At 38.4% G+C, this 144,179-nt stretch overlaps 2 protein-coding genes across 2 annotated transcripts in view; one reads left to right on the top strand and one right to left on the bottom strand.

The window, feature by feature from the left end:
- KCND2 (potassium voltage-gated channel subfamily D member 2) overlaps positions 1 to 46,730 on the top strand; it is a 474,303-nt gene extending 427,573 nt beyond the window's left edge. Inside the window, exons 2-6 of the mRNA XM_060156003.1 lie at positions 34,308 to 34,470; positions 40,294 to 40,389; positions 41,472 to 41,564; positions 44,458 to 44,705; positions 46,365 to 46,730. Coding sequence (XP_060011986.1) covers positions 34,308 to 34,470; positions 40,294 to 40,389; positions 41,472 to 41,564; positions 44,458 to 44,705; positions 46,365 to 46,542 — 778 coding nt within the window. The 3' untranslated portion in view covers positions 46,543 to 46,730. The remainder of the gene's footprint in view (positions 1 to 34,307; positions 34,471 to 40,293; positions 40,390 to 41,471; positions 41,565 to 44,457; positions 44,706 to 46,364) is intronic.
- A 30,038-nt stretch (positions 46,731 to 76,768) lies between these two features.
- On the bottom strand, positions 76,769 to 142,170 carry TSPAN12 (tetraspanin 12). The gene is made up of 8 exons (XM_060156000.1): positions 141,915 to 142,170; positions 140,810 to 140,945; positions 126,664 to 126,746; positions 124,879 to 125,014; positions 104,565 to 104,639; positions 100,327 to 100,434; positions 95,742 to 95,885; positions 76,769 to 78,366 (listed from the first exon to the last, which is right to left on the bottom strand). Exons 2-8 carry the CDS (start codon positions 140,873 to 140,875, stop codon positions 78,061 to 78,063), a joined length of 918 nt encoding a protein of 305 aa, XP_060011983.1. The 5' UTR covers positions 140,876 to 140,945; positions 141,915 to 142,170; the 3' UTR covers positions 76,769 to 78,060.
- Between the last annotated feature and the right edge of the window lie 2,009 nt (positions 142,171 to 144,179).

The following is a 144,179-nucleotide window of genomic DNA, read 5'->3' as shown; positions in this document are numbered from 1 at the left end:
GGGATCAATCTTCCCTAAGTGCTGATAAATGAGTGAGTTTGCATTCTAATTACAGGTATAGTTTATGTGTTTTCTCCTTCCAAATGAGATTGCCATGAGGTAAAGTCATCAGAGGAAAACTTTTTATACTGCACCTGATAATTTTTGCATTACTTAACTAAGCATCTTTCCAGTGTTGATTTTTAGAATGCCAGGCTCTAAAAAGTTAATACTTTTTCCGTCTAGATGAATAAAATAATCCCCCTTTAGATTTATCTTTGTGCGAGAGGAATTTTTATTATAATTATTTGTTTTAGAAGCTATGAAGAGCTCCAGGATATTTAAAAAGAGCACCAAGATACCTCATAATAAAGAGTTCCTAGTCTGATATGCTAAACAGGTTTTAACAGCTTTTGCAGAGTATAAATTTTTCCTATATACTCTAATATGTAAGTCACGCATGTGGTGATATACAGATTATCCTTTAGAGAGGTTTCATAAAAACGTGAAAGCATGTAAAATGCAAAAGAGTAAGGAAGCAATAGATTTACCCTCACGGACCCACTGCAAGAAAATGAAAAGTAGAAGCTGAGAGGCTAATGACAGGATAATGGTAAGAACAGCAATCAACAAAGTTGTGAAATATAGTTAAAGTGGAAGTAGCCTGCCACTAAACAGTAAAATATAGTCAGCAGGGCCTGAGACTGAAGAAATATATTTAACATCGTGTATCAACTGCTCTCAAATAAAATTACTGGACATTTTAGAAAATAATGAAGAGCTTTTGTTTATAGTTCACCCAATTGTGGTTGTGGATTTTTAAATATCACTATATTTATACTCTGATAAAAGGTCAAGGAATAATTCTTAAGGTTACCCATAACCCTCATATTTTAGGCAAGCATATTTGTCTATATAAATTTACTTTAAAAGTATATGGAGAGTCCCTTTGTTTATCACAGAGCACCTATTGCAGGTTACTTAAGAGCATGCAGGCTGTAGCCAGACTGCTGGACTTAACTTTCAGGTCTACTGCCTGCTAGTGGTGATATTCTAGACAATTTCCTTAACCTCTCTGTGACTCAGTTTCCCAATTTGTTAAATGATAATCATCACCATTATCATCATCATCTTCATTATCTACCTTATAAGGTTGTTATGAGGATTAAATGAGATAATACATATAAAACAGTAAGAAACAGAGCCTGGCACATTTTGTGCCCTCAGTAAATGTCAGCTATTCATGACTACCATGAGTTATGAGCTAGTCCACATGCTATCTCAACTTGAAATAATGGATGAAGTCATTTGTGCATAAAATCACTCAACGGATATTTAGTGAGTACCTACTGGAGCCAGGCTGTAGATTAATTGACTAAATTTAGAATAAATCCTAGTGTCAGACCCAATAAGTAGGTCAGGTTTCTAATCACAATTACCATATAAAAGGAATTTGGTATTAGAATCTGACATGTATTTCTCCCTCACCACCAAGAAAACAGTTCTGTTTTGGGTTCAAAAGATAGGGAAACAAGAAAATACTACTATGATTATTCTGTAGTTCTTTCCTATACACTTAGGTATTTCTTTAAGGTGAAAAAAAGTCTGTAAACTTAATAGGAATTTACTTACGAAAAAAGACGAGTTGAGATAGGAGATGATTAAAGTCTAGCAAATGAAAAACGGATGAAATCCGTGAATAATGTATCCAAACTATGGCTCTATTTGCAAAGGTTAAGGAAACATTCACTCATTTATTCAAAAGGATTCCTTGAGTTCATTTGTATGAATCACTGTAGCAGATCCCAAAGACAGAGATAAACAACCTGAGCCCAGCTCAAAAGGAGCTAACAGCGGAGTGAGAATGATTTATAAGTAATTTAATAATACAACAGAGTGAAGATATTAAACAGAAGTAAGACCTTGGTGTTATGGGGCAAAGAACAGGAGCACCTGAGAGGGAAAATCCCCCGTTAAGGTCAGGAACATTTCCAGGCAGAAATGAAACTTGAAATTAATCTTAAAGGATGAATGAGTTTTCCAAAGCAAAGAGGAATAGAGAAGGAAAATAAGGATGTCATCACCCAAAAGAGAAAACATTGTTGGAGGAGAGGGTAGAGGCAGCAGCTTGGCATTTAGGTGGGTGAGATGAGCCTTAGGTTTGTAGATTTTTTTAAGGATTACAGAAATCCAACTCTAAATTTCAGGAAATAGAATGTACAATTATGAGTCATCAGAAAATAGGTGGCATGTGAAGTGAGAGAGAAAAAAAACTCAAGAAAGAATACTAAGAACAACAATGTTTCAAGCATGGTGGGAGAAAAGACACAGCGAATGAGAGTAAGGGGTGGCTGCTAAATTGGGAGATTCAGGACAAGAACTCCCACAGAAGCTGAGAGTTAAGAGAGCTTCAGGGATAATGTTAAAAAGAGTGGCAAATGCTAAAGGTTGATCAAGATAAATTACATTAGTAAAGTCTCATCAAAGTGAGGATAGAGAGTGAGTTTACACTAATCTTTCATGAAGTTTATCTCTAAAGGAAAGGACACTAAAGTAAATGGTCCTTTAGTGTCTCACTGAGTGGTGAGAAGTGTTTGTTGTTTTTTGTTTGTTTTTTTGTTCATGTATATTTACTGCAAATAATGAGCCAGTAGAAAGGGAGAAGCTTCATATGATATTGATAAGGCTAATTACATATAATTAATTGATATAAGGCTAATTGATATAAGGCTGATTACACTTGAGAAAAGATCACTTTTCTTTAAAAAGTCTTTTAAAAAGGACACTCACAAAGTTATCTGTATCCATATTAACTCTTTCCCACTAAGTAGGACTGTGCCTTGTGGAAGCAGTGGGGGACATGATCCCAGAGTGATAGCCTGTTCAATTTACAAAGTCACATTTTTATTTATGGCCATGATATGAAATTATGACATGATAAATAAGCTATCTCTTAGGTTTTTTTTTTGTTTGAAGTCAATATTCCATTTAGATATGATCTTACAACCATGACATAAATCATAATTAATACATTATGGCCCTTGTCAACATGCAAACTTTTAAAAGAGCACTTAAAGAACAAAAAAATTAATTTTTCAAAAGTTGACAACAATTTTAATCAAGTTGGCAAGGTCGTTAATGAAGCAAACAAATTTTGGAATCAACGTTTTCAGTTCGGCAGATGTAGCACAAAACTATCCTATGATGGTTAAGATTCATTTGCTCATTAAATATTTAGTAAACACAAAAGTACATAGGGTTGTGCAGAGTCATAGAGGGGAAGACGATAGCTAATAAATGTAATGTTAAAAAAAAAAACCTTCTGTAGTGTCCATTATGATCTGTATCAAGATTCATTTTGACCAGGTACCTTAAACAAGATAGAAGTACCTTTGACCCTTACATATAAGAAGAATAAAGGTAGGACCTAGAAGGCTGATACAGTGACTCCACAAAGTCTAGAGAGACACAGTCTCCTTCTAGATCACATCTTCCCTTAAGATGTGCCCTTGTCCTCATGGCCAAAAAGGGCTGCTGGAGTTCCATCTATTTCATTTATGTTTCAGGCAGTAGAAGGTAGAAAGGGGAAAAATATAGATATTCCCTTTCCTTTTTAAGGAAAATTCCCCCAAAGTTCTTTCCAACATATTTGCGTTTATTTCACTGACCAGCACTTAGTCACATGGTAATACCTAGCTGAATTAGTACCTAGTTGAATGGCTATAATGCATAGCAAAAAAAATTAGGGTTCTATCCTCCTTCATTGTAGGTGGGAATGTAAATTGGTGCAGCCACTATGGAAAACAGTATGGAGGTTCCTTAAAAAACTAAAAATAGAGTTGCCATGTGATCCAGCAATCCCACTCCTGGGCCTATATTTGGAGAAAACGCTTCAAATTCAAAAAGATACATGCACCCCAATGTTCATAGCAGCACTATTTACAATAGCCAAGACATGGAAGCAACCTAAATGTCCATTGACAGGTGAATGGATTAAGAAGATGTAGTATATATGTACAGTGGAAAACTCAGACATAAAAAAGGATGGAATAATGCAATTTTCAGCAACATGGATGGACTTAGAGATTATCATAATAAGTGAAGTAAGTCAGAAAGAGAAAGACAAATATGATATCAGTTATATGTGCAATCTAAAATATGATACAAGTGAACTTATTTACAAAACAGAAACAGACTCAGAGACATAGAAGACAAACTTATGGTTACCAAAGGGGAAAGTGTGGTTGGGGGGAGATAAATTAGGAGTTTGGGATTAGCAGGTAGAAACTACTATATATAAAACAGGTAAACAACAAGGTGTACTGTATGGCACAGGGAACTATATTCAGAATCCTGTAATAAAACATAATGGAAAAGAATATGAAAAAGAATATATATATATATATATATGTGTGTGTGTGTGTGTGTGCAACCGAATCACTTTGCTGTACACCAGAAACTAACACAACATTGTAAATCAACTATACTTCAATTGTAAAAATTTGGGTTCTAGTTCTATTACTAAGGAAAATGTATACTAGCTATATTGACTTTATAGAAATTTCTGCCACACAATTCCACTCACAATGAAAACTAAAAGCTTCCAGAGCTCCCTCCCTGCCCAGCAGGGAAGGAGACAAGAAGTGAAGTAGACACTAGGTGAATTTAGGATGGAAATTAGGATGGCTAATTGGTCATGTTCTAAAGGAGAGCTCCTCTTCCTAAGTCATTTGCCTGGAAAGTTATATTAGTTCACTTTGTGATTATTCTTGTCTTGGCTCAGTTTACACAATTCTAATATATCCAGGAAAAGAGTGGAAAACTTGGTCTCAAATGTGGAATGTGGAATCTAGATGTCCTAATTGGTCCAGTGAGTGGGGGGCTAAGTTGGCATTATTGAGAAACTCTGGAATGGCTGCTGTCAAAGAGAAAAAATATCTGACCATGGGTCAAATTTTCACATATGCCACTTTTCACTGGAACATGAGCTGGATACAACCATCACTGCCACCACCTGCCTATTAAATTAACACCAAAATGATAGCTGCCTCTACCCCTCATCAGTAACTTCCTTTAGGAACTATCCAAGGCCAGTGTTCTTCCATTCTTACTGCTTCATGACAGGAGTCAGCATTTAGCCATCACCCTTCAGATGGTGATATTCAGGACCTTGGCAAACTGCCTTTCAAAGGTGGTGAACCCTAGTGGAGAATAATTACCTGGATACTGAACTGATTTTTTTCACCCTTTACAGTTAAAATTATTGGGAGCAATGTGGCTATGCTGACAGTGTTTTGTTGCCAATTTTTTCTTTCGGTTGACTGTAAGTGGAAAATGCCGTGAGGCCGTTCATTGACTGTAACATTCAGAAGAACAGTTATCACACAGCCCTAAATTGGGGGCCTAAGTTCAAGAAGGAGAAAAGGAAGTGCATCCCCAGAGTGAGAAATTGGGTATTTGTTAGAGGTATGTGGAACTTGCAGCCAGAAAAGTGCTGATACATTGCAGGTGGCACTGGCCGCACTGTGGTGTCAGCAACGTCACATCAGCAGGTCAGATCAAATTTCCACCGCAATCGACAAGGGCTCTGACATGGATGGCAAAAAGCCAGGAGCAAGCCAAACCCAGAAATCCCATCTTGTAGCTACGCAAAGCAGCTTTATTTCACCACTAGCCTAGCACACTTGGATGTCTCATGAAACATTTGACAAAATGCTGTGTTCATTTTAGGGAGCCATCCACATCACTGATGGTTTCCCTGGCATGTTTCTATAGCCAATAATAAAAATAGCAATAGCTAACTTACTGAGCTTTTAGGGTATGCAAGGCACTCTGCTAAATTTATATTCATTTCACCTCACATAATAATGGCTATTGGCCAAATACTATCCAGTCCTGTCTACATTCCTTCTAATAGAATCCTGAATGAAAAAGTCTAGGTAAAGAATATTACCTTTCATGACCTCTATCTGTTTATTCGAGAACAAAAATCAATATCAGTGTAATCAACCGTAGCCAAGTAGCAATTTGTAGAAAAAGGCACTTTTAAAATAGCAGAATTTCATAATAAATTCCGGTTTATTTTTGGATGATGCATTATCCAGGATAGTAGAATTCCCAAGGTGTTTTTTTTCCTAGGGACTTAAATAAATCTTCTAAATGCTTGAACTTCAGTTTGAAATACGGAAATGATTCTTAAATCTTAAAGCCCTGGTCAGGTACGCTGTTTTTCTTATAATGTATTTCTTCTTCAAAGGCTATTCCTTCTCAGTGAGAAAATTCACAGTCTTGAGTATTTATATACCAAGGTTTCTGTTCAAGGAATATTTAAAAACTATTAACCAGACTGTTGATTTCAATGGCAAGCCATAATCATTTCACAGATAGCAAGAAAAGAAGCACAAAATAATAAGGGCATAACATAAGCCATGTCTAAATGCCCACATTTTGAATCTTATGTATATTAACTTCAACAAAATTGGTAAAATATTTACTATTTGTAGTCAACCAAGATCTGTGTTAAATCCTATTCTGGCCCTTATAATGTGGGTGGCCATTTGTCAGTTAATTTATCTAAGTTTCATTGTCCCTATATATATCATACTACATTATGCATGGATTAGAAATAATATATGTAAAACACAGCAGGTGCTACTGATAGCAAGTATTACTGTCCTTTTTTCTAGTTTTTAAATAATCTACATGACATAAAGTGTAAATCCTTTAAAATGAATGAACATGTGGAATAAAATTTAAATCACTTTTTAAAGGAATTCATATTTAAATTTCTTGAATATTGCCTATTAATCTATTCTTTTGGAATAAAACTGTGACGTATTCGATGTGAATTTACCAAAGGTAAATAGTTTTTATTCAGGGAGTATTGGGCTATATCTGGGATTCTTGTACATTATCAGAATAAGTAAATTTTAATGGAAGGAAACCAGGAGACCCAAGTTCTTGGCTCTGCTCCAACACTTATTTGGGAACTTTGATCCCTTGTAAGATGTCAATGACCTTAATGTAAAAATGAGGGACTTAAGTGGATGATCTCTATGGCTTCTAACATCCAACAGTCATGTGTTCAAAGTCACATAAAATTCCATCAGCAGAAATTACTTCCTTTGGCTTTAGACACGGGTAGGTCGTGTGGTATAACAGATAGAACGCAGTTTAGAGTCAGACAAAGGTGAGTTCCAGCCCAGCTTTGCTTTCCAGTTACATGATCTTTATTTAGCAAGTTACTCATCTGCTCGAGGTCATTTTCTCACTTTTAAAATGTCGATGATAGCTACCTGCTGGGAACATTGTGAAGATTAGAGATGGTGTCAGTATTCAGTAATTTGGTGGCATTCAATTAATCATAACTATTATTTTTCAGAGTCCTCCAGTAAAATGCAAATTCATTGAGAAGGATGATTTTTCAGGACTTTTTTCCCTGCCAGGAACAGAGAGTCATTCAAATCCCAATAAATGAGAGATGTGAAGCAGGGATGTTATAACGTTACAGAGAGATCCATGGATCTCAAGACAGAGCATGTTGGAATGAGGACTTGAAAAGGAATAAAGGTCTTGCTCTCTCCCCTTTCTCTCTGCTCACGTGATGTATTGCTCAGTTTCTCTCTTTACCCATTCCAACCCTAGTCTACACAGCTCCCTGGAATCCCCTTCTGTCTCTCTTATCCCCATAAAGGGTTCCTTATTGACTAACTTCTATTTCACTTCCAGCTGTGGACCAGAGTGTAAATCCAGAGGGTGGGATTGTGCAGTTCACTGTTCATTTTATAAAGTTAGATTAGAAGACCCTTTGGAACGGGTATATAACAGAGGCTAGTACCCCACCATAAAATTGTACTAAGGATAACAGAAAATGCTTGTCACCGTAACATTAATTTTCTGATGATTAAGATGTATAGGGTTGAAGTGAGGATGGTAACAGCTTTTAGGGGGCCTGAAGCTTATATTGTTTTGAGGACCCTTTAAGACAAACATGCAAAATGAATGCAAAATTTCATAGAAAAATATTTATTTAGAATTATGAAAATATAGCAAATTATACATTTTAAGAAAGTTGAATAGTAACATAAATGTCACAAAATCCAGAAAATATTCCTACGAATTAATTGTTTACCACACATTTATAATACTTTTGCCTTACATTTTTAGGTCGCATACTTGTTGCTCACCTCTTTGCATAAGAATAGTATTTGTAGTATTTTCTACATAGAGAATATAAGCAGAATTCAGTCTGGGCTGTAGCATAGTTGATCAAAATATGGTTTTTATTTAACTGATAGTTGGGATGCATAAAACAGACATATTTATAGTTTGTAGTACTATTAAAGGTTTGTTTCCTAAAAAGGCAAGAATTCTGTCTTTCTAGAAATGTAACTAAGTACAATTCTACATTAAAATTCCCATTAAAAGTGTATGATGCAATGTACCTTCAGTTATCAATTCTATCCCTGACAGGAGAAAACTTGTCTTTTAACTTGACATTAATGAGAACTTAATCTTTTGCTTACCACTTGACACATCTAATGATTGGAAGAATTTTCCTCAGACTAGCTTCTGGATAATCTAGAAGAAACCCACCTATTTCCATTGCCAGATGATGTAGAACACATCTCTATATTGATACAGATTCTAGCCCTGTGCCTTTGGGTCAGGTACAGGGAGTGGTATATTTCTGGAAATAATTCCTACACCAGGACAGCTATGACAATAGTAACTATTCATGGAACTGGCTATGAATCACATAAATGTAGCCCATGGAACTCAAACTACGTGTATGCTCAACTTAATCCTTTAGCCAGATCCCAAAGTGCTCCAACACTTTCTGACCAAAGGGGAAATATGAAGATGGTAAAGTACAAGTAGAAAGAGACAGCAGCACCAGTCTATAGTGGGTACAATAACTTACTCTGGAAAATTAAACAAATATAGACTTGACACTGTGAACACATTGGTAGGACACTTCTCAGAGCCCTGAAGTTCATGCTTTGTTATCTGCCTCTGGTTGGGGTGAACAAGGGGTTGTCAAGCACTCAGGATGCTGCTGAGGGACAAGGCGGGCTGCAGTAGGATACTGCTCCATCAGCTTGAAGGCTCTGGGTGATAGAGGAAAGAAGACTGTAAGAGAGCTAGTGTTGAGGGGGCAAAGTGACAGCAAATACCACCCTCACCTATCACAGTATTTTGCTCAGGGATAGTTCTACATTTGCCAGCCTTTCCCAGATGTTTCTGCTTTGGCAAGAAACTAGCTAACTTGACCTCAGACCTGGGATTCCATCAGGGAAGAAGACACAGAGCCTGTTTTCCGATAAAAGAGTCATAAGGGAGACGCTAATTCTGTGACTGGCAGAAAGGGAGAGACAAAAGTGACAACTCAAAGAGAAGAAAGACACTTTTTTTTTTTATCATTTTTATGACAGTTGCTAAAATCAATGACAAGTAAAAGAAAACTAAAGACAGGAAGGAAAGGCCTTCACTGGCTTTCTTTAATTGAAATGCTCTTGTGCCCAAAGGGAAGCATGCTATCACAATGCAGTGAAACAAAACTGAGTCAGACAACATATAGATTCAGACCATGAACTATGGGCCTCCCGAGTAAATTCATTAGAAATTGATATGTGTGTATAAGAAAGAGCTTTGCCAAGGAGAGAGAATTAACAGAATGGAATCCTATTCCATACTTAAAGTTCAGCTAAATATCATTAAATGAGTGACTATGCTGAGAAGGAATTTTCTAGAAAAATATTTATACACACATTGCCTAATATGAATGGATAGTGAGGATAAGGCTAAAAATCACCTTCTAGACCAACTAGTATAAGCCTTCTAATAATAATAAAGTTATCTTGTGTTCACTGTGTACTATTGCCAGGACTGTCCTAATATTTTTCATGTTTATCAGTCTTCATAGATGCCTTATGAGTTAGGTATTTTCATGTCTTCCCTTGCCCAACTCTTTTCCCAGTTATCTCCTACTCATCTTCTATGTCTCAACTTAAGTATTTCACTACCCAAAATAAATTAGGTCTCAACACCCTCCCCAATTTTCTTTTTCAAAATATCCTTGTCTTTCCTTATAGCCCTTATCTTAATGTGTAATTATGCACTTATTTTTTGTTTATCAGTTGAATTTCTGTCTTCCTCTTTACCATGTAAGCTCTATGAAGGTAAAGAAACTCACTTGTGTACCTCACAGTATACCCAGTAAGCTCAATAAATATAGGTTGATTAAATAATTAAGTGATGAGAAAACTGAAGCTTAGAAAAATGAGGCCATGGCTAAGTGGCAGAACATGATTTAAATCTAGCTCTGGGTGGCTTCAAAGCCTTTGGACTTAACCACTGTGTTACCCTGTTCATGCCAGGTAGGCTACGTAATTCACAGAACTGAGAGCAGAATAAAAATGCGAGCCCCTGTTCAAAAAGCATGAAATAAAGTCCCTTAAAAGTGTTAAAACGGAAAGTTTTATCCCTTCTTCCACAGTTTCCCTTCACTTGTCATAATTTTTATTTGCTACTTAACGGGGTTCTAAATAAAGAAAACTTACAACTTTAAATTATTACCGTAAATTTTATAGTTCATCTTTACATTGGGCAATATCAGAGTTAAATGCAAATGTGAATATTCCCCTTCTATACAGAAACACCAAAATCACACAGTCCGCATTTCATAACGCAAATACACATGTGTATTTTGGTTTTATAAGAATAATGGAAACGCTGCACAAAACTAACTCAGTTGTTTTTATGTACCTTCAATGATTAGCTCCCATTACACCAACATTGTCAACCTTTGGCTTGCTGATGAGTGAGGAAAGGCTGAAAGGAAAAGTTTTGGATTCCTACAGGTTGCCCTATCTTTCCCCTTTCCTTCTAGGTCATCCTTTTCAGCCTAAGTGGTCGGCAAAAAAACAGGAGGAAAAAGGGATGTGGTAGAAGTTCTTGTTCACAGTTCTTAGAATGCCATTTCTTCTTTCTGTGTTCGAACCACATTCTGCTTCAAGAGGAAAGCGTGACTTTTCAGGGCTGTGAGCACTCCCCACTTCCTCAGGCGGGGATGTAACACTCATCGTGTACTTGCTTTGAGTCTTGCTGAACTCCCACGTAGTGTGGATCCACTAGGATTCTGTGCTCAAGGGATGTGTTATATGCAAATAGAGCAGCAAGGAACAGCAGATGCCCATGCTGTGTGCATCTCCCCCGCTCTTGTGTGTGCTCTGTCGTCCCACAGGATTGCACTTACAAAACACAACATCAAAGATAGAATTATTAAGAGTTTCAAGATGGCAGCAGCAGAACATTAAACCCAGCAGGGGGCCTTTGTGAGCACATGGCCGTGTGTAAATGCAACGTCACACACCCATGAAGCCAGCCCTGTGCGCTGTCTGTATCTACTGTGTGTTGCTGCTTTGTACCTGATGGTTTAATCACACTTCAAATTCACAGTAATGAATCAAATTATAATAAGGTAAAGATCCCTAATTTCAATACACTGTGAGGACAAGAAAGAACGACAAATTGTTCCCAAGTCTTTTTTCAAACTTCTATTGTAACTGATAAGGAAGGCACATACATATGTTTGCACACCAGGAATAAGGAATTATTTTTATTTGCAGACATTTATAATTGCTTTGCCATTGACTGAGCTATTAAATATTCAAATCTGAGCGGGGAGCAGGTAATTTAGTGAAGCAATATTTTCTCCTCTGTCTCATTATTAAAATTGAATAAAAGTTTAATTGTACAATAATGCAATTGCAAATATTTTAGCCAGGAGGACGTTGTACACTTCAGCCCCTTTGAAAAGAGAGATAGTCATAAAGGAGGTCAACTATCATCTCAGTTCTTTGAGCCTGGGTTGATTTTGCATTTCCCCCAGTTTCTCCTGACATGAACCCCAGTTCTGAGGGCAAATGGTCTGGTAACCATACCAAACACAAGTTTTCTTATTTATCATCATAACTTGAGACTGTCTTGGCATAAGGAGCCATTCTAAGATTGGTACTTAGACTGTATCAAGAAAATTAACTAACTGAGGTTTTCAGCTCTGTTTGACAGATAAGAAAACTTAGTCTCGTCAAGGTTAAGTAATTCACACACAGGCTACATGGCAGCAATAGGATTTTCACTCAGGGCTGGCAGAACATGCATTCCTACCTGATCCATTCTCACTACGCTCACTAAAGCAAGAGATACAATAATGATAATATCTGTGTGCTCTTACCAAACTAGAGCTATTGTACACTTTTCGCCCCTTGGTCTGATTTTTTAATTCACATTAGTCAGTTAGCTATGTTCTTCTGTACGTTTTTAGGCTGTCGACACTGTTGCTTACATATTTTCTGCTTTTCTGCCACTACTTATCTGAAGATATAAATACACAGTATAGTTCCTTAAACTACACTACAATTAGAAAATTTTGTACTAAATATTTCCTGGTTCATATATATGATACAAAAATATAAAATGTAGATTATATATTACATTTATATACTTTTTTATATATTGTATATAACATACAAATGCTTACATAAAAATTATAAAGAAATCATCAGTTGTCTGAGAGATGTCACATCCTCTCATCAAAAATACTGATTTTAGGGCTTCCCTGGTGGCGCAGTGGTTGGGAGTCCGCCTGCTGATGCAGGGGACACGGGTTCGTGCCCCGGTCCGGGAGGATCCCACATGCCGCGGAGCGGCTGGGCCCGTGGGCCATGGCCGCTGAGCCTGCGCGTCCGGAGCCTGTGCTCCGCAACGGGCCACAGCAGTGAAAGGCCCGCATACTGCAAAAAAAAAAAAAAAAGATACTGATTTTAGCATTTGATTAAGGATTCAAAAATACTGATTTCATCAGTATAGTGCCTATGTACATTTAGATCTGTAAGTTTATATTCCACATGCTGTATAACAGTTATTCTTTATTCAATAAAGCCAAAGGTCAGTATATGTAAAGCAATGAATTTAACACTGTATTTGAATGACTTTCATTTACTTTACCAGGAAGCCGAAAACAGTTCAGTGTCTGTTAGCTATGAAGATGTTCTTTTCCAAACTTAATTTAAGAAATACCAAAGGCCTATAATGAAGGAAATTATGTTTTTCTTATGAAAGCAACTAGAACCAGATAGGCCGTGGGAGAGGGTCATGCCAGCAAAAGGGACCCAATAGGGTTCCCTAAATTAAATAGCCTTTCTTGTCACTGAGGATTTGACACGACTTCTTTGTATTTCTTGAGGAATAAGTGAAAGATTTTAAATGGTTTTTGTGTTTTATAGAAGTTCTATTCAGCTTTAGTTCAGAGAATATTCTGGTTCTATTCCTTGAGGCTTTGGTTTCTGGGCAAAAGCAATTCATAACAGACTTTTCAGTGTGAGTTCATTTTTTATTTTGGTTCATTTTAATATGCAGGTTCACCAAGGTCTGTTTTTAAAGTTAGGAGCACAATTAATTCTATTGAGTTTCAGGCTGTAATCAGGCAACACAAGAAATGAAAAAATAAAAATACACAAGCTAAAGTGGACAGTAAAAGAGCTGATTGTGTAATAAAGACTCTAAATAAGCTTAAGGAAAATTAAGAAGACTGAGTATTTATGCTCTAGAGTTGATAGCTGATGTCTCAGGTGCCTCCTCCCAATTTAAATGGTTAACAGTTGATGAGATCAGGCAGAACTGGGGCTTCTTGCTCTACTTTTTGTCAACATGGATCTTAAAAGGACTGAGATAGAAAGCGCTCTCTCTTTAGTACGGTGGGTCTAATTTGTACTTGCATCCGTGGAGCCTCTTTAGCTTTTGAAAACTTCAGTTTTGTGGTTTTCCTTTGAATTTTGGATTTCTGAAATCTATTTTTTAACTTAGCTTTATAGTCTAGGAAGAATATAAGTGAACGAAAGAATATTAGATAGGAGAGCAAACAGAAGTCCATAATGAAAAGTGCAATACATTTCCACCTGAGAAAATAAATTTTATTTGATTTTAAAATAGAGGGAAACTAAAAGAAATAGTCCTCTAAAATTGGAAGTTCAAAAACCAGCTACAGGTCCCTGAAGTGATGGCTGAACCTAAATTTCCTGAACGGATTCAGGATCTACCTCCATTTGCTTCTTGAAAGACATTGATTCCACCTGCAAGTTCCAGAATGCCTGGGGTCAGATTTCAGCTCTGCCGTTGATAAGCATGCATGTCATCTGCAGGCAAAGCATCATTTGTAAAACAGGGAAAAAGACCACATGCAAAAGCCCCTTGAAGAATGTGAGTTCAGGCCCATCTAGCCCTTCTTGCTTCTCCTGTGATTGTCCCTGCAGTTACTTAGCCCCTTTAAGCCTTCTTTCCTTTATCTGTAAAATAAGGGTAAATAATAATACCTACCCAATGATGGGGTTATGAACTTTGTATAAATATGATTTATGAAACGCACCAACTCATCTCTAACAGCAGAGTCCCCCTGGATGAGACGGTTTAGAGTAATAACCTCCCATCACACATTGGGAAGCAAGCAGAAAGAGTGAATATGCTCATCCCCACATATCGCAGATAATCAAACGGTCTCAGAGAGGTTAGATTATTCACTCTACGTCCACAAGTCTGCTAGGAGACAGGGCTGAACTTGACCACAGCAGTTCTGACTCCCTGTCTTGTCAAGATTAAAATGAGATGTCTCCAATCTTGTTGCTTCAAATAAAATGCCATCAACTGGGAAAGAGTAATAAGAGGCATAATATGCTAGTGTTTGATAACGAGTAACAGTAGACACTTTTTTTTTTAGTAAAATCCATGTAGGTTACAAATCTTGGCAATGTGCCATCAGAGATGGACATGATTTCTGACAAGTGTCTCCGCAATAAACCCTCATTCAAATGATCCTGTCATCTCTTGCTAATCTGAAATTTAAATGCATCTAATTTTTCCTGAAACAAACTAAAGTGCCAACTGGGGCTCGTTGACCTCTGCTGTCATTGGGAGGTTTTGTTGTAACGTTATTAGTTATGTGAACTGCACAGCTAAAATGTGAGGGTAGGGACTTTAGAAAGTCTGGATTGTGATGATACACTATTCTTGTTTTGGTTTGGTTTAGTTTTACTGGAATACCAGAAGCAAATTCAGACATAGCAAATATGAAAAAGCCCAGTAACAATACTGGCTCGATAGCAAGCATTTCCCTCTGTGCAATGGCTTATTTCAGGAAAGCTATAAAATGAAAAAGCTTTTTGCTCATATCTGGAGAGTAGTAGATCCATTACAGTGCTTTCTTGAGCACAGTGATTATTATTTAATCTCTAATGCTAATAGATAATGAATACAAGAAAATCAAATGTTCGATATATAATTCTGAGTCCTGTAATCATTCAGTTTTCCTAAACAAGCTCACTTTTGTTTTCTTCCTAAAAAGTCGTTTCCTTCCTACATGCGTCCATTGAGAATGTATGTTCAAGCATCGAGAATTTTAATCTACCAGCTAAAGTTAATCAGATAAAACTTCCTTTAGATGATAAAGGAGTTCTGACAAAGAAATAAATTACTGTTTTTATCTGATTAGGTAAGTAAAAACATGTGTTGTTATAAACAAAATGCAATTAACATATAAAAGGTGTTCAGTTATAATTCATAGATTTGTTTGTATTACAACCCAGGATGAACCAACATTGTGCCTGCAAATAGCTATCCATGGAAACAGCTAATCACATTGATGTAGCTTACCAGTTGTTATTTCTCATCTTTGAACTCTTTTCTTCCAGAATTGTATATTAATTTGGAATCATAAGAACTTAGCAATATTCAGACGCATTTCGCCTATTCTTTCTGTATTATCCAGTTTGCTCACATTTAATACTTATGGTACTTACCTTCCCCTGGGGAGGAGGAGTGTGTTCTATAATAAAGTAGAAGATAAAAATGGAAAATCTCATCACGATAGCCATTCCTAACCTTTGGGAATTGAGACATCTTTCTCTTCTTGTTCTGAGTTTATAACGTGCACCCGTTTTTAGAGAGCAGAATGCCATATATAAAAAGTTCAAGTGAGCGAAATAGAAATTAAATCACAGAAAAGCTTTTTGGAAACATCAAATAGCTCTTGAGATAATTAAAGACTTACTGAGATAGTAGAACCAATGATGGTGAATCGAGAACTTGGAGCCCGAAGACGGTGCAGACCAACTATACAACATAGACCTCTGACTCATTTCTGAGGCTTTCCTTGGCATCCACCTTCTGGAGCATTGGAGACAGAGCACTCTCATAACTGAGCTAGCTTGACTGCTTCAAGAGGATCTTGGTTGGTGGAGGTGGGTCCCGTTGGTGAGTCATGTCTCTCTGCTTACACATGGCAGGGATTTGGCAGAGTGTTCCAAGTTAGGTGATCTCTGTTGTCCCAAAGTTAGTTCTCTTTTGCTTTGTGTGTGTGTGTGTGTGTGTGTGTGTGTGTGTGTGTTTTGTGTGTGTGTGGTATGCGGGCCTCTCACTGATGTGGCCTCTCCCGTTGCGGAGCACAGGCTCTGGATGCACAGGCTCCGCGGCCATGGCTCACGGGCCCAGCCGCTCCGCGGCATGTGGGATCTTCCTGGACCGGGGCACGAACCCACGTCCCCTGCATCGGCAGGCGGGCTCCCAACCACTGCACCACCAGGAAAACCCTGCTTTTTGTGTTTTTGTTCTGTTTTGTTTTATGCGGGGCTTTTTAGGGTTGTTAAGGGTACTTTTGGGGAAAAAAAAATTGGTAGTTGTGTAAGCAGGTAAAGTAAGAAAATCTTCAAGGTTGGTTCTGCCCCTCTGAAATTACTTGTACTTTACATATCCAGTTAATGAAAGAATAGAAAATATTGCTACACTTACCTCTTTGTGTCCAGTTAACTGCTGGCTACTCTTCTTATCTGGATCCGTTACCCCATGAGAGTGAGGTGCTCCTGCTCTCAGAAGAAGACATCACCATATGAAGAGTAGATGTTCTGTACACAAAGGCATGAAAACAGCTAAAACAAACTCATCAAAATCATCCTCAAAGTCCCTTACTTGCTATGTCAGCATGCTGGAATTGCAATTACCGCAAGATTACATTTGTTTCTGAGTAGAAAAGTTGGGAGGAGGTTAAAACAGCACATTGCGTATATCATGAGAAAGATCATAGAGCTTAAAATTAACACATACTCCCATGACCCCACCTCCTCTTTCATTAATGGTACCATGTTTCAGTAGGTATGTAGTGATGACTCTTCACAGGCACCAAAATTTTCTCTGACTTGACATTAAAGCTAACATGTAGCTTTCCGTGTGTTCTCTACTTGCTATCTTTACTGAAAACCACCTGTGTACTTGTTTGACTTTTGTGATTAATTAATGATTAGGGGGTTAAACTTATATCTTACCTAATCAATTTGGTTTAAAAAAACTACTTCATTTTATTTTAGATGTGAAATTTGTTTGACTTCACTCAGATAAATTTCCTCCTTGCCTACTCACTTAGTAAGCCTAAGCAGAATTCCACTCAAAATTATATTTCTAGGCTAGCAGGAGTTTATAATTACCTAGATTCATTCTTATTTCAAATCTTCTGTAATCTTTGGGATGTTTGTTTCAACAAGAAAGCCTCACTAAGGTGATAAAAATATTTTTTTCACATCTTATTCCTCCTAAATGATAAAATAATTAGCATCAAACTGTGTATAAACCATGTAAATTAAAAACCATGAATAGAGTTAGGAAGTTATATTAAAACTTGTTGTTTTCTGATTTCATTGAATCGAGTTTCACTGAAGAAAAATGAAACATGTTGGCCACATTCCCTTTTTGACTTCCCTACATTAATTGGCTTATTGGGTTCTCCGCTCTCTTCTTTGCACAGAGCAAGGTTTCATAAATGCATGTTGACACGCCCACTGTAGGCTTATGCAGAAGGATTAATCCTCCATTGTGTAGCAGTCAAGTCCTATTCAGTGGTTTGTCTGCAAAGATCAATACAGGGTCTCTAAGGCATGATGGCTGGTTCCCTTCACTCCTGCTAGACAAACAAATGCCCCTTTAAAAGTCAGTTCACGAAAAAAGCTTTTTCTAGACACAACCGGCCCTGGGTAAAACTTTCAAACAGTCCAAGTTTGGACTTCAATGCTGCAGGCTTCATTGCTGGGCCCTATTTCCTTCTTTGAACCTTTCTTTCCCCATTAAAATCTGCCTTCAAGAAACAATTTGATATATAAATTTAATCCCAAAGAGATACAAATGAGTTCAAAGGCTTAATGTGTTGGCACTCTCGAGAATAGTTGTACTTTAGCAAAGAGAAGAATTCTTAGGCAGAATAGGTTGCTCGTCTTGGAATTTAAGTAATTCAAAGAGCATGAGAGACAGGAAGTTGTCAGGAAGGTATCTCAGCATCATCAGAGGCAGGGACATATTCCACCTCCTCAGAAGACCATCCCTGCTGCTAGGAGTTGCCTGGGAGCCTCTTAACAACGTATCCTTTCTTTTGATTGTTTGGCTCACTCCTTTTTATTCTTCTAGACTCAGTTCCAATCTGCCTCCTTTCCAAATACTTGTGGAAGTATTTCCCAAGTACGCTCAACTCCCGAGGAATTTCCCAGTTATTTCTATTATGGTGGTAGTCACTTGTTATTTCCTGTGCAGGCTCTCTCCCTACTAGAAGTCACTAAGGACAAGGACTGCTGCTTTTAGCTCTGCCTTCCCACACTTAGCAGAGGTTTTGGAATATAGTACATCCTCCTCCCACCCTCTGTAGCAATATTATGTAAAGAGTAGACAGCAGGAATTCCCTGGCAGTCCAGTGGTTAAGACTTGGGCTTTCATTGCCATGGACCCAGGTTCAATCCCTAGTCGGGGAACTAGGATCCCACAAGCCATGCGGTGTGGCCAAGAAAGAAAAGAAAGAGTAGACAGCAAGCCAACAATCAACCTGTTTCCCCTTTCATCTGCTTTACACTCATTGACACCAGTAGTGATGGAGAGGGTTGTGATGGGAAAGGGGCAGATGAGCTGGGATACAGGGGTTCCGCTACTCTCTTCCCTCCACAAGGTACATTTTTAGAGTCAAAAATTACAAAATGTGAGCTCCCCTGGTGGCACAGTGGTTGTGAGTCCGCCTGCCGATGCAGGGGACACAGGTTCATGCCCCGGTCCGGGGAGATCCCACATGCCGCGGAGCGGCTGGGCCCGTGAGCCATGGCCGCTGAGCCTGCATGTCCGGAGCCTGTGCTCCTGCAACGGGAGAGGCCACAACAGTGAGAGGCCCACGTAAAAAAAAAAAAAAAAAAAAAATTACAAAATGTTTGAAGAAATATGTCTAACAGTATTGAGGAAACATTTAGTTGAATGGTTTCAAACTCTTCTACAGGAAAACAACACTTAACCTTTCCGCAGTGAGTTGATTACACAAAGAATGGCCCCTCTAAGTCAGAGGTTGATAAAATACGACCCACACGTCCAGTACAACCCATCTCCTGTTTTTGTACCACTTGGGATTTTAGGAGAGCATTTACATATTTAAATGGTTAGGGGAAGAAAATCAAAAGAAGAAGAATATTTCTTGACACATAGAATTATATGAAATTCAAATTGCAGGGCCCATAAATAAAGTTTTTATTTATGGGCACAAATTTTTATTGGATTATAGTTACCCTCATTCATTGATGGATTATCTAGGCCTGTTTCTGCACCACAACAACAAAGTTGAGTAGTTGTGACAGAAGCCATATGTCCTGCAAAGCCTAAAATATCACCATCTTGCCCTTTACAGAAAGAGTGCTCTGAATGAGCATGTTAGGAACAACATAGGCAACCTAATGACATTATTTACCTCTCATTTAAAAATAGTTCAGAAACAATTGAGAATGAGGAAAGGAGATTCACTTAGGGTTCAAGAGAGTAAACCATTGGGGTGTTCCTCCTTAGTGTGAATAGTAGAGGTCTAAACAAGATAATTAACGATGTTTCCAGCAGAAGTTAGATCAGATAGAGCTCAATGCAAACAATAACCTTAGGCATCTTGAAGGTAAGAGAAAATATACATAAGTATTTAGAAACCTGAGATAATGAGAGTTCAATTGTTTGTTTATTGCTCTAACTTCCTTCCTTAACTGTGAGATCTTTGGGGAAGAAAAAAAAAACCATGTGTTGAATTTATTATCAGTATCGAAGTACCTCACTCACTATAGGAACTAGATAAATTTTTGAGTAAGAAAGGGAGAGAGAAAAGAAAGGAAGAAAATGTATTTAAGAGGAATATTTGCTTTTAGCTTTTTTCATTTACTTTAACTTATTTTTTCTTTTTTATATGTGGAAGTTCACTACTTTAAGTAAAAAGCACTTCAGGTGCTTTTATCCAAGCAGACAATTTTATTTGTATGTATAAAACCACAAGCAAATGTCTCAAGGAATATTTCAAGAAATGTTACTTCTGCCGTTTCAGGTTTCAGCCTCATTTTCTCAGAGTGAAAAATCAAGCACCATTGATCACATAGTGACTGCTTTTAGAGGTTAAGGCCCTGTGTTGTAAAGGCTTTACTCTACAGCCGTAAATAAACAGTTATTATAAACTCTCATTAGTGGTAGAAACATCAAGTTGTCAAATTTTAAGAGTATTCCAGCTTTCCATATTATTGACATCTATAAGGGGACCACTATGTACTTTTTAATTTAAAGCAGACATCGTTTATTATTTTATTGCCAAAACCCTCATCCACAATCTTATATTTTCCGTTAAACATAAGAATATATTTTCTGTACTTAAATTTATAACTAACAGCTAGGATCTGACATGTTTAGCTATAGACTTTCATTACTAGAATAAAAAACAACAACAAAAATAACAACAACCAAAGCAGATACCTCTGCAACGAAGAGGCTGACAAGCAACTAAACTAATTGTGGAACTCTATTCATTTTGGAAAGTAATTTGGTTTCACATCTATTCACCTGCCCTTCAGATATGCTTTAATTTATTACTAATGGCATTCTCAATGATCTGTTGAAGGATACAAACTCTGAAATGATTTATTCTAATTAAGAGCCTCTTGTCAGCACTTACCACAAGACTTGGAAGCCACAAGGGACCAGCTTTTATTACACATTGTGCCCAATTTCATACAAGTAGAACATTTTCCAATCATCTGATCTAATTGGACATCTTTATAAGATTGCTTTATGTTTGGCATTTTTTTTCTCACTCCGTCAAAACAGATATTTTGGTTCTTCAGCTTATTCTCAATTTACGATGGATTGAAACACACATATTTGATAGAAACTGAAATACCTCAAGCCTGCCCTAGAAGAAGGTCCAGCTGTCCCTTAGTCCTTAGGGTAGGAAGCCTGATGTGCTTGTGATGTTTCCAAAAATAAGATGGCATGACACATGGCACTGCTACCCAGAGAGTTCCTATCAGTCTCACTACCAGGATTCTAATTCTGATAAAATGTAATTTGCTGCTTTTTAGGGGAGCTCTGGAGTCAATCAACCAAATAACAGCTCTGCGTCTGGGTCATAACATCTTGGAATCAGAACGGACCTTAGCAGTGAGCTGTGGTGAAGTGGGCAGAGACCTGCTTTGGGGGGAAAAAGCCCTGGGTTCCAGTTGGATCATGCCTTTTACTAGCTACACCCTAGTGGTCTGCATTTCCCAGACTGGCTTGTGAGCTGATTTTTTGCCAGGCAGGCCAAAGGGAGATTGGAAGGGGATGGAGGAGGAACCAGGTTTCCTTCTCTGCATCTTCTAAGGCAGCAGTTAACCCTTTTCAGTGGCTCTTCTTCCTTCTCAAAGGCCTGGTAAGGACCCAGCTTCCATCAGGCTCTCTGCCCTTGAGCTCAGCAAGCTTCCTCCTCCTTTGCCCCTGTAACCTCATGGTGGAATGCCTTCTGGCTGCTGTGACCCCCTGGGTTAGACTCCAGTCCTGTCTCAGCAAATCCACCTCCGCCTCGCCCCCCCCACCCCCAAAAAGAATTCCCTTCATTAAGTCCATTCTGTTGTAAATACTTGAGGTCCTTTCCGTTTTCCTGCTTAGACCTTGAATACAAACAATACTATTTTAAAAGTAAGGTATTGTGCCTATAATCTAACCTCATTTCCAGAAAAATTAAGTAAATAGGAACATACAAAAAGATGTAAGAAAGTATTAGTGTGCTTGGAATGTGAGATATATTCTGGAATTTTTTTAAATTTTAATTTCTAGTTTCAACTTATTTTTACATAATTTGTTTCCTCTTTTTCCTTAAAATAAAACTTCAGGAAAATAATGTTTTATAGAAGTTTCTTTTTAGTTGGTTTATGTTTTAACGGGTGCACCTTTTTGTTTCATTGTAAATTTTTGAAGCTAGATCCTATCACAGGAGAATTTTCATATAGGAATCTGACCAGTTAGGACTATAGAGGTAGAGACATGTATTTATTTAAGACCCTCTTCATTTATGTTTTTTCAGGATATGCCTTAACTTACATAGGTAATAGAAAAAAATGATCATTCAATCAATGCTTTAATCTCCTAAGAAGAGGTGAAAGAATCTAAACACAAAATGAATATAGTATCTTCATTCAATTTTAGAAAATAACTTTATCTCACACTGAACAGAATAGAATTGTTCTCCAAAAGCATCTTTAATGTAAATATAGGCCCTTGGATTCTCATCAAAAACAAAGTTTGTTTAAGGATATAGAAACTTTCTAGGTTAAATTGAAGACCAGAATTTTAGTGGAAATGCCTGGCTGTCTTGGGAGGTTAAATCACAGCTTCTCCAATCTCACTTCCTATTATATTTAAACAGCTGTGACTATTTGCATGAGGCATAATCATATTAAATTATTTTTGCTTAAAGAATTTTGGAATTTTTAACAGGAAAGAAGTGACTTTCCTGGTCAGTGACTGGGCAGAATGATGCATAGATAGGGAGGTTACAAGGCAGACATCTGACCTGGCTGTATGCCTCGTGAGAAAGTGTTCGGTGCTAGTGAGCTCCAAACTGGATTCTCACCTTCACTACAAGACACGAGGAGCCCAGCACCTGCCCAGGATGGTCAGCTGAGTGAGGGGTGCCAGGCCATTCATGGAACTGCCACTAGATCACGCTATAGACAGAATGTGCCCCCCCCCAAATTCATATGTTAAATCCTAACACTCACTGTGGTGGTATTTGGAGGTGGGGCCTTTGGGAGGTGATTAGGTCATGAGGGTGGAGCCCTCATGCGTAGGATTAGTGGCCCCAAATAGCTCCCTCCCTCCTGCTGCCATGTGAGGACATGCAAAAGGACAGCCATCAGTGAACTAGGAGGTGGGTTCTCACCAGACACTAAATGTGTCAGCATCTTGACCTTGGACTTCACAGCCTCTAGATCTACAGAAATGACACAACTTGTGTTTGCTGCGCCACCTTTTCCCTCAGACACTGCTGCTGCCAAATCAGAACCTAATTGCCTGCAAGACAAGCAAGTCTTATCTCCAGTACAATTAGAATTGCGTGCGTTCCTTTTTGTAAAATTTAAAGAGTAGGTAATAGGAGGCAAAATTATCAAGCCTTCCTGGGTGGAATTAGAAACGAGATGTGTTAGGTCATTACTGGATAATCCGTAAGTATTTTTTAAAATACAGTTCAAAATAAAATAGGTAAATACTTGAAGACATCTTAAAGGTCTCATGAGGCCTATAACAGCTAACAGGTTTTTAAACTCAGGTGGAAAAAAATATTAAAACTTTCATGATAAACATCTCCACTTCATGCTTTTATTTAGCCCAACTGAATTCTCCTCTAAGACTGGTGCTGCAGGCAAAATCCTGGGGACCAACTCCTCCTTCTTCCAGGTGGTAAAGGCACTTCAGAGTCTGAATGCATTGTAAACAATGAATAATTTTGGTGGTGTTAGCAGAGGAGATCAGTGGCTGGTTATAAGAAAACAGACTTACGAGCAGAACTGTCAAAATGGCACTGGGATTTGGCTCCCTGGGTGGCAGCCCGCAGTGCAGCAGCAGTGACTTAGAACCAGGAACAGTGGGGAGCTTCCTCCCACAGAGTTACCTTTCAAAAGACAGCTGCAGCAGGTAACTGAAGAAAGCTCCCAGTGTGAGAGCAGCTCTGACCGTTGAAGATGAAACCCCTTGGGATGCAAAACCTGAACACACAAGAATATGGAAATTGGTACCATCAGCCCAGAGCCAAGATGACCAGGTATTTGCAGGGACCTTGACTTGCTAGACGGATTAACTTTCTTCTGGTGGAAGATAAGCATATCTCCTCCAATGTACTCCCAGGGCATAACCAGAAAGGACTTTGTTAAAAAAAATGGGTACCAAACAATGACATTTTCAGAGAATTGCTGATGCTCACTATCTAATATTAGCAGCATCCTCGAGAAGACTAGAGAGATGTGGAAGGACTTAGCCATTTCCCAGGATGATATGTGAGATTCAGAGAAGCATGAGTCATATGTGTTCAAATTGTTGGGCACTTGAGGATTGAGAAACCTGTCAAATTTGAAGGGATTTGTATTTTGAAATTCCGGCCGGATACATGTTGGTTAAGCATGTGACAATGGAAAGCCGGTTGGAACTGAAAAGTGTCAGGTCTCTTGGCTTCTCTGTTCATTTTAAATCATGTAGGTTAAAAATAATTTCTCTGGGTATAAAAAGTAAGGTTAATTGACAGTGTAGAACTGGGTTATTCTGGGCATATCATCTAAGTATCCGAAGAGGAATTTAGACAAATTGAGGAGATGAGATGGTGCTGGGTGTGGAGAAGAAAAGGAAATCTGATCAAGAGAAAAAGAGCAGGAAATGTGTACTCTCCTTCACTCCCTCCCATATTTATTGTTTACCATCAAACCTCTCCCTGCAGGATTTATTTAAGCAGTAAACATTTATTGAGTTTCAACTATTTGCTCAGCACTTGGACAAGGTGTGTGCTAGACTTGGGTTTATAATGGTGACGTGATCCTTGACCTCCTGGACCTCCTGGTTTAGTGGGAGAAAAAAGACCTGTAAGGGCTTCCCTGGTGGCGCAGTGGTTGAGAGTCCGCCTGCCGATGCAGGGGACACGGGTTCGTGCCCCGGTCCGGGAAGATCCCACATGCCGCGGAGCGGCTGGGCCCGTGAGCCATGGCCGCTGAGCCTGCGCGTCCAGAGCCTGTGCTCCACAACCGGAGAGGCCACAACAGTGAGAGGCCCGCGTACTGCAAAAAAAAAAAAAAAAAAAAAAAGACCTGTAAGAAAACTAATTGTGCTCTATTAGTTGCAAGCAGCACGGGAGGCATTGAAGAAGGAGGCTTTACTCTTACTGGACAGAGAGAAAATTGTCAAGAAGTTCTTCAAGTAAGAACCAATGCCTTTAAAAAAAAAAAAAAAAGAACTGATGCCTGATCTTTGTCACAGTAAATTAGTTCACCCAAACGATTTATGCAAAGGAGAGTATTCTAGAACGAAAGTGTATACAAAGACATAGAGGAATGGAGGGATGTAGTACATTTCAGTAATAGAAAGTTATTTGCTCCAGTTAGAGCATGAGGGGTATGGGGGTGAGCAGTGGAAGCTGGGGGCCAAGTCATGAAGAGCTGTGTGAATCATGCTAAGAAGCTGGCGCTTTTTCCTGCAGGTGATGGAGAGACAATGAAGGCTTTCATGCAAGAGAATGACATGATCAGACTCTTAAGATATGTGAGGGTGAAAGGATAGCTTCAGGCAACAAAGACTAGGATCCAAGAGCAAGGGAAAGTATTTCCGGTGGTCCCACAGCTGGGAAAGCCAGCTCCAGGGTTGTTTTGTTTTTAATATGCATGCCTCACAATAATCAATTGTACATATATTTTCATAACTTTTTTAAAAACTAAGAATAAAGTAAATGGGAGAATGGGGGCTCTGACAAGAATACTTTGAAAACAACAAAGCATTCTTTAAAGAAGACTATAAAGGCTTTTACTGATGATATTTATTTGGGTAAAAAATGTTTTATTAGGATATTGGGTCAGGGTCGTATGGTTTATTTGCAGCCTTTAAAGTCTCATTTGATCATTTAATAGGCTAAAATCAAGAGAAAAAATAGAAGACAGAAAAGAATTTGCGTTTGAAAAGGGCACAAGCTGCAGGAACAGTTAGTGAGCCCCTGAAATCTTGTGTTGAGAGCTTAGTGTACAAATGGGAGTAAATGTGCCGAAAGAATCTGTCCTTTCCTCAGTTTTCCCCTTTTCTGTACACAAACCCGATCCTTTAATTCCCCCTAATTTTTTACACTAAAAGCCTCGGTTAAAGGGCTCCTTACTGAAAATAATGCTTCAGTGATATTTCACATTACAGAAATGTACGTATCTTTCTACAAGAAATAGAAAATGCTGTCAGAATTCTGTTCCCTCTTTTTGGAAACACCCTAAACATAGATAATCTATGACATTGGTGAGGTTTTGTCCTGTTCAGCTTTCCAGAGGAATAAGATGCCCAAAATATAGCCTAAATATTGAATGTGTGTAGGCAAAGATAAGGCATCAGTACAGGCAATTTTCTGGAAATAGTTCTCTCTCTCTCTCCCTCAGCTTGTGAAAACCAAGAGATGCTGATTTCCAAACTTTCGTTTAGGTTTTTATGCCCCCTAGTGGGCATTTGGTATTTCTGCAGTTGTAAAATAATGCTGGGATTTTCACAGCGTTTCCTTTGTGCAGTGTGTTCAAACTGTTTATACTGACAAAGTGATATGTCCTTAAATATTCAAACTATACATTTTAAACATTATTTTGACTATTACACTTTCAATAACTTTATAAAAGGTCCGACAACCTTCAGGAAAATGCCTGTGAAGACAGAAACTATCATAGAGTTCCCTGACCCACCTGGATTTTACTCATGAATTCCTTAAGAATCCATGGACTCCTGGCTAGGAACCTCTAATTATGGGAATAAGGGCTTACTCTAGCTGCCCCTTTCATTTAGTAGATGCTAAGATTATTAATGTTGTGAACAGTGGAATAAGTAAAAACAAAAAGTACACTTAAAAAAATTAGTTCAAGGGACTTCCCTTGTGGCGCAGTGGTTGAGAGTCTGCCTGCTGATGCAGGGGACACGGGTTCGTGCCCCGGTCCGGGAGGATCCCACGTGCCGCAGAGCGGCTGGGCCCGTGAGCCATGGCCGCTGAGCCTGAGCGTCCGGAGCCTGTGCTCCGCAACGGGAGAGGCCACAACAGTGAGAGGCCCGCGTACCATCAAAAAAAAAAAAAAAAAAAAAAACTCAAAATTTGGTTTACATTTAAAGAAACAGGAGAAGACAGAGAATACTCTAAATAACTATAGATGTTAGATAATCAAAAACAATGGTCAAATTTTCCACACAGCTAGGATAGTATAGTGACTGATCCTGCAGGAAAAGAGGTGGAAACAAAATCAAGGCAGCTTTTTAGGCAAACATTGATTTTACCGTGTCAAAGTAATACCAGGGCCCCTCTGGCAAACAAGTTCTGTACCATAAGCAGGTGTCATATAGCAACACTTTTATAAAAGCTGTTTGCTATTTGCGCACATTGCAGCTACTGTAAAAATTATCCATCAAACTGTGATCCTTCTAGAATACTAAGTTGACGGCAGAAAAATTCATGAATAACATAGCTACTGAGACCCTAAGGGGTAGAATTATTAGTTGAGAAGTGTTCCAGCTTCCACGTCAGAAGAAATTATTTCTCAGACTTCTCTGACTAGCAGTCAGGTCTAGGAGAAAGATTCAAACGCAAAATCAGTAATTAAAATACACACACACACACACACACACAAACACACAATCAGCTAAGTGCTTTTACCAGGATGTTATTATACATATCGCTTACTTTTATCTAATTATTTAATTAGATGTCTTAGTCCATTTGGACTGTTATAACAAAATTTCACAGATTAGGTAGTTTATAAGCAACAAAAATGTATTTCTCAGAGTCCTGGAGGCCGAGAAGTCCAAGGTTATGGCGCCAGCAGATGCTGTGTGGTGGCGGGTGAGGCCCATTGCCTGGTTCACAGACGGCCCTTCTCTGTGTGCCTTCACATGCCAGAAGGGGCTAGGGAGCTTTGTTGGGTCTCTTTTTACAAAAGCATGAAGCCCGTTCACGATTGCTCCACCCTCATGACCTAATCATCTCCCAAAGGCCACCCCCCGGACCCCACCGCCTCCTAACATCATCACAGGGGGCATCAGGATTTCAACTTATGAATTGTGTATGGGGTTGAGGGAGCATGTAAACATATCATAATCGTAGCAGATACCTAGTTTTCAAATACTTCTACCCCCAAATCCTGATTTATGTTCCATACAAAGTTGCTGGGTTTTTTTTAATACTAATGTAGTAGCCGAAATATAGTATTTATTGAACTAGCACCTGCTGGATACAACATACAGGATGTCCTGGACTTCAGTGCAACTGCACAGAATCCATTCACTCTGTCCCTTATACCTAGCAATTTAAGACTTTTTCATTGTAAAAAAGAAAAAGGGAGAGCAAGAGATTGAATTACAGTAAGCCTCAAGGTTTATTTTCAAATCAGCATTTCCTTCCTGTTATACGAAGATCTTTTCTACCTTTATAATTATTCATAAAATTCCTGGGTTTTGTTTTCTTTCTTGGTATCCATGGGAAATAGTTTCACAGATGGAAAGTCATGCCTTAGCTGGGGAGGTTTGCCTTATATAACATTTCTCCTTTATCCAATGAGCCTACGTTTATACTCTTCAAATAAAAAGAGAAGAAAAAATAGAACTGTGTGAATAGGACTAAGAAGCTAGAAGTATTGTGTTCACACTGTGTTAAAACAGTCAAGGAAATTGTTCTCCATTGGAGATCTAAATGTTTTTAGCCATATGATTTCTGGAGACATGCCAAAAATGGAAAATTTGAGTAGATATTAGTAAAATTTGGTTTACACCGTATTATGCTTAAAAATTATTTAGACTTTCTATCCTATTTCAGTATTACTTGATAAATTGGGAAGATGGATAGTTAGATTGATAGATAGATGATATATTCATTCTATCTGATTGTCTGAATTAACCAGATTTACCACTTTTGGGCATTGAATGCATGCCAGAATTCAAGTACTTAGCATGAAACTTTTGGATAATATTAGAGATTAAAATCTTCTAGAATCAACAATTGACACTCTTCTTGAGAAATTGGTCCTCCACTCAATATGATCTTTAACATATGGCAAAATATGTAATTTTAACCAAGTATTTTGGGGCAGTAAGTACACGTTTAGAATTAACATTTTTATGTGAATGACACCTCCATATTGTACCTTTTAACTGATGTAAGGAGGAAAGGGAGCAATAAACATAAAGTTTGGCAGATGTTCAGGGTGAAAAAGGAGCAGAAAGAAACTGGAGTGACTCTATATGGTGAATGTGGGAGAAAGAAGGAAAAGTTAGAAGAAGCAGAGGAAAGTAGAAGTATGGGGAAAGCTTCCCTTCCATTAACAAAGCTCAAGTCTACTCATTTTTCATTACGTAAAACTAATTGGTAGTTTTTCTTTTATATCATGCTATCCTCTCTACTGTTTTCTTCTAAATTTTAAGAATTCAGGATTTATCTTATTTGACTTTTAGAGGCCCCTCATACTCTTTGAATCAGTTTCATTTAAATATAGAAAAAGATGTCTCTGTGGAAACAAAACCACATCTACGTAACTTTCTAGTGTAACTCTTTTTGGAAAATGGATTTTTGAAGACTTGAGGCATAATATTAAATTCTGAAGAAAACAAGAATAGAATATATAATACTGCTGGGCTTAGCATAAATTTAAGAATAAGGAGTTGGGAGAAGTGAGGTGTGTTTTTATATGATAAATAAAAAATAAAATACCAACCGGCAAACGAGTTGCCTAGGATAAGAATAATCATTAAAAGATGGCAGTACTGTAGGCAATACGTAAACTTTAAAGTGATCATTTGGCCACGATAAGTGTCACTTCGCATTATGAAGTTTTCTATGCTACGCCTTTCCTCCACTGAATTTCAGAGATATGATTCCTGAGGTCTGTAAGGCTATTCTGCTTCTTACTATGAGTTGGAGTTTGAATACTAGTCAAAAGATCCTTTGTTGAACAAAGGAAAGCACCTGGTTTGCCAGAGAGCTATTTCCCATCCCTAGCAGATTCTGTGCTCAGTTACAAGTTTGCAGGTAAAAATTACCCATTTCGATTCTCAAGGTCATTCCCAAGTGAGAAGAGAGACCAAATGGACAACGTAAGAACAGATACAAATCACACGGCGCATTTTCCATGATTCTCCAACAGAGTCAAATGAATGAAATGTGCTTCAAATATTACAAATATCAACAGCAGTTTAATCTTAATAAGGACAGGGGGCCAAGGAGAAGAGCAGAGAGGGTAGTAGATTCAGTACCAAGGGGTGTATGGAAGGGGGCAGCAAGTGCTCCTTTGCAATCACCCAAGCCTTGGGCTGTCCTTGCATGAGTGATCACAGGGCAGCCTGGGCTACCTTAATATCCTGCTGGTTCCTCTCCCTTGTACTTTCACCATCTCCCTCAGCTTTGGCTACCATCCTAATTTCCTGTAATGTGTGAAAGATCTGTCTTTCCACCCAAGAGTAGAAAGATGAGAGATATTCCCACCAATGAGCACTGTACTCTCACTGCCTCTTCCCACCGTAATCATTGCGGTACTGGTCAGTCATCTCAAATGTTCACTTTCTTGATTGTGAAGGAAATCTGGATTACAAAACAAACATGACAAAGGTAAATAACAGATATAACTGTACTTGATGCAGATTAGCATGGCTATATGACATTAAACCACCCCTTTTGTATCTGTTATCTCTTTCCCCTTATGGATCCTTCTAGATGGGAATTTGCTGCCTTTCAGCAAGCTGGTTTATATCCTTACTTTCTCCCCTTTTGTTACAACACGAACGAGATATTTCATTTTACCCATTTTCCCCCCTCTGAGTAATGAGTTCAGTTTCGGCTTTATTCAAATTATAATCTCTGTTTATATTCAAAAAGGATTTACAGTGATTATTTTTCTAGTTGAATTCCAGGCACCTCATCAAAAATTGCTTTCTCAGGGAAACTTGCTTTATCAGTAGCCCAGAATCCCTTTGACTGAATGAATCCCTCAGAATCTATTTTCTCCCTTCTTCTTTTAGGCATGGCCTTTCTAAGGGCATGATTACCCCCCTCCCTATCACCACCATCACCTGCCATCTGAGTTTACCAATCTCTCTTCTTAAAGTCTTACTGAACTTTGGGTTCGGTTTAGCCCTTAATTTTTTCTAATAATCACAAGTATGCTGACCTTGCCCACTGGATGACATAGTGAGCCTAAAATACAAAAGGTAGTTAATAAATAGTAATTTTAAAAAATCTCTTAGAAAGAGGCAGGAAAAACTATATGATGGATTCATTTAGCTATTTATTTTAAAAGGTTTACTTTAATTATCGATACATGGACTTAATGCTTATCTTCTCTGGCTATAACAAATAGTTGAGTTTTATTTACTTTCCTTTTTGAGAGACACTTTGTAGATCCTAACTGTTAAACATTAAAATCAAATCTCGTTTTTGAAAAGCTGTTTTTAAGTCTGCATGTACATATGGGGAGTATGTGTGTTATAGATTTCTTCAGAGCTCATGCATAGTCAGTGCAAAAGGAAAGAAGATATTTATAAATTATCACCGGGCACTCATGAACTGTGGTGAACATGGTAATTGGCTCATGTGCGCAGCATTGTATAAAAAGTTGGTCTTCCACTGGCCTATCCTTATGGTAAGAAGGACCTCAAGCCTTTTACGCTCACCTTGTAATTTCCTTTAGTTTTGACTGTTTCCTCACTCACATAATCTTCAGATTATGATTTAGCTTCCCCGATGGACTATGGAAAGAGACCCTGTTTCATGTGGATGCAGCATTCCAGTTCTTGGGTTGTTTTTTTTCTTTTACTGTAAATTAATACTGTCGTTCTGATGCCAGAACCGTGTGGGAATTTTAGTTACAGTGAATTAGCTCAACTGCTGATCAAACACTGACAAGAATGAGTCACTGAGCCTTCAAAGCAGAGGACTAGAGCCTGGAACGGGGTCACAGAATGAAGTGCTAGTCAGTACAACCTGCTGTCACTCTCAGCAGCCTTTCCTGGGCCAATTCTTCTGCAACTTCCATCTCCATATTGACACATAAATGTGTTCCCACAAAAAACAATGTTAATTAGAATGATCGTTTCCTAGATCACCCTTCAAGATACAGTGTATCCCCAGGTACTGTCAAACTCCCTAAGTCTGGATTCCAGTATCTGTGCCCTGTTTCTAAGGACTAAACTCTCAGTGCGCTGAGCACCCTGGAGCCCTGAAGCAAGCAGGGAGTAGCTGGAGCTCCAGAGGTGCAGCTGGGCAACTTCTGCAATACTATGATCAGAAGATCTCTTTCTTGAAACTAATAGAATGTTATATGTCACTTATATCTCAATTAAAAATGCATATATCAAATCGATATGTTGTCCACCTGAAACTAATATAATGTTATATGTCACTTATATTTCAATAAAAAAAGACCTCCTCCTTGACCCCCTCTCCAGGAATGAACTCTTAGAAGAACTCTATATCAATAAGGTAGAGAAAATATATTCATTTAACTAATATTTATTAAGAACCTGCTTTGTGCTAGTGAGATACAAAATAGAACAGCTCCAGCTCTATCAAGGTTATATTCTCATGTCAGCAGGGCATGTGGGGAGCTAAAGAATAAACACATGAACAAATTAGGAAGTTTCATGTGTTAATAAGTACCGTGAAGATAGTCAAATGGGAAGGTGTTATAGAGAAAGACTGGAGGAAAAAAATACCACTAAGGGGAAGATGGCCAGAAAATACCTTCTGGAATGGAGACAATGAAGTCTCAACCTGAATAATGATGATCTAGGGGCTGCACATGTGATAGAAATTCAGATGGCCAGTGTGGCCAGAGGATGGGGAGCCTGGTGGAAGATGGCGTGAAATATAGCCAGAGACTAAAGGATGTAAGCCGGTGGAGACAAGAGTGAGGAGTTTGGATTTATTTTAGTTTCAGGTTTATTAGAAGGTTTAAGCAAAGTAGCAAGAGCCCAATCTCCATTTTAAAAACTATAACTCTGTCTGTTATATTGGTATGAATTCTAACGAGGTAAATGTAGAAACGAAAGTTCAAGTAAGAAGCAATATCCATGGCTCTGGGAAGCGATGATGATGGCTTAGATTATTGTAAAATGGAGGTTGAGGAAAGAAACCCGGATGGAATATAGTTTGGTTTGGTCAGAGGCAGCAAGACTAGCTGAGAAATGAGATGCAGGAACGAAAGATGGGTGGCTCTTTCTGTGTTGATATATGAGCAACTGGGTGGTTTGTGGTTCCGTTTAATTAGAGGTGGTAGACGATGAGAGGAACAGATTTGAGGGGGCTGGAGGAAGCTAGGGAAATAAGAGTTCCTTTTTTGGCTAATTTAAGTCTTAATTGGTTCTTAAACATCTAGCGGCAGGAATAATCAGAGCAGAACCCACTGTCTGATTTTCAAGATAGACATCAGGGTGTCGATGTAAATTAGTGTATCCACAGCATATAGATAGTTCTAAGCTATGGGACTGGATAAAATCACATAGGGAGAGGGTTTATACGGAGAAGATAAGAGGCTGAGACCTAAATTACTCCAAAATTTAGAAATCAGATAAGGGAAAGGAGCCAGAAAAGAAGATGGAGAAGAAGCAACCAATGAGGTAGAAGGCCACTAAGGAAATTTGCTAACGTTGAAGCCAACAGAAAGTATTTTAAGGAGAGAGAAAACCAATCAAATACAAATAAGAGATTGAGTAAGATCATCATGGCAAAATGGCCATTGGATTTCACAAGTGAAGGTTAATGGGACCTTGGAAAGTTCACTTTTTTAAGATATTATATCTGATGACAGGAATGTGATGTACCACTTTTTCTATTTAAATTTCATAACCAGTCCAATGTTGAAAAAAATTAAGTGGAAAAGAGTGTTATCTAGACTATAACATTCAGCATGGAAATGTTGACTATAAGTAAATGTAAAGAAAAGTGCCATGTGATATAAAGGACAAATTAAACAGTTCTCATTACATCATCTGGCTTAAAATATTTTCCAGTCAAAGCAATTTGTAAATGTTAGAGTCAGTTTCTGCAAAGTTGAAAGGTAATTTTTATACTCAGATATTCCTAATGTCTAGTTTATTGAAGTCTTAAGCCACGTATATTTTAGCCATGAAGTAGAGATACATTGGTCCAAAAAATCATTTGAGTTAAAGCTGAAAACTATTTGTAGCAGATAGAAATAACTTTCTATGACTTAATATATTTTTTTCTCTAACCCAAGGTATGGTGACATGGTACCAAAAACCATAGCAGGGAAGATTTTCGGATCCATCTGTTCGCTGAGCGGGGTCTTGGTCATTGCTCTGCCTGTCCCAGTGATTGTATCCAACTTCAGTCGAATCTACCACCAAAATCAACGAGCAGACAAACGGAGAGCACAAAAGGTGTGTATTCAGTTCTGTGCAACCACGATTTAGTGTCTCCCATTTTGTTTAGTAAGCTTTAAAATCCCCTACTGGCTATTCAGTGTTCTGGATTTGGTCGATAGTTGCATCAGTCAGCACAAGCTAAATCATACTATAGTAAAAAAGAACCTTCATATCTTAGTGGCTTAAAGCAACAAGGAGTATTTCTTCATCATGCTACAGATTGGTCTGGTGATAGGAACTCCATCTTGACAATGTGCATCTCTAGTCATTCAAGCAGGGTGTGAAAGGACACCACACTGACTCCTCAAACCTCCTCCTGGAAGTGGGCCAAATCACTTCCATCTCTACTGCCTTAACCAAAGTAAGTCACATAGCCGTGTGTAACTTCAAAACAGGCAGGGAAAGACAATCCTCCTGTGCAACCAGAGGCAAAAGGAAAGAAATATTTGGTGAACAGCACTAATGATAGTAGTAAAACCAAAGATAGATTCTTGGCAAATTTTATGAGAATCAGATTTCTTGATCTGATTCATCTAGTCTCTGTCCATCAGGGATCAAGCTGCTTCCAGTAGACAGGGGCTATTAAAGGGCACCGAAATAGGTCTCGGATGTCCAACATAGTTGACACAGGAAGTAGGAGAAATTTGATCATTAGTAGCTGAGTTTTATTTTTGGCCCAGCAGTTTACTGTTTCTCTGAACTTCACATCAATGAACTGATCTCGGAGTAAACAGGTTGCATACTCCTTTGTGAAAGCAGGAAAACAATACCTACATCACAATAAGATTAAGATTATATGTAAATGTATATAAATGTATATAAGCATATCATATTATTAACAAGATTTAACATTTACTGGTGGCTTCCTATGTGCCAGGTATTGGTTTGATGTTTTTTTTTAAATAATTTATATAATCTTCTCAACAAGTCTAGAAGTTAGTTACCATTATTATTCCTATTTCGTAGATGAGAATTCTAAACTACCCAGGATTTGAGAAATTCTAAGGTTGCATACCTAAAAAATTGGAGAACTCTCACTCGGTCCAAGGGATCTGGCTTCCAGGTTCATACACTAAGATAGATGCCTCTCAGAAAAACTGACTACAAGAGGGAGGGGATATGGGGATATATGTACATGTATAGCTGATTCACTTTGTTATACAGCAGAAACGAACACACCATTGTAAAGCAATTATACTCCAATAAAGATGTTAAAAAAAAGAAAAACTGACTAAATGTTAGTACACTTCCCCTCCCCATTCTTTGTCAAAATAATCACCTTGAGAGTCAGGGCCCTTGTTACTTAAAAATAATTATGGAAATCTCTTTTACAGTTTCCTTAAGGCTATGGTGCTAGATTTCCAGGATTCTTCATGGATACTGTATCATGTCCTTTAAGAATAGATTTATTTTTTTAATATCAAAAAAAGCATTCATAACCATGACTAAAGTGGATGTACAGTATTGGCTATAACTCTAAAATATCATGAGAGATTTTGGTGCAGTTCATAACTGGCTTTGTAGGTAGTTCTAGAACAGGATTTTAAACGTGCTTTCGAACAATGTTGATCTCTTTAGTAAAGCAAAAAGTATACTTTATACTTCATATAGTATAAAATATAAAACCTCGTAAAGTAACTCTTTGGGAAATTCCGGTTAATCAACGTGGTCACACAGCATGTTGTCCAGAGAATTTGTTGACATCCATTGTCAGAGGTCTGCTTCCTTTAGCAAAGAATCACTCTTTTAGCCTTGTAGTTTCTTGCTTTATGGAATCCCCCATTTTTGGACAAGTATCAAGCCTTTAACGAATTATTATAGAGAATAGTAATAAATAAAACTGATAATCCAATAAACAAGGCACCCTCTGGGCAGTTGTAGTCTCAGGCAGGGCACACTTTCACAAGCAGAGATGGAGGAATTTTGGCCACAGTTGGCCTCCATCAGGGCTTGTCATGTACCACAGCTGTGGCTCTGCCCACACACTACAGTCTCTCTACTGGGTACACACAAGTGCATCGTTTAAAAATAACAGAAATCCTACAAAAAGCATAGCTCTCCAGCATCCATCCATCTCCAGTCTAGAAACAACTTCTTTAATATAGCCACCTATCGTTCATTTTCTCAATGCCAAAAAAAAAAAAGAGCTACCTGCATGAAAACTGTTCAAAGTACAAATCTGATTTTCAAATAAACCAGTCTTCAAAGTATCTGTTCTTTTTTTAAATTTTGTCATCTGAAACAAGCAAATCAATATAGAAAATCTTAGAATGTTTTAGAAGCTTTTTTATCTAAATAAATTTAGAATGTAAAAATAAATAAATATGATATTTTAAAGTACACTAAATTGAAAAGCATGATTTATGAATTTTTTATCTTTAAAGTATCTCCTGTATTCTAAGTTTCTGCCATAATGCAATGAATTTTAATATTGTGACTACTAGTATATAGAAAGTCAAATATAATAACCTAATGTGATATGTCCAGTAAATAGTCTGTGACCAAAAACTGAACATAGTCATCTAAGAAAGAAAGGTGGATATGGAAATAAATAAGTTACTTACCAAGGGATATTTTCTATTTTCCTTCCCAAGAAATTTTTTAAAAAACCATAAACATTCGTTAGGCTAAGATAGTTTCGATTTATCTGGAACTGGGTGATTTGACAAATATCAGAGTTATGCAAAAATAACCAGCTGATTCAGTCAAGCAAGATGTCCATTCAGTAAAAGTGTCAGTCAAGCTGAATAATAAATGTTACAAAATGCTTTTTTAGACCAGAATTGTTTATGTTTAGTCCCATTGACAGCACCAAGCTCAAGCAAAACCTTATACACAATTAAAATAAGATAGTCTTGCATATCTGCATTTGCTCTTTTCAATTAAAATAGCAAGTGTTCAGTATCTGAAGAAAAATCCTCATGTACACACACACACACACACACTCACACACACACACACACACACACACACACCAGAATATAATGGCAGAATGTGGAGACATTCGGTCTCTTTTCTTACTCTCTTCAAATTTCTGAATCTTATGTCCCGAGTCCTGCATCCTCAATGTAACTTCCCCTTGACAGACCAACTCATAGGCATTTCTCTCTTCCTCCCAAGTCTTACGTCACTTGCTATCTCTATTCTCTGTTTGGCAATTCTGTTTGACTTTATTTTGACTTTTATCTTTTTATGAGTATTATCTTCTTAGCCAAAGCTTAATATATCTTGAGAGCATTACCATGTCTTGCATTTTAGTGCCTTATACTTATTTCCATTGTTTAATCTACTATTTCTGGTATTCTGGTTGAAGGCCAGCATTCAGCAGACATTTGGCATGCTGTGCCACAAGACCAAGTAAACCAATTAAGTCGTATAGTACTGTAGTAAAATGAAAGAAAAGCCGTGGATGAAACTGAGATGGGAGGTTCTTTTTCTAACACAGTACGTGACTTAGCTAAATAGCTACTCTGTCTCTAAAACAACTGTTTCTTTTTCCCTAAACTTAGAACTACTTCTGTGGTAGTGGTTGCCATAATATGTAGGTTTTCCATTATGGAAAATATGTCATTTTCCTTTGTTGGACAGTATTTTTGGGTAATGTACATGTTTCATTTATGAAAGAAAGTAATATTTCCTAATACTGAGGCTAAATGTTTGGAGAATGACATAGGTGAGACTAGTAACTATGATATAGGCAATATAATTGCATGCAGTGGTTGCAAAAAAAAAAAAGAAAGAAAGAGGAGGGGAAGGTTGAGGGAGGAAGGGAACCAAAAAAGGCAAATATATATTTGCTGGAGCATTGAATGTTCCAGGAGCCCAGTGAGACTTTAGGACTGAAGTTTCAACCATACCCCTTTCTGGAAACCAAATGTATATTTATATTACTTACTTCTGAATTATTACGTCAATTCTAAGTCATTTCCAAATGTGCTTGTCACTTCCCGTTGTTTTATTGAGTCTGTTCTGAAATCCTGGCTGCACCATACAGCTTGAAGTTAAGCATTTTCTACCTTCCAACTTCATTCTCTAGTACTATCTCAGTATTTTGAGTCATCTAAACACTATCGTGCCAACCAAGAGTGAAACTTGTCTATTTTTCCCATCACTTATAACTATGATCTATGTACAGTTTTATTTTAACCTGGAATCAGCACACACGAAGAAGAAATTCACAGAGGAAGAGAGAAGGGATGGGGTTGAAGCCAGATGATATCTTAATGCTATTCTGCGAGCTTCCAACATCTCGGTGCTACTGTCAAATGCTGTGGGTGTGGGTAAAAGGGCACCTTGGTACAACTGTGGAGGGAAGTTTGGTAAAACCTATCAAACAAAACAAACACACACACCCTTAGATCCAGGAATAATGCTGCTTCTAGACATTTGTCTTGCAGATCGGCTCATCATGATGTTCCAAGCAGGCAACATTTCTTGTATTAGCAAAAAATGCCTTAAAAGTTAATTGTGGTTGGCCTGCTAGCTAAATGATGCTTCTCATTCGTACAGTGGCATATTACACAACCGTAAATAAATGAGGTGGCTTTATGTAGATATGGGAGGAGACCCACTTGTACTAAATGAAAACAGCTGAGTGCAGAAGAGTGTGCAGCATAGTCTCCCGAGTAAGAATGTATGCGTATATACATAGGAATATATATTTGCTTTTATATGTCTAGAATATTTCTGGTAAGATTCTCTAGAAATATTGCCAGTGGTTGACTCTGAAGAACAGGAGTAGGTAAGTCCAGAGAGACTTACTTGTTTTTCATGTACTATTGTAGTCTCAAAATTTTTGTCATATGTATATATTCATTCTCCATTTAAAAAATCTAGATAATTAAAATTGTTTTATTAAAAAGAAGATTCCAGGGCTAGAGACTGAGATAGTCTTCCTCAGGGTTGTTTAGAAAGGGAAAAGACGGAGTCATTACAAGTAAGTTCTTACCCAAGCCACTCCAGTTTCTTCCTTACATACACTCGTTATATGTGTCACACGAACAGAATGGTCACCAAAATAGTGCTTCCCAGGAAATGAACACCAGACTCATACCATGACAGTCTGGGGCAGATATACAACAGCAGTTTTAAAGTAGAACAGAATATCAGAAGTCCAACCAGTAGACAAAGTGGATAAATTTACGGTAGTGGTAATTTTTTTTTTTTTTAGAGAGCCCATGTTGTACAGCGTCTACACTGGCCAATTTAACAAAAGAATTACAAAAACAATTTGATATTTGAGGATGCAGATACAACTGAATAGTTTTCTTTAAAGGAAGGACTGAAGGAAGGGAGAGAGGAAGGAAGGAAGGAGAGCAGGAGGGAGGCAGGTAAGAAATAGAGAGGAGAGGGGAGGGGCGGGGTAGGGAAGAGAGGAGGAAAGAAAAAAAAGAAAGGCAGTAGCTTCCTGGAACTTAGTTACTAAATTTAAAAGAACATTAGTTTAAATGAAAAGAAGTTGGCTGTTGGTTTGCTGGGTCTTCATTTCATTAAGTTACTCAGATTGGGATAAGTGAAAATATAAGCCGTACTGCTATTTTTCTCTTGATACAATTGACAGAAACAACACTGAAATAACGTGATCTTACTGTAAAGACTTAATTACAATTCTTAAACGTATAACCCAACTCCAAAGTAGTTCATCCATCTCACTGATAAACGTTAACTAAAATAAAGCGCTTCAATGGTGAAAGTTTACTCTTCAGTAGTTACATGTGAGAAGCTGGCATGCTTTTAAAAATATGTGTGCCGACAGTAGGATTATGTAAGAATGCACTCAGTGCTTTAAGAAATCCAGTCATAGATCTTAATAGGACATTGCTTCTTCTTCTCTTACAGAAAGCCAGACTGGCCAGGATCCGGGCAGCTAAAAGCGGAAGTGCAAACGCTTACATGCAGAGCAAACGGAATGGCTTACTCAGTAACCAACTGCAGGTACGAGTCAAGCATTTCGTTTCCTTTAATGTTCAAATTATTGGTGCAATATTGATTTAGTTCTACTTAACCATATAATTTTATTGTGGGTAGTTGCGAAAATGGCTATGAAACAACAAAGGTGTCATCTTTTAATAACCTCACCCTGTACCATCTTTTCTCTTTTTTTTTTAAGAGGAAAGAAATGTGTCTTTACTAGAACTATCCACGAAAATTGTTTTCTAACAATGGCATCCCAGGCGGAATACAATGACTGTGTATGTTTAGTATACAGATTATGGTTTATAATACCATATTTGCACAAAAACAAACCAGGACTCCTTGGATATATAGCCAATTCCATGCCTGTCGCCCTGGACCTTACTGGCTGGAGGCTAGAAGCTGGGCTATGAAATATTGCCAGTGAATCATGATTCCCATTCATGGTCGGGCAATATTTCTGCACTATCTCACAGAAACTTGGGAAAAGTCAAAAATTCTCAACGACTCAAATACCTAGGTTGTTTTTTTTTTAATTTCAAAATTATGTACGCTCCTTAAAGTTCATTTGAGTGGCGATGCGACGGCGGGAGAGTTGACATCTGTCTTGTTTTACTTCTTACTGAAGAGGGAACACCATTCTGTGCTATAAAGTTCACATGGTATGAAGTATAATTTGAGAAACTTTACTTTTACCTCAAAACTCTCTTTTAATTTTTAGGATTCCAATCATCTTTACTTACATAATAGCTTTTGTGTACGTAAGCATGAAGGTGGTTTCAGGATTATCTAAGTACTAGATTAAATATTATTATCCCAGGCTTTCAAAGGTAGCTGGGAGATGAATGAGTAAAAGAAAATTAAATTTTCAACTCATGGAGGCAAGTCTAAAAGGCCAGACCGCTAATTTGATGAAAACGTAAATGCTGATTATCAAACTCAAAAGCAACTCTACATTTGATCCATTTTAGTTAAAAAAATAAATAAAATGCTGCCATTTAATCTCAGGAAATAGGCCAGATCTCTCTGTGGAAATATGTGGCTGAGGTTCTCATTGTTTGCAAATAAAATAGAAAACCCTTCTGTCTTCTCCCTGTTAACAGTCCTCTGAGGATGAGCAAGCCTTTGTTAGTAAATCCGGCTCCAGCTTTGAAACCCAGCACCACCACCTGCTTCACTGCCTGGAAAAAACCACGGTAAGGAAAAGGCAGGACTGGCTGCCCCTGCAACTCAGACAGTAATCCCATTGGTTTTTGTGAATATTCAATGCATCCAAGCACAATTTCCCCATCTGCATTACTGCAAAATATACTAAAAACCAAAAAAATCCACAGTAATTGAACTTACTTTGAAAGACTGTAGTGACATTTCAACTTAGAAAGTATTTTAGAGACTTATTAACATGTTTTTATCCTTAGTGGTAATCTTAACCCTAGGCTAAAATATCAGTTTAATGCAGATGGAAAGCTGTCTTCCAATAGCTGACTGCAAGTCCTATAGAATATCTTCTCCTGATTCTTAAAATGCTGATTAAACAGAAATAAAAATAATGAAGTTTAAGTGTTCCTGACATCTGGATAAAGGGGATAGCAGTAGTAATAACAAAATAGAGAATAACTGAATATAAGCATTTCTCTCATTCACAGGTATAATAAACAGAGATTGATCATAAAAACTATCTGTTCTCATAAGAAAATGACGCATTTAATTACTGGCATACCCCTTGGGGCTGAGGATTCAGTCTGCATTTCTCCACTTGTAGGCTCCCAGTTGGACCGCCTCTTTAACAAAGGCATCTGTTTTCTAGCTAGCTTGTCAAAAGGGATCACAGTCTGTGACCACAGAGCAGAATAAAACTTTCACCGTATTTGAATCAAGTCTGCTTGTTCACTCACCAGAGACACGTATTTGTATTCTCAATTCTGACATACTGTCCATCCACTTATTCATATACTTCTATAGTCTTTCAACCAACATGTATTACTTGCCTATTATGTGCCAGACAGTGAGCCAGACCCAAGATACACCGTGAAGTCAGGTATGGCCTCTGCCCCCCTTGAGCCTGCAGGTTTGGGACCAAACATGGATGTTACTGGAGAAGGACAACTAGCAGGGGAAGCAAAAATGGGGCCCCAGTGGACTGGGGGCCAAGAGGGTGGAGCCAGAGGGTACCAGATCAGGCAAAGCTTCCTGGTGGAACTTGAGTTAAGAACCACAGGACCATTATGAGTTAGTTAGGCAAAGAAATGAAGGGGCTAAAAGTTGATGTAAGCACCTGAGGAAGACTGGAAGTTGGCCTAAGAGGAAGTATAAGAACTTGAGGGTGGTCAGAGGAAAGAGGGTACCATGGCACAAGTAGAGGAGGAGAGGAAGGCAGTGGCCAGATAACCTTGTGTTTTGGAGGCACGTAAAGAATTTTGATCTTTATCTCGTAATAAATGGAAAATTATTTGAGGGCTTGAAACAGATTATCTTAAATAAAGATCTATACTTTATTAGGATAACTCTTTGAAAGTTAAATGATAACAATAATCAAATGTATGTACCCCTGTCTTTTTCTTTCTATTTCCATTTTTTGACTATTTTACCTTTTAGGGCTTTTTTAATCAAAAATTATTCAATACTAATTAATATAGTTTAAATTGAGCTACCTACAAAAATATACCTTAACCAGCCACAGAATGACTTCTTCCCTTTCAATCACTGATGAGATAAATTAGAATGTCACGCCTTATGACTTGTATTATGTATGTGAAATGTGCATTGTAATAGAAGAAAACAGATTGTGACTCCTTTGTGAGCTGTATTTTTTTCTATAAAATTTAATATTTAACATGAAATTCTGTCTCAGCTGATCATATTATCCTCTGGACTCTAAACAGAATGTTAAACTTCATTTACTTCAAAATGCTTGTCTCAGCAAAGAAATGGCAAAATGAGTAACTAAAACAATATTTTTCCTATTAGCCAGTAAATTCCTTCAGTTGTTTTACTAATATTTTAGGATGAGAGATGATTAAGTGAAATTTGGCATGGACAAAGCCTTCTATTATAAGGCTATTCCCACCCACACAAAGAAAAAAAAAAGTAATTGAAGATATTCTTAGTAGTTCAGACCAAAAATGTTTTCCCTTATGTTTCTGAGGTAAAAGTATAGCATAGGCAATTTAGGAAGCAATTCTTTATTAAATATTTTAAAAGCAGATTTTACACTGTGTTTCACTAAGGTGTGGTATGTGAGATGATGTCCATCGCTGTTGGCTTCCGGGTTAGAGGAACATAGACAGAGATCATGGGCCCAGCCAGTGATGTATCACAAAGATAAGAATGGAGACCTCAGAAGTTCAGTGCTAACCCCTTCTGGGTCAAATATAAAGTGATGCATTCTGATAAATTTATTTTACTTATTGAATAAGTCTTATTTTACTTACTTAATAAGTCATATTTTTCTATATACTGGGAATTTTAGAGGAGCATCTAAAGGAATGGGAATTGTCTTAGTTATCTCATTTTCTAATTAAAAAATATTTTCAATCCCATGTGAAAATATTTGCTAATATATAACAGACAATCTAACTTGGAACATTCTATTAAAATAGTCTCTTTCTCATAACTTCAGTCTGTCAATTTGTTTAAAAATAAAGTACATGTGAATTTACACATTCCCCACGGGTATTATCTATATTCATTTTTGAGGGTTTCTAATATTTAGTTGATAACTTCCAGATTTTATATTTAACTTAATAAATGATATTTCAAGGTAAAGTTAGTCTATAAACGGATACTAAATCAGTCTGTGTATATCAATCTCAGGGTCTAACTAGAGAGATATTATTTTCACACAAAGGCCAACAAGAAGCTTTGATATTCTAATTATCATGAAAATGATATTTTTTTTACCCATAAGATAGTGTAAATGTACGTGGGCATATTTCATTTCTAAAAAGAAAACTATTCAAATCTTTTTTTCAGAGGTAAAATGTGATAATACTGTAAGTCAACCATACATCAGGAAAAACAATAAATACATTTTTTTAAGTTAAAATGTGTTCCTGTGCTCTCTTCACATTTCTTACCACTATGGAACAGAATCACGAGTTTGTGGATGAACAAGTCTTTGAAGAAAGCTGCATGGAAGTTGCAACAGTTAATCGTCCTTCAAGTCACAGTCCCTCTGTCTCTTCACAACAAGGCATCACCAGCACTTGCTGTTCAAGACGACACAAAAAAACTTTCCGCATTCCAAACGCCAACATATCAGGAAGCCACCGAGGCAGTGTGCAAGAACTCAGCACGATTCAGATTAGATGTGTGGAGAGAACCCCGCTATCTAACAGGTACCTGAGATTAATCTGTGTGCGTTACCACACCTGTGCTGCTTCTCAGAGCACATCTCCACCTACTGTCATGTTGCCACCTCTGTGGCAATTAAATCCTAGTTCCTCGGGTCTAGAATGAAACAAAACTGGTCTGAAACAAGTAGGAAAATTAATCTACTGTAATATTCACTAAGAGTCAAAGGTGTAGCTGAGTCAGTACTAAAAGAATAGTAAGAAGATAAGAAGGTCAGGCACACACAAATGTATTCGTACCTCTTCAACCTCACAACTTTTTCTTGAGCAGATACCTCTACACTCAGGAGTCCCCTAAGTCAACACACATGGCCTGAAATGATAGTCAACACAAGCAAAAGAGACAAATTAAATTGACATTGATATGATTGAAAGGTATTCAACAGCACCCAAAAATATTCAACATAGTTAATGTCACAGTGAAAAATAAAACTATGCCCAAAGGAATCTTTTGAATCAGTATACAATTTTGATCATAAAGGTATTTGGGGCCTCAACAAACACAAAACTCAATCCAATATCAAAAAAAGATAAGCAAAATGCTGAAATTGTTTACCTCTGGTGAGTTTGTGGACAATTTAAGTGAAATTTTTCTATTGGTATTTTCCCTTTGCTTCTGTTTACGTGCTACTTGTTTTGACCAAAATCATACATGTGTAATAATAAGTATGAATAGTACATTTCAACTAGATAAATCATTATAAAGATCAATTTCTCTCCAAAGAATTTTCCTTTGTTCTTCAAATTAAAAAGCTTATCTTTTCAGATTAACAATCTATTAATTCAGTGCTACTTCTTTGTTGGCATCCAACAGTCTTTGTGGAAAAAAATCAGATGTCTCTGGGATTAAATGGAATATTATTATTCCATTATTATTTCATTGCTCCAATATTAAATGTTGGAGCAATGAAAGATTTCTGTCTCTAAGATATTCTACCTGTATCTTGTTTTACATTTATTCCAAAACAAAGTAGAAAATGAAGAAGTGTTTATAAAGAAAATCTTAGGACAAACATTTTAATTAAGTTTTCTATGGAAAAAAAAGTAGTTTAAAGCTCCTATGTCTACCCTCCTTACTCCTACCCTCTTTCCCCCTCCCTACACAGAGTATATAACTCATGCAAGAATACCACTTGGGAAAATGTTTAAGTATTAGTAATGACTAACTTGAGTTCCTAATATTTGGCTGTCACTAAGTTGAGAGCCTTAAGGGCCTCATATATCCCAAAGAGACAAGGTAGTAAAGAGATTCTGTGGGCAAAAGAATTGAGGTTTATCCACAGGGTATGTCCCTTTCATGATGGTATCTCAAACCTCTCAGAGGTCCTGTCTTAAAGAAAACTTTTACTTTGCTCAACTTAGGCTTTCCAAAACTCACCTGCTCTGCATTTTTGTAGAAAACACTTTGAGAAACACTGATTGAACCAAATTCAGCTGGCTTTTAGACATTCGTTCAATGTTAATGTCCTAATGTTCACATTAATTTATCTTAAGGTTTGGTGTTTCATTTTTTTTTAATCTTGGTGATTGCTTTTAGCCATTTAAAATGTTACTTATAAACATGAAAACATGTATTCCTCCGTTACTGGAAAGAAAATTTTAAGTAAACAACTCACTTTCTTAAATCTATGTTTTCCTCATCAGCCGATCCAGTTTAAATGCCAAAATGGAAGAGTGTGTTAAACTAAACTGTGAACAACCTTATGTGACTACAGCAATAATAAGCATCCCAACACCTCCAGTAACCACCCCCGAAGGAGATGACAGGCCAGAGTCTCCTGAGTACTCAGGAGGCAACATTGTCAGAGTGTCTGCTCTCTAAGACAATTGGAATCAGGTCCAAGAGAATTTGAGCCCTGGCTGTGGAAAGAATCCCAACGTGGAAGAAAGAAGAAACAATAAACGTTTCGCAGATGAAAACGACAAAGCAAGGACGTTGGTAGTGAAACAAAGACAAAGTTTCCAAACTTGAAGATGGAAATAAAACCACCAAAAGGCATTTCTAGATGGAGTCTAACCTGTCAAACTGAGAAATAGTCTGTGGCCCTTTGACTTTGTGAATGAGCACAATGAAATGCCGCCTATTGATGCTTCTTATGACCAGAACTCTTTTTTAATAAAATAAATAAAATAAATCTTTGAACATAATGTTCCAGTTGAATGCAAAACAAAAAAATACGGAAAACATTTTGATAAAAATTTTTCCTGTTAAAACCATGAACATTGGCTATGATGAAGATTATTATTACACATTTAAAAAAAACAAACCTCATACAACACGTTTGTATTGACTGAAGGAAACCATCATAATGCATGCTAAGATTCTTTGGAGCCGTGATCTCAGTTTCCTTACGTTGTCTTCAGAATCGGCATGATAAACTATAATTGTAGAAAGAGGGAATTTCTGTGTACTTACAACAAGCTGATCGTTCATGTTCCATGGTGGGCTGTGCAAATAAACTCCTTTTAGAACTGCAGTATTTCTCATGGGGATGCTCACTAGTAAATCTAAAGTGTTCAGATAGTTCAGTATTAATTATTGTTTTACCTTGCACCTAGATACTGTTACAACTGCAATAATTCATTGTACACCTGTTGTATCAGGAATCAGGATTTTCTGTTGTTGTATTTCCAGATCTTCTTAGATACAGTAAGAGCCACATTCCATAGAAAAACTTCTCGTGTCGCCAGGTTTTAGATAACTTTTTAATCCAAAACCCTTGTGCCGTAAACGTTTTTCTGTAATATTCTTTGGTCCACTGTATTCCTGTGACAGTGCATTATTTGTTCCTGTATTTCTAGCACCTTTCTATTGGATTTATCATCATCAGCTGAACTAATGTTTTGTAGTTCAAAGGACTTTCCTACTTTTGTATTCTCCAACAAGTTATCTTATAAGTAGATTATCATCATCGTCAATCCCCTTGTCAAAAATCAGGAAAAAAAGGAGTTGACATCTATGAATTATCTCTAACCTTTTTGCTGTTATGGAAGAGCCCAGATACTGGATATATCATTGTATGTTTCATGAAAAGAATTGGCTGGGATTAGCATCACAGGATCAGTGATCCCAGAACCTCACTTGATGTATTATTTATTTTGCTTTAGATCTCGAATACATTTTGAGAATAACTAGCGTGAATTGAAATGCAGAGATAAACTGGAGTGCTTTATGCAGCAATATTTGTTGAAAGCATGCTTTCTACGCCACTGGGGAAGGCAGCACAGATTTGTCTCAGAAAGGTTCCTGCATATTGCAAGGAGCAATTTTCTCCTCTAAATCAGGAGGACAGGAGTTTGATGATGCAAAATTGAGCTCTATGTACATTTAACTGAAAAGTCTTGATATCTTTTCACCTTTAAAATATATCAGCAGACATGTCTGCACGTGACAGTGTAAAAAAGTTTTATGTCCAGTGAAAAGTTTTGTTCATTCCAAACCACCACTGTAAGGAATAAGTTTAGCTTCAATACATGGAAAGAGTTAATAATTATCCCTCTACTATAGAGATTTTAAAATGCTTATCATAATTTATCATAAAGAGGAAATAATCCAACCATTTTCAAGTAAAGCCAGAAATTCTTGCTTCCCCTTTCTAGACTAGCTTCCAGAACAATGCTGTGCGCACAGTAGATTTATAAACACTTGCTGAGTGAAAGTCAGATAAACTCTACTATCTCACGGGAAGAACTGGCTTTATTCCTAGTATGTCTTTTTAAAAGTTACTAATCTTCCTGAAGCGTGAATATTAATAATTATATTAACACCTGCCTCATGTCACTTTATGCTTCTAGAGCAAATATATAGTGAAACTTCTTTGATGGTATTTGTTGAAAAGCTTTTTAAAAAGTAGGCTAAAGAAAACTCAATCAGGAATACTTAGGTCTTTTGATTCCCAAGGAAAAGTTCTATTTTCATGTTCTTAATATTACATTTAAAAATGCAGTTAGATTATTTCTGTTGCAATTCTGCCTCCTTTTCAACTTATCATTTATCCAAAACTATTACTTTCTTTAGACTTTCAGAAAAGAAAAAAATTTTTTGGTGTTTTAGGTGATTTAAAAATATACTGTGTTGGTGGTGAATGACTATTGATGACTGTGTTAAGTGCATCTGTATTGTAAGTGAAATGTAATTATTTCTGTGTGCCATATGGAGTAACCAAGGTCATTGTTTTTGACAATTTTGTTTGAAATTCGTATATCTTATTTCAAAGGATAGCATAATATCTGCATTATGCTGGAAAAAATAGACCTTTGGAAAATACTTAAATAAAACATGTGCATGCTTGAACAGGACATGGTTGACTGTTGCCCTGTTTTTTGTAGACTTCCTTCCTTTCCAAAATCTAGGGTGTACTACACTCTTCATACATATTTTGGAGAAGCCTGTAACATGGACAAACTCAAAGAACCCATCGATCGTGTGTGACACAAATCTACTCTAAATGGTAGAGATAATAATTTTCTGCCAACAATGGGAATTTAGGCAGAGACTTCAATAGAGAAGTTAATATCATTTAAAGATAAAAGAGTGCCACTGCTTTAAATAGTCATTTTTGGAAATATCTTGGCAACTACACCTCCATAGCTACTAACTATGATAATGTAAAGTGTATTGCAAGGTTTTACTGGTTTTAAAAAAAGATAGTCGGGTGAAAATCAGTTGTTTTTTTTATACGATATTTTCAAGTAGAATGCTTTCTACAATGTGTGACCCACAGTTATTAGCCTGTTCCCTAAACGCCGCTTGCCTCTTGCACAGTGTCGACCAGAGAGAAGTAAGGCTGATACCTGAAACTTATACACTTCTTGATCACCACTGCTTGAGTTAAGCAAAGAGAAGCTCTGGGGTAATAACTTTGGTCAGAACCCAATTAGATTCTTAGTCAAAGACTCTTTTCTATCTATGGAAACAGGCGATTTATTTGTCTAGCTGTGTGTGTGTGTGTGTGTGTGTGTGTGTGTGTGTGTATTTATATTTATACACAAACACACAGATTTTTTATTCTTTTTTTAAAATATACACATACTGATGGTTTCTCTTCAACAGGGGACCAAAAGCAAGAAAATGTTAAGAGATTATTAGAAGAAGGAGAAAGAGTAAGTCATTTAGTTAGTACAGAGGGTGCTTTTAACTAGTGATAACTAGTGAGTCTCTTGAGTGGATAGTCTCCATTTTTTTCTTATTAATTATTTTCCTTTACAGTCCTTGATTTATTGAGATGCCAATCTTGCATTAAAAAGGTTCAACACACCTCCCTATTCCTTCAACTTAGTTATAGAGTTGACCTGAAAATAGCCTCCAGGGAGTTATATCAATGACTGCGGGCAACATTGCTCAAGAGAATAAAAAGGGTTCTTGATAGATGACTCCTCTGAGTTTTATAAGAAAGCCAACTCCTCTTCCCTAGGGTGTTATTAAAGTGTTTGATTAACTCACAGGTACAAGAGTGGTTATTGGTCGGCACTGTGTAAACTTCATCAGAACTGTCGACACAAATCATGTAGGCGACTGTAATTTTTTGAATTATTAAATTATCCACCTGAGCTGGCTGTGTTTAGGGTGGTAAAACAGTCTCCAAAAAGTAAGATTTTGTACTTATAAGGAATTGTGACTTTTGAACACCACATTTGCTTAAGACAATTATTACATATATATATACATTGCAAAAAGCTTTTAGAGGAAATAATATGAGATCCGTAATGTACCTTCTAATCCTGTGTTCTTTACTGCCCACCTTATCTTTTCCCTTATTTCTCTTCAAGCACTAATCATTCTTTTACTAGATTAGTCTCCCTCTTCCCCTAATCATTTTCCTTTCTGGTTTTTCTATGGAAATCCAATAAGTAACGAATGTTCATTGTATTTATAACTCTAGTTATTGAGTGCATAGGATGGACTAGAGATCGTGATAGGTGCTGGAGAAATAGCATTCAGGAATCCAGACCAAATCCTCCTCAAGGACTTATGTAGGGGAAAACAGCTTGGAGTACTCTCTGCTTCACTTTGCTCTTCAGAATCCTACATGACAGGTATCCTCCCTTCTGTCATATTGACAGTCATTTTCTTACTTAATCTCCTGAAGATATCTCTTCAACAGAGTTTACATCAGATGGTGTTCTTTGAAGTACTTTCTAAAATCTCCCCATCATGTCATTAAAATCCTCGTTCTGTAGGGTATGGTTCTCTTTCTGTGGGGGAGGGGGAGCGGAATAAGAGCGCATGAGTATTTCTAAAGAATGGAAAGCAAGACAAAGCAAACAGAAAAGGAGGTAGAACTTCACGTTAATGATTTGAGCATTGTAAAAACACAGCCTTTTCCAAGTATCCACTCTGCTCTTCCTACCATAGTTTCAAAAGATGTGAAGAAAGCTATTAAAACAGTTTTACAGGAAGAGTACCACACAGTGCTGCTGTGAATCCTAACATCACACCTCAAACTAGTTCATCTGACTATTCCCACTGAGATGTGTGCGAGAATGGCACAACAGAGCAGTAAGTCTAGAAAGAAAGGGAAGTTTATAATTAGTGGCACTCACCAAAAAGTTGGGCCAAGGTGGTCTATGTTAGTTCCAAAACATGGGGCTGGCTGAAGAAGGGTATTAAAGGGTGGGACCAAAGATGTAGACAGAGATTTGGAGGAACCCTAGAAGAAAAGAAAAAAAGAAAACCCTAGAAAGAAAGGGCTACAAGGTGATAGAGCAGCATCCTTGGGTTTTGATTCTAATTGACAATCCAGCATTTTTTTTGGTTTGATCAAGTTAATTCCTTTGTTAGAGCTACACATTACAACACCAAAAGGTATTTATCTTAACCTATTATCAGTTTCTAATATTTAAACATTGATAAATTGCTCAGAGATCTCCCAAGCTCCCTGTACAACAGAGAATGAAACCCTAAAATAGCAGAGTAAGGAACTGATACTGAGAAATGGGAGAGCTAAAAGAGCCAAAGCATGGACCTTGACCTTGGGTTGATGAATCTGTTAGATTTCCTTATCAGAGGCACTGGATATAAAAATTTCAAAAGTAAAAATGTCACACACAATATTACATAGGGCTTAATCTGGACTTAACTTGCTTTATTTTTATTCTCAGCCAACCTCGTAAGAAATGAATGTACAAACCATAGAGGAAAAATTCTAATTCATTCTTTTCAATATACAGGTTCTTTGTTCTGTAGATTCAAAATGAGCACTAAGTAACAATGATTATAACAACCATGAAAAGATAACAATAATAATGACTGATAATTTTTATTTAGTCCCAACTATATGCCAGTCACTGTGCTAATCACTTTCCATGCATCAATCCATTAATTACATGTATTAATCTAAGCTCTGTATTGGCCACATTCTGGTTGAGAAAACTTTAACACTGAAAATGGATGGGTCTGGGTTTTCCTAATTCAAATAATATAAAATTTTAAACTAAATCACAGAGTTCTATTTTGTAGAAATATTGATGCTATTTCTTTTCCTAGAGTAAAAGAGAAATTTTTTTAAATGGGAGGTAGGAGGAAGTCTAATTATGTCCCTGCTCTAATGGTTACAGTGTCGTTATCAAAGACGATCAATTTTTCTTTCCATTTTCTTTGATCTAAGTTTTTTTCTTATCTTGAAAAATGTGCTATTAGTAAATATTCCTGATTGACTATTGGTGAATTAAAATAAAAATGGAACCTAGCTGGGAAATATAGTGCTGTCCTAGTTGACAAAGATTTTCTAACAACTCCGTATCAGCATAGCAAACATATTGAGTTAATTTTTCAGGAACAGAGAGAATTATGTGTTAGAGCATACATCATCTCTTGCTCACTCCCCTTCTTGAGCAAGGCTTGCCAAAATTCTCAAGGTTGTTGATCAGGGCTGTAGTTACATGTGCAGCATCTATTTGGCCCATAGTCCACACCCTAGAGGCTTATAATAACAGAACATTTTAGCATTAAAGTCAAAACCACAATTCCCACCCTTCATTATCTTTTGTATCTTTCTCAAATTCCTGCAGAAAAAAATTCTGGAGGATGATAATGAAATGCCTATTGGCATTTAATACCACATACAAAATAAGGCACAGAAATATTCAGATAGGCGAAGTGATGGCATAAATCAGTATTCCAAGTTAATATGATACGATTAAAAATATTTTTGGATTTTTCCATCCTCACAAAGAATTCCAAACTTTTTCTGTAGGTAGTTGATAGCTTTTATTTTCTCCTAATAAAATAGAAAGCTTTAGGAAAGGTGTAAACACGGACATTTGATTTATATTGAACTGTAGAAAATTTAATGTACCTTTTAGAATGGTACTTGGGATATTAAAATGGTCCTTGGGATATAACTGTTTGTCATAAAACTTCTTTGGGTTTCATCATTTGCATGTTTTATGTTCCAAAATAATACTGGCCTATTAATAATTTATTTTTACCTTCCACTTCAATCTTTCCTATTTCTCAAAAGGTAAATATATTACTCATTGGGAGCATCAATGTTGTGTCCAAAACTTTCTTTACATGAAAAATTAAGGTGCAATTATTATTAAAAAGAAAAGTATAGAAATATTAATATTACATATGGCCTATGATTTTCAAATCCTACTGAACATGATGATAAATTATAAAAATTTGCTTCCATGAAATAGTAAAATTTCTCCAAATTGTCTTACAGAAGGATAAAAATTCTCATTTCCGTTTTTTCCAAAGTAGGAATATATAGCAGGTAAACTCAAATATAAAAATCAAGCTATATTTTGAAAAGGAGACATAAATATAGTATCAGACAGCTCCACTAGTATCTAAAACAAAATGCATTTATTCATCCAAGTGTGCGCAAGCCCACTAATGAGAGACTAAGAAAGAAATGGGGCCATGGGTGACTGAAGGAACCTGAAACTGTATATGGTTTGGAAGATATAGAGTTTGAAAGACCAGAAGAATTCAACGTCATGTCAGTTTCTTTCACTATCTTACCTAGAATTCAGGTCATTGGCAAAGATTCTGAGAATTTAGTTCTATTACACTGCAGTTATTTACTATTAGATATAGACTATCAATTATGTAGGATTATTTGAAATTAATTCAAGACATTTCCCTCAACCATCTCAACCGAAATTTAGAATGAATGATAAAATGATTATAATAAACTCAATTTAGGAGAATAATGTTAAGGCCATAAGTCAAGAAGTGAGGTTATAAATGCTTCAGTTTATGGTGTCTGAGTGTCTCTGATTCTGATTAACTATGTTTCTGTAATAATCCCTGACCATAGTCAAAATTTAAATACAAATGAACTTCAGAGTGGCTATCGTTCATTTTTAATTAGCTGTACTTCCTTTCTCCTAACAGAGAAAAATTATGTTATTTCTTCTCATAACAGAGAAAAATATATTCAACGACCAAAATACACTTTAGAGCACAGCCTCAACAAACAGTTTTTCACAATATAAGGGAAAGTCAAACAAATAAGTTAACTTAAGCATCCAGTGCATTTCTCATAATAGAAACATGTAATATAAAATATTAGGGGCTTCCCTGGTGGCGCAGTGGTTGAGAGTCCGCCTGCCGATGCAGGGGACACGGGTTCGTGCACCGGTCCGGGAAGATCCCCCGTGCCACGGAGCGGCTGGGCCCGTGAGCCATGGCCGCTGAGCCTGCACACCCGACGCCTGTGCTCCGCAACGGGAGAGGCCACGGCAGTGAGAGGCCCGCATACCGCAAAAAAAAAAAAAAAGCATCTATGAGCTCCTGCCTTATTCTTCCTACTTTTCAAGGGGCTAAGCCACTTTCTCTGGGCTTTATAATTTATAAGGTTCACAGATGTACACACATGCCCACATTCTCCAGTCCATGTTAGTCATTGTATATGACACTGTGGAGAACTGTGGACACACCCAGAGGAAGGAAGAAAAGTCCTGTCACTCAAAGGGAATGTTAATGCATCCTGAATATTAAGCAGTGAAGATGCAACTCAAGAAAGTTGTGTGAAGCCCCCCTAATGTATAGTTTAATGGCCATAGCTTCAAATTATATACATTACAAGAGATTTTCTAACAAAGAAGTGGGTTTTTTAAGGAATGATTCTTGCATTATACTTCAGCTGTGACAAAAACAGTTCTGCAAAGGGGCATAATGACTCAGGCTATAGAGGTAACCATTCTATTCATTCATTTTCTTTGTGAGCACATTGTACGTTCCAGGCAGCGTGTTAGGTGCTGGGATAAAACAATGACAAGATCCTGTTCTTGTTGGTATTGTAGGGAAGGAAAAATCATTTCCCTCTACCCTTCTGAGTTCCTGGCTGAGACGCCTTGTAACAAAACATAGACTAACAAGAGAAAAGCAAGCAAAGAAAAATAAAGATGTTTCTTAACAGTATACCTCATGTATATATGTGAGATACTCAGAGAAAATGAGTAAACCCCCTAAGTGGCCTAGAATTCAGGATTAAATACCATCTTAATAGGGAAAGCGGGGAGTGGGATGTAGGCCTCTTAGGGGACAGTAGACGATTTTTAGGAAAGATAAATGGGCCCTTTGAAGAATAGATGGAAGTGGTGATCATTTATGACAAAGTGTGTCTGGATGTGGGGCAGACTTCTAGTCTCCTCTTCTGTGACAAGACTCAGTCCCCCCTGGTTGAAGAAATGCCCGGGGACGAGAAATGGTGACAACTGAGTTGCTTTTGGAGGCTCTATCTTTATGCAGATAAGGGCAGTTCAGAGAACATCTGTCCCTGCCTTTGCTGTATTTCAAGTGCCTATAGTGCCAAATAATCAATATACCAAAGCAGCATATCTTGGAGTGGCAAGTCCTAAACTCTTACAGTCATATCCTGGGGTGGCATGTCCTGCTACCTTTCAGTATTTATAGTCTACTCATTGACTTGCACCCAACATAGGCAGACATATATAGATAGTTAAGCAACCTAAGTTCATAGTGACATACCAGGAAAAAAGTATAAAGTGCTCATAGCAGCAATGCAATGGTGATGTGGGGAGGAGTTGGGGGATACTTAACATGGTGTTGAAGAAATGGCCTGTAGGAAAAGGCATGTGAGACCTGCAGAAGGAGGAGCCAGACATGCACAGAACATTCCAGGCCTAGGAAGCACACATACATTTGCCTTGGGAATGTAAAGAGCCTATCTACTTTGCTCACGGGCCCAGCCGCTCCGCGGCACATGGGATCTTCCCGGACCGGGGCACGAACCCGTGTCCCCTGCATCGGCAGGTGGACTCCCAACCACTGCGTCACCAGGGAAGCCCCAAGAACCTATCTATTTGATTTCAGTAAAATTCATGGGTTTTAATATTTCCCTTCTACTACCTGTTATTTCAGGCCTTTGTATGATCCGGGAGTGAAATTTTTCTGGGTATTTTGAAGAAATCAGTAGTTTATCACTCTTGGTTCCTATTTCTTTCCCTTTCATAGTTAAGTGCCAAAATAAAGGTCTTTCAGTGAAAATGACAGCTAATATTTATTCATGAAGCCGGCAACGTGAGCCATTCACTTCCTTTCAACTCTCTGCAGCAGCTTTGGAGTTGGAGTTAGGAAGAACATTTTCCAAGCGAGGAAACTAACTAGGCCTGGGCCACAGCACCAGTGAATGATTAAGATGGAACTAAACCCAGGTCGGCTACAAAGCCCGTGCACGTCCCCCCTCCAGCAGAGTCTCTCCTTTTGTTAACAGTAAAATTAAATAGTATCAACTCTGCATGTAACACACAATTCTGGATTTCATCACTTAAAGGCAACAGATCTAGGAACAGCTTGTGACTTACTTATCTCTGCATTGTGTTTTCGTCCCTGAAATGAAGAAGTACTTGCATGAGCCGCAGTTCATTCATTCACTTCATTAATTCAACAGATACTGATTAAGCAGTGCTCTGCTAGACACTTGAAATAAAACAACAGACAAGACAAATACGATTCCCATCATCACAGTATCATTAAGCAAATAAAGACACAGATAATATATAATTGCAAATTGTTAAGATTCAAGGTCCAGAAAAGTTCTCTTTGAGGACCTATCTACTGGGATTCAAAAGAGAGAAGTGAGAATTATCCAAAAAAGGGAAGAAAAACATTCCAGGCAGTCCCTAGAAGCAAACTTGAAATGCACAAGAGAGTAAAGCTCTTGAAACATTTGAAAACCCGTTAGAAGGACTGTGTGGATGAGCCACAGTGAGTGACAGGGGGAGTGAACACAGGTTGGCAAGTGGACACATGGCAGAAGACATGTCTGAATTTATAGGCCCTTCCACTTAAGGATTTTGGATTTTGTCCTCCATCCAATGGGAAATCATGAAGAATTCTGAGCAGAAGAATGACAGGATCCAATTTGTGCTTTTTACAGCTCACTCTAGTTGCTGTGTGCTGAAGAATCATTTGGAGAAGAGGGCAGGAAAGAAGCAGGAAGACCAATTAGGAACCCATTTCAGTAACTCAAGTGAGACACGAGGTGTGGCTGATTTAGAGTGGTGTCTCAGAGAACTGGACGACTTAAGGAACATTCTGGAGTTAATGTCAAAGAGACCTGGGACTTCCCTGGTCGTCCAGTGGTTAAGACTTCGCCTTCCAGTGCAGGGTTCGATCCCTGGTTGGGGAGCTAAGATCCCACATGGCTCCAGGCCAAAAAACCAAAACAGAAGCAATATTGTAACAAATTCAATAAAGACTTTAAAAATGGTCCACATCAAAAAAAAAAGAATTCTAAAAAAAAAGTCAAGGAGACTTGGAAATAACTGGTGTCAGCATGAGAAAATTCTAAGAAAGCTGTCAATTTCTGATTTAAGTAGTTGAGTGGAAGAAAGTGTCATTTGCTGAGACAATCAGGAGTTTTGCTTTGAACATGTTATGAATCATGTAAGGAGCAGTCAGAAGGAGAATTGGGAAATATTATTAAATGTTTACTATATGCCAGGCACAGTTTTTAAGTACTTTAAATGTATTTATTTACTTATCATCAGAAAAGCCCTATAAAGTATATATAGACAAAAAAAGCAGAGGCACAGAGTTGTCGCAAACTTACGCAGAGTCACACAGCAAATAAGTTGCGAGATTGGGATTGAACCCCAGCTTGCTGACTCGGACTCTGAAGCCTGAACAACTCCAGAGATCTCTCCCTTTGGTCTTTAAGTAAGCAGTCAGATAGCAGAGGACACGGCACAAAAGAGGATTCGCTGCAGAGTTATTCACTGGGGAATCAACATCACAGAGGAGGTATTTAAATTCAAGGGGATGGAACAAAGTGTAGAATAAGAGAGGGATCCCTGGAATGGTCTAGGAGGAGCTACAAAGTAGTCTGAGAAAGTGCAGCCTGAGAGACAGGAGGAAGCTGGCTGAGTGTAGAGGGATTTCAAGGAGAAAAGAAGGCTCAACTCACTGAATGCTGCTGGGATGTCTAGGAAGGTAAGAGGAGAAAGCGTCTGGGCGATCTGGCGCCGCACTGGGCATCACTGAACTGAACAAAAGTACATGATGTGACGTGGTGAGAGCAAAACGTAGACTGCTTTAGAGACTGGAACTGGAGAAAACATTCTGGACCTGCTTGGCTCCAAAGCACAGCTCAGAGATGAAGACATTTTTTTTTTTTAATGTATAAACTTTATTTTTTTATTCAATTTCAATGTAAACGGGGAGTCTGTACTTCTCTTATGTTTAGAAGAGGCTAAATTGACAATCTACATTTTTAAAAACCTTTGGCAAGGAAACAGATTACATGGGACCTCTGCCTAATAAAGTTAGACATCACCAAGTATTATATATTTTGAAAGGATTGTATTTGAAAAGACTGTAGATTCTTTAGGTCAAATTTTTGGGAAACAATTACATAGCAGAATTAGACTTCATTGGACACACCACCATAAAGTTTCTCTCTCCATCGATGAAAAATAGCAAATCAGGTTTCATACCCGTCAAAAGCCTAATTGTCAAGGAAGCACTTAGGATGAAAACTCTGGTCTCAATTCAGTATCATTAGGTTTAATATCCACCTCTAAAAGACAAAGCAAAAAATACAATCTACAGTCATAAAGACTTATTTTGGAAGTTGATTTCTAAGAGGAATATGGGGTAAAAGGAGGTGTTTTTTAAATTTTCTCAGCTTAAATGGATATAATACATGTTCCGGTCTTGGTAAGAAATATCTAGTACATAGGAAAATAAAGGTTGAAGTTGCAGGAAAGAGAGGAGAAATGTAAAGAGTGAGGAAAGGGAAGGACAAGGCCCTGGATCGGAGCAGGACGGCTTCCTCTGGGGCACCAACGGGCACCTCTCTGAAAGTTTCCCTGGGTGCCCATGTGTGACAGACACGGAATAGTGACGGAAAATGCTCCCCTGCTGTCCTCTTCTTGTGGACCCCAAGGAATTGCTGTGTCTAGTGGGAACAAGCTTGCCCTTCCATTGTTCTGAATAAAAGGAGGAATGACTTTCTAAAGAGCACCCAGAAGTCTCTGAGGCACAAAACCATACCAGGCACGGATAGCACTCAGAAAAATTGGGGAACAACTGACTTTTTCATTGTTCTTTTTTTTTTTTCTATATTCCTTCTCTGTGCTCTCTCTCATTCCCCAGAGTTGCCCAGTTCTACAGATGAGAAGGAGTCCGTGTGATCCAGGGAGAAAATTCAGGAGATGTCACCTGAGTCAGCAAACCACTCACCCACCACCCAAGGGTCCCTGGGTCTCCTTTTCTGAGACCCCTGCACTCAGTCTTACCTCTGGCTGTTGTCAGCAAGTGCTGGGTGGAACACAGTATAATTAATCATAACTCATAAGAAGATACAGATGATGGATGCAACCCCCAGGATATTTGCAATTGAAAAGAAACCACTTAAGCTTAATGTATCTCTAGAGAAATATTAATATTGAGAGAGAAGATATCTGTGATCCCTGAGTTTTCTCAAGGGAGCCGTCTATTCTGCCTAATCTGCCTATCAATCAAGATGGCCCTGTATACACCAGACACACCACATACCCACGTGAAGGCGCACACACACACAGACATACATGTACATATACTCAGACACACACTAAGACACATTCCCAGACACACACTAACATATCGAGATACACATACATTATACACACCCACAGAGCATGCACACAAACACGCATATACACACAAACACACACAAACACAGATACAGAGGCCCACAGTGTATGCTGACATACCTGTGTATGTGTATGGTGTATGTACTGTGTATGGTGAAGACCCGTGTGGCTGGCTACTAGGCAGAGACAAGAAAATGTAGAAAATTCTAAGTCAGAGCAAACAGTTTGGGTTTATCATTCTAAGTGGAATAGAAAGCCATTATAAGAGTTTTAAATGCAGGCGTGACAAGAACTGATTTTATTTTCAAAATACCACCGTGGCTGGACTCCGGAGAATACTTACAAGGATCAGAGAAGAAGCAGGGAAACCTCTTAGGAGGCAATTGCAGTGGTCCAGATGAGAAGAGAGCTCTCTCAGACTAGAGTGGGAACAGTGGAGATGGAGAAAGTGGTAGATCCAGGAAAGACCCTGAAGAAAGTGCTGACAGGACTTGCTGAGGGATTAGACATGAGACAGGGAAAAGCTTAAACAACTGGGTGGATTTACTGAAAACGGGGAAGCTGGGAGAGAACTCTGAAAGCAAGAGTTCTGTTAGCCATGGTACGTTTTAAACTCTTGTGATCATTCTGGAAATGTGAAGGAGCAGCTGGATATATAAAACCTGAACTACCAGGAGAGGTCAGGGCTGAAGATAGAAACATAAGAATTTTGAGAATAGGGAGGGGGTTTGGAGCATGGTACTAGAGAGTGTTGGGAAGGTGAGCGTGCGCGGAAAGGAGAGCTCTGAGTAGCTGGGGACTGTCCCACATTTGAAGGCAAACAGAGAAGGAGGGGCAGCAAAGAAAGTAGAAGAAACTCTCAGTGAAGGATGAGAGTTTCATCTTGGGTGAGTTTTCTTACTCATTCTCACTCTCTCTCAGATCGCTTGCCCTGAAGCAAGCTGGCTGCTGTGCTGTTAGGTGACCGACGTAGAGAGGACAGTGGACAGCTGGTCTCAACTTGCCAGTCATTTAAGTAAACCTACTTGGAATTAGATACGTTGTTCCCAGTCGAACCTCCAAATAACTGCTTTGTCATCCAATGTCTTCATGAGACGCCCTGAGTTAGATCCACCCAGTTGAGCAGCTCTCAGAAATGGTGAGATAATAAATATTCGTTGTTTTAAGCCACTACATTATTTTTAATTGAGGTATAGTTGATTTACAATCTTGTTTTAGTTTCTGCAAAGTGATTCAGTTTTATATATATTCTTTTTCAGATTCTTTCCCCCTATAGGTTATTACAAAATATTGAGTAGAGTTCCCTGTGCTATATAGTAGGTCCTTGTTGGTTATCTATTTTGTATGTAGTAGTGTGTATATGTTAATCCCAAACCCCTAATTTATCCCTCCCCCACTTTCCCCTTTGGTAACTAAGCCACTGAGTTTTGTGCTTAATATGTTAAGAAACAATAGTTAACTAATTCCTCAGCATAGAAGACAGAAAATGCTGTGTAACTGTGTGTAATAAGCTTCCCCTCTACTGTTCTTACTGCTTTACTCTGAAGAGAAAAAAAAAATCATATCTGCTAAGCGTATTTGGAGAGACCAGAATTGACAGCATCTTTTATCCACACAGAAATGAACCCTTGTGGCATGGACCCATGTGTGGGCAACATCTTCCACCTTCAGCTATTTTTGGTCAAAGTACTACCTACCTGAATCAGTATTTTTGGTGATGAAACACAACCCCATAGGGTCAATATACTGTGTTTCATGAAGGATTCCCAAAAGGAATTGCTTTAAACGTTTCCCAATCTCCCTAAAATTGGAAGGTCAAGACCAAGAAAACACGGAAAGAGTAAGGAGAATGAAGAGTCGGGGAGATGGAAAGGAAAAACCCAGAAGCCCAGGCTCTACCACCACCCGGCTGTGAGACCTGGGAAATGTATCCAGCCTTTGCGCCTCAGTGTGTACATCTCTGAAATGAACTTCTGCCCATCCCACAGAGAGATGAGAGGGTTAAAAAAAATAAAATAAAATGTGTGCAAAGCCCTTTCAAATGACAAGGTTTTAGGGCGATCCTGTCTACTCCCTCTGTTTAGTGGTGTGTTGATAGAAATAGCTGATTAGAGGTCAGTGCTTTGTTTGAGGATAGAATACATTTATTCAGGTGACCCCGAATGTTCCTCTTTCAAATTGTTCATATATTGTATGAGCTCAGCACATTTTACTCCAAAGCACACATTTCTACCGAAATGTGTCCATGCAGCTTCATAAACCTGATTCAGCTATTCTTCTATTTTTCTTTTATAAATGATTATTAGAAGCTTTGTTCTTTCTCCTCTTTGATAATTCTTGGTCTGAACTATTTTTATCGAATTAAAGACACAGAAAATCTCAGGGAAGGGCTGTCGGTTCTGAGTCGGGTTAACTAGAGTTTTCAGCATCAGTTTCTACTCCCATTTCTCTCTGTTAAAATCATCAAAAAGAATCACAGTAATCATAGCAGTCAGTGGTAAGCAGATGAGTGTATTAAAGGCCACTTCCACATAAAACCCACACTTTGAGATGAAATGTGTATAAGCAAAATATATGTGCTCATGCTTGGTTATTGAGGTAACTGTGGCGTTGGACTTCAATTTTTCTTTTTTATTAGCTTTTTCCTTTCCTAACCTCTAATATAAAGGAAAAGGGCATTCCTAGGGGAAGCTGCTGATCTCCAAGAATGAATGAATAAAACCATCATAATGGCAAGATCGATCCATCTAACTAATCAGAGAAACATGGAGAATTAGCGTCTCTTCATAAAACATTTTCAAGTAGAATATAAATTTCATCTATTTTTGTCTTTGTCTTCTTAGAAGTTAATTTTTTGTAATCAATTCTTTTTAAGGGCCTTTAGTTTAAGAATCACTTTTCCAAAACCCCTGTGATGTGATCTGTGCTACAAACATGTTTACTTGCAACCGTTGGCTTCATCTTGATTGTTTGAGATTTTAGAATATTTTTAATATAAAATATTTTTAAAACACTGAAAAATAGGAAGAATAAACAAACACTTGTGTTCTCACCACTACGACCCAACAAATGTTAATGTTTTGCCTTGTTTGGTTCAGATATTTTTAAGAAATGAAGCATTAAAATGACAGGTGAAGCATTTCAGATTCCAATTTCCTCCTTCCCTTTTCAGGCACAAACCTTACCTGCGATTTGTAAGTTACACTGTCCCTTCACATATCAATAGTTTTTCTACATATATATACACACACACACACACACACACACACACAAATTAAATGAAGTTGAGATGCCAGAATGTCTTTGGTATATTGTAGATGGACACATTCAAATGCTTAGGGAAGCAGGAATTTGGAGTGAATTTGTCATGTGTGTCCCTTTCACCAACCCAATAAGTCTAGTGCAAGGGAGTGTTCAGAAAATACTACATTTACCAATGCATGGAGAAATACACTGGTAAGGAAAGGATCAACATCCTAAAAAGCTCAGGGTGCTTTAAGCCAGCGATGATGTTGAGAGATGCTCCCTCTGAAACGGGCTCCCTGATTCACAGTCTTAAGGGGCAGCTGGAGGTGACGATCCACACGGGCAGCAGGATTAGAGAGCAGTAATCAAAATAGTTTAACCCATAGAGATCTTTGGTAGTGGCTAATTGATCTCTGCTTAACCCACAGAGATCTTTGGTGTTCCTAGACCAAATATATTTGGACACTGTATAATATAAGAAAAACATTTTTAATCTTTAATTCTTGTGAGCAGAGTCTTGACTTTTGCTGACACCATGGAGAATCACAATTTGTTACTCAGTTCGCAGATTTGAGCCAGTTTGTAAATGTGGCCCCATAATGAAAGGAGAACCAGATTCCCTTAAGGATCCCCCTTGCCACACTACCACAAGAAAGTTGTGTAAATCTTCTTCCTTGAGTTTCCCAAAGCTACCTGCAGTCATTTACTAGTGTGGCTGTGCACTGGAGAAAGAGGAATACCAGACTCTTCAGAGATTATTGAACTGACTCTGAGCTAACACTAATCTGGGGAGATCCTGTGCATCCCAGTACTCAGAGGAGGGACTTATGGAAGTCAGTGACCTACATTAAATGTGTTATAATACAGAGAACGGAATGCAAAAGTCAGAGTCCATCTCACAGTGGACCAAGTGGGTGTGTGAACTCACCTGTGCTTACCTATGTAGCTTCTGAATGTAAATCATCCTTCAACAACAGAAAATATATCCACTGTAGCTCTTTGATCCAAGGAGTAAGGACTGTAAAGCAGGAAGGATCAAATGACAGTGGTTGGAATAGCCCCCTCCCTTCAAAAATCACCGGTAATATGTCAGAGATGAGTGCCACTATCAAATTTGATAGTGTCCTCTCCATTTAATTCACCTACGTGGTCTATGCCAAAGACACATGGATTTTGTAGACTTACGTGGACTTTTATAATCAAGTAGTGTTGCCTCTTGCACTGTGGGTCAAAATGTGATTAATAGCATGTTGATATTAAATCTGCTAAATGCTTTTTCTCTAGACCACTTAGTAAAGACCAAAGAAACAATTTGCTTTTATATGGCAGGGTAGTACTATAGATTCCATTTCTTAATTCAGGGCTTTGAAGACTCTGGCTTCTCTGTGGTAATCAAGTTCCAGGGATCTTGATCATCTGTTTGTCCAACCAAACATTATGTTGGCCTGCTATTTGGGTAATATCATTCTCATTAACCCTGTAATTAAACGTGTGGGAATACTAATACAGGGAAACTGAATTCCTGCAAGCTGTCCTTCACCTTGACAAATATGACACCATTTTCTCAGCGTGCAATCCCTTTTCTTTACTTTTTCCCTTTACCTGATTAAAAAAAAAAAATCACATCTCTCCTCACAATTTTCCCTTAAGTAGCCTCTCTTACAAGATGGGCTCATTTTTTTCTTAACTTCCTGACCATTGCTTCTCTGTGTCTTTCACTGGTTGTGCTTCTCCAACACACACACAAATACTGCTCAGTCTCTGTCATTGCTCATAATCTCCTCACGTGGAGTGTGCTTTTGTGTCAGAATTTATGAGGAAAGAGGACTCCAGTCCAGAAATGTTGAGTAGAAAAGGATTTAAGACAGGGAATTAGAAGTGTACCCAACTTGCGGGCTAGAGGAAGCAGAAGTAAGACCAGAAGGTGACCAGAAGTTTAGAAGTGATTGCTTGCAGCAATGAGGCCACCAGTGAGAAGTCAGACTACAGCTCCCACAGGAATAAGTGAAGACTGAGCTTTCTGAACATCATAAAAATGCTCTCATTGGAATAATCTACCCAGAAGCCATATAAGAAGGACATTTTGAGGAATGATCTCCAGACTTATTTCCTATGAAACAGAGGAGAATGAGGAAACAGAGACACTGCTGAGTTCACAGAATCCAATTGTTTCCAAGGCCCCAAACAAGGCTCTAAACAAGGCTCTAAACAATCCAATTGTTTCCAAGGCTCTAAGCTCATCACTAATAAACATCTATCTCTAATTGGAGCTTCTCCTTTAAGAACCTGTATCATCCTGACTTTGCCATGACAATCTCAAATTTGAATCCAAAACAAAATCTTTTTTACATCAGTTCCACCTTCGAGCTTTCTCTTCTGTCTCTGGGACTGTATTCTCCTGAATTTTTGACTTCCATGTCAGGAAGTCAAATTTTATTTCTTCTTCACAATTTGTGAGTTTCATTGTTTTCTACTTTCCATGACTGGTTTCTTTTTTCTCAACGATGCTGGACACATACTACTGCAAGATGTCATTACCCAGTTTCTATATTTCTACATTCAGTTCTCCCACCCTTCAGAGTACTTTTCTTTCCATGCTATATAAATGCAGATTTCAAAAATAAGGCTCTGCTGATAAATACCCATGTGGGGTTCTCCATGTCCACAGAATCTTCAGAATACAGTCCAAAATCTGTACAAGGCCCTCCATTATCTGACCCCAAACTACTTCTGTGTTTTTATCTTCTCCAGTCATAAAGGGCTTCTCTCTGCTGTGGACACACACGATGCTAACACCCATCTCTTTGATTTCCTTATAATGACCCTAACCTGAAATATCCTTCTCATTTTTTTCTCATTAAAATTTGCCTCATCACAAGTACAATTTTTCCATGATGCGCCAAAACTTCAGCCTACTTTGATGTCTTACTATTTCTGAAATCCTGTATCTGTACCACACACTTTGCATTTAGCCTTAAACTATTTTTCAGTGTTTTTAATTCAATTCACACATTAATGAGTACCTTCAGTTGCCAGGAACTGTACCAGGCACTGGTTAACTATTCCATGTCCATTTGCCTATCTCTCACTTAAACTGTGCGCTCCTTGAGGCAGGGATTATAACTTATTTTGTTTTTCTGGTCTTCACAGTGTCCAGCAACTTATTCTACATAGCAGATGTTCAGTGGATCTCACTAAATTGAATAGAATTGGTCTCAAACTTGGCAAGAGAAAAATGAGAAGATGAATTCCAAAGAAAACAAGGAGAGAATAGAAGGAAATTAGGAACCATCATTAGACATCTGATTGTCAGATTGATTCATACTGAACCTCAAGCAGAATAATAGCACATTATACCTTCATCACAGCAATTTTCTTCAATTTTGCCAGAGCACAGCTTTCCAGAGGGAAATAGATTTCTAAGCTATGCATGTGTGGAGAACTTAACAACACAAGGGCAGTTAAATTCTCACACACTTAGTCCATTATATATAAAAGGTAATAGACCAAGGCTTAATTTTTAATTCTGGAAAATGCATCTATTTTTTCCCCTTTAACTGTTCGAGCTACAGGACGCTGACCTTTGACAAGCATTTAAACAATGAATTCTAAAACAGGGGGAACTTTCTCCTTCCTCAGTAAGTAACAGATGCTTTCTGTCTTTCTTTACTAGATCAATCAAAGATCTTTATTTATAGGCCTATTTCTGTTAAACCTTCTTTTAAGAATAAGAAAAAGAATATATTCTGAGAGCACCATAGAAATGTTCTGGGCTGGAGCATAATGAAATCCCTGAGGAATGGAAGAGATGCTGCATCTGATTGCCTAGCTTGTCGCTGAATCATTGCAAGGTCCTAACTGACCAAGCTTAAGAGCAGGCTCAACATTTGATTTATTCAGCTCTGTCCAGGCAAAATTACCTTGAAGTAAAGCAGGAGAAATTATGCAAAGTTCTAATAAACTATTAATGACTAGACACTAGGGTTCATAAATTGCTCAGATGGTTAACAAAAAAAATGTCAGCAAAACTCAGGGCAGGACTGAGAACATCCAGTTCAAGTAGGAGAAAGGTAAGAAGTGAACCACAGTCCAAACAGACCAGTAGAGACCTAGCCTATGGGAAATGGGGTTCAAACACTGTCAGAGCTTAAGACACCTCCTAAATTTCCTAGCATCCCCATGACAGTTTCCTCGTGCCCATTTTTATTCCCTCCCTCCATATCCTCTCAAAAGTAACCACTGATTTGCTTTTGTCACTACAGATTAATCTGCATTTTCTAGAGTTTTATATAAATTGAATCTCATAGTATGCACTATTTATAGTTTGGCCTCTTTCACTCAGAATAATTCTTTTGATTATTACCGGTATTGTTTTGAATATCCATAGGTACACAATAGGAAAAGGAATATGCCTTGGTACCGTATCTAAGAAATTGCCTGATCTGGGGTTACAAATTTTTTCTATATTTTCTTGTAGAAGTATTGTTTTAGTTGTATATTTATGTTTGTGATCAATTTTGAATTACTTCTGTTCATGGTCTGAGGTATGGAACAAAGTTGCAGGGTTGGGGGGAGTTTTTTTTGTTTCTGTGTATGGATATCTAAATTTTTCAGTGCTATTTGTTGAAAGGAAGGACTATCCTTTTACCACTAAATTGTCTTTGCCACTAAATTGTCTTTGCACTTTGCCACTGAATTGCCTTTGCACTTTTGTCAGAAATTAGCTGTTCTTATATGTAGGGTTTATTTCTGGACTTTTCATTCTGTTTCATTGCTCTATTTGTCTGTTTTGACATGGGTACCACATAGTCTTAATAGCATTATAATATTTTTTGAAATCCGGTAGTATTCATCCTCAAACTTTGTTCTTCTGTTTCAACTTTTGAAAAATATTTTAATTCTTTTGCATTTTCATATGAATTTGAGAATTAGCTTGTCAATTTCTACAAAAACACCTTCTAGGATATTGATGGAGATTATATTGAATCAAGAGATCAATTGAGGGCAAATTATCATCTTAACAATAATAATAAGTCTTCTGATTCATGAACGTGCTATATATTTTCATTTCCTTAGGTATTCCTTAATTTCTCTCAGAAATGTTTTATAGTTTTCAATGTATAGGTCTTTCACATCTTTTTTTATTCCAAGAAATATCTTTAACTTTTAGTATTTTAATGTAATTGTAAATGGTACTTGTAAATTTCGATTTCTGTATGCAGTATATAGAAAACAATTTAGTTTTTCATATTGACTTTGTATTTTGCATTCTTACTAAAATTGCTTATTAGTTCTAGTAGTTCTTCTGTAGATTCCATTGGATTTTCTACAGAGACAATCATGTGGTCAGCAAATAGAGTCTGGATTCCTTTTATTTCTTTTTCTTGCCTTGTATAATAAAAAAAAGTTCTTATATATTTACTCATGCAGTAGGCCCTCTATTATCCTTTGACATTTCTGGTAGTATGGTCTTCAGGCAATGGATTTTTTCAGCTTTTGTATGTCTGAAAAAGTCTTCATTTTATCACCATTGAAAAGATATTTTGTATGGGTAGAGAGTTCTAGTTTGATGATGTTTTCTTTCAACACCAGATATTGTTCCACTGCCATCTTGCATACATTGTTTTGTCAAGAACTTGACTGTCATGCTGATGCTTGTTCTTCTCTACATAAGACTGTTTACCTCTGGCTCCTTTCAAGATTTCCTATGTATCACTGGTTTTGAGCAAATTGATTATACTGTGCCTTGGTGTAGTTTTTTTCATGTTTTGGTTGAATATTAAGGTTGGGGTCCTTTGATATTCTTGGATCTTTTAAAATCAAACTTGGGAATTTTTCTAACATTATTTCTTCAAATCCTGCTTTTGCCCCTTTCCTTTGAGGATGCCAGTTACATGTATGTTAGACCATTTGAACCGGTCACAGCTTGATGGTTCACTTTTCACAGTTTTTGATTTTTTTTTCCCTATCTCTGGCTTCCTTTTGGTGTAATTTATATTGCTATGTCTTGAAATGCATTAGTCTTTTCTTCTGCAGTGGCTAATCTGCTGTTAGTTCTAGCCAGCATATCTTTCATTCACACTTTATAGTTTTCATCTCTATAAATTTGTCTTTATTAAAAATATCTTCCCTAGCTCTATGTAATTTTTTAACACACGGACTACCACAATAATTATTCTTTTAATATCTTTGCTAACTTTAACATATATTCTGGATCTATTTCAATTTATGTTTTTCTCCTCATCAAGGGTCACATTTTCTTGCTTTTTAGCTGATAATCTTTGATTGAATATCAGATTTTATGAATGTTCCCTTGTTGAGTGCTCCAGCAAGGAAACGTTTATATTTCCTTAAATATTCTTGAGCTTTGTTTTAGAGGTAGTTATATTATGTGGAAATAATATGATAATCCAGGGTCTTACTTTTTTGCTGTGTTTGGTGCCAGTAGAGTCATATTTATTCGAAAGCTAATTATTCTCCACTACTGAGGTGAGACTTTCTGAGTACTCCACCCACTTCCCTGTGAATTATGAGGCTTTCTAGTCTGCTGGTGAAACAGCACAATTCCCAGTCCTATGTGGGCACCAGGCACCATTTACTCTAACTCTTCTGAATATGCTAAACAGTACTCTTCTGAACACTCAAAGGGACAGTCTACATATCCACTGAGCTTTTTGTTTGTGCATCTCCCTCTTCCACCACCCTGTCCTCCAAACTCTTACTGCCGTGGTCTCTTGGTATTCTGAGCTCCACCTTTTCTCATTATGGACTTCTCTAGGCTCTACTTAGATTCTCCCTTCTTTCACCACATCTTGGAAGCTCTCTCAAGGCAACGAGTTGGGAAAACCACAGGACTCACCTCATTTGTTACCAGTCTCTTATAGACCACTATCCTTTATTGCTTGATGTCCAGTGTTTTAAAAACCGTGTTTCAAATATTTCATTATTGTTATTTATTTCAGGCAGGAGGGTAAATTTGGTCCCTGTTATTCTATCTTGGCTGGAAGTGGAAGTCTTATTTTGCACTCTTAATGTTGATAGGGTTAGACTAAAGAATCTCTTTTCTTATAGAAACAAAGACAGTGTGTATACCTTCCAAATTTTTAAACTAAAATAAAATTTTAATTAAATACATTTAAAGGACTCTAGCTTGTCCTTTAGATAATATCTATCAAAAAAGAATGTGTCAGGACTTCCCTGGTGGTGCAGTGGTTAAGAATCCGCCTGCCAATGTAGGGGACATGGGTTTGATCCCTGGTCCAGGAAGATCCCATATGCCCCGGAGCAACTAAGCCCGTGTACCACAACTACTGAGCCTGTGCTCTAGAGCCTGCAAGCCACAACTACTGAGCCCGCGTGCTACAACTACTGAAGTCTGCGAGCTAAGGCTCATGCTCTGCAACAAGAGAAGCCACCACAATGAGAAGCCCACACACCACAACAAAGAGTAACCCCCACTTGATGCAACTAAAGAAAGTCTGCGCACAGCATTGAAGACCCAATGCAGCCAAAAGTAAATTAAAATTTTTAAAAAATGAATGTGTCACACATATATGAAACAAATGAGTATAACTTTTGAATATACACAGAAAATCAGGAATAAGTACAAGTTAGTAAAATTCAGCAACATATTAAACTGGCAATATGTCATGACCAAGAAATTAAAAATAATTTAGGAAATTTGTTAATACAATAGCTCTCTTGTAAAGTAGTTAAGAGCATGGACTCTGAATTTAAACAAACCTGTTAAAATCTCAACAATCACTTACTGGTCATATTGGGTTGGCCAAAAATGTCGTTCAGGTTTTTCCGTAACATCTTACCCAGACAAACTTTTTGGCCAACCCAATATAATTCTGGGCATGTTCCTTAACATTGCTGATCCATACTTACCTTACCTTTATTATAAAACTGACTTCCTTGGAATTACGAGAAGAATAAATGAAACACTTTGACCCACTCAGCAAAAATGTTTTCGATACCACATATTTTTTTAAAGTTACTTCCTGGAATATGCATGGAAATTGCAACATTAGTAGTGATCTGCTCCAATCTCCAACTCTCCAGAGATTTCTTCAGGGAGGTGTACTCAGCTTTTACTCTGTACACTCCCAGTTAAACAAATGTAGATTTAAAAGTTCAAGGATTGCGGGTTAGGCATAAAAGCATTTTATAAATCTAAGACACTATTATATTATTAGGCCACAGGTACAATTTAATAGTTCACTCAGACATTTATAAGACTTGGCCAAGCTCTAAATGCATTCTGCATATCCAATCTACATCCATTTATAGCTAAAAAGTACTTAGCCTTTGATAACCCAGTGTCCTATCTCACTCAAGGACAGATGACCTCCTTTAGAGCAGTTCCTCTTTCTTGGAATCATTTTGGACAATAGCTTTTGATTCATTTAACCAACTCACAATTCATGCATATATTAAGTCGTATACACAGTGAATAGATTTATAACATACATAAGAAACACTGTCTAGGCTTATGCAAAATGCTGAGTGAGATATGAAATGGCATAATATTTTCTCTCAAGAGAGACCAGATGTATAAAGATAAAATACTAATACTATAAATGAAAAATAATATAAAATAGAAAATGCAAGGACCAGACTAGCAACAAATAAATACTGAGCTCAGAGGAGGACAGATTGGTGTGGGGTGAAGTGGTAGAGGAAAGCTTCACATAGGAAGTAGCTGCTGAGCTAGGACCTAAAAGGTCGAGTGCAAGGTAAACTTGTGGAGATGAAGGCATGTCAGGGAAGCACCACAATGCAAGCAAAATCAAGGAGGCACGGGATGTGTGGGATGATAGAGGCAATGAGTGAACCATGGTTGGCTCATCTGGCAGTGTATAGTGACAAGTGGGAAAGTTTTAGGGTATAGGTTTGGAAGAATAAGTTCAAGTGGAAGATTTTATCCTGCAGGTAATTAGGAATGCAGCAGAGATTGCTGGTTGACACAAATACCCACTTTCCCCTCTTTCTATTGTCATCCAATTTCCTGGTTTAACGGGTTACATGGGTATCTGGAACAAAGACTATTTCCCACACACCCCTGCACCTATGAGATGTGAATGAAAGCCGCGTACGCTTCTGCTTCTGGGTATGTCCTCAAAGGGAAGAGGCATGCCTCTTCCCCTTTCACTTTCCACTTTTCTCCAGCCTGCTGCCTGAACTGTGAAAGTAGAGTGTGCCACCTGAGACCAGGTGAATGAGAACACTGTGGAACAGCCGAGTAGCCAGAGAGGACTCTGAGTCCTTGACACCCTCAGGCAACCAAGACTTGGGCTACTCACACACATATAAAGTCACTTCTATGTCGTGTAAGTCACTGTATATTACAGCCAACCCTGTGTGCTGAACTATTGCTTCCCTGTAGTCCTCCCTTAGCCAGGCAAGACCTAGGCTGGCCAGTCACCTCTGACCTTCATGTACCCGGTGTGTTATAGAAATGACTTCTACACTAACGAATTGGGAAGCTCTGTCTTAGTTAAAACAGGGAACCCCTGGAAGAGTCTGAGTAAGGAAGTGACTTGCTAAAAATTGTGTTTTACAAGAATTAATTTGAGTAACATATAGCAGATCAGTGTTGTCTGGGGCTAGAGGTGGGGATTGGAAGAATTTATAGCAAAGGGGCATGATGGAACTTTTTGAGATGATGAAATGTGCTATATCTTGATTGTGGTTTTGGTTATGAGTATATATATATATATATATATATATGTCAAAACTAACTAATACTTAAAATAGGTTTTATATATATATATATGTGTATATAAATATATATAACCTCAATAAAATTTATTAAAGACCTTAAGTTGGCTGTGTGTGCAAAATAGGTCAATAGGAGGAGACAAGAGGTAGGGAGAACAATTTATGACTTCAAACAAACCTTTAGATTGTTTAGACTTGTTCTGGGGAAATAGTGGGAAGAATGAAATTAATAGACAAAAGACTCATTTTGAGGGAAGAAGTAGCAGAATTTGGAGACAAATTTGTCCTGGAAATATTGATTCACATGTGGGAGGATCTGGCTTTTCTATGTAAGGCATGAGCTGAGCTTCCCCACAGGCTGGTGAAGATGCCACATCACAAAACGGAGAGGGAGGAAGATTGAGCCCACTCACTAGTTAAATATACTTCCTCAGTCTCTCCAAGTCCCTCTTTTTCATTTGTAAAATGAGGTTAATGATGCCTATAGATTGCAAAAAAAAGTTGTGAAGAACATAGAAAAAAATGTGGAAAACACCTAGCACCCTCTGGCCTGGCACCTAGTAGGCACCCTGAATGCAAGAGATAAAGAATGGTTGTAGGGCTTCCCTGGTGGCGCAGTGGTTGAGAGTCCGCCTGCCGATGCAGGAGACACGGGTTCGTGCCCCGGTCCGAGAAGATCCCACATGCTGGGCCCGTGAGCCATGACTGCTGAGCCTGTGCGTCCGGAGCCTGTGCTCCGCAACAGGAGAGGTCACAACAGTGAGAGGCCCGCGTATCGCAAAAAAAAAAAAAAAAAAAAAAAAAAAAAAAAAAAAAAAAAAAGAATGGTTGTAATCACACATTATAATAGAAAATAAATGAGCTTCCAAGATGATACCAAAGACTCTCCATTGTGGTTCTAGGAGGTGCTCGGACGTGAGAAAATAACTCAGTTAATAGGAAAGACAAATCCACTTGTAAATCATGGGATGATAGGAAGGGGCGTCGGGTGAGGCAACATGGCAGTTGGCAGTATGTTTTCTAAAGGAGGAGGCTCCTTCTGCCACAGAAGTTTCAGTGGTGTATGCATTTCTCTTTACCTCCCTTGACTCACCTCCAGGAGTGGGAGTTGAGACGAAAAGAAGCTCTTATAGCATGCTGCTTAAGATTCCCCTCATGTAAGATTTGGTTCTCAGCCCACTTTCTGTCAGGCTTCCTGAGATCTGAAAGCAATGCATAAAAATTCTCAGGCTCGGCAGTGAACTCTCTTGAGTTCCAGACTGGAATTTACAGCCGCCTGTACACACCTCCGTCCGCACGTCCTGCAGGCAGGTCCAACCCAGCATGCCCCAAACCAAATTAATTACCCTCCCACACACCTGCTCCCCCTCCAGTCTTCTGTCCACGTTAATGCCATCGCCAATTTCCCAGGTACAAAATCTAGACATTTCAGTTCTTTCGCTTCTCATCTCACACTCCCCAAGATCGGTCTGCTATCATTTTTTGTGGATTCATCTGTGCTCTGCACTGTGTTTTTGACTTGTGCTGCCCTAGTGAGGATTCGTCTCTCTCCCGGACCACAGCAACAGCGATCTAGCCAGTCCCCCTCCAGAAGATCCAATGTCCTGCAACTCCAGAGTGCTCCTTACCTAGACTAGCCAAAGGATGGCCCACCCTGAAGAGCTGTGTAATGGATGTACCTGTCCCCCTGCCCCCAGCTTCTCACTTGGCTAATCCAGTTAAATTGCAGAAACACAAATCACTTCCCTTTCTGAAAATACTTCAATGACTCACCATTGAATTTACAGAACAAAGTCCCCAAAGCCAAATTTCACTCATTTCCTTTCCCATGGTATCTCTTCAAGCCTTCTATGCTCTGTCTAACCACATTGAATGGCAGGCCCTGCTCCCCAAATAATGTAACTTTTTAACCTCAGAGTCAGTGGCTCATGGAATACTCTGCACAAGCTAGCTAAGCTCTTCCTGACTCAGGTCTCCTCGATGTAGCTACCTTCATTCCACTGTCCTCCATCTCATATTCCTAGGCTGAGTGTTCCTATACTAACCTCATCAGTGGATAGCACGAGTGTCTCTCAATCAGATTTTACAGTGCTAGAGGACAAACACCGTCTCCTGTTGTCATCTCTCAATCTCCAAGGCCCTTTGAATTGACTGAGTCAGTTATTCTCACCAGTCTGAAAATAACTTATTACTTTAAGAAATGGTGATTTTTACAAAAGAAAGCTTTTAAAAGTATCAAAGAAACAGTTACTTGTTTGCAACGTACCCAAAAAGTGAATTCCCTCAACTCTACTATGTTAAAGACACTTTTTAAAGTCCCTTGCAGTTTTATTATTCCAGGTGCACTGATACTATAAGAGGCCTTTGTAGTCCACTGCTATAAATGTCATTTGTTCCCATTAAGCAGGCGTATAAGTGTATGAGATGGTTGTCTAAATTAATGTTAACTGTTTTAGACAGTATTAAGTCAGGTAATATATCAAAAATGTAGAAATTTATAGGCAACACCAGAAAATCTACAAACAACAAATGTTGGAGAGGGTATGGAGAAAAGGGAACACTCTTGCACTGGTGGGAATGTAAATTGATACAGCCATTATGCAGAACAGTATGGAGGTTCCTTAAAAAACTAAAAAAAGAACTACCATATGATCCAGCAATCCCACTACTGGGCATATACCCAGAGAAAACCATAATTCAAAAAGACAGATGCACCCCAGTGTTCATTGCAGCACTATTTACAATAGCCAGGTCATGGAAGCAACCTAAATGCCCATCGATAGACGAATGGATAAAGAAGATGTGGTACATATATACAATGGAATATTACTCAGCCATAAAAAGGAACGAAATTGGTTCATTTATTGAGACGTGGATGGATCTAGAGGCTGTCATACAGAGTGAAGTAAGTCAGAAAGAGAAAAACAAATATTGTATATTAAATCATATATGTGGAACCTAGAAAAGTGGTACAGATGAACCAGTTTGCAAGGCAGAAATAGAGACACAGATGTAGAGAACAAATGTATGAACACCAAGGGAGGAAAGCGGTGGGGTGTGTGTGGATGAATTGGGAGATTGGGATTGACATATATACACTAATATGTATAAAATAGATAACTAATAAGAACCTGCTGTATAAAAAATAAATAAAATAAAATTTTTAAATGTAGACATTATTTATAATTTGGGCTTTTTTTTTTTTTTTACTGAGCTCAATACAATATATGCTTGTTCTTTCTGTGACTGTATGTCAAAAGAGAAGCAGCCAAAGTTGACTAATTATTCAAATAATTCAAATAATACTCACAGCTGTCAATTACTTAGGCATTTTAGCAAAATTATGGGAAGTTGAGTTGTTAAGGAAATTAGAAAAAGATGCTTTTGGTTCTGACTGAGCAAGTTATCTACTCAATTTTTATTTGAATTATGGAAGAGATGAAATCTAGCAGTTGATTTCAAATATTGTATTCCTTAGACTCATTTTCTTTTAAAAATTACTTTAAGAAACTGGAATATGAAAACATTGAGAATATAAATTGACCTAAATGGGCATATGTTTGTATTGTATCAGACAGCTACATTACCAATTAGCTCAAAAGCCAAACTTGAAATGTAACTGGGCACTTCTTTGTCATTTCTCAGTGAAGGCACACACTCTTTTTTTTTTTTTTTTCCTGTACGCGGGCCTCTGACTGTTGTGGCCTCTCCCGTTGCAGAGCACAGGTTGCAGACGCGCAGGCTCAGCGGCCATGGCTCACGGGCCTAGCCGCTCTGCGGCATGTAGGATCCTCCCGGGCCGGGGCACGAACCCGTGTCCCCTGCATCGGCAGACGGACTCTCAACCACTGCGCCACCAGGGAAGCCCAAGGCACATACTCTTATAGATTACTTTTGGATTTTGGAAATAGTTATTATTACTTTATTCAATCATTTCTTCTCATATTTTTCCCCTTGCTAATATTTTTGAACGGTGAAAGTGCTTACAATGTATAAAAATTAGACACAAATTTTTACTCTTTAGAAAATATTTATTGACACGTTTTAATTTTCTTTCCATTTTCTGAGAAATAAACATAATACACAAAATACAGTAAAATGCACTTTTCCCATTTCAAATAAATATAGTTTACTCTTATAAAAAATTTAATAATCTGTGTAATTCACCATAGTATCTTAATCAGTGAAATAAGGCAAAGAAAATCTCTAGCTAAATTGTCACTTATTTTTATGATTCTCTCAACTTTTTGCTGGGGAAAAGGAAAACTATTCTCTGTAGAATTATATTGAGACTTGGAGACTGCCACTTCTTGTTTGGAGAAAGCAAAGATAAGTTCCTTTACAAAGTGTTTAGTGTCAAAAAGAGTCTCAGTTTGGCAGAAAGATAATATCCAGGTCTTTGCTAAATGAACTAAGTTATATGTAAACTTTTTTGTTAATACTTCCTAGAGACCAGACTACATTCTGAATTATAATGATTCCCTTGTATCACACTAGTCATTTTTCAAAATTAGTGGTTAAGTATTTAAATTAATAGTTATGTATGTAATATAAACCCAAGACAGAATTTTAAAGCTCTATTAACAGGGAAGGTTAAAAACAATGCTTCTATAACAGGACGAATGTATCCATTTCACAATTGTTATGCTTAAAGTTATAAGAACTGAAATCTACTGAATTATACAGACTTAACACAGACTCATATACACATATATCCCTGATCAGTTTAAGACAATGTTTAAGTTTGCTCTTGTAAGTAGTAAGAATATTTTTATTAACCAGCAAAAATTATGTTTAGGTAGTCACCAATCTTCAGAGTGTACTTATGTATAGCCTATTTACCCTCAAAAGAATATATCACCAAGTAATAAAAGTCATTAGTACTGTCTAACTTCCTATGTTAGCAGTTATTTGGAACTTTATATACTAGCAAGCTTATGGAAGTGAATCAAATTCACTGTAGCTCCAATCCCACAATAGCATGGCTCATTTACATGGATGCAGAAATGCTGGTCGAACTATGCCAAAGCATAAACCTCAAAGCATAACTGTGTCCAGTAAAAATCTTACACAGGCTATAAAGTGGGTATTAGATCAGTCCTCAGCATTATAAAGGGCATCAACTATTGTCCAGGTGGTGCCTTATAATATATATACTTTTCCCACTTTCTTCTAAAGGCTGGAACATTATGTGCTTGGGTATCCTTTTATGGCAACATTTTTATTTCTACACACTTCTGAAACAGTTAAGTGTGTGCTCAAAAAATTCACAAGTCCAATAAAATAAATTTGTGGTTTTCTTCTTTGACAGTCTTTATAATTCCTCCATCTCAAAGTGTGTGTTGAAGCTGTTTGCCATGGATGTGTGTTCAAAGATCCTTGACAGGCTTGGTTTCAACAGTTCCACTGAGTGACAAGGCAGGTGCTGATTGGTGTCATTCTTCAGGGCCGTCATTTGGTCTGTCCCAGGCTCCCTTCTATCATAGTAGAGAGCCCAGAGCAGAGTAATGGTGAGAATCATGGCCAGGATCTGTGTCACTCCAATGGAGATCCCCAGAAACCTGAGCACCTGCAGTTGTTTGGTTCCTCTCAAAAAAGAATACATCTTCTTCCCACAACCCTGTAAAAGAAATAACACAGTCAATGTTACTTTGGATGTGTTACAGTGGGTCAAAATAGTGAAAACAAGTCATCTGTATCAGTTAGTGGAACCAAACGACTTGAGTTATAAACTTGAAGACAGTGACTCTCAACAGGGAACCCCTATGAGCAGCTGAAGGAGAGATAGAGGTGTGCACTCTTTGAAAAGCCTGCCCATGTGATTCTGAAGAGTCTACTCCTTCTGCTAGCTTCCCCACAATCTGAAATTGAGACTGGTATAAAATACAACATCTAGAGCAGGGGTTGGCAAAATTCTTTTTGTAAAGGGCCAGACAGAAAATCGTTTAGGCTGTGCAGGTCACATGGTCTCTACTGCTATCACTCGTCTCTGCCACTGTAACAGGACACAGCTATAGACAGTATGTAAATGGATGGATGTGCCTACGTTCCAATGAAACTTCACAGGTAAAAAGACAGTAGGCCAGATTTGGGGCTTAGGCCATATAGATGGATGACCCCCTGATACAGACTGATCTGAGATTTTTGAAAATAATGTGCCATTATTATTATTATTTGTATTCACTGTTTGATTATAGCTCATTTGGTCAGACATTTTTCCTTAAAGATCAAGAATGTTTGCTGAACTTGCCAGTGAGTGGAAATCAATCTGTTTGCTGAAACTTGCCAGTGAGTGGAAATCAATCTGTTGCCTTCCTCCTACTGCACATGTGTGCACACACTTCTGTCCACTGCCTGTAGCAGAAGTACACATGGGGGAATTTCTATCATGACACCAAGTTTTAATTCTACCAGGTAGGGGTTTGAAAGGTACCTTTAGCTCCCCTTCAGGCTAGAGACACCTGACTTCAAAAGATTAGCAAGGTTTCTGTTTGTGCTTAGTTTTAACTACAAAGGCTAAGGAGTGCCTGTGGTAGATATAGAAGAGATTTCTGAAAGAAGAGGAGAAGAGGGGAAAAAAAGTTAAGAGAAAGAAGAGTCATGACCGAGGAAAATGGGGGGCAGGAGGAAGCAAAGAAAAGAAGGTAGAATGGGTCTAACAATTGTCATAAGTTACCTATTAGGTGATCAATGCATAGGCTACTTGCCCTGTCTCTAGTGAGCCCACAGCATAGAAAAGATAATTTACCCTTCAAAAGGGAAGCTGATTCTAAATTAAAGTGAAAAATCTAGAAAAAGTTAAAATTATAATAAAATTCACGAACTTTGAAGATTCTGAGATTTTTCTCTATTTGGATGATAACAAATTAGCCTGCCACAGTTTCATGGATACTGCAGAAGACAGAGACAAAGGGCTTTATTACTTATAGCAATAGCAATAGCCAGGGTACATGCCAGTTCCTCAAGTCCCAAGGGCAACATGAAGAAGGCCAGATGATGCCTGCACACACAGAGGATTACATTATGGGAAAGGAACCCCAAGCTTAGGGAACCCTAATATTTTATAATGGGCAGTAAGTGCACCTGCCCCTCATATTGGAGAGAGACATTATCTTCATTATACTAGACAGTAAACAAACCTGCCCTCTTCTCTGAAGGGAGACACCGTCTATCTTCAAGGCTGTTTTCTATGCAAACACCCTTGAAAAGACAGTCCAGAACAAAGGCAGCCAGTGTCTCTACTTGTAAGACACACAGAAATGCAAGAGACCCATGGAAAATTATCTCCCAACAAGAACTCGACTTTTTGAAGCTTTTATTCTGAGTTTGGGATAAAAGTGACTCAGTGCTTACCCTGCTGAGGCAGTCACATGAATAAAAGGAAACTGATAATTATTAAAATAACTGCCTCCTTGTTTTATTCCCCAGATTCCATAAGTAACTAAATCAAGGAAAGCAAGACTATTGAATCAGTTGCTAATTTGTGCATTATACTGGAGGAGAGGAATGAATAATATGTAATTCTTAGATTTCCAAAGACACTGATCAGTAAGTGTACCCTCATAAGCCATTACTCTCAAGAAATAAAAATCATGTAGAATTAGTCACAGACCCATTTCAATAACTACCATTTTTGGTATACTATGTAATGCAAATTAACAGCAAAACGTTAGCAAAGTTTCATCAATTTCACCAAAAAGGAAGTTAAAATATTTATAATTAATACTACTTAACACTGGTTTAATAAAATCACTTCTCTGGTCTTCATACCTATTTAATACACACACACACACACACACACACACACACACACACACACTGTGGGAAACCAAAATAGATGTCACAATCTCCGAAATTCAAATATTTTTCAAAGAGTTCCACTCAGGTAGTCTATCAGAGTCCATTCACTCTTATGCTTATGTGTAATTCCAACAAGCATCCTTATAGGACACCATATAGATCATGACCTGTAGAGTCAGAACTGTGAATTCAGATCCCTCCTCTGCTACTTATAAACTATGTGACTTTGGGAATGTTACTTAATCTCTCTGTGCTTCAGTTTTCTCATCTGAAAACATGAATGATAATAGTGCCTACCTGTTTGGGATGTTGGGAGAATTCAATGAACAAGCACATTTAAACATTTAGAATGTGATCTCACATATGGTAAGAGCTCAGTAGGAATCAGATGTACCTGGTACGTCAGCCCACAGAAGATTAGAAAGCACAAATTAAAAGAGATGCAAAATCTATGAAAAGCAGGTATTAATGGACAAGAAGGAGTACAACACCTTTTTAGAGTATAAAGTACCAAAAGTACAGCATTGTGTCACCACCGATTATTAATGAAACAGTCCTTGCCCACAAGAGCCAAGGTGGAGGTCACTGTTGCTCAAGACAGCGATGTAACTATCCAAAAAGATTTTTGCCACTGAGATGATGGATCATGAGCCTCGTCACGAAGCAGAGAAATCTTTAACATAGTTTGAAAAGAGACAACCAAAAATACTTAATTAAGAGGGTTTAGCTTCAGACATTTGGGAAATTAATTTATATTAACTTATCATTTAACATCATTGCTAAGTAATGCAGCACCAGATCATCAAATCCATCTTTAAAGAAATTGATATAAAATGGCTTTGCATTGTTCAGTTGATTCCTTAACTATGTTTTCAGTATTTATTACAAAGATGGTTCTTTAATGGATAAAGAATCAGCATGCAATACCAATATGTTGGTAATAATAATAAATTCCACAATTAAAGCTAAACTACTCATGAAATACATATGCTGATGATTCAACCTTGTGAAATGCTGTAAGTCAATTATTGTTTGATTTCTACCTTTTCAGTAGTCCCTGGTGCTTAAATTTTACCCATATAGTTCTTCCTGTTGGTATAAGATCTCCCACCCCTTTAGACTAATTCACTCTAAGCTGAATGTGCAGAAAAGGTAATATTTTTTTTTAATCTGTGACTAAAACAAAGCAGAGATTGATAACTAAGCTACAGTCTACTGTGTTTCATATTTTGGCATCAGGTAAAGTCTCTTTCAATTTTATTTTAAACAATCACATTTACCCAAAAATAAGGTACAGCAAATTATATCATCTAGGATGGTTTGGGAATGTGATATATTAGATAACACCGAATGTTCTAGAGTGGGAGGGGAACTTGGAAGTCAATAATTCAACTTTCTAACTTGTAAAAATATGGTTAAAAAGCACTTCTACAGTGCCATCCACAAAACTGGCAGAGAATAGTCTCTGAATAGTCTCTCCCCTACATAAACAATGAAAGCACTAGCAAAAATTGTGAGAATCAACTTTTTTAGAACTCTGGAAATTAACCAAACACTTGCAGCAATCTGGGGAGCATTTATTCAAGAAAAGCACCTGAACCTCAGTAAGAACAAAAAGCTTTGTGGCATTTTAATTTGCCTTATTCCCATCTCCCCTCCCCAGCTCTGCAGGAGCCTTGAAAACAAACAGCCTACGATTATGGTAAAAACCGTGGTCTGGCAGCCACCGAAGGCAACAGAATAGGGCTGGAGCTCCTTCAAAGCCCCATTCTCAGAGAATTGTCATTATTTGTCCTATCTGGTGGTTCCCTGGAAGAGCTCACTTGCAAGGCTGCCTTTATTTGACTCGACTTGCAGCTCAACCAGGGCGACAGTCTTTTCCCCTGGGAATAGTTGTCAAAGCATTTAGAGGTAACTGTTCAACACTGAGGCTGCCTGAGGTAGTGGATAACAGTTGCACACAATGGGCTAGTCAAAAGTTTAAAAGGAAAAACTGGAGAATGTGAAATCCATAGGGGGTTTGGCAGAGCTCTAACATATTTGTGGGGATCTAGAAAGTTACACATGTGAGTAGAGCTCTGCTCAAGCCCAGGGCTGTGCACAAGCTCAGGAAAGACCTAAAAAGGCCCTAAGATCTCACTTCTGGTTAACCTTGAGGCTCTGTACACCCTTGGCAAAGGCTGGGAGACTTACTGGTTCCAGGTATCTAAAGGAAACTTCAGTTCATTCATTAAGTGACCACTAAGCTGAGTGAGCCAAGATTTCAGTGGCCACACAGGACAGCGAGTACAGACTTTACAGAATTAGTTCAGAAAAGTAATTAATGAACAAACACAAACAACAAATTTTGGGGAGGGGGGAGAATCTGATTTCCAAAGTTGCCACATTATATTATTTTAAATGTCCAGTTATCAACAACAACAAGAATTATAACACATGCAAAGAAACAAAAATGTATGGCACACACACACACACACACACACACACACACACACACACAAAAGCCATCAAAAAAAAAAAAAGCTCTTCTAAAGAAAAGGACTCCCTGCTTCACTAGACAGCCCTTTCCACACGTGGACAACACTAATTCTTAACAAGCATTTCCCTGTTGAAAACTGTCTTCCTAATAAGGATGCAGTAGTCCTAATTCTGTTCTTGTGACTTGTTTTCCATAAGGTAGAGAGCCATATTTGAAGTGTCATCACTTTCCCTTTAACCACTCGCTTCCCTAGGCTAAATATTCCTATAGCTCTGTCATGTTTTCCAAATATAGACACTTCATCATCCTGATGATTTCTTTCTGGATGGTGTTGATTTTGTCAATGTTCCTTTGAAAATAAAACTGATTTCTAACTCTAAAAAACTAGAAAATGCAATGAAATATTAAGACAATCCAGGCTGTTGTGAATGGGCTTGGATGCCAGTGAAAAAAGCTTTTCAGTTCCACCAGAAGAGTGGACATGGGATTGTATCAATATTGCTCAGTCAGGACCTGGCCTCCTAGAGATCACTGGGCCCGAAGATTGTCTCCCTGTTGAGGTGGGCAAGGGTCGTTTATTCAAAGCAAAGGTTCTAGTGAGACTCCTCAGTTTTTATAAATAAGTCGGTCTTATTACTTCCTCATTTAGTTTACAAAGATAACCCCCAAACAAGACAGAATTTTAGTATTTAGTTTAGTACTAAGTTTGTTATTGGAATTCATTACATTATGTTTTATTATTCTCTATCAGGAACTCCTCAGAAAGAGGTGTTATCTACAGATTATTTAAAATAAATGAAATCAATTGATGTCTCTAGGTACTCTAAATTGTATCCAAATGTCAAACCAGACCACCAAATTCTGCCACGCTGGAATGTATTAACCTGTGCCCCTGCATATTATTTTCCACTGAAGTGTATTTTAATGTTACTGAAGAACACCATAAGAAATTTCTCTACAAAATTTGTGAAAAATAATATTGAAGATATTTTCCTAGATAACTTAGAGTAGTAGATATAAAATCCCACTTGAAAAAAATACTTTTGGATTTTGCTCCCTTTGAAACATTAGAATACTTGCCTTCCGAACATTCAAATGATGCAGGTGATTATGTGCCATTTCACCTGGGCTTTCAGAAAGCTCAGGGGCAAATACGAAAGTCAACCACAGTTATCCCATTTGCCTTCACATGAAGCATATCTAGCTACTCTTTCCTTCATCCTGACTTTCCATTGCTATTTATGTAGCTTTCCCTTCCAGTTTTATCAAGCTATAATTGACACACAGCACTGTATAAGTTTAGGGTGTACAGCATAATAATCTGATTTACATATATCATGAAATGATTATCACAATAAGTTTAGTGAGGATCCATCATCTCATATAGATACAAAATAAAAGAAAAAGAGGAAACATTTTTTCCTTGTGATGAGAACCCTTAGGATTACTCTCTTCACAACTTTCCTATATAGCACACAGCAGCGTTAATTATATTAATCACGTGGGACATTACATCCCTAGTACTTATTTATCTTATCCAATGCTACTTATTTGTATTATTCATCCATTGTGTCCTTTTGTTGTATGCTGCATTAAATCCTTTAATAAAAACAGATACAAAGTATAAATATATAAATAAAAGCACAAATCTCTCTACATGGCACACAATTTGATATTTCTTTGGTAACTTAGGAGGTATTGTAGAAACTTGCAGCCTACTAGGTAGGTATCATGCTGAATTCCAATGAACTATTTACACAATTACTTAAAGTTAAGGATTAACTTTCCAAAAGAATATTCCTCTTCCTGAGAAGAGAGTATTTTTCCAGATTTCTGTGTATAAAATAATTGTCTGCCTCAGCCACTCTTTAAATTCTTCGTAGAAGCAGCTCCAGGGCTTACTGTCCATTCTGCATCACCCTCTTTGAAGTAATTCAGTCTGAACACAAGTTGTGAGCTTATTCTGAGCCAGTCAAATAATTACGCATAAGGTTTACACTTTTTCAGTGTAAACTCGGAAGTTTTTGTTGAAAAGCAAGACACTAAGTCTAGAGAAGAAAAACCGGAAATACGTCTCTGTAATCTATTGTACTGTTCATAGATATTTAGTTGCATAAACAAACATTTCTGTTGAGTGGGTCAAAAGGGGAAATAGAAATGTTAGAGTTCAAAACTGCATTCCATTTCACAAAGGTTTTTTTATTCAAAATAGGAAGGAACAGAATTGCATTTATTTGCTTTTCTCAAAATAAAATACTCTGAGGTGATTTATCCTGAATATGTTTTCTTCCTAGATAAAGCCACATTAATAACCTCAGATAATTCAAAGGTATGAATAAGACAAGTTAGCCAGTCTACTTTACTTGCTGCAATATTAAAATTCTGGTCGACTGTAAATAACAACACTACCTTTTTATCAGAGAAAAATCACTAAACCCCATATTTCCTGGAATCTATTTGAAGGCACGTCAGGATGCCTCATTTCACTTGAGGAAATTATACACTTGAAATTATTCTGTGATCTGTCTCCAAAATGAGTTTCTAAAATTAGAAGAACCCCTGTGGCTTTTTGGTACTCAATATTCACAAGCCACATCAAAAAATTAGGCAGACCTCTAATGTGCTTATGAAGATAAAATATAAATAAAATCTAGGTGCCAATACATGCCAGTATTGATATTCCTGTTGTTGAGTTTTCATCATAAACATAACTCCCAAGTTTGAAATGACGTGTTAATTACCAGGTACAAATATATAATATTCAGACCTATTTATTTTAAAATTGAAAGCTGAGTGATAGCAGTTCATGAGTTCATGAGCTTTAAAGAGGTTGGAACAAAAGTTCTCCACTGATAATCATAAGCTCTGCAGGGAAATAAATCCTTCCTTAAAAAATAAAATTTAACAGCAAGTAATAAAATTTACTACAGGATTTTCTGTTCTCTCAAGAATAAAGTTAGCCAAACCCATACATAGGAAATGCAGTAGAAAAAGTCTTCATGTATCTCAAAAAACTCACATCTCATTTAATCCTCACAAGTTCCCCATTAGAGAAGCACAATCCTCAAGTTTAAATGACTGTGTTTATTGAACATTTGTCATTTTCACCAGATATGTGGTTATAAAGAAACTAGCTTCAGCAAACTCAGAAGGTGGTATTCTCCCTAGGGAGGTGAGGTCCAGGGGCAGGCATTCCCTGCCTCACTGAGCAGAACATGTACAAAGCCCTCATCAGACGTCTCTCACTGGGCCCTTCTGTCCCCTAAATATTTGTCCTTAAGAAGTGGGAAGGTGTGAAAACAAGCAAAGTGGGAAACCACATGAAGTCCCCAAAACCCTGACCTAAATTCTACCTTCAACCAACACAAATAGAACTAGAAAATGAGTATTTTCCTGTATTACTAGCAAAATTCTGGGCAATTTGGTTAGTTAAAAATCTAATCATAGATCACTAATTTTTCTATTTACTCTAATAAATATGTTAACAAGTTCCTGTTATTGTCATTAGCTACCACCATGCATTGAAGATTTGTGTTTATTATGTGCCTAGTGGTTTGGTAAGGGTTTCTTAAGTAGCTCTATTTATTTTTATAAAACCATAATGAGGTAGGTACTATTATTATCTCATTTAATAGACAAGAAAATTGAGGTTTAGAAGTGAAAAAAAATCTATAAACACTCAGCCTTCTCCTCACCATGTACTCCACATCTTGAAATTTTAGTGCCTAACTGAAGTATGGGCTTTGGAATCAAATAGATCTGAGTTTAGACACTTACTAGCTCTATGAAATTGGACTAGGTCACCGAGCCTCTTTGTGCCCCACATTTCTCATCTGTAAAATGGAAATAATAATACTGTACCTTCACAGAAATGTTTTAGGGCTGAAATGATGTAATGTATATAAAATGCTTGCTCACAGAGTTGTGTATGTGTCTCCTATTTGAAAAATCCAATGTGTACTTTTCAATCCCTAATTTACTTTAACTCTCAGCTATTACTGTAGTAGATACTACAAACCCGCACTATTCTAAGGGTTGTAAACATGCTAATTCACTCACCAAACAACTTGAGATGGGTACTCTGGTTATCCTCACTTTACAGGTAATAAAAATGAAGCACAGAGAGGTTTAAAACTTGCCCCAGGTCACACAGCTACTAAGGAGTAGAGGGAAGGTTTAACCCAAAGAGTCTAGTTTTGGAACCTAGTCTTAACATCTGAACCACGTTTCCTCACTAAGGAAAACTCATTCCTAGAATCCTCTCCTTCTTTGACTTTCAGGACACTGCTTTCCATTTCTTCTCTACCTACAACAGGTGCCTTCTCCACTGCCCTTATGGGTTTCCATTTCCCAACTTCTGTCCTCTGCTGCATACCTTACACCATCTCTTTGTGTGGTCTTACCTCCTCCTGTGCATGTATTGCCTCATACACACTGATAACACCTGTAAACTGACAGTCCCCCCACCTGCTCTAGCCTGTTCTCTACTCTTCACGGTAGGTGGCATTTTCTAGGGGAACACACCCTCCTAGCCAGAGACCACATTTCCCAGCTTCCCTTGCAGCTAAGCACAGACATGTGAGCCAAGAGAATGTGAGCAGAGGTGCTGAGGGCAGAGCTTCATGCACTGGACGTTCTCCTTCCTACTTCCTCCTCCTCCCAATTGACTGGAACTGGAGGAAAACAGGGGCAACTTTGGAAGACAGGTGTCATAAAAGGTGATGCTATCTCACCCCTGGGTCCCTGGGTGAACTTGTGCAGCAGGGCTGCCTGGCAGCCTGGACCAGCTGAGTGGTGCATGAGAGAGAAATACGAGTCCTACCTCATCCAAGCCACTGTATCTGGAGTCAGCACTTTCCTAATTAGTGCACACAAATCCCAGATCTCTGGCTGAGTTCCGTCTCCTGAGCTTCATACTTCCTACTGGGTTTCTGCACATGGAGGACTTGACAGGAACCTTAAACCCAGCATTTTCGAAATGGAACTAATCAAATCCTATCACTCCCCTCAATAAACAGCTTTCTCATCTCTCTAGGGTCCAAGTCAATGTCAGGTGTCCTTGTCCTTGCACCTTCCCTGTCACTCACTCCCCACACCCACCCCAATCATCATTCAGTTCATTCTCTCTCTTAAATATCTTTCATATTCATCTCCTTGCCCTCCTCAGTGGCACACCTGAATTCCAGCCCTTACAATCCCTCACAGTGAATTACCTGCACAGTTTCCCACCTGATTTCCCCCTGTCAAGACCCAATTCTCACCTCAACTTCTGCTCCATAATGCCGACCTAATGATTTTTTTTTTTTTTTTTTTTTTTTTTTTTTTTGCGGTATGCGGGCCTCTCGCTGTTGTGGCCTCCCTCGTTGCGGAGCACAGGCTCCAGACGCGCAGGCTCAGCGGCCATGGCTCACCGGCTCAGCCGCTCCGCGGCATGTGGGATTTCCCCGGACCGGGGCACGAACCCGTGTTCCCTGCATCGACAGGTGGACTCTCAACCACTGCGCCACCAGGGAAGCCCAACGACCTAATGATTTTTTAAGCACATATCTAAAATTGTTACTTTGTGCAGTACTTTTTCAGGTCAAAATATTATAATGGCTTTCATATCAGTACTTTCTAAAGGCAAAGTTTGCAAGTCTCTACTAATAAAGCACAAGAGGAAAAGTTGCTTGAATACTGAATAGGTAACAGGAAGCTCACAACTGAACTATGTTGAGAAAGAGAATGAAAGAAAAGAAGAAGACATTTGTATACCTGAAGCAAAACTGGCAGAATAGTTCAAGGCCTGATTAGATCAAGTGAAGCTTGAATATAAAAGGGATTCATCCCCCCTCCACCAAGACCAAACTCGTCCTACAGGGCTTCAGATGATAAAACAGATATCACCCCAAGTCCGAGTCAACCTGATCCCTGCCAGCAGTTACGGAGGAGATAATGAAGTCAGCAGAGAGGCACGAGGGAGGGTCTTTGCCTTTATACAAAAGAAAACTGAGAATGGAACTTCTTAGGTATATTCCATCTAAATAACCCCTGGGCTTGAAAGCTGCCTATGGTTCACTCTCTGGGCAGGAGATTCTTTGTGTGTTTATCTGAGAAAGGAGCTTCATTATTAATAAATCAGAATCCCATGGCAACTCTGTTCTCAGTTTTACTTTCCTAACAATGTCTCAAATTTGTGAACCTGTTTGTCACTTCATTCGGCAACTACTCACAGACTCCAGGATAAAATGCATGCGTTAGCAGGATATACAGGGCTCTTCATGAGCCAGCGTCTGCCCTGTCCAGCCCTCCTCACGCCTGTGCTCCCGCTGTGCTGTCTCGCTTCCAGCTCTAACTCTGCACCATTGCCTCTGCCTGAAATGCCCTTTTGGGCCCCATACCCCCCAAATGATTTCTGCAACTGGCTAACACCTGCTTAGCTTTAAGATCGGAGGCCCAGTGAACTACTACCCGCTCTGTGGGCTCTCACTGCACATCTCAATCGCAAAGACAGTGGCAATGAAGGACTGCCCACCCAGTGTCAGGCTCCTTCCTGTGTCCCAATCAAGATCATCTCATTCCTACCTCTTCTTTTAGCCACTGATGTGAGGATCATTTCTATGCAGATGTGATCAACCTCACATCAGTGCAACTGGATGGTACCTGGCCAGGGGCCTAAGCTGTTACCTCTTGCTTCCTGCCTTGGGCTTCTCTTTCAACACTTGCCCCTAATTTTGTTTGTTTGGGGTGTGGAAATTTACTTGGTCCCAAGAAGAATCTCACTAGCAGCTTAAGAGCTGGATTCCCTGGGAGAAAAATAATCCATCCCACAACTAGGTAGAGATTGCCATAAGGCCACACCCCCATTTCCCCACCATGTCCTTTTGTACCCACTGTACTCTGTCATGTTTCTTCCTCTGGCTCAGAAGTGCTGAGATAATATTTCTATGTGTAGGATGTTGTGTGTGAAAATTATAAAATAAAAGTTGTTTCTATTAGTCAAAGCAGACATATAGTACTGACTCACCTTCCTAATTCTAACAAAGATGATGACAGGGCAAGAGTGTTAATAAAAAGCGTTGAGAGCTGAGATACTTCCCCCCAAAATTGTACACGGATTATAAAACAAATACCATTTGCCAGGGACAGCAGCGTGCAAAGGAGATGGGTGAGGAAGGACCTCCGATCTGGGTGAGGGCTGAATTCTTAACTCTCAGCTCACAGAAAGGTTAATACACAACTGAGAGAATAAAAACCTCAGACAAGCCATCCCACACGGTCACCATGAGCTGCCCCCAGCTTTAACCTGGGGGAGCACCCCTGCATGTCCATTTACTATCTGTGAGCATTGGAGACCTATACACACCATCACCATCTGGGTTCTTCATCTGGCAAGTCAGGACTCAGAAAGATCACATCCCCTTCACATTCACACCCCTGCCCTCTTCCATCTCTTTATTTGTATGTAGAGATTTTCTGTTACTCAGAAAAGAAATAAACAACCTTCTAAAGAGGCAGAAATGGCGCGGAGCAAAATCATTTGCCGCAAAGGAAATTATTAAGAGTATTTGATATTCAAACCCAATACGTCATGGAACATATCAAGACTAAGCATCCAAAGAAAAAGGGTCCCAAAGGCACACAGCTTCGTAGAAACCATCTTTCTGTCCGGCCCTTACATAACCTCTGTGAATAACTATTCTGAAGAAGCAGTCAATCTCTTTTAACAGTAGTTTTTCTCCTAACTACAAAACAAAGAAATGTGGTTTTGGAAGCATATTTTACTTGACTCTCTCCCTCTTGGTTTTACATTTTGAGTTGGTCCATTTGAAGTAGGGCCTGTTGTGAGCTTGTTTACATCCATTTATTTTTCTTGAGGTGGCATACAGAGGAGGAAAATGCCATTTCAGTTTCTTTGAGGAGGTGTTCTTTTCTTAATTTCCTACCTGAGAGCAAACACTGCAACTATTGCCTACAACTGTGGTTCTTCACACTTTTAGGTATGGAGCCCCAAGAAAAGCTGATGAAAGCTATAGATCCTACTCACTGAAAAATGCATATAAAATATCAAAAACAATTTCAACAATACCACTTTTCTCTTGAAGCCCGTCCAAGAACACAGGTCCATGGGCAAGGGGTTAGAAGTCCCTGTTCTACCAAAACTTTTTTTCTACCAGCCTTCTTTATTCTCTCTCTCGTCTTATTCTCCAATCAAGTCTAGAACTTCAGTAACTGGTATGATGGAAAACTCGGCAGGTGAAAGAAGGAAAAGACGCATCTCAGTCTTGTATTTTACCAACTTAAACTCTGAGTCTGAGGTTTTGCTGAAGCCAAGTCTCACACCCACTATTTAGACAGTGTGGTTACACAAACAGTCCCAAATTGCAGGGTAGGAAGCAGTCAGGAATCATTGGTCCAGGCCACCTCCAGGGGGCCTTTTACACTGCAGTTCCCTAGGCTAAAAAAATACTCTTCAATGGATCTTTGCATGGCTGGATCCTTCTCACCACTGGTCTCGGTTCAAATGCCACCTCCTAAGACAGCCTGTTCCTAAACATCCTATCTTAAATAATTCCCTCACCAATAAAGCCATTCTTTAGCACATGACCCTGTTCAGAGTCTTCAAAGCGCTTACCGCCACCTGAAATGATTTTTTATTGCTGTTTTTTTCTTGTTAAATGTCTATATCCCTAACTAGAACATCAGTTATACTGGAGGAGAGTTTTTTGTCTGAAACATTTTCCATGGTATCTTCAGCGTTCACAATAGCACTTGGAACCCAGGAGGCACTCAAAACTGTTTGAATGAATGAATGGGATAGAACCAAATTGAGGGTCAGAGATAGTTTTATAGATTTTTAAATCTATACTTTTATACAAGATTTTATACAATCTATACTTTTAAATCTATACTTTTATACAAGTGGATAGCTCATTATGGATGTTTGAGGGGCTGTGTGCCAAACCCAACAATACCACTGATGGAAATGTTTTTAAAATGTGCGATTGTTGCTATATTTCCGCTCTGTCATTTTTCACAGATTTCAAATATGTCATAAAATATGACATATGGGTCAGGGACCATGCAGGCCACCAGATGGTTGAGAATGATTTATTTCCTTGATTTCAGACTACTGAAGAAAGACTACAGGAAGAAAGTCAGTTCTTATCTCTAAACTTACAGAATATGAAAGATAAAAGGGACCTTGAAGTTCATCTAGTCCAGATTCACTCTTAATTTAAAAATCCATTCTACCCACCAATGACACAGTTATCTGACCTTACTTTAATATTTTTAGTGATGAGACACTCACGACTTTACAAGAGAACCTTTCTCACAACTGGACGGATTTTGATGAGCAAGGTTTTCCGTCTATTGATTCAAAATTTCCTTCCTGTAACTTCTGGCCCTTGGAGCAACAATGAATAAGTCTAGTTCCTGTTCAGAATGATGAACTTTGAAGACCTCTAAAATATCTCCTTTCAGTACTTGCTACTTCAGAATAAATTTCCCAAATACCAACAGCTGTCCCTTACTTGTTCACCCTTTCAGACCCCTCATCTTTCAGGTGGATGATCTCTGGGCACACTGCAACGAGGAAACGTATGTTCTCCTGGGCAAAGTGGAATTAAGTCTTATTTTTAATGATGGATTTAATTGTACTTTTGCCATAAAGCTACTAAGTGATCCACGTTTGTAAGTCAGCTATGCATATAATTATGCACTATGTTACCAATCTCAGCATCTGTCATTAATTGTAAAATGCAAAAGCAGATTACTCTCATATAATGAACCTCTGTCTCTGCTGGAAGTTTGTCTAAAGAACATCTCGTCACTGATAATGTCAGCTTGCTTTTCAAAGTCTTTTGATGAAAATATGAGAAAACTTTTAAAATAATATGGGTCATCAATTTGCACTTGCACAATAGTGTGGTTTCTTTTAATCTTAAAATTCATGTCACAAGCAATTCTAGACATCCTGAAATTAAACTGTCTCATTATGAATACTACTAGCAAAAGTGAATTGCATTTTTAAACAAAAAAATTTTATTAAATGTTTAATTGACTGCCTTTCAACTAAATAATAAAACTGAAGTGAATCTGTCCATACTCAGACTTTGTGGGAAGATATGGTAAATTCATTCATGTTTTGTCATTCTCAGGATCAATATTGGTTATAATCATGTTACCAGTGTTGATCACTAAAGAAAGTAGAAATTATTACATATGTAGCCCAATAATTCCCCATATTGACTTGCTACTCCTAAAAACTAACAAATGGATTAAGTTCACACTAGGAAAGTGGATAGGTTTCAATTCACATGTCAACACTTACATCTATACTGTAATCCTCTGGGGTATTTTGGTTTTGGATTTTTCTGCAAAATGGTGTATTATCCCAGCAGGAGGCTCTCCCTGGGGCTTACATCTTAATAAATAAACGTCTGTCTGTAATCATCTGTTTTTTAAAACCTAGTGGTAAGTTATGTATTTGAATATCCACAATTACATCTGCATCTAATATTATCTTAGAAATATTAAGCTTGATTTCCTGTTTTATGAAATCAATAGGACTTTAACTGGTGAACTTGTTAGGTGACCATCCCTACTACAGTCACCAACCAGTATTTACCTTTCACTCAGAAAAAAAAATGTAACATAATCACTGAGGAACTCAGAGACACTGACTCAATAATTCTTCGTTTAATATACAATATCTTGTATATTCCTCTTCATTCAAAGCCAAAATGCTACTAAGCATAATATGTTTAAAATGATAACATCCAAACACAATACTTCCCAGTAGTGTGAGGCATGACTATAAGTATTTTGATTATCTTTTAAAGTAAACACCTGAGTTATTCAGTTGCTTCAACAATTCTTGTTATGAGATAAATTTCATCCCCTCTAAATTCATATGTTAAGTCCCTAATCTCCAGTACCTCAGAATGTGATCTTATTTGGAAATAGAATCCTTGCAGATATAATTGGTTAAGATGAGGTCATACCGGAGAAGGGTGGGCCCCTAGTCTAATATGACTGGTGTCCTTATGAAAAAGGGAAATTTGGAGGCAGATGCAAACAGGGAGAATGGCATGTAAAGACAAAGGCAGAGATCTGGGTGATGCTTCTACAAGCCAAGGAACACCAATGATTCCCAACAAACCACCAGAAGCTGAGGCATAGATTCTTCCTCACACGCCTCAGAAGGAACCAACCTTGCTGACACTTGATCTCAGACTTACAGCCTTTAGAACTGTGAGACAATAAATATCTGTTAAGTTACTCACTTTGTGGTACTTTCCTGCCCTAGAAAGACTAACACAATTCTGAATCTCTTAAAGATATTTGGCACTCCTCTTTGTGGCCTGCCTTCAGAGGCCAAAGCACTTCATTTTGGGTATCCTTAAATGTGGCAAAGGCTTGTCCTCTAAGATGAACTTTTTAACCGTCAAAAGTTATTCATCTCTAAGACATGAATGAAATAAAACATTTGTGTGGGTAATCCAGCATCATTTTCGAATTCATTAATTTACACTATAAATTAATACAACTGATTTTCGAGCATCTCTACAACTGACTTTGGCAGACAGCCTAAAAGATGTTTTGAACAATGACAGTATTTCTAGGGAAAATCAGGTGTGTGTGTGTGTGTGTATTATATTATGAATGATATAAACTGTTACTTTATGTTAATATGATTTGTGGTACCCAGATACTTGACTGGTGATGTATCTGGGAAATGATCCCAGCCCATCAGCCTGAGCAGCTTCCCTTCCACCTGATTCACATTTTGAGCTTCCATTCTAGATCAAGACTACAATGAAGCCTTCTATAAAGAGGGAACTGTCTTATATCTGTGTTGGCCTACACAGGAACTGCTAGTCCCAAGTGGCTGTTGAGCCCTTAAAATGTGGCTAGTGCAACTGAGGAAACGTAATTTTTATTTTATTTTATTTTAATTGAATAGCCAATAGCCACTTGTAGCTATTGGCTACTATACTGGAATGGTGTAGTTCTAGATTTTAATTTGAAAATAGGATTTCTCTGCTAACAAAGTTTGAAAATCACCATTAAAGATGAAGGAATAGGAAAGCTTCTGCTAACAAAGGAATAACAGATGATTCTGATGAATTCTCCCGGAAAACATAAATATGCAAGTTTCTTAGCCACTTGATAACTGACTTTAATCCCACTGAGCACCTAACTTCATTAAATCAGCTAAAACTAACATCACTGATATTAGCCAGCAGGGGGACCTGAAGAGTCGAGGACAGCATTTTCTCTGGAGAGTAGAAGGGTTTTGGGGGGTTTTTTGGGTTTTGGTTTTTTTGGGTTTTTTGTCCATCCCCTGCCCCCATGTTTTAGTCTATATGGAAGCCCTAAATACACATTATGCTCAAGAACTACAAACCTTGTCTTCCCCAATGTCCAGAGTTAGTCACACACTCTGCATGTCTGTTTTTAAAGCGCTCTTAGGAAGTGGCAATAGAGCTTGGTTCTAGACAATACAGTTCAAAATCCAATTAATTCTAAGACCTAGTCTTTCCAAATTTACTTTGTTAAAATGTGATTAGTATTCAGATTTTTATATTAACTTTTAGCTTTGTCTTCTTTCTCCACATTTCAGAGGAAAACAATTTTCGGGTCCCTCATATTTAGACAGAAGAGGAAAATTGCATTGGCATGTTGTTGATTCTTTACTTCCATGATAAGTTAATGACATATGGCCTTACCTCTTGATAAAGGTCACTGAGATCTTCCTGGTGGGCCTGTTTGGAACATCCTGGGAATTCCCTAACACAACAGGAATCTGGGGGCCAGTCCATTTCTGTCATTTCCAGCCAGTCGGTGAAATAGACAACTCCACAGCACTTGAACTGCAAAAGAATGACTGGTCAGGCTCAGAAACAACAAAAATATTTTCTTAACTTATGGGAGACTGAACGTTAGATTTCTTAAATATTTGCACCCAGAGCTAAAGTCACTTCTGTCATCACCTAATGATATGTGCACATTTTATGTTGACAACAGAAATGTAATAGAGGACTCCATAATGGAACAATTCTGAACAATAATGCCCGTAACACATGAAGACAGATCAGGCATGACTGAGTCTTACCTCCCCCCAAATGTAAAATCCTCTACAAGTGATCACATAGCAGCAAAGTTAATACACACTAACAAAACAAATAGCTGAAATCTTATATTTAACATTAAACCTCTAGCTACTAGGGAATAGTTGATCAATCTATTTGCATATTGCCTAGTTACCAACTTAACTGCTTAACAAATTCAAATATTATATTAAAACTTTCTGCAATCTCTGTAGAAAGATTTTTGGCCAACAGCCCACGTCACAGAGATTACCCAACTCGATTCATTAACCAGAACATTTCCAAAAATTTCTGAGATGGAAGCATAGGTTTGGTCAACAAATTTTTATTCAACTGAGTGAGACTCTTGAAAAAAGCTGTCATATTCTATCACCATAATCTCAGAAGAAATGATGTGTCTTTAGTGTCAATAAAGTTGGATTTAAGACAAACTATGTTGTCTTTGTTTCTTTTTAGTCTCATTTCACCAACTATTAACAAAAACCTTCTCTGGTCCAAGTTTAGAAACCCTGCTTCAGGACATATGTAGATTAGATTCAGAGTAATTAACTATGAAAACTTTCTGCCCTTGGGTAGAGGGCAGTTACTCTTCCATATAGTCAGAAACAAGGGTTATGTACAGGCAGTCACGGAGAAGAATTTTGCCAGGAGTGACTGGCTTTGAAAATTATGTAGCCCAACAAATCACCCTGTGCTCAGGATTAACACTGTATTGTAAAATATCACAATCCACCATTTCAAAATTTCAACTAAAATAAACTTTAAAGAATTCTGAATTTCTTACGTAAAATGAAACAAGGAAATACAAAAAATCATTTTACATTTTTTCACTTGCTTAAATATCTAATTTGTGTGTGTGTGTGTATGGTACGTGGCTCTCTCACTGTTGCGGCCTCTCCCGCTGCGGAGCACAGGCTCCAGAGGCGCAGGCTCAGCGGCCATGGCTCACGGGCCCAGCCGCTCCACGGCATGTGGGATCTTCCTGGACTGGGGCACGAACCCGTGTCCCCTGCATCGGCAGGTGGACTCTCAACCACTGCACCACCAGGGAAGCCCAATATCTAATTTTAAAGAGAAAAAAAAAATGGTCATGAAGAACCTAGGGGCAAGACGGGAATAAAGAGACCTACTAGAGAATGGACTTGAGGATACGGGGAGAGGGAAGGGTAAGCTGAGACGAAGTGAGAGAGTGGCATGGACTTATATACACTACCAAACGTAAAATAGATAGCTAGTGGGAAGCAGCCGCATAGCACAGGGAGATCAGCTTGGTGCTTTGTGACCACCTAGAGGGGTGGGATAGGGAGGGTGGGAGGGAGGGAGATGCAAGAGGGAAGAGATATGGGAACATATGTATATGTATAACTGATTCACTTTGTTATAAAGCAGAAACTAACACACCACTGTAAAGCAATTATACTCCAATAAAGATGTTAAAAAATAAAAATAAATAAAGAGAAAAAAATCATCTTGAGTACTATAAATGATGAAATACTGATGCTATGAGTAACACTAAAATTTTCCAAGAAACTTTAAAAATAATTTTAGTATTTCCCTCTTACAAATGTGTTCTAAAATCCACAAATATACCACAAACATCACCAATTAAGTCAAACATAAGTTAACATCATGTATTTTACATAAGTCATTGAGTATCCATAAAAAATACATGTAGTAAAACGACCACTTTCTAAAAATCATAAACTACTACCTTTCCAAGTCAGTCTTTTTAAATCCTTGCATGCAGAAGAAACCTACTTCTCATTTCCTAATGTCATGTGTTTTTCTGTGTTGCTGACAGGAGGACAGTTCTTGGAACATGCTCACTCCGTCCACAGTAGAACAGCCCATTTATCTGGCCTTCTCAGGAAGTGAGGTGCTCCACACAGATGACTTTTCCAAATAACTTATGCATAGCATGTTCTGTGCCAGATGCTTTTTTTTCTTTTAATGAGTCACTGAGATATTGTTGCTTTTTACATGGTTGTTCTTCTTCATCAATAGAAGATACTGAATTGATACTGAAAATTCTCCTGGAAACTCCCTTAAGCAAACCCATTCTTAAGCCACACATGACTATGGTCTACGTCTCCTTGGCCACTCTTCTAACATGCTGTCAAACCGGAAAATTCCACCACCATTTTACATAAGCAGAACCTGAGGCTCTAAGGAACAGGACAAGTAAGTTGCCAAGATCACAGACCAGCCAGCGGTGGAGTCTATTTGTTCTCAAGCCTATACTCCAACTTCTATGTTAGAATCAATCAATAAATACAGTTCTTAGCATCAGTTTCTTTAAAGGTATTAAATAAACATCACTAGGGCTTAAGTGAGAGTCCACTAAAGTGAAGTACATGCCCAGACCTGCACCGAATGAGGAGTCAGGAAAACTGCAGCCTGACAAGGTTGCTCTACAATTTATTTTGGGAGAAGGTGGTTAGCTGAATTGTGTCCTTCCGTCCCACCACCGAAATTCACGGTGAGGTTCTAACCTCCAGAATGTGACCATATTTGGGAAGGTCTTTACAGAAGGCATTAAAATAAGGTCATAAGGGTGGTCCTAATCCCATCTGACCTATGCCCTTATAAGAAGAGGAAATTTAAACACAGACACAGAGGGAAGATGATGTGAAGACACAGGGAGATGACTTCGGCTGTCTACAAGCCCAGGAGAGAGGCCTCAGGAAAAAATCAATCCTGCCGATGCCTCGATCTCAGACTTCCAGCCTCCAGAGTTGTGAGACAATAAATTTCTGTTGTTTAAGCCACCCAGCCTGTGGTACTTTGTTATGGCTGCAGCCCTAGCAAGTGAATACAAGGGGCTTTTAAAAATTCTTTCAGGAGGCCCGGAGGTCTTCACCACCTCCTCTGGAGTGAAATAAGCCTATGATGTAAAGGAGGGAACTTACCATACAACCAATCTAAAAATATGTGCGCTATCATTTGTAGCGCTGTACATTATCGACCTAGGGTGGCGCCCTCTTTGTACCATTAGAAAAAAACTCATTTTGTTTTTTTACCTGGATTATCATGGTCCACATCACAATTGTCAGAAAATAAAGAGCTCTAGGAAGCTTCCACTCCGGGCAGTAGCTGAACACAGCTTATTATAAATTCCCTAACGCTTCACTTATTTTCCCTTCACGTTGTTTTTAGTACAAATGAAGAGTAAACAAACAAAGTCAGGAAGCAGTTAAATAAACAGGAAATCTGTGCTGCAGTGATAATTTTCACCATCTCAACAACTGTAACACAAAGAGCCAGATTTGGAGATTATCCTGGACTTGAACCTCTGCCTGTATCCAAGACAGAGTAACTGAGCAGGGAGCAGGACATCTATTGTGCAAGACCCTGATTCTCAAATGCTTTGGAGCCCAGCTTTAAATGCCAGTAAAAGAAAGAGATAGACTTGGTCATCTGGGAATGTCACTCCAATCGCAAGGAAACTGCTTGGGAGAAGAACTTAGTTTGAATCAATGGTTAACTTCAAGTCACCAGATTTTAAACATCTAAATATAGTTCCTGTCTGAGAGGATAACGGGATGCAGTGCTATATGGAAGGTAGGTAAGAAAAGCTAAAAGCACTTAACTTTGTAATGTTATTGTTAACAATAACTTATGATCCCATTTAATCTTCTCAACACCTGGAGGAGATAGGTACTTTTATGATCCCCATTTTATAGATGAGGAGACTGAAGCTTAAGGAAGTTAAGTAAATTACAGAAGCTCATGTAATAGTAAGCAGCAGAGCCAGAATTTGAACGAAGTCCTTCTGACTAGAAAGTTCATGCTTTTAATGATATGCTGAGTCCTAATTTCCAAATAAGACCCATTATTTTAAAATTTCAAATGATGTTTAAATTACAGATAGCTCTAAAAGTCATGAAAAATTATCCATTCAAATCGAGCTTGGGTAATTATCAAGGAATTCTCATTAAAAAAGGAAATTTTAGTTTAGCAAAAGGGCTTTTAAAAGATTCTAAAATATATGTGAACCGTGGGAAATGAAGCAGAAATGGTGGAAGAAAAGCAGGGCATAGAGCTACTTAAAGTATTTCTCAATAAAAAATTACACCAGTGGTAACTGAATCATCGGCTTAACTTTTCAGCACAGGGAAAATGACCAAAGCCAAAGCTTTGAACACTTGTTTTGAAAGTGTGTCATTTATTCCATACCCTCTACCTCAGAAAAGGTAGCACTTACCTCTCTCTGAAAAAAATTCCAAGCATGAGTAAGCCACCGGTATCTCGGTAAGCCATAATTTGTCATTCTGGCTTTCAAAGTGACCATGTCTGACCACTGTACTGGAACCTAGGGATAGAAAAGACAAAGTATCAACAACTGTAACATGCAAACAGCCACGTTCAGACACACATACATTCACAGATTCACGCAAACACAGTCACTCATAGACTCATCCACATACTCACACTTACTTGGAATGTACTGCCATTGCCAAACACTGCCTTAAATTTGTATTTGTTTGTGGCTTAAATTAAGCTCCGCGTTATTAAATACTTATCAAACAATCTCTACTTGTAGATTTTTGTACTAAATGAGGAAGTACTTCATATTAAGCAAAATAATGCGAAATCACTTAATGCCGATATCAAGTTCAAGGAAATCACAAAGAAGTAAAGCTCTATGTTCTGTAGATACACCCGAGCTCCTCATAACAAGTGATCCCTGCTGCAAAATGCCCTTTCATTTGATTTCGTAATGCTATGAAATGGTTCTTTGAAGTGACTGCAGATTATGGTACTAAAATAAAGGGAGAAGAATTAAGGGAACGAGTTCAGCTCAAGCCAAGCCTCACTCTAGAATAAGTCTGTAAACTTTTCAAAAAGTGGATTTTAGGGCTTCCCTGGTGGCGCAGTGGTTGAGAGTCTGCCTGCCGATGCAGGGGACACGGGTTCGTGCCCCGGTCCGGGAAGATCCCACATGCCACGGAGCGGCTGGGCCCGTGAACCATGGCCACTGAGCCTGCGCGTCCGGAGCCTGTGCTCCGCAACAGGAGAGGCCACAACAGTGAGAGGCCCGCGTACCGCAAAAAAAAAAAAAAAAAAAAAAAAAAGTTGGATTTTAGAGGCATGCTAGAATTCTAGAAAAATTGTTCTGAAATTAAAGCATTTTTTTGTGCTCTGCCTCTTAAGGTACCTAGCACCATGTCCCTGAACAGTTTTTAATCATGACACAGCTTCAGGTACACAACACAACAGCTGGCAAGAAATCTAATTAGCATACCATGTTATGTTTTGTGTACAGTGCTACAGGAGAAATGGGGTCACAAAAATCCTAGTCTCTCCACACGTGTGTTATTAAAGTAACTCTTGGGAAACTAGACAGACATCCACACCTGATCTATGGAGCAATACTGACCGGGCTAAGTCAAGCAAATTTGACACTAACTCAATATTCATAATATTTTGAAATCTTATTTTTAAAAATAGTAATATCGGCCTTTCCTGGTGGCGCAGTGGTTGAGAGTCCGCCTGCTGATGCAGGGGACGTGGGTTCGTGCCCTGGTCCGGGAGGATCCCACATGCCGCGGAGCGGCTAGGCCCATACCGTACAGCAAAAAAAAAAAAAAAAAAAAAAAAGCAATATCAATAGTAGTTTAAAAATTCCTGGCCACAGAAAGTCTTCATTTTGTTCCTGTGTTAATTTTCTTTTTTATTACTTGGAAATGTACAATACAAAAGAAAACACCCCAACACCTGGGCACACAACTTTGTTCCCTAAATAATGGGCTGACTGGGTATACCGTGTGTTCATTTGGTTCCAACAAAGTTCAGAGAACGAACCAACGTTCAAGCTATGCACTATAAATTCTTATTATCTCATATCCTTTTGAACATAAAATAAATAGAAGTGAAATAAATTCTCTAGAAATTTATAATCTGAAACAGTTAACATGATTGACAGATTTCATCTAGTGAAGGAATGATGAATGGGAGGTGAACATGTATACAAAAAACAGAAATAATGGGAAAATAGGCTACCTGATGCTCAATCTCTTGATTTGGTTATTAGAACAGTCTTATTTTTAAGTTATTTTCCAAAATAAATTAAGTTGTTTCCCACTTGTGACCACAATTGATCTGAAACCAAATATAGCAAGAAACACAGGTGGTCACTGAGGTTCAGGCACAAAATACAGTGCTCTGGCCATAAAGGAAAACACACATGTATTGGCTCCTTGCATGGAACAGAGAAGAGCACAAAGCCCATTCTACGCAAAGTCTGGGTTCTGCAAAATTTTGCAGCTCATAAACTTTAACGGCACTTTTCATGCACGTTGCTATTAGTGCAAAGGCAATAATAATAAAACAAAATTCTGACAAACGTTTTTCCTAAAGGACTACTTTCCACATTTCACTTTTAAACAGCCCTTGTTTTATCCTGGTGACTTAATGGGGGAAGATTTACACAAGCAAAACAGTGATGTATGCTTTCAGCGGGCACGGCAGTGTACACCCATCTAGTACCATTGTGATACTAAAAAAATACTTGCAGATGGCCCCTTCACAGAATAGAAGCAAGTATCTAAAAAGTATCAATTCCTTTCTGTTTCCTCAAGTTCCTTAGAATTATACTAGAGTCAAAATATTTCCTTTCAAATACCTTAAATTAATTCATTTCAAACTTGTTATAATTTAGGAAATTTATCAAATATTAGTATGATATAAACATTGTTCAAACCATTTTTTTAAATCCACTAGAAAGTAAACTCATTTTTAAAAACCTCTTAATTACCAAAAAGAACACAAAAGCTGAGATGAGGAGATCAAGAATTAATTATACAATTTACTACTCATTGCTTGAATGTTAAGGAGATCCATGTGTTTTTTGAAATTAGAAAAAATTAGGAAGACACCAAAACTGAGTCCCTGGAATCCATCACTTTTTCATTCCCTTAATATGCCAAGTTTCTAGGGATGGTGTGAAAATATGATTCTCAAAGACAACAAGAGCATTCCTATTGTAAGAGGAGATTTTGTTTTGAAGATAGTGTTTAACTTTATATTAAACTAGTTAGAACCTGCCCTGACTTTTCAATTATTAATAGAGAAAAAAATAACCATAAATTCTCTCTTCTTACTGAGAGTTGTCACACATTGAAAGCATGAGTGTTTTCAGAGGGGTTCAGCTGTCTAGCAGTGCCAAAGTATCGTTTACATGTAAATTGAAGTATGTAGAGTACCCACTAGTCTGTAATTACCACTTAGTATTCAAAACAGTGTCACAGTACAGTAGCAGATTTACCATAGAATCTTTAATAACTGCATCAGTACCAGAGATGTCTTCAATTTTCTTACACAACTGCCAAAATGCCTCTCAGAAACAAATGTAAAAGAATCTGCTTCATGGGTGGTGGTGATGTGATGAATTGGGAGATTTTGATTGACATATATACACTAATATGTATAAAATAGATAACTAATAAGAACCTGCTGTATAAAAAATAAATTAAATTAAATTAAAAAAAAAAAAGAATCTGCTTCGCTTCTTAAGAGCTCTTAAATTTTAAAATGTTGAAGACTGACCTGGGGAACTTGCCACAGATGCAGATACTCAGTCCCTGCATTTTCCTCTATTCCGATCTAGCAGCTCTGGCCTAGAGCCCTATAATGTGAATTTTAAAGAATCACCCTGGTGGACTCCTGCTGTAGACAGTCCAAAGACTACATGCTGGGGGAAAAAAACATCATCTTTCTGAAACAGAGTTACTCTACGAAGCTCACAGTGGAAGAATCTGACCTGCCACCACAAAAACAGCCAGACTTCACAGACATGCAAAGGTGCTCAACCTCACTGATAATCAATGCACCAATTTTCACCAATGAAGTGAGCAAACATTAAATAAGTAATAATGCCCAATAGAGCAGAGGTGAAGTGGAGTGGTATACCGAACATGACTGGTAAAATCTTAAGGTTAAGAAACTCTTATTCTCATTCATTCTAACACACACTTCTTAATTTGGAAGATGGTTCGGCTTCCTGCAAACAGAAGGTGCATGTTTCCTAGCCATCAGTGTACAGCTGCAGTCAGCATTTTATAAGGTTTTCATGTAGCTTTTCAACTTTTCTCAAGTCCTGTTGCAAATGTGAATATTTCCTATTATACACTCAGAAGATGGTAAAATTATTTTAGAACATATATAATTTTCAGTCTATTATATCCATGTTTAAGCAATCTGTGGAATTAAAGATATATATAGGAATAGAGGAAATGAAAAATTACAAATTATGCTTTGGAACTATGCTTTAGACACAGAAAAGAAAATGCTACATTTCAGAAGTATTGGGAGTATTCATTGTTACCAGATAGCATGAACATTCAAATTAATAATCACGTGCCTAACAACTCCAGAGTATCTGATTTAAAAGGCTGAACGAATATTGTTTCAGACTGTGGTTATATTCCATTTTGAACTCACCATAATTTCCTGCTCATATGTCCAAACACCACAAGCCAGTTCTACACAGAAAATGACAAGTAAACTTCCAAAATACTGTAGAAGAACAGAAAATGAATGCTGTTAGGATAGAATCAAAGTAAAATATGGTCATCAGAGACAAGCTAAATATTATTCAGTGTTGTTTATTCAAAGGACAAGAAAACAGAGGCACATATTCAAGAAGCTCCCTCCCTTGGGAGCAGATGTGGAAAATTTCAGCAAATTTTGAGATATCGGCAGACAGCATTCAATACTCACCTAAGTGGTCATTTGGATGGTGCTTCATTTATCAAATGCTTTCATAATTAATTCACTCAATGGATAAGACTACCTCACTTTACAAATGAAGAAATTAATGTGAAAAGTATACAATAGGACTTGCTCAAGAACGTGCATAATAAAATAAATTTTGGAGCCCTAAAGGGACCACTGCAGCCATGTTCTTTGTGCTCTTCCTTGCCACTTCTCCAGTTGCGGAGGTCACTTTACAGAAGTAAACAGTAAAAGGGTGAGAAAGAAGAGGTTCTCTGAAAGTTCACTAATTCCAGCAGAATTAAAACAACTCCACTGCTGTCATGAATCCTCCACTCCATTTATGGTGCCAGTCAGGGTGGAAGGATCGGGTAGTGATGATTATTGATTATTCCTCTTCACTGGAATGACAGCTCTATCAAGGGCAGAAATTTACCGTGTTCCTTGTCACAAAGTAGGTGCTCAATAAATTTTTTTTACACAATATATGAATAGATAAGAATATATGAAAACAAAGCAGAATGTGGTGTGGAGAAAAAGGAACCCTCCTACACTGTTGTGGGAATGTAAATTGGTGCAGCCACTATGGAGAACAGTATGGAGGTTCCTTCAAAAACTAAAAATAGAGTTGCCATATGATCCTGCAATCCCATTCCTGGGCACATATCCGGAGAAAACCATAATTTGAAAAGGTACATGCACCCCAAAGTTCATAGCAGTACTATTTACAACAGCCAAGACCTGGAAGTAACCTAACCTGCCATCAACAGATAAATGGATAAAGAAATGTGATATATACATACAATGGAACATTAGCCACAAAAAAGAATGAAATAATTACATTTGCAGCAACATGAGTGGACCTAGAGATTATCATACTAAGTGAAGTAAGTCAGAAGTGAAGTATTTGTCTAAAGACAAATATCATATGCTTATATGTGGATTCTAAAAAAAAAATGATACAAATGAACTTATTTGCAAAACAGAACTAGACTTAGAGACATAGAAAACAAACATATGGGTACCAAAGGGGAAAGGGAGGGAGGGATAAATTAGGAGTTTGGGGTTAAAATATACATACTACTATATATAATAGATAACCAACAAGGACCTACTATAAAGCACAGGGAACTCTACTCAATATTTTGTAATAACCTATAAGGGAAAAGAATCTGAAAAAGAATAGCTATATATACATATATATGTACATATATATACATATATATATATATATACATATATATGTATAACTGAATCACTTTGCTGTACACCTGAAACTAACACAACATTGTAAATCAACTATATTTCAATAAAAAATTTAAAAAATGAAAGTTAAAAAAAAAGCAGAGTGGTACAATGGAAAGAGACTGGGAGCTGCCTTGGACTGGGTGATCAGGAAAGGGCTCCATTTTTTGTGTGTGTGCGGTACGCGGGCCTCTCACTGTTGCGTCCTCTCCCGTTGCGGAGCACAGGCTCCGGACACGTAGGCTCAGCCGCTCCGCGGCATGTGGGATCTTCCCGGACTGGGGCACGAACCCGTGTCCCCTGCATCGGCAGGCGGACCCTCAACCACTGTGCCACCAGGGAAGCCCTACGCCTACATTTTCTTTTTCAGGGAGCTCTGAGTCCTAGTCACCCTCGTGTTGATCACTGCACAGAGAATCACTCAGTCACTAGTTTAAGAGCTGGATCTGAGTGAGGCATCTATAAAACTTGGTGTTAATCCACAGTTTAAATAAAACAAAGCCAGCGAAGAATTAAGCAACAACTCCCGTTGAGCTCTGTTATGGCAGGTAGGGTACATACATATCACATTTCACTACAAAACCGTCTGCTGTCCTCAGCATTATTGAAACACGTGTATATCTCTCCTAATGACGTCAGTATGTGTCTGTCAAGCCCTTACTTTCCCAACACACGTGGTTTGCTGAGATGGTCTGTACCAAGCTAGTCTGCAGGGCAACTCACCCCTCTCCTCCATGAGTGCTGTCCTAGAACAGTGGAAAGAGCTCTGAATTTGGAGTCAGCAGACTGAAGTAACACAGTCTGTGATCTCTGGAAAATCATTAAACTGCCCTGACTTCAGTTTGCTCATCTGTCTGATGAAGATAAAAATAAAGTCTTCTTCACTGTTATCATCAAGGCTGATTTGACACATGGGAAATTGTTTTGGAAAATTTAAAATTTTGAATTTGTAAAGCATTATACAAATGCAATTCTGAACTCGTTTGTGAAATACAATCCAATATGGACTTGCCCTCTCCTCCTGGATTTGACCTTCATTCCCTGCAGTGTGCCGCAGTTTCTTCTTCATCATTGTTTTCCAGTATCTCATCTCTTGTTCTTTAGCATTTTACCCTTCTCCTTCCCCTTGTGTGCCTGGGTATCTCTGTCTCCTGTATATCAAGCTTCAGAGGCTTCAGCTTTTAAACCAGTCGGCTGCCTCACCCACAATTCACTGCGCTCACTAACCTGCCAGACCATCGGTTCTGGCAGGCAGGGATCTTGTTCGTAAACATTATTTTATTCCCAGTGCCGAAGCAGGACCTGTCACACAGCAGGTATTTAATAAATGTCAGTGGAAATAATGATCAGCTTACCAACTGAAAAAACCAATTTCAGGTTTCCTTGAATTTCTCTGACTAATTTGAGCTCTGAGTTTCTTGTTAACATTTGACTCCCCTTGACTTTGCTTACACATTTCTGTACTACATTGCCTCTCTGTTTTACTGTGTGTCTTTCTGGAGGATTATAGTATGATAGTCCAGGGTGCCTTTAAGACATATAAGACAATTTACATAGTTAAGGAACCATATGCAGACTCTCCCCATCTTTCCTGAGCTACTATCAACTGAACATTTTAAATAAATAAAGCCTGAGAAAGTGTTTATACAAGGGACTTAGAATGCAATTATTTGCATTAACAAACTATTTTATTTGCTTTAAAAATTAGTTGATACAGACTTTCTTAAAACAGCTAAGTTCTTCTACTGTAATTAAACTAAAATTTGTGTTCTATGAATAAGTTTTATCCCTAAACATATGTTCATGCAAAAACTGCATCAAGTAAGGCAAGCTGATAATAAGATATACCCTCAAAATGGTGCAATTAATTAGTGATTTTTTTTTCACCAAATCTCTCAAGCCGAGAATAATTACCTTTCAGTTCAGAAATGAGTGTCCTTACTGATTTAGATAACAGAAGATTAGATAAAACACTGTAGGTGAAATTGCTTTGTTGACTTTTTTCAACTATACAAATGGAAGAACATGAGCTTTGAAATAAAATAGACCTGGCTTCAGATTCTGGCTCCTTTACATACCAGTTGGATGACCTTGGGCAAACCACTAAGCCTCAATTTCCTCGTCTGTCAAATGAGAGTGTTAAAATTGCCTTGCAGTGTTGCACTAAGGATTCAACCAGGTAGAGTGCTGTCCCACAGGAAGCATTACCTAAAGGGTAGCCACTATTAACCATATCGTAGTATCTATTAGAATATAAACTCCACGAGTACAAGAGATATTGTTTTAAATACTTAACATACTGCCTGGCATAGAACATGTACTCAGTGAATATTTCTTGAATGGATGTAACTATGACTGGAGAATGACAACAAGTAAAACTGTTCATTTCCTCCTAAAGACTGTTAGTGTCACTCGCTCTAAAGGGTCTTCTAAACCCACAAGTTATTTGGTAAAATCTTTAGTAAAATCCCTGTCTAGTGAGAAAACAGCTGGTATTTTTCAAAAGATCTTTATTAGGAAACGAGGGCAGGAAGGGCGTGGAGGGTGGGAAACCAAATTCTTTTTTAAAAATACTGAAATCAATTCGTCTGTTATTTTAAATAAAGCGTTGGCCACAGAATGGCAAGAATGGCACAGTTTAACTAGTCCCTTTGTCCCCTGGATGTATTTGAGGAGGAACGTAAAGGCATGAAATCCCACCTTCCCATTTAACCCTTGGTGACTTGTAAGTCAATGCATCCTCCAGTAGAAATAAAGGGGATTCATTTCTCGTATTAAAGATTATTTCATCTCATTATATGTGTACAGACAACAGAATAAAATCTCCATGAGGTCTTTTCTGAAAGAAACATTCATTTATAAAAATGAGCTGCTTCTCTGACACCTCCCCCACTCCCCAGGATCTCCCACTAAAGAAAGTAGATTAAACACACGTCCTTATCCCTTCTCCCTGTTGAAGCTTCACTAAAACAATAAAGGGATATTTTAAAAGACATAAACCCAGAGATAAAGGAAAAGGGAAAGAAGACAATAGCAAGTATATTTGGGAAGGTACAAAACAAACAGTTGAGTAGCAAATTTCTCAGCAGTCCCCCAAAAGCTTAATGCTTAATCAGTAGTGGAGAAAGTAGAGAACAACCTGATTCACATACAGAGTCCCTCCAAATGCTTAGCTGCTGGAAGCCCTGGATACTTGCAGAAGTGGATGAAAGTAGGGCTAAAAAGAGGACGATTTGTTGAAAACTTGTTTAGGAAGAAGTTAGAGCCCTCAGGTCCCCTCCCCTACACTATGTAGCTGGGTACTATCCACCCCTACCAGTAAAGAAGTTAGGGGTTATTCTGTGGAACCAGTAAAACAGAGTCTCAGGACTGGGGACACTAGGTATAGTCGAGGATAAAGCAGAATACGGGAAACAGAACTGGAGTTCAAATTTAAATACCTTTCCCGCAGAGGTTCAAAACCAAAAGAGCATTGGATTTCTCAATAAAATATTGGAAGCTAGAGGCAGCAGGAGGATGTCTTCAAAATTCTAAGGAAAAAAAATGATTTCCAACCTATAATTCTATAGCCATTAGAATTAACATGGATGGACCTGGAGATTATCTTACTAAGTGAAGTTAAGTCAGACAGAGAAAGACATGTATGATATCATTCCTATGTGGAATCTAAGTTTTAAAAAATGATACAAATGAACTTATTTAGAAAACAGAAACAGATGTGCAGATATCGAAGACAAGCTTATGGCTACCAAAGGGGAAATGTGGGGTGAAGGGATAAATCAGGAGCTTGAGATTAACATACACATATATACACTAATATGTATAAAATAAATAACTAATAAGAAACCTGCTGTATAAAAAATAAATAAATAAAATAAAATTTTTTAAAAAATACACACACTACTTATATATAAGATAGTTAACCAACAAGGACTTACTGTATAGCACAGGGAACTCTACTCAATATTCTGTGATAACCTGTATGAGAAAAGAATCTGAAAAAGAATGAATATATGTATATGTAGAACTGAATCACTTTGCTGTACACCTGAAACGAACACAACATTGTAAATCAACTATACTCCAATAAGATTAAAATTAAAAAAAAAAGGAATTAACCTGTAAGGGTATTTAAAGCCATTTTTAGGCATGCAGGCTTTTTAAAAAATGTATTTCCTATGTATGTTTTTCAGGAAACTACTGGAAGATATGCTACCTCAAATGAGAGACTAAACAGAGTAGGACAATGACTTGGATTCCAGGAAACAAGGGATCTAAAACAAAAGGGAGGCAAAGGAAATCTCAGAATGGTAGTAAAGGGGGTATTGCGTGACGGCAGCAGCTTCAGCAGTCTAGACTGGAGTGGGTCTAGAACGTGCTGAGAGGTTTCTTAAAAAAAAAAATCATCGATAGAATACCCCAAATATTTGAATATATGAAGAGAAAACGTACACCGGGGAAGTTTAGAGTTGATTTAGACAGAAAAACATAGAAAACAAGGAGAGTTACGAATTCCAAAAAAAAAAAAAAACCCAAAGTATTATTCCAGAAAGAAAAAAGTAAACCTGGTAATTTACCTGGCCCGTCTGTGAATAACATTTACATAGTCATGAGCATGTAAACACTGTTCTAACCAAAATGATAATATATCTGTGTCGAGCTGAGAGAGGAAGTATGCATGGGGCGGGGCTGGAGGGTGGTGCGGCACTGAGGGCAGGAAAAGATACCAGTTCCTCATCTTGCACAGACGTCAATGGATAGGGCTTAAAACTAAAAGAATGAGAAGAGTTAGATAAATATGTGATTTAGAGATATGGAAGTAAATTCCAAGGGAATCTGCAAAAAAAAAAAAAAAAATTGAAAGCAGTTGTCTCTTTCTTAGCAGTGGAAAATGATAAAGGTAGAGGACTACTATTTTTCATAAGAAGTATTTTGGAATTAAATTTACTCTACATTTTGTGTATGAAGCACTCTGATAAAAGTAAAAATAAAATTAAAACAAACAATAGCCCTGCCCCGAAGACTCGACAATCAAGAGAAAGATGCTGGTAGCTGGAGGATTTTATATTTTTTACACAGAAAAGGTTATTCAAAAAGGCTGAAAATTATAAGTTGCCCAATTACACTTCATGGTTATTGGGAGTAAAGGAGGGGGGTGGCAATTGGAAACTTATACTCAGGTGCTGTCATCCTTTTCCTAAATGTACCTTCAGTAGCTGAAAATAGGGATTCCGTAACAAAATGCAAAAAGTTTATATTTAAATGTGATTTACAGACCCGCCCCCCCACCCCAGAGGTCTCTTTCACTAGACCTTATTTGGAAATTTGAATGTCTCCTCCAATATTGCTCATAAAACCACACAGGCAGTCTGCTCAAATCAATGCGAGCTGGATTATTTTCCAACTTGGAGAATTCACTTCAGTCACAAAATTTTGAAGTTTAGAACTCTATGTTATGGGCAATTTCGTTCAAGGAGGGAGGCTTGGATTTAGTTTATTTGCTCAAGAAACACACGTTTGTATATATAATCAAGTATTGTGAGTATACAAAATTAAAAGTATATAAAAAGTATGTAAAAAATAAAGTATTCTTATAGGTATATATGTGTATGTGCAAATGTATGTATGTACATTTATTATGTCAAAGGTATATATATACATTGTGTAAGTTATTCCCCAAAACATATGACAAAAATATCATTAGCTGTATGTTTGAAAAGAGAAAATGGAGCGAGGTACATTGAGAGGCAACAGAACACTAAGTTTTTCAGAGCACAGTTCCTGGATTCAGATCCCGGCTCTACCACTTCGTAGTTGGGCAAATCACTTAACCTTTCTGTGTCTCCGTGTCTTCATCTATAAAGTGGAGATAACAATCGTGGCAACCTTATAGTATAGTTGGGAGAATTTAATGATCCAATACACATAAAGCACATACAATAGTGGCTGGCACATAGTACATATTATATCACGGATGTTGGCAGTGGTGTTAGCAATACCTCACGATCCATCATCTATAGACCCCTCCACTACTGAACACAAATGCACACAAGTACATGTTCACACGGGTATTTACAAAACCTTTCTTGTCTTTGAATTAAAACACCTACATTCCCATCTCTGACCTTTTCCAGTAGGAAAAAAAAAAAAAAGACTACCAGTAATATCAAAATTTTAAGGATGGCAAAGAAATTCCTTTTTCCCTCCTCCAAATAATGCCTAATTAAAGGCACAAATGCTGCTTTAACTACTATATCAAATTCCTTGACACTTTATCTCAGTAATTCCATCTCTTTTTATGTTTTGACCTTACATTAAATCAGTCAGATCAGCTTCTTTTGAAGTTAATAGTAAAATTAACTTTTGTTCTTATTCATATCTTACAGTTTTCATAATGAAATATAATGTCATATAGCCAATGAGTGCTTAACAGTTCATTAAATTGAACTTTCATAAAAACACTAATAAATGAAATAAGTATTACTTATGTACTGCTAATAATTGATTTAATAAAATTTCAAAGAAAGTAATATTTGTTTTGTACAAAATATTTCAAATAATTTTCACTTTGGGGAAAATAGATTTATTTAAAATTTTTCCTTTCTAACTTCCGTCAATCTAATGAAAAGAAGAAAGCAATCTGCCCTAACAAAGCCAATCAATTTATTGAGAATATTAAACTTTATAAGCAGTTGAGAAGTATAGGAAAAGATACTTTCAATTACTAAGAGCTTTTTAATAGGAACTATGTTCTATTGATATAAAACTTATCCTCATCATATCCAGTTTTATGGATAGAGGACTCTGCGATATATACTATCTAAAGGAAACAAAAAATCCAACCTACGAGAAGTAGACAAAACAGTTATTCTCCAAACTGTTTTCCTGTATAAATGCCAACTGGAAAAGAATTTTTACATTAACACAAAATTGTAATGTCTTCCACGAAACACTTACATATATAAATTTCTCTGTGTGAGCAAAGCAGATAATAAACCACATATCACAGAACCTCCTCAGTGAGAATATATTTCACTGGGTGAGAAGTAAAAAGTATAAACATTGTAAAAGTTATTTTAATCTGCTGGTCTCTTAATTCATAACTAAAAACTCAGATTGTTTTCTCATAAGTAACATTCAACATAATTTAAAACCACAAAAGTCAGATTTGCTTATCTTGGAACATTAATACAACCTGAGACTCTCCTCTCCACAAATAAAAACTATTTCAAAATATACCATACTTTACTGGACATTTGAATATTTTAAAAACACGGTGCCTTTTGACTCCTACCTACGTGCTACATAACCAACTCTTTTAATAAACAAAAAGTTTGATGAAAGGCCTGCATTCACTAAATGATAAATGATAAACTCCAGTCTCTACCCTGTCAAATGCTAAACTCTGCAAGCTTTCAGTGCTAAGTATCTCTATGTCAGTTGTTTATTTTTCCTTTCCCAGTGATTGGAGGTTTAAAAATATTATATTACTTAAAGTTAGTAAATAAGAGAATTCCAGTGCCAAATATTTGTACAAGATAATGGAACGGCTGACATTCTGTTAAGAATCCACCGGGACTAAACTACTAACAGTCCAAGAGCACTTGTGCTTAGAACACACGTCCACACAAAGCCTCTGTTTTAGCCAAGTCTCAAAACGATGTCATAGCAGACACAGGCTTGGTACTTTCTGAAGGCCAGCTATTCACCATGTTCTGTGTGTCTTTACAAAATTTTCCAAGAAAAGGCAGCATTAAATTTCCTTTCTTTTAAGAATTATAAATGAGAAGAGTTCAGTCTAATTTAGAAAAAGCTAGAACTATAAACCAGTTTTTGAAGAAACAAAGTCTTGGCATTCCTGAGCCCATGCAGAAAGGTGAGCTAAAGTAAGAAAGTATCGGTATGCTGTGGTCCTTTGTTCATGCTTACATTTGAATAAATACATAGAAGAATCTTTGTAATAATGTATCTTAATTTACTCCCCTTTTCCATTTTATTTACACTGGTAATTTGTTGAGCTAGTTTCTCTATCGAAGATGTTGGTGAAGTTCAGATTAATAAGCCTTTGCTTCACACGCTGTTCAAACTCTGAGACAGAGAAACGTATTATGCCAAAATCAGAGGGACTTAGCCAGGGGCCACGGGTTCTCGGGGGCAGTGATGTATATTGTGACAGGTAACACATTAAGGGTAAGGCAATAAAGCAACTGGACACGCTAGACAGGTCACCATGTATATAGCTTCTGTTGCTTTGTAAGCCAGGTCAGCTAAAGTCTGCATGCTCGGCCCCATTGCAAAAGATTTACAGGGTGTTTCTGGTCTCGAAAGAGGTTGTTTCTATGTATTACTGGGCTATTCCTCAGAACGCAAGACAGGAGTCCTCATCACCAGAACCTCGGCAGGAAAGTACAGAGGAAGTATCCTAAGCAACACAGTCAAAGAACACCAGACTCAATTCTGATCCAACTCATGCCTCTCAGACGCAAACGCGGCCAGATATCTCACAAACACGAGAGGAGTGAGTCCATTACCACCGGCGTCTTTAGGACAACATCATTTACAAGACAACAGATTAGGAAATTGGAAATTTTAAAGGATTTTATTAGGTAGGAAGGGAATTCATACTTTAATATCTGCAATAACTTTTGAATCATTCTATAACTGTATTTGTGAAAGTATCTTCTAAATCACTTTCTTTTGTTTTACCTTTATTTTCAGACAAGATATACATTTTAACTTACCTTTGTACATTCTCCAGAAAAACCTCAAACCTATTTGTTAAAAAGAGTATTAAAGGGAAATGTTTCCATTAAATTTTATAAATCCACGAATACAAAGATTTATTATAAGTGAAGAGGTTCATTCTTTTTTTTCTTCTTGATCAATCTATTCCAGCAAAAACACTTTCTTCCTGGACCAAAAATATGTATTTTCTTTTTTAAAATAATAAAGTAGAAGAACACAAGCTGATCCACAGTCATGCTTAATGTTCAGGGAAAGAAAACCATATGTGAATAATGATAAAATCACTAAATTGTCACCAAAGTTGCCCAAACATCAGTAATTCAGTCTAATTGGTAGAAGGAACAATTTGAATTAAATAGCATGAATTACAGATCAATTTTAGAGAAATGCATGCTTGTTACAACAAATATTTTAGCTATAAGAATATTGAAAATTGATAAGCAGATCCTTAAAGACCTGCTTTTATAAACAGATTAATGATGATTTGAAAGGAGCATATCCATTATCTGTAGGTAAGTGCTTCTAACATGCTTAAAAAGTTTGTTCTCAAACAAGTTAAGCAGTTCTACAACAATCCTCTGCTACTAGTCAATTGTTTATGGAACGTTTTTTTCCCCTGAGCCTGGGAAATTGTGGCAGCATTCCAAAGAACTACTGTTCAAACCATTCCACAAGAGCCCTTGGCTGGCTGGTCTCCCTAAGGGCATCCTAGCCCCACACCCAGTTTCCTGGTGCCTACTTTAGCTTACTAACTATAATTTTGCTATTAAACCTGAATTAAATACATCCAGATTAATAAAATTTTGTTTACAATGTACATCTGGGAAAAAAATTCTAAAGCATTAGCTAGACTGTCTCACCTGAAAACCTTTATTCCTTCATCAGTAAAGGCACATTGTTAGAATAAAATACGTCTTCCATTCTCTCTTCCATCATTAAAAAGGGTTCTCTAAATGTGAAGCCCCCTTAGCCCAGAGTGGCAGGACCAGGTAGCTATCTTCTCCCAGGTAAAGGAGAAAAAGGCCCCGAAGAAAGCAAGAACAGACACTGCTTCCTGGGTTATGTAGCAAAAGAGATATCCCATCACTCTGCAGCTCCCCAAACTTCACACTGCAGAGCATGTGCACAAGATATATTCAAGACATCTCCATAATTTGGCCCTAGGTCACACAGCCAAGGCTCAGCCTTGTAAGACTGGCACATGTCTATCCAATGACCTACACATGCCCTTTGCCAAGCACTCCATGAGCTTCTGAGTCTTTTCACAGCTGCTCCCTCCACTAGCCTTTCAATTCCTCAAAGTCCCTTGCTTCCCCTGCAGAGGCCCTTCTCCCACTTCTGCCCATGAATCACCAGCCATCCAAATTCTGCCCTCCCCCTCAGATCTCAGTTCAAATGATTCCTCATGTCCTTTTATTAAATGCTCTTGGTAGAACAAGGCTATCTATTGTTCCTTACAGTTCTTTTAAAGTACTTTAATAACACAAAAGAGAACTTTTAGAATTAAAATACTTTAATTACAAAAGGCAAACTTCTCCAAGTCTTGTTAAAAGTTATCAGTCTGTGTCTTCAACTCGGCTGTGTAAACCCTGCACAGAACCTGAAAATTTATAATATTTTAAATGCTTGTTTCCTAGAAGAGGCACTGAAAAGATTCATATTTTTACTTAACTAGCAACAATTCTTACATTGGCACGTATCATCTAATAAAATTTCAACTTTCTTAAAGATGTTTCTAAAATGTCTTCATAGTTGTAACCATATTGCGGAAACTTGTAGTTTCCAAATTTTAAAGTTTTAAAACTAAAATAATGGTAATCTAAAGAAAGTTCAGGGATAATCACTTATTTCCGAATAACTCAAATGCAGTGCTTAAGAGGAATACTAAGCGATACAACTACAGTGTTTATACATTTTAAATAAAATTTAAATTAGTGTTTCTGTCATGTGAGCTGAGAAGATTCATCTTAATCTGAGCACATAATTGGAGTCTGTAATAACCCTTTAACTGAATAAAGGGGGAAATGGGGACTTCCCTGTTGGCCCAGTGGTTAAGACTCCATGCTTCCACTGCAGGGGCACAGGTTCGATCCCTGGTCTGGGAACTAAGATCCCACATGCCACGCAGCGAGGCCAAAAAAAAAAAATCCCTTCTACGAATAAAGGGGGAAACATATGGATCACAATTCTGAAAAAGTAGGTGTTTTTAATTTAGGAAATTTCATGAAAAAAACCTTTAATTCATAAGCTATTATTTAGTCATCAAATTCATCAGATATTGCATATTAAGTAAATATTCAACCTCATTTTTCTATACAGGTTTTCTGAAAGCTACTTTCCTCATTATAGCTTAAGCGACTTAATTCTCTCGTCTTCTACATGTGTCATTTGCTTGTCTATTGATTTAACTCTGTTTCCTGAGTCATCTAGACACTGATATGATTTTGAATGAATAGCTACTGTTTTACCTTGGCCAAAAGAAGTCAATAGATGTTGGACCCAGATGTGAAAGCAAAAACTCTACACAATTGCTGAATTAACCTCAAGGTAGCATTTGCTGAACCTGTAACCAGCAACCACAGCAGAATCACCCCTTCAGAGCACGTGCTGCCTGAGAAATATCTGTCACTGAACCCTGAACAGACTAGGGATATTCACCAAATCAATGGGTATAGATTTATATGGCTTATATTTAACCAAAGCTATCGCAAATGTATATAATAAGAAACAATATATAACAAAGCTTAAAATGCGTACCATGACAGAGTATACCTAAATTATACCAAAGTCAGAAATACAAAACCTTGAGCCATTCATACTTCAAACCCTAAAGTAAGCAAAAAGTCCAAAGAACACTCAAGATCCTGTCACAAAGACCCACCACTAAGGGCATGAATATCATGACATTTCCTTTCAGAGACGTCTGCTTGTGTGCTTTTCTGGGGTATAATTAGAGACAGTCAAACCAACATCACTGAAGAAACAGAAAGGTTAATGGAACTCTGTCCTGGGCTTTGTGTGCATACAAAACCGAGATGTGCAAGCTGAGCCTCCGGATGCAGAAATGCCTACGTCATCTTCAGTTTCCTCTGCTTGAAATTTTTGTGAGTTTAACAACTAAATTTTAAAGCTATAGCTCTAAAAGAATTCTAGTTAACATGTCAAAATAAAACGCATATATTGAAGGGATATGTTTCTATTAGATGAAAAACGCATACATATTGAATAATACCCCGTTTCCTCATGTCAAGTAATACAAACATTACTATCATGTGCAAAAATTCGATCTCAGCAAAGTCTGCTGAATTCAGCTGCCTTGCACTCAGTCCTCAAACCCTAGTCTTAGTCTAGACCTCGTGCATGGCTTCCAAAGACTAGGGTATAACCACTAACCAGCCTTCCCAATGCCTCCAGCCCTTAATGTTATCATTTCATTAAATGCTGGAAACACCCATTGACTCTCTATAGTCCAAGGGATAACATCAGACCCTCCTACAAAGACCTTCATGGTTGGACTACTTCATGCGCTTTTCACTGACACCATAGTTACACGGAACTTCTAAGTTTTGCCTAAACTTCCCATGTTCTTTCACTCTTCTGTATCTTTGCACATACTCTTCATGTGGCTTCCCTCCTCCACCAGAAAACTCTTACACATTTTCAACATCCAGCTCAAATAAAGACTCTCCTGCCCAACCTACTGGAAATCTCCAACCGCTCCTTGTTCAGGGTTCCCACACTAATTTATTTATAACCTTAATACTGTATCGTGCTGTGATATTTTCTTTGCAGTCGCCCATTTCATCTTTGTATCTCATGTCTATCACAGACTGAGTACTCAGTATATGTTTACAGAGGGAAAAAGGAAAGAGAGGGGAAGGACAGAGGGCAGAAAGGGAAAGAGAAGTTGTTTGATTCTTGGACAGGATAAGGGAGAACGATGGTCAAATTTTTAGAGTTCCTTCCTTAATAAGGACATTAAAAGATTATATTTTTAAAAACGGAATGACTACTGAATACCTTGGATTACAGATGAAGCATATTTAAGTTTTATAGAAATAGTGCCATTAATTAATTAAATGTATTCCAGTCACTGGGCGTTGGAATGAAACACATATAGACTTGTATAAGTTGAATCTGAATGCTAATGAAAGCAGCTAGCAGGTGTGTATCTTCAGGCATCCTACTTCCCCTCAGGTGTAAAATAAGTCTAACCATATAAAGTTGCTATAAGTATTTTCTGAGAAAACAGAGTGAAACTCTGGGTAGATGCTGAACGTGCAATCAAATACCAACCAAAACTATAAATAGCAAATAATAAAGATATTTAACTTAATAATTTAATTTTAACTTAATGGGTTATAAGGAGCTGTATAATTACTAAATGTATAACTAGTTAAAAGAAAGACTTAAACAGAGTCAGTAGAAAATTAACTACTATTTAAAGATATTCCTGTTTTGCATTATGATTTTAAATAACAGAAAACTGAGGATGGTTAATTTCTCCATGGCCATTAAAAACGTACTTGATTTCTCTTAAGAGAATCATTTCAAATCTGGTTCAACCACTGGATATTTTAAGAAAGCTTTAAAAGTGCTTCCACACAATCACTAGCTATGTGCAAATTCTCTGGGATAATAAAAGTGAAAAAAAAAGAAAAGAAAACCTTCCCTTTTAAATACAAGGTACTGATCTTAAACATGTAAGGCGCAGGCAACTTAATTTCTGACCAGTGCCTGACAAGTTGTGGTTTGCTGGCAGCCGAGCATATATTAGCATCACTCTCTGACAAATGACGATCTCCTGACGGTGACGTTCAGCTGTTGTCGATATTGTAAACATGTCTGTTCAATCTGTTTACATTCCCCCTGAGCTGGCACTGCCTTCCTAATGCCTCTGTTAATAGCAAGGTAGAACTGCAATAACAAATGAATTTCATTTAGTCTACAGCTAAAAGCCTTGGGAAGTACCCATCTAAAGTTTGAAACCAATTTCCATTTAGCTTTAATTTCTCTTGTAAAAAGAAAAGGAATTTCTGTTACTGAAATTACTTTGAAAGTCATGGCACATTCAAGCTTATCTTCCTATTCATTTTGGCTTGTTTTCCCAATATAATTAGAATTTAATTACTTGTAATATCCTCCTATATGTATATAAAAGTTGCTGTTCTGTGACAGTTTCATATTTATTAAGAACAAATCTGGTTAGAGCAGGGTTGCCAAATCCAGCAAGTAAAAATACAAGATGCTCATTTAAATCTGAGTTTCAGATAAAAAATAATGTTTTAGTAGATGTATATCCTGAATATTGCATGGGACAAACTTATACGAAACTATTATTTGTCGTCTATCTGAAATACAAGTTTTATTGAATGTCCTGTAGTTTATTTAGGAAACTTAGATTAGGGTGTTTTAGCAATCTGCATCTATAATTCAATAAAAGGGTCGACTTCATGTTGGAGAGGTGAGCGTGTGAAGGCAGGTCGGTTATAAAGATCTGTTTTGAGCCTCTCTCCCTTTTTCTTGATCAGTCTGATGAATAATGGCATTTTGACTTTTGCTTAAACAGCACCATAGCCCAGTTGCCAGACCTTTTCTTAGTAATCATTCAAGAGCTGTGGCAGCTCTCAGAGATACTGGTGGTCTTTTTTTTTTTTTTTTTTAAAAAAAGCTTTCTTCTCTAATCTGGTTTACAGGTCTTAAAAGTGAAGCGCGATTTTGAGTACAAGGAAATGGACAAGTTGGATTGAATGCATTGGGCTTATTTAAACATTTGTATCCAAAATTAAGGAAACTCCTAATTAAAAAAAAAAATTAGGATAAAAAGCTAAAGGATAAGAGGCCCGCATACCACAAAAAAAAAAGCTAAAGGACATAAAGGAAGAAATCACGTGAGTTTCGTTGCAAATATTTGCCAAAGACCTGACATCCTGTCATATCCTGCGTTAGTGCTCACCCCTTTAACAGGCCACTGTTGTCAAAACCTATGTAACAGCCAGGCTCCTCCCTTAAAATCTCACCCTCTTCACTGCCTTCCAGACACCATCCTCCCTATCTGATGTGCTGGCCACTTCGACTCACACTGTTCTAATTTCCTGTCAATTACTCGATTTCATAAAAAGTTATTAAAGCAATAGGCAAGATGAATGGTTCATATTATCAAGTTGTTTGTACCGGCAGTTTGGGCTGGTTATAAAAAAAGGGAAATTTATAATAGGAGAAACGCACTGGACTTCAAAAGTTGAGACATGTCTGTTGGAGACATCGGTAAAGGCCCAATGAGAATGGGCTTGGCAGTCAGAAACACAGAGGTCTGAATCAAAGCTTTACCTGCTAGTGCTGAGTGACCTTGGACATATTACTGAACCTCTCTGAACCTCATTTGTAATCATCTCTCTTAGATGATTGTTGTTGAGTTTAAAATGAAAGATCATAGGGAAAATGTTTTATACAATGTGAGATGCCTAATCCTTAAGATATACTAAGTATTAATAATTAAATAATACTAAGATACTTAAGCATTTAAGAAAAGGCAGCAATTACAGAGTAAAATAGTGAAGTTGTTGCAAACATGTTGTTCGAACTAGACTGTGATGATCTGAATACCATATACTCCATTTACTAGCTATGCAAACAGGCAAATCACTGAGCCAACCTGTGCTTCCTTTCCTCATCTATATTATGGGAATAATTATAGTATCTATCTCAAAATTGATTAATTAATGTAAAGCCCTTCATATAAAAATTTCATTTAAACCTCTACGAGTCTGAAAGCATTACAGTTTGTCAACACATGAGAAATGTTAACTACTTTGATTATCATCATCATCTTTGTCATTATTACAATTTCAGGAGGTAGTATTTCAGGCAAATTGTAATGGGCTGGTAGTACTGAAACAAAAGCATTAAGAAGAAATTCCCAGCTAAGGGACAGCAGGAGTAAGAGCAGGAAAGAACAGTCAGAAAATGAAAAGGTAAGAAAGCTAAAAATGGCAGATGAAGGTTTGATTGCAGGAGAGCTTGATGCAAGATTGAAGTGTCTCTAAACACTTCATTACCCAACCAGAAGTCTTTCAAGGTTTCGGAACAGAGGAGTAATGTGATGACTGTTGCATTGTATTAACCGGCAGCACTGGTTTGGGGTAAATTAGGAGACAACAGAGGCAGGAAGTTTAGTTAGGGGGCTCTGCACTGTTTCAGCGAGAAGTCAGGAGAGGGACCTCCCTGGTGGCACAATGGTTAAGAATCCGCCTGCCAGTGCCAGGGACACGAGTTCAATCCCTGGTCCAGGAAGATCCCACATGCCGCAGAGCAACTAAGCCCGTGTGTAACAACTACTGAGCCTGCGCTCTGGAGCCCGCGAGCCATAACTGCTGAAGCCCGAGCACCTAGAGCCCGTGCTCCACAACAAGAGAAGCCACCGTGATGAGAACCTTGCGCACTGCAATGAAGAGTAGCCCCCGCTCACGGCAACTAGAGAAAACCTGTGCACAGCAACGAAGACACAACGTAGCCAAAAATTTAAAAATAAGTAAAATAAATTAAGAAAAAAAAAAAAGTCAGGAGAGCCTGAACCTGGGCATTCCAAATAAGAAAAGAAGGGACGGGATCCCGAGATTGTAAAACTAGAACCTACAGGATTTGACAACTGTTTAGAGAAGGAGGCTATGGAAAGAAAGGCAGAGAAAAAACTGCCTGAGAAGCAGGTCAGATGCAGATCAGTTACGAGCAACAGATAATTGGGAGCTGAGACCACAAATCATTCTTCAAGCAAAGGAAAGGCTGTGCTGGGTTTAGACAGAGTAACATCTAGGAACTTGCTAAGAGGAGACAGGCAGCCCGATGGGAATGGGGAACAAACTGCCACAGAGAGTCAACGGGAAGGAACAACCAAGAGCTGACGGCAGCCAGGGACACGTGGAACAGCGATGCACCAAAAGCTGCTTTGCGGAAAAGAGTACATCCACCAAAAGGGGCGGGATGGGGTAAAGCAGTATCCATCTATGCCAGTCATCCTCCTGGAGGAGAGGCTGACCCCTTGGGACGGAGCTTGGAGCTCTTCTCTAGCCTCAGTACTCAGAGTAAATCTTATTAGAGGTCTTGTCAGACAGTAGTGAAATTGCCTATCCACGGTGTATACACTGGTCTGATGGCAAAGGCTAATAGTGCCTATGTTCTCCATAAATGTTTGAAGAATGAATGAATGAACAAGTTTCTGGCCCTTAGAACCTCAGTCCTCCATGTCACCTGTGCAGCATAAGGTTCTTTCCAACATCACAAACTAGCTCCCATGCACAAGTCTCTATGACTCATCCTGCCCCAAGGAGAGCCCAAATTACCTCGTTATTTGTCAAATTGTTTTACTTGCATTCAAGCAATCTAATGGAATGCGTAAATGGTTTTCAAAATATGTTCCTAAAAGTCTTTGAAGCTCCATGAAATACGCTATCCTACCCCACCCCACCTCCACAGTCCAGGGACCATCCAGAATCATACCAGTTGGGAGGAGGAAGAACAGCAGCTATATTTAAATTGGTTGTATACATAGGACATCGTTGTAAGATTGTGGTTTTAAAAAAGGATTCTGAGATTTTTTTTTTTGAGTTTCAATACCTTATCCATCCCTTAAACTGTAAGTTTCATATAAAGTAAGTACTTTAGTTTGTTTAAATTATTGTCCAAATTTCTTGAATTGCAACATAGGTGCCAAACCCTTCCACCTCCTCTCCCCTGAGAGAAGAAAATTAATGACATATTATAAATAAAATACAGTCAAAAGCATTGTATACCAAAGTGAACAGAAGTAAGGCAATGGGCATGTCCCCTTTCTCTGCAGCATTTTCTGTTTTCCAATCATGGACCTAAAGAGTTATTCTCCATGAAGCCAAGTAATACATTAACACAGGTTGTTCTTGTGAAATGCAAAGCTTTAGTTCAGCTTCACACTAAGAGTCTGTTTTAACGGGCTTGGGACGGGAGCTAGTCAAGCCCTGGCGTGCGGGAGCTGTCTCCTGAGAGCCAATCTGTGCTCATCTCTCCCCAGCTCTGCATTCAGTAACGGCAAGTTGGTAGCCTGAAATCGACCATGCTGGGAGTATTTACATCACAGAAATCTTCAAATGCTACAAATCAGGGCTTTTTTTCTGCTCAGATATCCAGCTTATCAGCACACCATAAAAAAACCTTTTTTTAAGTTCCCTACAAGAAATGAGTGCACAGATACCATTGAGAACTATGGCAAAGAAAGGAATATACTCAATGAATTACTTTTTAGGAATCTGATATGTCTGCAATTACATGTTAGCAGCCTCAACCCCCTGGGGCCGTTAACATATAATATTTTATACAATCAATGAGCTTCAAAACTCTATCTGTAAACTGTAGTTTTAATTGACTCAAGTTTTTAATGTTAAAAGAGGGTTTGCTAATTTTTGAATTAAAGGCATAATCATTTTTTTTGGAATCATAGAGCTTGAGTGCTGAAGAGAATTTAAGAAGTAATTTAGTCCAACTGTTCCAGAATTTTTTAAAAAACAAAACACTAAAACTATAGAAACTGAGACTCATATCCACTAACCTATGTAAAGGCAGTGCCGGGATTATGATGTCTGTTTGCTACCTCACCACCTGAATTTCCACATGGGTTTAAGTGGTGGGTTTGCTTAAAACAAGAAAAGAGAGAAAGAAACAGAGTTCCATTATGACGTCTCAGTTCTAGTCCCAAGGGGGCTGTTGGAGTGGTGTAATAAGGTCCGTGACACTAGAAAAAATTCGTACTTTCAGATGAAAATGTCAACACATGGCCTGAGTGAAATAATTAAATAGTGTACATACTTCCACACCTCATCTTCTGAGTACAGCAAATACTTGTACTGAAATCGTCTCTCATGGAAAGAACACTTCCCTTCTCACAGGATGTTGAACAATGAGCACAGATTAGGGAACCGCTATCACAGTTCCCTAAGCATGTAATCTTGTGCACTGATGAACCAATTATACATTACTGGTTGGTCTTTTTAACCACAATAAAGAATAGATATAAACACCGTACCCATGCAAGAAGCAAGAGATTTCTTTTTACTGTTCCACAGTATCCTAACATCCCCACGATGATCAGGAAACAGCAAACAGCAATCATGACCGGATGAACCACAGGAAAATAAGTCAAGATGACAGCCTCCTCTACCCTGAAAGAAGAACAATAATGTCATGTTATAAATAAAATATAACCAAAATGCACCCAAGACATAGTACAAGACACAACTGACTTGTGTTAATAATCCTTTAAATCATCACGCCTCAAAGCTGAAGACTGGATTTCTATTTCAGAATCACTGAACAATCACCAATTTGCTTGCTTGTTTTATTTTTTGTCTTGTTCGGTTTAGTTTTTTATACAAGTGGTAGCCTTCCTACCTCAGCTCATTTAAAATATAAGATAGGGGTTGTCAGTAAAAAGTCGATCTAATATTAGCTCTGAAGCCTTAACCTGAGGAAACCACATGAGACTTTTCACTATTTCTTTTTTTGTTTATAAATTTATTTATTTATTTTTGGCTGCATTGGGTCTTTGTTGTTGCGCACGGGCTTTCTCTAGTTGCGGCGAACAGGGACTACTCTTCGTTGCGGTGCACGGGCTTCTCATTTTGGTGGCTTCTCATTTTGGTGGCTTCTCTTGTTGTGGAGCACAGGCTCTAGGCGTGCGGCTTCAGTAGTTGCGGCGCACAGGCTTAGTTGCTCCGTGGCATGTGGGATCCTCCTGGACCAGGGCTCGAACCCGTGCCCCTGCACTGGCAGGCAGATTCTTAACCACCGCACCACCAGGGAAACGCTTTTCAACATTTCTTAACTGAGAAGACTCTCCCTACTCTTCTCTGGTCTGGGACTCCATATGCAGTGTGCACTTTCTCCGCAACAAATGACCTCTCCCAAAGATGTGAAACACTGCTATGGAAGGGAAATTGGTCTGAATTAAAAGGAAGGGAGGGAAATGCTTTCTGCTAAGACTGTGAAAAAATTATTAACTAGAGCCATAACAGTACGAGTAATAATTAAGATAACAAAAAACGACCGTTACAAAGTGCTTACTAAGCTCCATCGTGTTAAGGACTTTATAGAAATGTATCTCAGTTAATCCTTAGGAAAATTCAGAGTGGCATTTAATACAATCCCCATTCAGAAATGAAGAAACTGAGGCTCAGAGAAGTTAAGTAATTTGCCCCTTGAGATGTTAGTGGGTCAATCCTTGAAACTGGGTAAGAAAATGTCATTTGGGGTTTGGTTTTCATTAGCTCAGGAATATGAAGGCAAGAAGAAGTTGGCGATCATTTTCTTAAGGAAAAGTAGCTGTGTCGTCCTTTATACACAAATATGACATGGCTGGCACACTGTCAGAAGGACAGGCAAGTGGTATTACCATAACCAGAAGTGTCCTCCAGAACCAGTGGCACACCTTAATGATATGCTGGAAAATGCAAGTGTTGCCATGGGCAGGAAAAACTTTCCAAACGATCGTGGATGAGCACTGCCGTCTAAACACCCTAGGGCAATGTTACTTAGAAACTAGTGTCTGAGGAAACCCTGATGAAAGAAATCAATCTTTTTTTTTTTTTTTGCGGTACGCAGGCCTCTTACTCTTGTGGCCTCTCCCGTTGCGGAGCACAGGCTCCGGACGCGCAGGCTCAGCGGCAACGGCTCACGGAGCTAGCCGCTCCGCGGCATGTGGGATCTTCCCAGACCGGGGCACGAACCCGTGTCCCCTGCATCGGCAGGCGGACTCTCAACCGCTGCGCCACCAGGGAAGCCCTAGAAGTCAATCATTAATCATAAAGCCTACCTTGTTTCTGCAGTTAAAGTCAGAACATTATTTAGGTAGTCCCTCATCCAAGCGGAAACTGCCAACACGCTGATGGACATTAACTGGAGGGGAAAAAAATACAAACTGGTGACGAAGGATTTATGCACCATGCTCTGCAGGACTCATAATAAAAAATTAAGGATTTTATTTACATAATCATTATGTTTTTTCCTAATTACCATTTACCACCTGTTGAAATTTACTCTTACTATAAATATCTGCCATTCTGTTTTGTAATCATGTCATAGCTACTAAATAGAATGTCACTAAACAGTATACAGATAGTGGAACTATTAGATACGGTAGTTCAGGACAGGAATTGTACAGAACAACTAAACTATCCAATGTACAACATAAGCCTAAAACACGTCATATGTAAAAGCAAGGGAGCAATCAAATACTACTGATGTTGTCCAGAAACGTCACAGGAGCTAACTTCAAAGGACTTCCATTGGCTAAAGTTAGACAATTTGAGCATGAAAATAATAGTCATAATAATAATAATAAATGCAATGGTTTAAAACATCCAATATGCTAAAATCTATGAATTCACAATAATCGTTAAACAAAACTCATTAGCCAGCTTTGGAGGATGTTGGATATTCAACTCATTCAGAAAACTGATAAGAATCCAATATTTATCCAATCTTTCCTATACGAACTAAAGAAAAGAACCAAAGACTTAATGAAAGTTTTTAATGGAAGAATGTCTGCTAATAAGTACAGAAAGCATGACAGAATGTCACTATTGGATAATCTTTTCTGAAATAATGGCTCTCTTGGCAAAGATCCTCAACGACTGCCAAAATTATCAAGTCAGTGGCTCTCAGTCCCGTCTGTACATCAGAATCAACCAGGACTCTTAAAAAAATTACTGAGCCCAGATCCACCCTGAATCAATTCTTGGACGTGGGGTCTGGGCATCAAAAGTGGATAAAGGCTCCACAGATATTCTAATGGGTAGTAAGGGCTGAGAACTACTGCATGAAGTGTGAAAGGCTGATGGGGACTTTTAGAATGGAGAGATAAGGTTGACATAAAATACCAGATGCCCTGATCAATCTTAGTATCATAAAAAGAGGCAACTGGATATAATAATGTCCCCAATATGATGCAATCAGAAGTACTCAGAGATACCTTTGAGGTTAATTTAACCAAAAAGTCAAAACTGAATCTAATCAAGCCTCCAGCTCTATCAGTTTATAGGAAATACAGGGAACAGATTTAAACTTGTTAAATGTCACCGTGCAGATGCAATCAACAAAATCAAGAATATAAGAAATTTTACAGAACAAATGATCTGGTTTTTTCAATTTAAAAAGCTGGCAGGTAAAAAAAAAAAAAAAAAAGCTGGCAGGTGGAACAAAAAGAAGGAAGGAGAAACTGTTATAAATTAAAAGAGATTTCAGAGATTGTCCAAGGCAATGTCAGGATCTTGGTTTGGATCCTGATTTAAATGAACCAACCACAAAGAGCCATTTATGAGAAGACTGGCGATATTGGATATTTGAAAATATTTACAATAGCCAGGTCATGGAAGCAGCCTAAATGCCCATTGACAGACGAATGGATAAAGAAGATGTGGTACATATATACAATGGAATATTACTCAGCCATAAAAAGGAACAAAAATGGGTCATTTGTAGAGATGTGGATGGACATAGAGACTGTCATACAGAGTGAAGTAAGTCAGAAAGAGAAAAACAAATATCATATATTAACACATATATGTGGAATCTAGAAAAATGGTACAGATGAACTGGTTTGCAAGGCAGAAATAGAGACACAGATGTTGAGAACAAACATATGGACACCAAAGGGGGAAAGCGGAGGGGAGGGGCTGGTGGAATGAATTGGGAGATTGGGATTGACATATATACAGTAATATGTATAAAATAGATAACTAATAAGAACCTGCTGTATAAAAAAATAAATAAAATAAAAAATATTGACATCATAAAATAAATTATTGTTTATTATTTTAGATATGACAATAGTATTTTTTTTTAAGAATCCTTACCTTTTACAGATACATGCTGAATGGTTTAATAAACAATCCCGATGTATGGGGATTAAGTGAGAAGTGGAGGCTGTGTTGGTAACTGGGGATTAATTATACTGTGCTTTCTACTTCTGTATGTTTTTAATTGTCCATAATTTTAAAAAAAAGATTTTTTTTTTAAACAGCAACTATCTGGAACACATTCAGTCTTCCTGGGAGGCTTTTCTAAAAGCTGAAGGTTAACTCTTAAGTTCTGAAGGCCTTTCCTATTTTGATGGAAATTTTTCTCAAATTGCCTTATACTTATCTTCTTAAGTGCAGTATAATGAATTTCAGCTTAATTTGATTTTTAATAATTTCTGGCATCTTGATGAACATTGATTACCATTACGTTACAGGTTTTCTGTAAATGCTGAAATAATGAACATACAAGATAGGAATGAGTCTTTACTGACTCAAGGAGTGGCTGTAAACATGCTTTCTGGATAAGGGCTCCTAGGTCAGCAGAGCACGTGGAGCTCCACCTGCCTGGAAAAGCAGCTAGTGAATTCACGCATCCTTCATCCAGTTGCAGATACAGTATATCCCCGCCTTATCCGAGGGGGATATTTTCCAAGAACCCCACTGGATGCCTGAAACCTTAGAGAGTACCAAACCCTATATATACTAATGTTTTTTTCTGTAATAATGGGCGGGTAGCATCTACACCTTGGATACAGTGGACAAAGGGATGATTCACATCCTGGACCTGACAGTAGGAGATTTCATCATGCTTCTCAGAACTGCACACAAGATAAAACTTACGAATTGTTGATTTCTGGAACTTTCCATTTTATATTTTTGGAACACTGTTGACCGTGGGTAACTGAAACTACAGAAAGTGAAACCGAGGATAAGGGGAACTACCGTATTTACTCAGCACCAACCATCTGCCTTGTACTGTCTGTGCTAGAGTCACAGACCCAACAATGCATAAAAGAAGCAAGATGTCAGCCTTTGTGGAGCTTCTTACAGAACACAAGGAATAAATATGTAAACCAGATAATGATAGACTGTAAAAAGTGACACGAAGCACGGAAAAGTGAAGTAACCTGTTCAAGGTCTTGCAGATTCTAAACGGCAGGGCTGGATTCAAATCCAGGCCTTCATCTTTGAAGCTTCAGGGTTAGTCACTAAATGCCTTCCAAGTTTACAGACGAGCCTTATATTCCCCAAACAGCGAGGAGATGCACCTGCATAGCATGCAGGGTTCCTTAAAACAAGGGAAGGGTGGGGTTGCAGGGGGAGGTCCTCTGTAGGGGTCAGGCTCAGTCTGAATGTCTGAACTACTTTCTTTGCTGAACGAGGGCTCAGGGCTCAATGGCTTAAAACAGGTTAAGAACCCTGGGATCACAGTTCAGAGGAGCATTAGGCCACTTATTACTATCCTCATTCCTGTTGGGAATGAAGAACAGATTGTAAACCTCATAAAAGTTACCCAGTGGATCAGCCACAGTGTATTAAACATGCTTCCAGCTTCTGTAAACTTGATGCTTTAACATCTGTTCTACATGCTTATGCTGGACACACCTTGGTCTGGACAAACTGATAATATGCCTGAGTCACCTTGCCTTGGCCACCTTCCACCCGCCCTTGTGAGAAGTCCTTCTTCAGGGCCCACAGTTTTCATTTTCAAATACAAACCAACCAATCCGGAGCCCACACTCCCAACCACCCCTTTATTGACCTCTCTCCTTCCAGGCCACTCTACACATGCCCGAATCACCGCAAGGTCCAGATGCCAGACAACTAGGGACAGAGGCTGCTGAAATTATTCAAACTAGCCAAAACCTACTTATCCTGCTTTGCCAGTTCCTCCTTGAAGAAGCCCCAATGAAAGCACTTGCTCAGTCTCCCTCTCTCCCTGCCTCGCAATGGACCCCACCATGAGGAGACCTGTACTCTATCTCTTAGGATTTGTGAGTGTAACGGACTATCTTTTCAATGGCAGCTGTCTCCTGATCTGTCGATCTTACCAAACCTCAATAATCACAGTACCTATTACAACACACAGGGCTAGCAGGGGACCATGGACTGCTTGATTAAATCTGCGGCTAAGTGGTCTCCCTCTACTTGGCTATATGTGGGTCTTCAAATACCTTATATGTTTCAGGGGAACGGGAAAGTCTACTAATGTGCTATTTCATTTAATTACCTTAATTCTTTTGCAGTTATAAATAATTCTCCCCTCTCTTTATCATTCTTCGAAATAATAACCGATCTTGATTTCTCCATCCTTTAATTTCTCACAGGCTGTTTAGCCAATTTTCAATATCATAGCTCTAAGACAGCTATCAATAAATTATCAGATTCTTCATTTTGCATGATGTAGTATCAGCGGTTGTCATTATATACACAGTACTTCCATTCATAACAAAAATGTCATTTTTTAAAACGGCATATTCCAAAACATTTCTAGTACTGTAGAACAGTTAAGAGCATGGGTTCTGAAGTTATTCTTTCTTTCAAAAAAATATGTATTGATCAGCTGCTCTTTGTCAGGTACTGTGCAATGTGCTAGAGATATATACTGATCAGCAATGACAGGCACCAGCTCAATTCTATGATGAAATTTACTAAGTGAAGAGATCACGTGTTAGTCAAGTGTTAGTCAACTCATCAGAGACACAAATGTGTAACTGCAAAGTGTAATAAGTACTAGGAAGGAATAATACAAGTTGCTGTAAGAACTTCTTTTGGGGGACTTCCCTGGTGGTCCAGTGGCTAAGACTCCATGCTCCCATTGCAAGGGGCCCAGGTTCTATCCCTGGTCAGGGAACTAGATCCTTTATGACGCAACTAAAAGATCCCACATGCCACAACGAAGATCCCACACGTGCCATGAAGACCCCGCGTGCTGCAACTAAGACCCAGCTCAGCCAAATAAATAAATAAATTTTAAAAAAATAATAAATATTAAAAAAAAATCCTTTTGGGGTGACTGACCTATTCCATGGGGTCAAGGGAACTTCTCCAGACAGCTAAGATCTGAAAGATAATTATCAAGTTCATTAGGGAAAGGGAGGTTGAAAAGAACATTCCAGTCAGAAAGAACAGCAAAGGTCCCGGGGTGGAAGGCAGCATGATATGTGCAAGGAAGGGAAACCGGCAGGGAGCAAGAATGGAAAGCCAGGCAGGGGTCAGAGCACACGGTCTTAGAGGTCATCGTGAGGCATACGGTCTTGACCACAATGGCCATAAGAAGCCATTGTATCAAAAAGCCTTGGTTTGGGCTTCCCTGGTGGCGCAGTGGTTGGGAGTCCGCCTGCCGATGCGGGGGACGCGGGTTCGTGCCCCGGTCCGGGAGGATCCCACATGCCGCGGAGCGACTGGGCCCGTGGGCCATGGCCGCTGAGCCTGCGCGTCCGGAGCCTGTGCTCCGCAGCGGGAGAGGCCGCAGCAGTGGGAGGCCCGCGTACCGCAAAAAAAAAAAAGGCTTGGTTTGAATTTGAATTCCAGCTCTGCTCCTTTTCATCTATATGACTTCGGGTATGTCATTTAATCTTTCCTAAGCTTCAGTTTCCTCCTATATAAAATGTTATAATAGCAAGTCCAACTTCATAGAGCATTCACAGGATGAAAAAAGCATAGGATTCTTACACATATTCCCTGTTACTATCTTATACCTATTACCTATTCCTTTTGACCTCAGGCCTTTCTCTTAACCTTTCTCAGTTTAGGAGACAACTCTTAAATCAGTTCATAGATGTGATCTTCGGATATTTGAAGGTCTAACAAATGGACGGGAAAGGCCGCTCTGGATGGAACTGTCTATTGGACTTCCATAGCCATTCTTATTTTTGACATCTCTAAAACTGAACGCATTTTCATTCTTCTCGAAACCTGTGTGTCCCTCCCACTGTTTTTCCTGTCTCGGTAAATGGTATAATCAGTGCTTCAGTCACATCCACTGGCACCTTGGCAAGCAGCCTGAACCTCTCCCTCTTCCTCAGTCCTACATCTAATTGCTTTCAAGCCCAATGGATTGTTCCTGCAACACACCTGATAAATTCCTCCCCCTTTCCTGCCATTCTGGCTAGTTCAAGCCCTCAGTCTCTTGCCAGGCAATTATAATCACCTTATAATAGAACTCTCCAGCTCACAGATTCCACCTCAAATTCACCCTTCAGTTAGCTTTATAAAACACAGATCGAGCGATTCTGCTTATAAAGCTCTAATAGCTGCCCCTTGGGGCCCCTCCCCATCTCTCACTTCCACTTCCCCCAACTCTCTCTTAGAGAATAAGTTTAAACTCTACAGCAGGACACACAGGCCCTCTTCAGTCACCCTTTGACCTATCTCTTCAACTTATTTCCTGCCAACTCCTTCCCACACACATTCTGTCCTTGGATGAAAAAAGTCCTGCTTGTGCTTCTCTGATATGCACCACACAGACCTCCCAAACCTATGGCTTTGCCCATGCAGTTCCCTCTGCCTGGAATGCAATCCTGCCCCAGCCTTTCCATATCATGAGCAGAGCAACCTTATCCTTAAAGACCAGCTCAAACATCAGCTAGAATGTAAAGTTTTCCTCCCAGCTCCCTCCTTACCCAGAGTCAACACTCTTGTCTAGACTTCACAGAGCAGTTATCTACCGTCTCCTATTTTTACCCACCCATCTCATTCCACTAGAGGACACAGACCACTGCCTCTAGCCCCATCTCACAGTAGAGTACCAGGCCCAGTAGTAAGACCTGATACATATTAGATGAATGAATGAGAAAATAATTAAAGAAAGATGATTTCAACTTGCTAGATAAGCTAACTATTGGAGAACTTTAGCAAAATTAGGAGATGCTTTAAGTAGAACTGAGCTTTCTATCACTGGACGTTTTCCAGTAGAGAGATGCTTGCTGAATTACATGATGAAAAATTTATATATCAGGTCAGAAGCTGGCTTAAGTGTTCTCAAAAGTCGTTTAAACTACAAATGTTGCATTCTACTTAGCCCCGCTGTTTTTTTCACTGTAGTCACCGAAGCATTGTAGCTGTGCAGAGAACATCAGTAGAAATAAATAATATCAACACAAAGCTTTATCTCACAGTAAACAAGCAATTCTGAAAATACACTGCTTTTTATTATGACCTTATTTCCAGCCGCATTAAATGGCTGAGAACAGTTCAATTCTCAAAGAGTGATTTTACTTACTGTTGAGAAAATAATAACAGTAACAACAAATACAGTGCATGCTATAGCAAGGAACTAAGCTAAGATGAGACAACGTCACTTCAATAACTAATCCTAATGCTATTAAATCTAGAAGGACAAATTATGCAACCAATTCAGGACTCCTTACAAATAATGGTATTTTCTACTCACTTTCCAAATTAAAATAAAATAATTCTTCAACTGTCATTCATGATGATTAAATTATTAGGACACTGTAGTTACCACATGTAACTAGGTTTATAGCTCCTTACATCTTCTCCAATATTGCAAAATATTATCTGTAGTTCAAGGAAATATTTAGAAAATAACACAAAGATTACTTTAGAGAAATATATTTAATATACTACTTGGCAGGACCTCTGCCACCTTCTGTCTTGCAAAAAACATTCAGAAAATGCTAGCTCTCAACAAATATTTATAAAAATGAAATTTGCTGTGTTGCAGATATATTCTGGTTTTGCTTGAATTTAATCATGTAAAAAAACAAGAATCAAGTTGTTTCCTATATCAGAATTTATTATGAAATGTATACCTATAGTTTCCAGGAAGTAAGGTTGCAGTCAAAAAATAGACATTTACATCCTTCAACTGTCTGGCATATATAATATATAGTCTTATATAAGGTGACAGTAACACTAATCATTTCTGCTCAAGGCAGACAGATGTCTAAAGCCAGCCACCTAAACTTTTCTTTTTATGTCAAATCTGTTAGCAAAGAGCAGAATGTGGAAGAGAGACCAGGAACTTAGTTACATTTCTGTCTCTACAGAGAACTTGGACGAGTAATCCAAACTTTTAGAAACTCTTTTCGCTCATGATGAAAATGGAAAAATTGAACTAGATGCTTTTAAAATTCCCTTTTTTTCTTAAAAACAAAAGGATTCCAATTATTATTTATTAAAATGTAAAGGTAAATCAATGTTTTTTGTTTTTGTTTTTGTTTTTTTGCGGTACGCGGGCCTCTCACTGTCGTGGCCTCTCCCGTTGCGGAGCAACAGGCTCCGGACGCGCAGGCTCAGCAGCCATGGCTCACGGGCCCAGCCACTCCGTGGCATGTGGGATCTTCCCGGACCAGGGCACGGACCCGTGTCCCCTGCATCGGCGGGCGGACTCTCAACCACTGCGCCACCAAGGAAGCCCGGTAAATCAATTTTTGATAATTTGGAGGCTAGCAGCCCAAGGCAAGTACTTCCCAGGAACACGTCTGTCTCAGTTCCCAAGCCTGCTCCCATCCACCTTTTAATCAGTTCATGCCTCAACCAGCTTCCCTTCTGGGGATCTGGGGGGGAGCCGGGAGCAGCAGAAAAAAGCAAACAGATCAGACTATTTGCCTGAAAGCACGGGCACTGTAAATGATGGCTGAAACAAGTTCCGAAGATTCCTTGTGGGTATCATTTAAGCACGAACATCTACTAATTAAGGATGAATAAATCAATAGCACCTTGGAGCTGTGCTGACTAATAGTTTTTATAGATCATGTTGCCCTGCAGACAGGGTGACCATACATCCTGCTCTGACCAGGATGGTTCCACTTTAAGCCTCTGTTGTCCTGTCATCATTATTAATAGAGACAACCCCTTATAACTTCACTCTCAAAATTGTCCTGATTTCCACAATAAATGATCTGGTCACCCTATAGGCAATGCAGGCAAAAGAAGGGAGAAAGGCCTCATTCTACACCGTAGTTTCTGTGCAGCCCAATGGCCCAGCCTGTGACTGTTCTGAGTGGGGAACGATGCCTGAGGGGCCTGTGAGTCCAGTTGGCAGCAGGGCTGGGCCCCAAGGAAGCCTCCACGCCCTTCTCCTTCTCGAAATGCTTCCTTAAGAAGCATGCAGTGGCCTGTCTTTGCTCAGCTGAGCCAACCGCATTAAGAAAAGTGTATTAGCTTTGCCCCTGAGACTAAAGCTTATTGAATGTTTATTTTTAAAAAGCACTAACATTTCTCGAAGGGCTCTCCTTTATTCCTTAGGAAGAGTTAAAGTAAGCTGGAATGCCTTTCAATAGTACAAAATTGTGGGGGGGTGGAGAGCAACAATTTAAAAAGTAGTATTTTAACATGAGTATATAAATGCTGTGTGAATGCAAATACCCACTTGCCCAGAATCTCTTTAGGGTCTACGGGGGTCAGACACCTAAGGTTCACTATAGAAAACCGGAGAAAAAGCAACAGAACATTGAGTCTTCTGTTTTCTTCATCTAGCTTGCATATATCCCAAAAGTGTGAACCAGATTTCCTGTCTGCTTTTTAGGCTTTCCTTTATAAGCTTCTTTTCATATTTTGTCAAGGGTAGTTCCTCTCTCTTGCTACTCTTTGGTAATGGTAAGTGAAAGACAATGGCTCTTATCTGCTGGTGAGAAAAGAGAGTTTAAAACTACAGGTGGGATATTATACTTTTAGAAAATAATAAACAAACGTGATGAATGTTAAGTGTTCACCAATTTCAAGAATTTCCAAAAAGAACCATATGTATCCATTTTTCCAACAGCAGAAAATTATCATCTAAGAATGGTAAACACTCACATCATAAAGCCACAGAAGTTGTCTTTAAAATGGAGGAAAGCTTTCATTTATGAAATACTATGGCACTTAAAAAGTAAAAGTGTGATACATTTGAAGTAAAAATAACCCATTTCCTTGCTCTATCGTGGCCAGAATGTGAATCATGGTCTCCAAAGAGCTCTCAGGGCAGTTTACTCACGTGCACTGTGTCTCATGTGCCTTTTCCCATTACAAATCCACAAAACTCATGACAAACCTCGAAGGTCCAGTATCTGTCTGCCAGCCCCAGTAGAGCTGAACCGGGATCATGCTTCTTTACATGTGAAAGAGCCACTTCAACAGATGGCAAATCAAGGTGACCGGATCCACAGCAATGAAAGAATGCAGTGCATCTGTGATCTTGAATATTCTGTGGATTGTTTCCTCTTAGACAGGTCTATACCTCCCACTTAAAAAAATTAAATATGCAAGATACACATTTTTACTGAAAAAAAAAATTCACTGTTTGATATTCAACTCCCAGAACAGAAAAACAAAATTGTATAGGTCCTCAGTGTTTTTCCAAATAAGATTTATTTTTCTTTCCCTAAAATTTTTGTTGGGTAGAGAAGGGGAGAGGGTACCAGTATAGTAGAAATAGATAAGAAAAAGTCTATTTCAGATGCTAGGAGAAGAGTAAAAGGATACAGCTTTTGATCCTGCAGTTAATGAGTGCAGGTATCTCAATCCCACAAAACTAGAGGCCAGTACAGTCGCCCTCTCCACACTCAGGATGAGCTCAGGTTCACGCCACACTAGTTTGTTCTCCTTCTAATTCCAATGAGAACTAAAAGCAAGGACTAAAGCCTTGCTCCTCCAGATGGGGCACTCAGACCAGCAGCAACAGTGTCACAGAGGGGCTTTTGAGAAATGCAGACTCTCAGGCCCAGCCCCAGACATACTGAATCAGAATTTGCATTTTAACGAGATGCCCAGGTGATCTGTATGCACATGGAGGTTTGAGAAGCACTGCTCTAGGGGACTTGGAATGAGCAGGTGGACAGCTAATCCCTTCCTACTGAAGATGTTTATTTCTCTGCTGCAAATAAATTCAGCACCGTTTCCAATAGTACAACCTCTGCCGCACTTAGAGAAAAAAAAAAATTGGACTTTGAATCCCTATTCTGCTACTTACTGGTAAGCTAATGAGCTTCACTGAGTAACTTCTCTTTACCACCACCCGCCATTTTCCAGGCGGGAAATGAGAATTAGATGAGAATTAGATGAAAGAGTAGTGTAAGGATGCCCAGGAATGTGTGAGGCACAAGTAAGGAAATATAGGATCTGCAAACATTGCTTTAACTTTGAAAGAATAACACCAATGTCCCCAAAGTTAGCATATACATTTCATATAATTCCAAAAAACTCCTGACAGATATTTTAATTGTTTAAAATAATCTCAAAGAAAAAGAAACCTTAATCAAGACAAGAAAGGCAGGTGCTTTAAAAGAACAGAAGAATAAAAAAAGATTATATAAAATTCTAGAGAAAAATTCTACTGAAAAAACATATAAAAATTTGTTTATATAAAGTGATGCTCAAGCTCACTGATAGTGGGGAAGGTAAAGAATAAAGTAACAGTGGAATAACACTTTAAACCTCTTAGATTGGTAAAAATTTAAAAGTTTCATAAGATGGCAGCAACATTATATGTATATGATGTACATATAATGAGGTATACTGGTGCTTCTATTTCTAGGAGATAGATTCCCAGGACAGGATTACTGGGTCAAAGGAATGGAGGAGCGGTAGCAATAGTAGCAGTATTAATCACAACAATAACCATTACTACTACAAGGATTCCTTTGACTCATCAATCCATCTCCCGGTAATCTACTTATTACAGTAAACTATTCGTGAGCATCATTATTGTAGTAGTAGTAACGACTGCGGGTACTACAGCTACTACTGCTACCGCTACGACCTAGATAGCGCTTATTAAGTGCCACTGTTCAAGCACTTCACATATATTGAGTCTAATCCCCCAACAACTCTAAAAAACTCTAAAAAATAGGAACCATTCCTATTTTGCAGGCTAGGAAACTGAGACACTTAAACGTGCCTGGCAAACACAGTAAGAACTACATAAATGTTAGCTATTTTGTTGTCATCATTACATATCCTCTGACATAGCAATCCCGCTCCTGTAACTCTAACCAAATGAGAAAAACAACCTAACAAAAAATGTCATGAATATCTATATGAATGTACATGAATGGGTATACGTGGACAGGTATGAGTAAATACATCTTTGTATGAAATAAAGAAAAATAGGGCTTCCCTGGTGGCGCAGTGGTTGAGAGTCCACCTGCCGATGCAGGGCACACGGGTTCGTGCCCCGGTCCGGGAAGATCCCACATGCCGCAGAGCGGCTGGCCCGTGAGCCATGGCCGCTGAGCCTGCGCGTCCGGAGCCTGTGCTCCGCAACGGGAGAGGCCACAACAGTGAGAGGCCCGCGTACAGCAAAAAAAAATAATAATAATAATAATAAAATAAAGAAAAATACAGAGGGATGCTGAGTAGGCAGTAAACTCGGATTATTTTGTTGGTGGGGAGATGATATTTGGAGAAGAGGAGGGCTGGAGAAAGGGGGAAGCAATTTTAATAAATCAGAACACACAGAAAGTGAGAATGTTGAAGTACAGGATAACAACAAAGAAATAACATTTTACATTCTTTGGGGACACAAAGAGCCCTGGAGGAGTTTAAGGAATAGGCATTTTAAAGCAAATGTCATTACTCAGAAGAGTAATATTTTTGTTAAGTGATTTGGGTTCCCCTCCACACACACACATAATACAAGTTATTGAGAAAATTTCCAAAACATTGTTCTATGTTGCACAAAAAAAGTCCTAGTAATTCCAAGGTTCGAACACAGTAATCGTCCATGTAAAGGCACCGTCTAGGGGCAAGAAAGCTGAGTTCTGCTCCCGGCACTGTCACCATTGGGCCATCTGACCTTTGGCTTCCCGTCACTAACCTACACTTAGTTTTCTCATTCCCAAAGTAAGGAAGTTCGACCAGATCATCTTAAATCCCCTTTTAGTTATAAAAATGTGTTGATTCTGTAATTAAAAACAATAAAGTAGAAAAGTGAAAAACTAATAAACAGAAGTGACAATTATCACACATTTTAAAGGAACAAAGTTCAAAATCTTAATACCCTATAGCTAAGCAGGTAATTTAATGACCTTAATTAAATTAAGTTTGTACCTTAAATTAAATGTACATTTAATTTGTACATTTTTAGAATTAAAAACTGCAATAAGATCAGTTAGGTATTTTATATTTCCAAGTGGTGAATATAACTACTCAATGCTTTAAGTTTCATGTTGAGAAAAAAAGTTGCCAGTTTAGATATCTTTCAGATTACTTCCTGACGTAAGGCTTCATTTGTCACCTTAAAATGGAGCCATCCATAAGGAGTAGTTCAACCAAAATGTCATTCTCTAGAGACCACATGTCATAACCCTACAAAAAAAAAAAGCTGGTAAATGCCAGCTAGTCAGCCAAATAAATAAATTACTCATTAAAAACTGTAACAGAACGTTTTGAATATAAATTATTAATAGAACACAAATTTGGGGGAAAAAAAACTAACTGCTTAAGCAGGACAGCTTCCTGAAGCAACATTCAACGTTTAAATTTTTACAGTTTCCTCAAAAGTTTTGTAAATAACAATGTGATTATTAATAACACTTAATGAAAATTTATGCCTGGGTGCAATGCATAAAAAGTCACTAACTCACAGGGCATAAAGATTTCCATGAGCTTGTTAAATTTTATGTATTTTATTTCCTTAAATGGTTATGGGATTTTCCAAAAGCATACACAAAATTCCTTAAAGCTTTGCCAACTTAGAAATAGTTACACGGAAACCACCTTTTCAGACTATATGGAATCTCCCAGAAAAATCTACTTAGTCTTTTGATAGGATATCTGGGTATGAATTCCTACAAAAACATAGTAAGACTTCTGCCCCCACCAGATTTTATAGGATGACGTAAGGAAACAATTTATGGCTTGCACAGTTATCTGAAATTCCTGAAAACAAGCAGTTCCCTAAGTAGTGTGTCAAAATTTTCTTATCTACAAGCACAAGCACGTGCATTTATTTATATCCCCAGATTAACTTCAAGTCTAATTTTACTGCCACTAGTATCCAGCGGTGGATTTCTTTTTTCTAATTACAAATGGAACTTGAGCTAGATCAAAGGCATTTTAAGGTCAAAATTTACTTCTCTGAAAAATAGAGGGTGTGATCCCATGTAATTAATTAATGCTTAGCCATGCCCTTTGGCGCATTATGTGGTGGCTATAGGAAACCGAGTCCAGCCGTCCCCACCTGTTGGTGCAGTGGACTGCTTGACTTACCCAAAAGAGCAGATTGAGCGCGTAGAGCAGGCAGCGCAAACACTTCACAGAATCTTCTCTGGCCATTGTGAGCCTCGGGAGGGAGAAGCCCCATCCTTTCACCACATCCTACCCCCACGGGCAAAACAGCAGCGATCTGCAGAGGGCGGAGGATAACAGGGGACTTCTCACCACCGCGCTCCTCACCCCCAGCCCATCCCTCCTCTGCCAGCCGTCAGCTGGGTGCAGGTCTGGTCCGAAGCCTAGTTCATTCGAGACATCGCTTCATCGAAAATCATTTGTTAAAGTTATAATAGTAACCTAAACTCCCCAAAGTTCCAAACAGGCTTCAGATAACACCTGCTGGGAAGAGAAAAGATTGTCTCCCCGGATGAATGAAGGCGCGCAGTAAACTCGGGTTCTCAGGGGACACGCGGCGGTGTCCTCTGAATTCTGATGAGACGCTCTTTAAAACCTCCCTCAGTCCACGCCCCTCCTCGGGGAGAGCTCTGCTCCGAACTGTCCCGAAGGTTGGAAACCACACTCCCGTCCCCCCCGCCCCCCCGGAGATGTCACAGACGCCGCGGGCGACACCGAAGGTGAGAGTGTTCCTCTCACTTGGACAGTTCCTGGGCCCCCCGCCTCCGCACCCCCTTCGCCATCCCGCAGCTCGGGTGTGAACGCGGGGCACTGGAGGGGGCGCAGCGCTGAGCTGGGATTCCGCCCGGCGACTAGGGTTTCTCCGGGAGAACACAAGAAATGATGTTTGGGCCCCGGAATGATGGATTAGCCGGGGGCGGCGGGCGGGGAGCGGGGAGGGGCGCACGGGAATTAGGGCCGGTGCAGCTGTGCAGACGCCGGGTTAGTCATTCACGTCCCCCTCCCCCGGCCCCGGCCCCGGCCGCGACCCGGCTCTCCCAGCCGCCCGAGGAGCACAAAGCCGAGCGCGGTCAGCCGCCCCGCCACCCGGGCGCGCGCCCCCGGCAGGGCGCGCGGGGAAGCGCCGGCGGCGGGGAGCCCCGAAGCCAGCACTCTAAGTAGTTTAGCACACACCGCCGGGGGCAGCCGCCGCCGGCGGGCTGGCGGGACAGCGGGCAGGAAGGACGAGAGACGCGCGGCCACTCACCGTCGGCGCTGGGCTCCGCGCCCCGATCCCGCCGGGGGACAGTCGGGGACGCACTGCGGGGGCTCATCGGGGCAGCGACGCTCCTCCTGGAAAGCCGCAGGGCTGCATTGACTCAAACTGGAGAAGCTTCCTTCTCTTCCTCTCCCCCCCGCCGCCGCCGTCGCCGCCTCCTGGGAAAAGGGGGAAAAAAAAAAGTCCTGGGCAGCAGTTGCTGGAAAGTCTCTGCTAAGCCACCTCCCAGCGCCGCTGTCCCTCCCAAGTCCTCGCCAAGTCCGGACGAGGCAGCGGCGGCAGCCAGGGCCAGCTGCACGAACTCTCAGCGCATGCTCGGGCCGCCGGCTGCCCGGGTTGGATCCTAATGGGTGTTTCTGGTCCCCTCACGCGGCGTGAGCCCCCGAAGGGACGCCTCACCTCTACAAGGGCCAGAGGGAGAAAAAACCTAGGGACTTTGGAGAAGTCCGCGCAGCAAGCCCCTTAAAAATGGTGGTATCGGAGGAGGGGAGGCTGGGTTATAACCATAGGGAACAGGCTTTTATTATATGAAAATATTTGTGTTTGAGAAGGGGGGTGAAGGAGTGGCCCAACCCGATTCCTGCAATGAGAAACTAGTTTTCACAACCTTTCTAGAACCACCTCCTGCGATTTGTCACTAACATGGTGCCCTGTGCTCCTTCTTATTGCTTTGTTGCCCTCCCTGATTTAAAAAAAAACAGTTCTTTCCCACTTCCATGGTGCACTAATAGCATTTACTTACACCCCAGGGTAGACATGTGGAGATCTGACGGCCAGAATAGGAAGAACATGTTTAACTCTTTCACAAAGTTTCAAAAGTTTCAAAGTTTCAAAAATTTTCTCACAATAGGATTGTTTGAGCTTTAACAGGGTAATTTATCTTGAATTGTGTATATGGTAATGGGTTTTGAATTTTTTTAACAAAAAATTCAGGAAGTATTCATAGTAGGAGACTATACTTCTAAAAGTACCTTCCCTTTTGAAAAGTAAGAAATTTCAGACATAAAATATGGTGGAATTTTGATGTTTTATGCCTTGTGATAGTCCACATCTATGACTACTTCTGTGTGCATTGTGTGGCAAATAAAACTTCACTAACAAATGTGAATTACTTGAAATATAAACATCTTTGAGAAAACCTAATAATAGGAGTCCTCCTTCAATTTCCTTTGGGGGGTGGGGAATAAAATGGAGTCCCGTGTCCATCACCGCCTATCTAGAGTCAGTTGCTACAAGACCAGGGTGACGAAGAAACACACACTGTCATGTGGAGAGAAGTAAAATTAAGACCTAAAGAGAACTTGAGTGTCCTGGGTTATGGGAGGAAAAGTCTTGGCAAGCGAGTCACTAAGCTGTGTGTAAGGCAGCAAGCTCTAAAGAGCACGAAAGCCATCGACTCCAAATACCAAGACAAATGTCCAGTCATCCATCAAATGACACTACCTCTGGCAACAGAGTATCTTCTGGAGTCAGAGAGAAGAGCAAAGAAACCCACTTAATCCTCAGTTACTGCTCAAATGAGGGTGTACGCCAGTTACAAGCAGAGGGCTGCTGAAACCACCCACCATCTGAATGCTGTTGGTGCCGCACATTCCTCTAAATGATAGAAAAATCCCCACGTTGAGGGCAGTCTATGACCGCCATTAAAACTGACAGAAAGAGTGCAAATCATTCCCAGGTCTCTGAACAGACATCCTCTTCTATTTCTAGAAAGCAGGGAAGTACCTTTTAAGTCATAAACCTTGAAGGACCCTAGAATAATAAAATTTTAGAGGAAGATGCTTTAGAAGTACATCTCCCACCACCCCCACCCGCTTTTAGTAAATGAGGAATATAGAGCCACGAGAAGTTTTCAAAGTTGCTCATTTACACCTCTCGTTAAATCAGGTCCCAAGCTAAAATCCAGAATCATACTCTCTAACTAGTTCAGTGATTCTCAAAATTGCTGTATATTAGAACCACTTAGGGAGTTTTGGACAAATCCTAATGCTCAGGCTATAGCCCACACTAATTAAATTGGAATCTCTGCAGATGTGGCCTGGGCATCCAGATTTTTCAAAGTTTGCAGGGTAATTCTAATCTGCAGCAAAGTTTGAAAACCACTGCAACTAACACTTTACAGATGCCTTAAAACTAGCAAAGGAGTTTCTTCAGGTTTAGTTGGATCAAATCCCTCACCTGTGAATTGATACCTGGGATTATTCCTATGTTAGAAGTTAAGAAGAAAACAGAGCTGCAGTTACTGTTCTAATA

Source organism: Lagenorhynchus albirostris, chromosome 8, assembly GCF_949774975.1.
Source record: "Lagenorhynchus albirostris chromosome 8, mLagAlb1.1, whole genome shotgun sequence".
NCBI classification, from domain to species: domain Eukaryota; kingdom Metazoa; phylum Chordata; class Mammalia; order Artiodactyla; family Delphinidae; genus Lagenorhynchus; species Lagenorhynchus albirostris.
Note: the sequence above shows the minus strand (reverse complement) of the source record. Positions and strands in the feature narration are given on the sequence as shown.

Coding starts and splice junctions, on each gene's coding strand:
- TSPAN12 (XM_060156000.1), bottom strand. CDS start 140,875: ATGGCCAGAGAAGATTCTGTGAAGTGTTTGCGCTGCCTGCTCTACGCG. Junction 126,747..140,809: donor CGCTCAATCTGCTCTTTTGG/GTAAGTCAAGCA, acceptor TTTCCCCTCCAG/TTAATGTCCATCAGCGTGTT. Junction 125,015..126,663: donor ACTTTAACTGCAGAAACAAG/GTAGGCTTTATG, acceptor TTCTTCTTTCAG/GGTAGAGGAGGCTGTCATCT.